General features: G+C 38.9%; 4 protein-coding genes, 1 long non-coding RNA gene and 1 pseudogene across 6 annotated transcripts in view; 2 read left to right on the forward strand and 4 right to left on the reverse strand.

Moving 5' to 3' along the window:
• Nucleotides 1-3,509, reverse strand: part of TTC32 (tetratricopeptide repeat domain 32) — a 5,349-nt gene extending 1,840 nt beyond the window's left edge. Inside the window, exon 1 of the mRNA XM_003935229.4 lies at nt 3,169-3,509. Within this exon, the coding sequence (XP_003935278.1) occupies nt 3,169-3,320 (152 nt within the window). The 5' untranslated portion in view covers nt 3,321-3,509. The remainder of the gene's footprint in view (nt 1-3,168) is intronic.
• Nucleotides 3,510-8,659: 5,150 nt separating this feature from the next.
• Nucleotides 8,660-8,984, forward strand: LOC101029281 (SRA stem-loop-interacting RNA-binding protein, mitochondrial-like; annotated as a pseudogene).
• Nucleotides 8,985-13,842: 4,858 nt separating this feature from the next.
• Nucleotides 13,843-81,521, reverse strand: WDR35 (WD repeat domain 35). 2 transcript variants are annotated; one of them, XM_003935232.4, is made up of 28 exons: nt 81,374-81,521; nt 80,546-80,663; nt 70,706-70,777; nt 68,931-69,023; nt 66,989-67,117; nt 63,789-63,922; nt 62,742-62,907; nt 61,856-62,001; nt 57,876-58,001; nt 54,820-55,005; nt 51,066-51,098; nt 49,372-49,432; nt 43,186-43,330; nt 40,645-40,714; nt 37,558-37,611; nt 35,900-36,009; nt 35,219-35,429; nt 30,041-30,121; nt 25,896-26,032; nt 25,382-25,585; nt 23,860-24,006; nt 23,329-23,461; nt 21,306-21,416; nt 20,177-20,341; nt 19,162-19,302; nt 18,304-18,460; nt 17,604-17,847; nt 13,843-17,275 (listed from the first exon to the last, which is right to left on the reverse strand). In XM_003935232.4, exons 1-28 carry the CDS (start codon nt 81,395-81,397, stop codon nt 17,125-17,127), a joined length of 3,549 nt encoding a protein of 1,182 aa, XP_003935281.1. In that variant the 5' UTR covers nt 81,398-81,521; the 3' UTR covers nt 13,843-17,124. The 2 variants fall into 2 exon arrangements, with proteins under 2 accessions (XP_003935281.1, XP_003935280.1); XM_003935231.4 differs by lacking the exon at nt 51,066-51,098.
• Nucleotides 81,522-81,585: 64 nt separating this feature from the next.
• Nucleotides 81,586-96,920, forward strand: LOC120365966 (uncharacterized). The gene is made up of 3 exons (XR_005580779.1): nt 81,586-81,877; nt 91,148-91,219; nt 96,157-96,920. It is a non-coding gene; the product is annotated as an uncharacterized LOC120365966 (long non-coding RNA).
• On the reverse strand, nt 83,460-104,479 carry MATN3 (matrilin 3). The gene is made up of 9 exons (XM_074394403.1): nt 104,205-104,479; nt 97,878-98,444; nt 95,315-95,440; nt 94,104-94,229; nt 92,599-92,724; nt 91,522-91,647; nt 88,770-88,895; nt 85,674-85,784; nt 83,460-84,549 (listed from the first exon to the last, which is right to left on the reverse strand). The coding sequence occupies exons 1-9, from the start codon at nt 104,440-104,442 to the stop codon at nt 84,494-84,496; spliced, it is 1,602 nt and encodes a 533-aa protein (XP_074250504.1). The 5' UTR covers nt 104,443-104,479; the 3' UTR covers nt 83,460-84,493.
• A 20,956-nt stretch (nt 104,480-125,435) lies between these two features.
• LAPTM4A (lysosomal protein transmembrane 4 alpha) lies at nt 125,436-143,698 on the reverse strand. The gene is made up of 7 exons (XM_003935233.4): nt 143,429-143,698; nt 133,728-133,848; nt 130,212-130,288; nt 129,987-130,109; nt 127,698-127,793; nt 127,047-127,145; nt 125,436-126,059 (listed from the first exon to the last, which is right to left on the reverse strand). Exons 1-7 carry the CDS (start codon nt 143,537-143,539, stop codon nt 125,985-125,987), a joined length of 702 nt encoding a protein of 233 aa, XP_003935282.1. The 5' UTR covers nt 143,540-143,698; the 3' UTR covers nt 125,436-125,984.
• Between the last annotated feature and the right edge of the window lie 481 nt (nt 143,699-144,179).

Below are 144,179 nucleotides of genomic sequence, written 5' to 3' on the forward strand. Positions count from 1 at the left end.
CCAACTTGTTCTGCTGAATATAACATTAAAATGATTGTTCATTTTCTAAGCACTCACCAGCAAGGCAAAGACGACAAGTAAGATAAATGCTGAACAAAGAGGAAAAGCCAGCCCAAAGCCCAAGTCTCCTATGGCCACATCACAATGTGAATCAATTTCATTCTCAAATTTTTAAGTGATCTTAAAATAATGAGATTTGAAATCATTTTCCATCAACAAAGAACTAAAGTTAATGCTAGGTAAAATTCAACATGCTATGATCCCCAGGAAGTGATCTCTGGGGACAGAGTTGCCCTCCCTCCAGCCTCAGCTGGCATCCTCCCCAATGCCAGGCTGGCTGTAGCTCTGACCAACCACCAGCTCAACAGGTCACAAACCCTGGCTGCCCTGAACCTTTCTCTGCACAGGACAGTCTGCACAGAGAACATTAGTGGCTCTGCTCTGAGTCAGAAATGATTCTGTTTCCCCTTCTTTTTTCCCAAAGCAGTTCTCAAATTAGAACCAAACAGAACTCATCTGTCACTTCTTTGTAATACCCCGTAGTAAAAAGTATAGTCCTTCAAAAATACCTGTGACTGCAGTTAGTGTAAATAAAAGCTACTTTTCTTAATATCTTATTCTTGATCCTTGAGATTTCAGACAGGGATTGTAACTACTGTTACCCTGAGAGGCACTCAGCCCAAGGGCCTCCTTCAAACCAAGTTTGCTAATGATGGAGAGGAACTGCTGGAATTTTAGAAAATGTCTACTCTATGAGCCGTGATAGAGACTGGTGTAAGGATACTTCTGGATGCCACTAAGTATCCCTATTAAAAGCTAGGTTACAAGAGGGCACCACTCCCCTTCATCTATGTCTGACATGACCCTAGTTGAACTGCCCCCAACAGAGAGTTTGAAGAAAAATGCAAAACGAAATCTCAGAATGCCAGTAAGGTTTTAGTCATTAGGTTATTAAATCAAAGCTTCAAAATTATTGTTATGTTTTTAATAATTATATATTAATATATTCAGAGAATCATAGAATGTTAGATTTAGAATTAGATCTAATTAAATCAAATTCTAAAAGACTTTTTCATATGCAGTTTCTGTTTCAAATTATAAAGAAATGGACTAACAGCGGAAGCTGAAATTTTTTTGTAAAATTAAAATTTTTGTAATGATAGTATTTCTTATAATGGAATTCACTCGTTACCTAATCCAAATGTGGACTTTTAGGATTTGCTAATTTTCGCAAAGAAATATTTTGGAAATTAGATTTATGACTAAAGCTATACTTATTAAAAGAAAATGTCACAAACCATTCAGAGTCAAAGGCATTCAAAAATTGCAAATATTGTTTCAAAATGATTCAGTGACCCAATACTTTAAAAATAAATGTAAGCTCCAAAAGATAAATTGAAGGGAAAAAGCTGAAACGACTGAACTCAGTTTCAATCCATGAGTTCCTAGAATTTTAGAGCTATCAGGAAATTGAACGTTTATTTTACAGATGAGAAACTGAGGCCGACACATTAGCCATGCGGCAGTGCCAAGATTGGAATTCAGGTATGATGAACTCCCTTCTGCGCTATGACAAACTGTCTTTCCTGTGCTGGTAAGGTATAGCTATTATATTTGCTACAGACACTTGTGTTCTTAGGCTGAGATGTGCAAAAAAGGAAGAATAACAAGACTAGACAGCATCAGCATACCTGGTGAGGATGAATACTTTCTGAAAACTACTAGGTAAGTCTATTCTTAGAGCGTGAAACATGAATAGTTTCGTTTTCTATGTTTACTATCTTTTTTATGGGGGAGGTGCATTGAGGAAAGGATAATGGTATCATCTTATTGCCTGTTCAGAAACTTCATTATTCTGGTGTGTTACTGAAATGAGAAGGCAATTTTATCTTTCTAGTTAATTCCATAGGAGCGTAACAAACAGGTTAAGAATCAAGTCCTTACTATTTAGTTAAGCCTCATACAAAAGACAAGCTGGCATCCTGTCCAGAAAACTCAAATCCACAACAGACAACTCACAACTGTTCAAAAAGCTGTTCAACCAACCCACCCCTCTGTTCTTTTCTCATCCTAGTCCACTCCATACCACTCCCAAGGCAAGACTTGGGAGTAAAAGCAAATGCTACACATCCAGGCACAAGCCAAAAAGATGTTTTGGGTAGGCAGACAATAGCACGTGAAGCTGCTAACATCACAAAAAGAATGCCAGCCAGTCATTATGTGCTTCCTGATGAAAGTACACATCCCCACCTGAAAAGTACTCTTGCCATGATATTGAATCTGAATTCAATTGGATCAAACCTCAGGATTTAACTACCAACTCACGAGCAATGAGACAGATAACCATATTAAATGACAGATGACATTTAGTCAGCAAGTCCAAAACACGGAAATTCAAAGGACACAAGAATCTGTTTCCTCAATAAATAAAAGAAAAACTGTGTGTTGCGTGATGTGTATACTGACTTGAACCAACTGGGAAAAGTGAACTGAAGGAAAAAAAATCACCTTATTAATCAATCAGAAAGGTTCCAACACTATTAACACATATTAAGTAGCTATGTGATGATGACATGGTGGTTCGTTCTGAAGCATCCATGGATAAGTATTATGGGTAAACTGATAATGCTTCAACCAAGTGATAAACGCCTACATAAACTCCTTCGTTATGATCTCTTCCCTATATCTGCTTTTCATAACAAGTGAAAACCACCACCAAAAGCCCGGGCTGTGACACTGTAGTGGCCCTACCAGCCGTGACCCCTTCCCTTCCCAGGCCGCAGATTTCCCTCCAGCTAAAATCTCAAATGAAAAGTCCCGATCTGTCCTAAGTCTCTGGGTGGCAGTACAGATCGTGGAAGAGACGACGGGGTGAGACGGGGCGGCCCGCGCCCGAAGACCGCGTAGGGGGCTCGGTTCCCGGAAGCTCTCCGCACCGTCGGGGCAGATGGCTCCGCGCGGGTGGGCTCCCTCCCCGTGTTCTCCGCTGCCCTCGTCCTAGGCCTTGCCTCGGCCTTTCTAGAAAAATGAACGTCAGCCCGTTCAGTCCTAGAGATGGGTTATGATAAACGTCGCCGGTGAGCTCCAGCACCAAAGCTAGTGGCCCAGACAGCCGCAACGTCGCCCCGACCCCGGGGTCGCCGCGGCTCCAGGTCTCGCGATAGTTACCTCCCGGGACTCAAGCCGCTGGAGGACACGCAGGCGCACTGGCGAATGTAAGCGGAGTACAGCGATTCGGCCTCCGCGTACTCGCCCTTGTTGAAATGAGCCTGGGCGAGTGCTAGGGTTGCGTGGCTCTCTTGCCCCTGCTGCCCTTCCATAGCAGGCAAGGCCTAGTTTTCGGTGTAGAATGGAGGTTGACCTCGGAGCGGCTAGAGGTGGCACCACAAAGCCACTTCCGCACCCTGGAATCTACCTTCACAGCCAACCTTGGCGCTAGGTTTGTGCCTTTTGGGGACCCGTCGTCTCGCGAGATAACCTTTCCGCTGCAGGCGGGCGTTTGCAGTGACCCCCTCCCCCCACCAGAGAGAGACGATTCTCTCTTTGGTACCGTTGCACCCGCTGCCTCGTTTACCAGAAGAGGCGCAGGTGCGTCGTCGCAAGCTGATTTCCACGTCCATTGTTGGATGCTGCGAGGCGCTGGCCGTCTATTACAGCGGACTGGGGGCCGGTGACGCTGGAGGTGGAGGAAGCCACGGTTCTGTTTCTGAATGACGAATTCGCCTGATGACTTCCTGTCTCTCCCCAGCCTTGCAGCGTCCCCACTTAGCAAAACCCCGCGTTTAGGGAGTTCTGAGTAGGCTTTGGCTACCCTGAGACGCTGAGTCGACGTTCCACGAGGTCTTTGTCCCAAGGTCCAAACTCCTCTGCCTTTTGATCCTCTAGAATTGTGCTACGATCAGTAGTATATTGTGTCGAAAGTTTGGGATTTTTGATGTTATATTCCCTGGCTATTTATGCCAAAGGGAAATCCAAATAGTAATTAAGTACATTACGTTTAATTCAAACTAAAATTAAGAGCAGTTGCTAGCCACGCTACCCGACATGTCTGCCGTGCGCCTTTTCGGGGTCCCTCAATTCTGTTTTAACTTCCCAAAGTACTTGAGCCCCTTTCCGCAGGAAAACTAAAGATGGAAAAAAATATGTTTGGAGCATGATACTTGCATGCGGAAGTCTTAACAGGACATAAATTGTGTGCTTTTTTGCTGCTTTCATTCGATTTTTAATGTTTTCCATTTACCACCACTGACAAAATACAAATACAGTGGATTAATGTTAAATAAAAACGCAGTAGTAGAAATTAAAAGATTGCATGACTACTGGTGTAAGCAAACGGATAGCTTAACAGAACAAAAGCCCGGAAACATGCCCCCAATAGGCTGTATTTTGTAAAAGACATGTAACGTTTGGAAAAAACAGATTATTCAAATGAGTGCTATTGGGAGGATTAGTTAACCATTTGGAGGAAAATACATTTACGCATTTCAGGTCCCAGTTGACATAATACATTCATTCTAGATGAATGAAAAGATTAAATAAAATAAGTTTTTTCAGTTCCAATTTTGCCTCTTGGGGCAATGTCATCTTTTCAATATGAAAAAAAAACACACACACACACAAAACAAATCTGAAGTATGGGATAGAACAAAACCAAGTGTGTGTTCTGGCGGGAAGCAACAAAAAAAGAAATGTTTGCAACAAGAGATGTTGCAAAAAAGATGGAGGAGGGTTCCCCTCTCCTCTGGGGAAGGACTCAAACACCGATGTGGCAGTATGCACCATTCCACATAAAGCCAGGGATATTCATCCTTTTGGCAGATAAGGTGGGGATGGCCAGGCATAGTGGCTCATGCCTATAATTCCAGCACTTGGGGAGGCCAAGGCAGGCGGATCACCTGAGGTCAGAAGTTCGAGAACAGCCTGGCCAACGTGGTGAAACCCTGTCTCTAATAAAAATCCAAAAAGCAGCTGGGCGTGGTGGCTGGTGCCTGTAATCACAGCTATTCAGGACGCTGAGGCATGAGAATCGCTTGAACCTGAGCGGCAGAGGTTGGCAGTGAGCCGAGATTGCTCCACTATACCCCAGCCTGGGAGACAGAGCAAGGCTCCATCTCAATAAACAAAAGAAAAAGAAAAGGTGGGCATTAGGAGGGTATTTCTCCTAAATTGGGGGAAAAAATGGACTCCAAGGGGAAAAAAAGTAGAAGTCTTAAATAGAGGCTGGCGGCCAGGCGCGGTGGCTCACGCCTATAATCCCAACACTTTGGGAGGCCGAGGCGGGTGGATCACGAGGTCAAGAGACCGAGACCATCCTGGTCAACATGGTAAAACCCTGTCTTTACTAAAAATACAAAAATTAGCTGGGCGTGGTGGCACACGCCTGTAGTCCCAGCTACTCGGGAGGCTGAGGTAGGAGAATTGCTTGAACCCAGGAGGTGGAGGTTGCGGTGAGCTGAGATCGCACCATTGCACTCCAGCCTGGGTAACAAGAGTGAAACTCCGTGTAAAAAAAAAAAAAAAAAAAAAAAAATAGAGGCTGGCTTTGCTAAGCCTAGAAAAGAAAGGGAAAAAATTATAAAGCATCTGATAGAATTAACTATAAAAAGGCAGAAAGAAATTTGCAACTTGCAAAAACAGTTGCCATCTTTAACGTGAACTTTCTTCTCAAATATTTGTTGAGCATATACTATATGCCACACAATTTTAAAATCTTGGAGTATGACAGTGAACAAAAAGGAGTCCCTGTCATCTCTGAACTTAGCCTAGTAGAAAGATACACACAACACACACACGCGCACACCAGATGGTGAGTAGTGCTATGGAGAAAAAACAATACAGGGAATAGAGAACAGGTGGTTTCTAATTCGTAACGGATGGATGGAGACTTCAAAGGAAAAGTGACATCCAAGTAAAAACCTGAAGCAAGTAAGGGAGCAAGCCATACTAATACGGGCAGAGGAAACAGCAAGTGTAAAAGCCCTGAGTAGAAGTTTTTTGAGACGGGGTCTCACTCTGTCACCTGGACTGGAGTGCAGTGGTGCAGGCTCACTGCAGCCTCAACCTCCCTCCAGGGCTCAGTGATTCTTCCACCTCCACCTCCTGAGATTAATCACTCCGTGCTAATTTTTATATTTTTTGTAGAGTTGGGTTTCCCCATGTTGCCCAGGCTAATCTCCAACTCCTGGGTTCAAGACATCTGCCCACCTCAGTCTCCCAAAGTGCTAGGACTACAGGCATGAGCCACCGCACCCGGCTAGAAGTTTTACTTTGTTCTGTTCAAGGAATAACAGGGATATTTATGTGCCTAAAAACCAGTGCTCTAAGAGGAAAATAGCAGAATATGTAATGGAAGTTGGGGATTTGGGAAGGGGCGTTCTAGACAGGAGTAAGATTCTTAATCTTTTTTGTGCTACGGCACCTTTGCAAGTGTGATGACACCATTTTAGTGTTTTGAGGTGTATTTAAAACAGGACTACAAAGGAAATTATATTTAAAAAACAGAATATTCACAGATTTAGGAAAAATATATGCTTTTATTAACTATCAAAAACAAGTGGCAAACAAAAAGCCAGCAGAGGAAGAAAATAGAAGATTAAAACATAGGTAAAACAAAATAGAAAAATAGAAACAAAACCATAAGTCGGTTCTTCAAAAAAGATTAAGAAAAATTAATACAACTTGAGCTAAATTGACTAAGATAAAAGACTCAGAATACTAAGATCAGACATGAAAATGGGAACATTACTATCAATTCTGCAGAAATAAAGAGGATTTAAGAGAGCACTATGAACAATTGTATACCAAAAAATGGGACAAATGAAAGGAACAAATGCCTAGAAACCAAAAACCTACCAAGATTGTATCATGAAGAAATAGAAAATCTGAATAGACCTGTGTATTATTCTGCTCTCATATTGCTTATAAAGACATACCCAAGACTGGGAGATTCATCTAAAAAGAAAAAAAAAGGGTTTAATGGACTCACAGTTCCATGTGGCTGGGGAGCCCTTACAATCAATCATGGCAGAAGGCAGAAGGCAAAAGGCATGTCTTACATGGCAGCAGGAAAGACAGAATGAGAGCCAAGTGAAAGGGGAAATCCCTTATAAAACCATCAGATCTTGTGAGACTTACTCACTACCACAAGAACAGTATGGGGAAACTGCCCCATGATTCAGTTATCTCGCACCAGCTCCCTCCCACAACGTGGAAATTATGGGAGCTACAATTCAAAATGAGATTTAGGTGAGGACACAGACAAACTATATCAACCTGTAACTTGTAAGGAGATTCAATGAGTAATTTAAAAATAACCTCTTGACAAAAGCCATAGACCCTGGCTTCACTGATGAATTCTACTAAATATTTAAGGAAGAACCAACACCAGTCCTTCTTAAACTCTTCCAAAACATTTAAAAAGAAAATGCTAAGTCAGTTTATAAAGCTAGCACTGCTATGACACGAAAGCCAAACACAGAAACTAGAAAAAAACTGCAGTTCAATATAGTTTATGACATTAATGCAAAAACTTCAACAAAATAGTAGCCAATTGAATTTAGCAGCATATTAAAAGGCTTATACACCATGACCTAGTGGAATTTATTCCTAGAATGCAAGGATAATTCAACACCTGAAAATCAACCAATGGCAGATGAGGAAAAAAATCAGTGTAATAAAGCACAGTAACAAGAGTGGAGGAAAAAAAACTGTATGATCACCGCCGTTTAGGTAGAGAAAGCATTTGACAAAAATTCAAAAGCCTTTCATGTCAAAAACACTCAAGCAGGGAATAGAAGGAGTCTACCTCAACATAATAAAAGACATATATAAAAAACACATAGTGAATATCATACTCAACAGTGAAAAACTGAAAGCTTATCCTACAAAATTGAACAAGGCAAGGATGCTCACTTTTGTACTCTTATTCAACATAGCACTGGAAGTTCTAGCCAGAGTAAACAAGAAAATAATTTTGAAAAAGTCATCCACATTGGAAAAGAAGAGGTAAAATTATCTCTGTTCATAAATGATATGCTCTTACATACAGATAACACTAAAAATTCCATTTTAAAAACAGTTATAACTAATGAATTTGGCAGGGTAGGGGGATATGAAATCACATAAAAATTAGTCACATTTTTATATACTAACAATGAAGCTATCCCAAAAGTAAGAAAACAATTCCAGCCACGCACGGTGGCTCACACCTGTAATCCCAGCACTTTGGGAGGCCAAGTTGGGTGGATCACTTGAGGTCAGGAGTTGAAGACTTGCCTGGCCAACATGGCAAAACCCCACATCTACTAAAAATACAAAAATTAGCCAGGTGTGGTGGAGGCACCTGTAATCCCAGCTACTCAGGAAGCTGAGGCGGGAGACTCGCTTGAGCCTGGGAGGTGGAGGTTGCAGTGAGCCAAGATCACACCTGATACCACTGCACTCCAGCCTAGGTGAGAGAGAGAGAGAGACTCAGTCAAATGAAAGGAGAGGGGAGAGAAGGTGGGGAGAGAGAGAGAGAGAGAGAGAAAGCAAGGAAGGAAGCAGAGAGAAAAGAAAGAAAACAATTCCACCTACAGTAGCATCAAAAATATATATATTTAGGAATTAACCAAGAAAGTAAAAGATCTGTACAATTTAAACTACAAAACAGAGTCTAGTGATGGCGGCCTTAGCAGCAAGAGGTGCTATGGAGCTGTGTGGAAATATCAGTCAGCCGGTTGCTTTTGTGAGAAAAATTTCTTAGACTGAAGTGTCCAGTCAGCTGAGAACACTTTGCATACTTTGGACATATATGAAATTGTGTTGTACCTTTTGACAAGGAGACTGACTTTCACAGAGGTTTGGGTTGGGTTCAGTTTTCTTCAGAGGAAGAGCTTCAGAATGCACTAGAACAGGAAAATCATATTATAGTTGGAGTAAAGCTCCAGGTTCAAGCTCAAAGTCCAAAAGGTTTGCAAACATCTGATGACGAGAAAGATTTTTGAGACCGCCAGCCTATTAAAGTTAACATAACTGCAAAAAAAAGAAACAAAAAACAAAAAAAAAAAAAACAAAACTATAAAACATTGCTACAAGAAATTAAAGAAGACATAAATAGAAATACATCTCATGTTCATGGATTAGAAGACTTAATATTGTTTAGATGTTAGTGTTATTTAATCAATCTTCAGATTCTATGGAATCCTTATCAGAATCCCAATGATGTTTCTGCAGAAATAGAAAACTTCCTCCTAAAATTTATGTGGAATTACAAGGGCTGTCAAATAGCCACAACAATTTTGGAAAAAGGACAAAGTTGAAGAACTCACTTCCTGATTTCAAAACTTAATACAAGTGTGTTATTGGCATAAAGACAGTTTTTTAAACAAATGGTGCTAGGAAAGCTGGATATCCATCCACATGCAAAAGAATGAAGCTGGACTGTTACACCATATACAAAAATTAACTCAAAATAAGGCATGACCTAAATGTAAGAGCTGAAAGTGTAAACTCTTAGAAAAAAATATACAACAAAAGCTTAACAACACTGAACTTGGCAATGATGTTGTGGATATGACACCAATGGCACAGGCAACAGAAGAAAAAATTAAACAAATTGAGCTTGATGAGAATTTAAAAACTTTTGTGCATCAAAAGACACCATCAGAGTAAAAAAGCAACCCACAAAATAAAACAAAATATTTACAAGACACATATCTGATAAGCGATTAATACCCAGAATATATAAGGAACTTCTAAAAACAACAACAAAGCAAAACAATCTAATGCAGAAACAGGCAAAGGATTTGAATAGAATTTTCTTGTTAGAAGATACACATATGGCCAATAAGAACCTGAAAAAATGCTCAACGTCACTAATAATTAGGGAAATGCAAATCAAATCTACAATCAAATACTGCTTCACACCATTCCAGTAGGATGGAAACTATTAAGAAGAAGTAAGTGTTGGTGAGGATGTGAGGAAGTTGGGCTCTTCATGCACTACTGTTGAGAATGTAAAATGGTGCAACCTCATGGCATGACACTTCTTCAGAACACTAAGAATAAAATTACTATATGATTCAGCAATTCCACTTCTAAGTCTATACCCAAAATAACTGACAACATAGTCTTTTGGGAGATTCACACATCCAGGTTCATAGCCGTATTGTTCGCAATAGGTAAAAGGTGGAAGCAACCCAAGTGTCCATTAACAGATGAGTGGATAAGCAAACTGTAGCATATTCATACAATGGAATATTATTCAGTCTTAAAAAGAACAGAAATTCTGACATGTGCTACAACATGGATGAACCTTGAGGACATGACATGAAGTGAACTAAGCCAGTCACAAAAAGACTAAACGATTCCATTTTTTTTTAAGAGACGGGGTCTCACCACGTTGCCCAGGCTGGAGTGCAGTGGCTATTCACAGGCGCAATCCCACTACTGATCAGCACGGGAGTTTTGACCATTTTTATGAGGTACCTAGAGTAGCCAAATTCATAGAGACAGAAAGTAGAATGTGGTTGCCAGGGACAGCCATAGGGGGATAGGAAGTTATTGTTCAGTGAGCATACAATCTCAGTTTTGCAAGATAAAGAATTCTGGAGATGGCTGGCTGGCTGGCTGGATGGATGGATGGATGGATGGATGGTGGTGGTGGTAGCAGTGGAATATGTATGATATGAATGTGCTTAATAAATGTAGTTAATACCACTTTAACCATACACTTAAAAATGATTAAGATAGGCAAGGTGCAGGGGCTCATGTCTGTAATCCCAGCCCTTTGGGAGGCTGAGGTGGGAGGATTACTGTGCTCAGGAGTTTGAGGCTGCAGTGAGCTATGATTGTGCCACTGCACTCCAGCCTGGGCAACAGAGCCAAACCATGTCTTGTAAAACGTTAAATTTTAAAAACTTTATAAAGGTTAAGATAGTAAATTTTATGTGTATTTCATAATATAAAAAATAAGGAAAAATCAAGGACAAGTGTGTTTTCTATAAGAGATCATCACATCAACATTGCATTGAAGTCATTATTACTGTGTTTCTATTCATTGGTTTTGTTGCATCCACTGTGGTTTCTGCTTTATAAGGGTAGTTGCTATGAGCATAGATATTAGGTCAGGCATCCCCAAACTTTTTACACAGAGGGCCAGTTCACTGTCCCTCAGACTGTTGGAGGGCCGCCACATATTGCGCTCCTCTCACTGACCAACAATGAAAGAGGTGCCCCTTCCTGAAGTGTGGCGGGGGGCCGGATAAATGGCCTCAGGGGGCCGCATGCGGCCCACGGGCCATAGTTTGGGGACGCCTGTATTAGGTGTTATGTCTACAGATACTTGTACATATTACATTTTCATTGTGAATACCAGCTTTTAGCATTATAAAACATTCTTGCTTGTAGTATTTAACTCACCACATCAGCAATTGAAGAAAAATCTCAACAGATGTAGAAAAGGCATTTAATAAAATTCAACTCCTTAGCAAACTAGGACAAGACAACACACTTATTAAAACCTGATAAAATTTTTTAAAAAAATATAATAAACAATGATTTATTACAATATTGAAGAATTTCCTTTGAGATTAAGACAAGGATATCCAATATCATCACTTTAATTTTTCACCATTGTATTGGGTATCCTAGCCAGTGCAATAAAATGCTTAAAAGAAATAAAAGATTGGGAGGCCGAGGCGGGTGGATCACAAGGTCGAGAGATCGAGACCATCCTGGTCAACATGGTGAAACCCCGTCTCTACTAAAAATACAAAAAATTAGCTGGGCATGGTGGCTCGTGCCTGTAATCCCAGCTACTCAGGAGGTTGAGGCAGGAGAATTGCCTGAACCCAGGAGGCGGAGGTTGCGGTGAGCCAAGATTGCGCCATTGCACTCCAGCCTGGGTAACAAGAGCGAAACTCCGTCTCAAAAAAAAAAAAAAAAAAAAAAAAAAAAAAAAAAAAAAAAGAAATAAAAGATATGAAGATTGAGAAGTATATATTTTAAAAAAGGTAGTCATTGAACACCAGTTATATGGTTGTATATGTAGAAAGTGCAACAGACTGAGTGACAAAACATTTTTGAAGAAGAAAAACAAAGTAGGACTTGTACCAGATAGCAGGACCTATTTTAAAAACCATAATAATGGGGACATTCTGCTTTGAACCAAAGAAAGACAAACAGATCAATAGAACAGAAAAGGAAATGAGAAATTGTTACATACATATATGGACTTTTTTCATATAAATTGCACATCAGCGTGGAAAGGGTGGACTTCAATCAGCTTAAGGTATAATTTACATTAATTTTCTTAACTTTAGAGAAATATCTTAGGAGCTGATAACTCTCACTATAATGACCTAATACAGTAATTTATTCTGTCTTATGTGTTTTTATTCTGTTAAATTCAACTAAAATAGAAATTTTATTAAAAAATAAAACTACCAATGTTGTGAACAATTTGATGAGTTTTAACAAACATGGAGTCACGTAATCAACCACCAAAACCAAGGCGAAGAACATTTCTATCATCCCACCAAGCTCCTTTGTACACCTTTGAGGTCAATCACCTCCCCACCCCCTGATCTCAAGCACTACTTTCTATAGTTATGATTTTGTCTTTTCTAGAATTTCCTATAAATAACATCATGCAGTATGCTGTCTTGTATGTCTGGCTTTTTGCACGTAGCACAATGCTTTATGGGTTCATCTATGTTGTTACTTGTGTCAGTAATTCATTCCTTTTTATTGCTGAGTAGCATTTCACTGTGTGGATAATCCACAATTTGTTTATATTATATATTTACATATTAATGGATATTTGGCTTCTTTCCAGTTTTTGTCTACCATAAATAAAACTTACGTACATTTGCATTCAAGTCTTTGTGTAAATGTGTTTTGATTTCTTCTGGGTAAATTCCCAAGAGTAAGATTTCTGGGTTCCATGTTAAGTGTATATTTAAATTTAGAAGAAACGTCCAAACTTTTCCCAAGTGAGTGTACTGTTTTGCATTTCCATCAGCAATATATAAGGGTTTCAACTGCTCTATACCCCACCAACATTTTTCTTGTCAATTTTACCCATTGTAGTGTGTAGAAGCATCTCATTTTTTCTAAATCTCTCTCAATTTTACCAACCAGAAATTTAAACTATGCCAAACAATAAATGAGTAGTTAAATAATAGCCCTAAGCCTTTTAATGTTTTTTCTTTTAATTTTAAAGAAATCTCTTAAGAACAAATTATACAAATTTCTTCAGTGTCACTTCAGTTTTTTTCTTCTCTTAAATTCAACTAAAATGTTTATTTATAAAGATTATTAAGACAAATTTTACTTGCTCGTCTATATTATTATGTATTTTTGGAAATTTCTACCATGAACGTTTGTTTTATACTAAAAAATATATAATTACTTTCTTAAAGAAAAAATGAATTGAGAAAATGGTCTTTAAAATAGACAGTAGAGGCAACATAATATTGCCATTTTTATTTTGAAACTCTATAGAAAACCTTGGAGCTACCACATTATCAAATTTAGTATTCTTTCTCTTATAGGTCTAGCAAGACATAATCTCCTTCATTCCTAAATGAAAATTCAGCATGACCATTATGGAGTAGTTCACAGCAGCCTCCAATTATCTGACATTTGCCTAGTGCCTCTGGAAGACTGCTGGGGTTTTTCCCCCTTGTTTTGGTTGCAAAAGTGGTATTGTATATCTATTGTACCTCCTGCTCCCTTTTCCCCTTCTCCACCCTGAAGCCCAGTACCCTCTTAACCAACCCCCATCGGAACACTTAAATGAAGACAAAGCAAACACCATGTTCTCCATAAGTTACAAAGAAAACATGGGATAAACACAAGTTATTTTTTCTTCAGTGTTTATTATACTTTTTCATTTAACACTACATAAAATCTAAGATCTCAGCTCTTGGAATGCAGAAAAGTAATTTCAAAGTATATTTTAGCAAAATATACTTTATATGAAATCGGCATTTGTGAATTACAGCACACTACCGTTGCTGTGTTGCTTGTTAGGCACACTGCTTATTTGTACAGCTTCATGAGTCAGTTCCATCATTTCAGTACTTTGACCCACCACACCACTTTGAAACGTGTAATTCAGGGCAAGTTTTATAACAAAAACAACTTGGCATTACTCAAAGGGAGTCAGGACATGTTTTTTGCAAGAACAACATAACTTTCATGATGCTACCTTCAATACGCTACCTAATTCTGTTTATGCAACTTCTCACCAGGTAATTGTTTTTTATGGTCAGTTTTGCTTTTCGTTGTCGTCCTAATCAAGGGAGAGTTTGTCAGTGTCGTTACCTTGACATTTCCTTCATGTTGAATAAAACCACCTGGATCGACTCGTAATACAGATTCTTTCTCTAGTACCATTTACATACAAGACAAAGGTCCCAAAGTATCATGGCAGATCATTAAAACTTTCACAGATACAGATCACAAAGAGGCATAAGCTTTTACAAAAGTAAAAACTACGTGTTTTTCTGTGTACATATGCACACACACACATATACGATAATTAGGTCCACAAAGAATGAGAGGTTGTTTTTAGAGATACTGGTTTCTGGATCCAACTGAACTAGAAATATCAACTAGATATTGTTGAAATATCAGTGAGATCCAGCAACTCCGGATCTATCTGGAATAAGTAGTTGGTGGGAAAATTCTAGGGCGCAGGCAGCACGGAATTAGAGAAAAATTAGGGGAAGGCTCCAAAAGACAGTTTCCAAAGGATAAGTTAGATGAAGTCGGAGGCATCAACGGGTGATTCTAGAATTAAAGCAAATGAAAGTGTAACCAACACATCACAGTAAGGGGCAAGAGACATGACAATGAAATGAATTCTCAGCTGATTCCTAAGATAGGAAAGGAAAAGAAGAGATACTCAAGCATTAGACCATGGACCAAGAATTGCAGCTTTGGCAGCTTTGACCAAACCATCCTGCATGAACCTTTCAGACAGGCAGAGGTAGTAAGTGGCCATCCCTACAACCCTGAACATTTCTTTTTCCTTGATGAAGTAGAAAATAGTCTCATCCCTAAAAACAAAGTCCTGTGGAAAGACGTAATTTCAACAGGAGATATATTGTCTTAAGACAGACTTCTTTGTCAGGATGTGATTTTCTGATTTGGGGAAATTTCCCCTTCTGGTATAGAAGAAAACAAATGAGAAAGATGGAATTCATTGGGTTAAATTTAGATAAGTTAGCAACTTAGGAGACATATTAGACAAAGTTAATAGAGCATGTATGTGTGACCACAGATAGAGATGAAAGGAGCAAGAGATATCAAATTTTCATGAAGCACTAAAAATATGAAAAGCCACAAAGGTACCAAATATTCATGACACACTAAGTATACATGAGACACATAAAGGCCTCAATACGTGTGAGACATTGATTCAATTACCCACTGGTGACACTCATTCTGGCCTGACCTTACCTAAGAAATACAATAAAATTCACAACTGCTCAGAAGCCTAACAGGCAAGCTATTGCTGTGGCCAACTGTACTTGCCTCTGAGACCCTTCGACAGAGCAAGTGTACACTGTTGGCCTCAGGCACATTTCCTCTGATTGAGTCCTCTGGCTCAAATGGCCACTCTGATCCTCTTTGTAACCCCACTATTACGGGAAAGCTCATATGACAGAGTGTGTGTTGGGACATAATAACATTACATAACCCAGGATTCAGGTGTTACAGTCTTTCCACCCACTGGCACTCTACACTAACAGTGTTACTCTACCATTGCTTTCTCCTTGTTCTTCACTGTGTATTGCAAATTGGTTCAATAAACCAATGTATTTTGAGAATTTTTATTTGGTTTGCAAGGCTTTCTGTTCCATGACCTCGGTATAGCTTGCTAGGTAGTTTATTTGGAGGCTACCAATGTACCAAGGTAATTTTCCACAAGATGCATGAATAGAGACAGAGACCTCGAAGACTTCTGGTCTTCTCTTTTTACTTAGGCCCATAAGCCCACTATCTATCCTAAGCTCAGCTAGGCTCTAAATCTCTTCTCAAAGCTCACTGTTCCCAATCTGCAACATGTTGAACTTGTCTCTGTCTCTACCAGACAAAAATCAGATTGAGAAGTGTACTGTAGCTACAATAACAAAGCTGCATATCTCTCTGTATGTATTGCCTCTACTAAATGTAAACCAAACCTCAATAAAATAATCTTGATGAAATAGTGCAAAGGTCTGGTCTTTAGGCACAAAATAGAATTCATCACAAATAAACAGAGAACATTATTGGCTACATAAAAGACATAAAACATGATCCATTCCAGATCACAACTGTTTATCTTTTAAATTAATAATGAAAACAGATGCATATCAAGAAACAATCACTCCCTCAGCAATATTTGTATAAATGAAGGGTCCAGCTTAGTAACAATGTTTCAACAGAAGCTATAACTACAAAATTGATATTTTTGTTTATTTTCATTATAAATAGAGCAAAGTTTTCTGCACAATGGTATGAAAGTGTAGATTCCAAATGCCATCTCTTGAATGAGACTTTTAGGATAGATTTTAAAACAGAAGAATAGGGCTATTAGAAGGCAATTCTAACTGTAAAAAAAAGTCTTCAAATGCCATCACCTCACTTCTGAAAATATAACAAAGAAGACATTCGATGCTTATTTCATTAAATACGGCTACAGAGAGAGCTCATTTCACTATTACAATTAACTTCCTAGTCATATGTGTTATAAAAATTCTCTAAATTCAGCTTTGTCCCATGCCCATGCTTCCCCCATTCCCCACTCCCTTTAAGATTTTTTAATGAATTAAGTTATCTTGACACTGTGAGAAAAATATTTATTTGGAATATTCCCATGGTATCATGTAATCAAATACAAGACAGAGAGGGAGAGAGAAAATATGGTTGATTTTCATACATTTTATATGAAAATCAGTCTTCTTATTTTACAGTTGTATTTCTTTAAAAAAAACTTATTATATTAACATATATTTTGTGCGAAAATTCAACTATAAATAATGAGGCTGATTTTCACACAAAACTCATAGAAATAAACCTTATTACATAGACAGTTCTTGCTACGTATGTTTGCTACATATATTTTACAGTTATATACAGGTCACCATTCCTTTATCCCACTGGACTGTGGCATAAGGGGCAGAAGCTATAGTGGCTTATTTCCTGAGCAAGGACGCAGTGCTTGCATACACTGCACATCCAGAACTGATACTCAGTGATCGGGCTTCCCGTGGCAACGCATGTTGGCAGTTTCCCTTCTCCACTGTAAAATAAGACAAGAATCAATTCATTACACTTTAAAACTTCTAATTAATCTAACTTAATTTATTTAATACACTTTAAAAAATAACGAATAAAACAATTCAAGATTAACGTCAAATACTGTCATTTCAAAAAGTGTTCTCAAGAAAAAACCTTTCTTACAATGAAAAAATAAAGCATAAATACAGCTGTAAGAATAAAATAGGGTATAACGTTAATGTAAGTTGCTTCAAAATTTAGTGCTTTAATTCCTACATTAAACATTGTACATCTAGAAATCCAAGCTTCTAATGAGGCAGAATGACTTCCACTAATTAAAATTAGCCTACCCTTCCATAAGGCTGTCGTCCAATTCAGATTTTCTGTTGTCTGTTGAAGTATACTTGGTGAAGATTTCTAAAGCGAGGTCTTCATACTGCTGTTTCTGTTCTGAACTGAGAGTCTCTAAAGAAGTAAGTTTAATGAAAGCTTTTGAACAAGTCCCGAAGGCTCTGCTGGCGCATGCACAGAGTGCTAGCAGAGAGTAGATCTCCACAGCAGGGATGATGTCTTCATAGTCTTTCAGGTGAAGAGCTAAGAAAAAGAGGGCAATTTGGGTTTTTAAAAATAATTATGAACATGCATAAGGAAGAATCTAAGTTAAGTGTTTCCACGGAACTTGCATTAACTAACGGACTGAAAGCAAACAGTGCTGAGAGATGGGAGCACTAGGAGGAGGAACTAGGCTACATGATATCCAAGGTTCTGTGAAGCTGGCTAACAGCTCATCCTGTGAAAAGAGCCACCATCAAATGCTGCACGTGGCTGTGCCAACTCAGAAATACACACACACACACACACACACACACACACGAACAAAATGGGAATGCATAAGACAAATTATACATAGCATAATCTCAAACATATGAAAAAAAAAGCCATAGGAAAAAATGTTACTGAAGGCCACGTAAAAGCAAATTGAATAAGCTGGCCCTTCATAGTTGATTTATAATTTTCAAACATACTATACCCATCAGGTGACAGGCCTACCTGTCTTCAGTGCAGTGTCCACGTATCCCTCATAGAGCTGCCTCTGTGCAAGTATGAAGAAGTGGTAAGCCTCAGCCCCTCTCCACGCATTATCTGTGAAACGATCTGTTGTAGACAGAACTTCTTCTTCCAGCAAACCAGCCAAGGCAGAAGTGGCCTACAAGTAAAGTCAGCCCACACTTTCCATCAGCACAAACACACAAACAGTACCAACTCCCAAATAACAACAGTCATTAAAGTATCTAAACGAGCAGAGTTTATCATTACAAAACTATGATTACAGACTTTCTTTTTAAAAGATGATGTATTACTCTGCCACCCAAGCTGGAATGCAGTGGCATGGTCATAGCTCACTGCAGTCTCAAACTCATGGGCTCAAGTGATCCTCCCACCTAAGTCTCCCTAGTCACTGAGATTACAGGCGCAAGCCACTGCATCCAAAACAGACTTAATTTTTTATTGTAATTCATAGTTGGTTTAACTGGTATAATTAAACTTTAAAATACAACTGCTTACATTTTAAGTTAGTAAGAAATTCATTTACACATTAAAATAATATATCTAGGAAAGTTTTTTAAACTCACTAATTAGAAGGATTTCCCACGGAAGTAAAAATTTTTAACGAAAATAAGACACTAAAGCAAAGACTACAGATTAGTATTACAGAAAAATATTTCCTAAGGAGCAATTTCAAAAATTGAATACTAATTCTAAATCAGTCGTTCTTTTCATTCAGACCATTTAAGAAAACAAATGCAGACATGCAAATGAAATGACCTGTCCACAAGAGAAGTTTGATAGTTTCCTTTTTTTTCTTAAATACTTCTGATGGTTTAATGTTATTTAACACTACCTTACCTCTGAATTTTTTCCTCTAGCTTTTCCTCGCTGGGCATTCTTCATCTGTTCATGGTATTGCTCTATAAGTAAGGCTGACAGTACATACAGCTTCTTGACACGCAAAGGTTTTGTTCCTTTCTTTGCCTCTTCATCTGCAATCTTTAAACATTTTTTTTTTTAATTGAGGGAAGTTACTTCTTATCTTTATTTGTACAAATATAATAATTTCCAAAACTAACTAAATTTGATTCCCTAAAAAGGGAGGAAAATCAGTAAGAAGGAATATAAATACCACCTATTTAAGATAAATATTTTAAAACTCATTTTCTTTTCATTAGTACTTATAAGTATTTAGTTCTTTCCTTAATATTTAGCCCTAGGAGTTGGAACTTAGATCAATCTTAGAAAATAGAGGTGCCGTTAAATAACTAAATCTGAATAAAGAAAGTGCTGATGAAATAGCTGGTATATTCCATAACACAGAGATTTTTAAAATAATGTTCCAAATACACAAAGATACAATGGTGTTAACACGGTGTATCCTTCAGAAGCTGAAATTTATTTAAATAGTTTTGAGATAAATTTTTCCTTTTTCATTAAACCAAATGGGAATAAAATAGAATGTAAAATGTGTATACATTAATATTGTACTAATTATCTTCCCTCCAAATAAATATTATATAAAGTATAATATTTAAAATTTATACATTTAAAAAGACTCAAAACCCTATTATCAACAAAATTTAATTTCCTATTGTAGAAATTTGTACTTAGTCTCAGCAATTTCTTTAACTCTTTGTTAACCCCAGTATTCAACATACAATTGTTTAGGTATTATTAAGTTGCTAATATTAATAAACAGCTTTCTAAAGGCAATAAATAATACTAAAATAACGTATACAGTAGTAATAAAACCAGAGTGGTTTTGCTGTAATAAATATTTGTTTCCAAAGAAAACGGAGAATGTGCTCTTTTGTATATTAAAAAATTGTGACTGGAACAAATCAGATACTCACCAAGATTTTTACATTACCTTAAACATCAGTTTAGCAGCATCAAAAAAGTAATTGGCTTTCCGATAGAGCTCTATGGCATCAAGCGTTTTATTCTTTTCCAGTAAATGAGATGCATACCTAGCTAACAGAGATCCAATTTCTTTCATACTATGATTTTTAGCCAATTCAACAGCTTTGTTCCACTAGGAGAAAAATTACACTATTCAGTCACCCAAGTATTTACAGTCACATATATTACAAAATTCACACAAAAAAGCTTTAACTTTATAATAAAAAACACTGCTTCAAAATTAAAAACTGGTATGTTTTTAAAATAGCATTTAAAATCACAGCAACGTAAGTTCTATAAGCTAAGCATATGTCAAAATGATGAAATGATCTCTAAGACTGATTCACTTAAGAAATGCATGTGGAAATGAAAGTTTCAAAGTTTATAATCATACTACTCTTGTAATTCTAATTTTGCAAAACTTCAAGCAAGAAAAAGATACACTTGTTTGTATTTTATAGTAAAACAAGATAAGCAACTTCAGTTGTGAAAATGTCCTATCAGATTTAACATTTAAAAATTATTTTTATAAAGCAAATGGGGTTTTAAAAAATACTTTAAGGAAAATATTAAAAGAATACATTGATAGTCAATAGTTTCTATAATAACTCTGTATTTTTAGTTTAATTTCAGCTCTTAAAAATATCAAACGTATGCTTTCTATAGAGGAAAAGGAAAATAGATTTGCCAAAATACATATTGATAAAGTAACTCAATTCCTTCCTCAGGCAATGACCAACCATTAACTGGTCCTTCTTTGGAAACAAAACCCAACCCTAATAAATCGCAGAAAATTATGAAATTACTTCCAGATAAAAACTTACCAGACTAAAAGCACAGGGTTTGTTCATGCTCCCAGACTGAGCTGGTTAAGAGTGGGTCACCCCTCACAGCAGCACTTTAAGAGGTAAGTGCAACTTTCTTGGTCCTCAACGAGGAGAATACCTGCCTAGCTTCTTTCATAAAATTCATGTCAAGCTCTCCCACCCTTACATTGGCAATAATCTTTAAAAGATCACTATGATAACTTTAATTTTGCTTTGACTTAAAAATTCTTAAGACAGCAAGCCGCACAGACAGTAAGTTTCAGTTCCTACTTGGTTGAGATGTACGCAGGTATCTACCGCTGCCTTTGGTTGACCACATTTCAAAAATGCAGTCACTGCTTGTTCACACATTCCAACTCTGACAAACATTTGTGCTATTTCCTGTACAAACAAAACAATACTATCAGATTTCACAGACCAAGGAAATTACTTATGTTTTAATTTAATAAAACTCCATAGGGACATATGAGTATTAAAAGTTACTGGTAGTTACAGAGTTTTCTGTAAACAGACTCAAGGGCAGAGGACACAAATCTGAACAGATACTAAGGCATCACCTTCTATAAAACCAGAGCTTCACTGGCTCAGGCTGTGGATCGGATTTTTAACCAGGTCCTGAAAACACTGCACTCCTTTCTTCTCTCAGTTCAGTAGCTACTACACAGAAATGTCAAGCTCCAAAATAAATCCCCCACTAGTGAGTGAAAAAAACCTTTACGTCAATTGGTGGTATACTCAGTGCTAACCATTAACTAGAGACTTAAGGGAAATCTCACAGTGCTGTCAAACACTTCTATAAAGAAATGCCCGACAGAAGAAGTCTGCCATTAATCAGTTTAGGAAGCTAGACTCAAAACAGAGCTTCCCTGGAAAGTGGTGGCAGCGAGGAAGAACCACCACCACCATCACCACAACAACAAATCTCACTTGGTCAGGGGCATTATCCATTTTCAGAAGGTCATTCTGTTCCTTTCAGAATACCTAATTAGCCAGAGGTTTTCCATCCCTAATCCTTCTACAATATTTTTGGAAGTATGAAAGCATATTTTATATACAACTATCTTTTTGAAAACAATGCTTACATTTTTCTGATTATAAGGGAATACATTCTAATGGTAAAAAAGAATTACAAAACACAAAAAAGTAAAATTACTCATAATCTTACCATTCCTAAGAAACCTCTATCAATACTCTGTGGTAATTTCTTAACATCTTTGTCCTATGACTATATACGTATATGTTTGTGTTGTACATAGTCATACAATACATAATTTTGTATCCTGTATTTCCTACTTAAATATTATATACACCTTCCCATATTATTAAACATTCCTCTACAACTCAATCTAAAATTTATTATTTTATTATTTGCTATTATAGTTAGAATTACTTAGTATTTACTCAGGAATATTACTTTTCTGGGTATCCTACAGTAAAATGTTTTACGGCTTCATCAGACACATCTAACAGACAGAACTAATGGAGCATACACACTCTTCCCTATACTCAGGTTTCTAAATAATTTCAGTTTCTTTCCTAATCAAGAAAATTCACAGGATTGAAAATAAAGGTGAGTGAAAATGCCATTATTAGAGAGATAACTGCTCAAATTCACAATAGGGAAAGCTGAATTACCGTAATTCTATACTTATCTACTAACTAACAGGCAACATTTTTGAAGCGGAACTCACAACTGATACACGTCCAGACTGTGCAGTTGAGAGTTGCTAGCTCTACAAATATTGCACAGCTCAGTGATTTACATGGTAAACAAATAAAATACAAACATATTTATGGTATTCAACAATTAATTAAGAGGTTCTAGAAGAACATTTGAAAGCAAGGGAACTCTCTTGATTTCTCTTTTAACTTTAAATATTGTGAATATAACATAATAAAAACTGAGCTATCTTTTTAAACTTAAGTTATAGCAAATTTCAAACAATTTCAGATTATTTTGAGGCAAATCCCTACAACATATCATTTCATCTGTAAATATTTCACATATTCAGCTAACATTTAAAAAGCAATTTTATAAATCATAACAGACTACACAAGATCGTGATCATGTTAAAGTAGTAGGAATGTGACTGACTTTTCCCCTCCATTTTCAAATATTTTATATTATTTATATATTGCTTTATAATTAAAATAAAAGCATCATTCCATGTCTATGAAACTATAAAATTACAGATTTTTAATTTTCTTTATTGCAGAAGGTATTTCCTGACTATAACATAAAATTTTATAAAATAACCTAACAATTCCAAAAGCGAGACTTTGCAATACCTACTGGAAGTAACTTGTGGTTTTCTGGAAGTGAAGTGGCAAGGTTCTCTAACCCCTCATAATCCTCCAACATACAGTAACATTCAGCCAAGCGTGCCTGGTTCCGCCCTTGTACATAATATTGTACAGCATTCAACCTGCAGAAAGAAAAAAGAAAAAACTTTTAAAACTGACATAAATAAGTATACTTCAAAATGAAAAGAATAAAAGCCAATGATTTCTGAAAATAACATGAAATAAATAAAAATACTTTTGAAACTTTGTTCAGAAATAAATCATAAAACATCTTAGAACTATAGTCTCCAACAGTAGAAAGCTGCCTGGAGCTAAGTACAAGTTTTGTGTTTATACACTCCAAAGTTTTATAGTGCTCATCTCACAACTTCACAAGATCTCTGGCTTTCAAAGAGGAATCTAGAGCTATCTGAATTTTAGAATTCAAGAAGATGGTCTCTATTTCTCCAGCATTAAGCAGTACTCAGGCGGCTACAAAGTGCTGCAGGAACGCTGGAGGTGCTCCAGGTGAGTTACATACCACTTCTGTCGGTCAGCAAAGTAGTCTCCAATGGCATTGTTGGCTTGTTCCAGGAGACTGTCATCCGAATCACCAGATCCAGTTTTCAGGAGGTGGAATACTCTAAACCAATCCCCCAGTTTCAGCCGGAGGCCAATAGCAAGATCCCTACAAACGAAGGCATTCATTCATTCATCTCTTTAACAATTATTTACCAAGAGCCTACTATGTGCTAGATACAGTTTTAGGTGCTCCGACTACAGAGCAGTGGACAATGTGACTCTCCAAACATTTTAGAAACTTAGCCTGACTAGATAAGAGGAAATGAGCAGCACCTGGAGGTTATGGCTTGAATGTTTCCTCTCCAAAATTCATGTTAAGACTTAATCTCCATTGTGGTAGTATTAAGAGGTAGGGTTTTGGGGAAGTCATTATGTCTGCCCTTAGGGTTGATTAATGCCCTTATAAAAGGATCTTCAGAGAGTTTGCCCCCTTTGCCCTTTCACTTTCCACCTTGTAAAGGCATAGCATTCAAAGCACCATCTTGGAAGTGAAACAAGGCCTCATCAGACACTAAAACCTGTTGACACCTTAATCTTAGACTTCCTAGTCTCTAGAAGAGTGAGAAAAATATTTCTGTTCTTTATAAATTATCCAGTCTCAGGTATCTTGTTATAGAAGCCCAAATAGACTAAGATACCAGAACGGAGAAAAGCAAACAATGTTGCGCCTTTATTGTCCTAGACTTTCAACTTATTTAGCAAAATTATAATTTAAATAATAATCATTTCTTTTCAGCAATTTCTTAGACATGATCAGGTTTATTTCAAAAGAAAACATAGCGTAAATACATGTGGTTTTGTATTTCTTTTCAGAACTTAAGTTGTTAGAGATCTCCTGGAAGTATAAATAATGTTAATAAAAATGAGATACAATGTTTACAGCTGAAATGAAGTTCAGACAGACTCTCCACCTTGTGGTTCAGTGGCTAAGATTCTCTGCTTTCATAGCTGCTGCCTGGGTTTGATTCCTGGCCAGGGAGACAGGACTTACAGTTCTTTAATTTAAAAGAAGAAATATTTATGATATTCATACATTATTTTATATAAATTTAAAATGAAATATAAAGAAGTAAACTCAAGCCCTAACTACTTCTGATTTTTATTTTATGCCTCTTGACAACAGAAAATTAAATAATGTCCTAAACAAAGAAACAAAGAAAGAAAGAACTGGAATGATGAGCTATGTCATAAATATAAAAGCTCCCAGTCTCTGTTGTTCTATCATTTTTTCCCACAAAAAAAAAAAAAAGAAAAAATCTCCCATAGTCAGCCATTATTAGATGTAAAAACAGAGAAGAAAACTGCCTCCAGACTATGAAACACAAACTAATGAGGGGCATGTAGAATATCTAGGTTGTAATCCAAACTTAAAATTAATTTCTAAAAGAAACTGCATAATACACCCAATTTATTTATATTCCCCATTTGTAAAAAATAAAATTATGAACTGATCGAGTACTCAGGGATGCTTCGTAACTTACCTTCTGTCCATCTCAAGATACATTCTTTCAGCCTCTTCGAACCTGCCAAAGTAGCCAACAACCTCAGTCTGTTTCATTGACTCACTCAGTAGTTTGCCCAAGCGCTTTACAAATTTAATGCCTTGGTAATCTTTGCAGTGCACAAATGCTTGCTCTGCAGTGTGTAGGTCCAGTTTCTGAAGAGCTGCTTCAGCCAGTAGGCGCCTTTATTTTAAAAGAAACAAAAACATAAACATATGTTGCAAATTACTGATAAACTAGTCTTGAATCACAATTCAATTATGATGTCTTTTGTTTCTAGAGAAACACGGTGAAAAGTAACTCATGCAAACATTTTTCAAATAATATTCTGCTTGAGGACTTCCAAATCTAAAATGAATTTCTATATTTTAAAAAGAAGAGCAAGAATGGAAGTCTATTCCCATTAGGAGCGTAGCAGGGGAGCGGAGACACAGAGCTGAAACTTTAAAAACCTACACCTGACATCTTGGGAAAGTTTGCTTTTTATAAATACCAAAGTCGGGGGTGTGGATTGTCCTCTATGAATTGAGATGCATCTTCAATTCCAACCTTCTCAATCAGTGCTCGGCTATCTCGCAGAGACCGAACCTCAAAGTTAACTAGGTAATCTTTGTTTGGACGTTCTGGATCCTAAAAGTAAAGATAAACAACAACAACAAAAATTCAAATACTTGCCTTTAGAGTATGTGTTTCTTTTTTATAATTAAAACCAGAACAGCCGGGCGCGGTGGCTCAAGCTTGTAATCCCAGCACTTTGGGAGGCCGAGGCGGGTGGATCACGAGGTCAAGAGATCGAGACCATCCTGGTCAACATGGTGAAACCCCGTCTCTACTAAAAATACAAAAAATTAGCTGGGCATGGTGGCGCGTGCCTGTAATCCCAGCTACTCAGGAGGCTGAGGCAGGAGAATTGCCTGAACCCGTGAGGCGGAGGTTGCGGTGAGCCGAGATCGCGCCATTGCACTCCAGCCTGGGTAACAAGAGCGAAACTCCATCTCAAAAAAAAAAAAAACAGAACAAAACAAAACAAGAAAAAAAAAACTGCATCGTATTGTGAGCAACAAGGAAGATAAATCCTCATGTTTTGGTCTTTTGAGTTATTTGGAAAACACCCAAAACCCACAAGTAAAGTCCCTCCCGAGGCAATCAGGCGGCCTATAAGGAAAGGGGACAGAGGAAAACGGCAGAGGGGGTCCCTCACAGTTACGCATCCCTGTTTCCCTCTGTTCAAATTGGGTTTTCACCTTAAATGGGATAATATATATCAAACGTTCAGCACAATGCCTAGCTGTACTATTCACAGTATTCAATAGTCATCATCTCAGAAATGACCTAATGCTCTCCTGCAAAATTTTGAACAGGTATACCATCCTGACTGAATCACAGCACTCCCAACTCTTTTCTGGCTGCTGAATTACTTATCTACCTCTTCAACTCCTCTACCTGAGGCCAAGAACTGTGTCTTATTGGCTCTTAATTAACAGTTGCTGAATTAATGAATATATGGACTTTGATTAAATCATTTTACCATTGAGAGTCTTCTTTACCTAAAAAACTTCATAGAATTCAATATAATCATCAATTAGAGCAACGACACCACAAGCATTTTCAAGCATTCTAGAGTTTCTGGCAATAGGAAATTATGGGCCTTTCTTGAAAAACACTACTAATGATGAAATCCAGCCAACTAAAAGATTAATCAAAATAAAGAACTATGTACAGAGAAAATGTAGTAAAAAGCCTGGTAATAACTTTGAATTCTTATTTTCAGTTGTTTAGTCTTAATATTTAAATATGTTAGGTCTTTAAATGTATTAAGACTAAACAACTGAAAATAAGGATTACTAGACAAAATTAAAATGTTCTAAATCTTGACAATGTAAAAATAATATAGTTACAAAAGGAGAAAGAGAAATGTAAGAATGTTATCTTTTAGAGTGGAAAGACAGTATTTTTAAAAATTAAAATATAGTTTAAACTAATAACTTCTTGGTTTTTCATAATTCTTCTCAACTCAGGAAAATGGTATTGTTTGTAGTGGAAAAATATTATCTAAAACTCTAGAATTCCTTTAAACTCACTTTCAGATTATCTAATTAAATTAACACCAAAAAAGTGGATTGTACAATGATGCCATTTTTATAAAATTACTTCAGTTCATCTGTCTAACTCTATCAAATCCATATTTCCATATATAACTTACAGCTATAAGGAATAATGTTCCGATGTTTAACCGTAGTAACTAAAATATCTGAGTGGTGGAATTTAGGGTTTTTCTTTTTAACTTTTTTCAGTACTTTCCTATACTGCTTGAATTCTATATAATTCTGCCACTTTTTTAAAGCAATAAAGTAGCCATTTAAAAAAACTGATTTAACCAACACTTTCTGAAAACCAACTCTGTATCAGACCCTTGCTAGATGTTAGGGATTCAAGAAGCTCACTGTCTATCAAACCATTAAATATATAAAAACAGACAAGATATTTCAATCACTTCAGTTTGATTCTACCCACTTATGACTGACTTATGACTGTTTTTTTAAAGGGCACTGGAAAAACCACATATTCAAAAATAAATAATAACAATAATGTCTTCTTTCCCTAAATTTTTTGGGAAAGAAGACAAGTAGAAAAACATCTTCTGGCTGGGCATGGTGGCTCACACCTGTAATCTGAGCATTTTGGGAGGGTGAGGCAAGAGTTTCGCTTCAGCCAGAGTGTTCAAGACCAGTCTCGGGCAACATGGCAAAACCTCATCTCTACAAAAAATACAAAAAATTAGCCAAGCATGGTGACCTGCACCTGGGATCCCAGCTACTCAGCAGGCTGAGGTGGGAGGATCACTTGAGCCCGGAAGGCCGAGGCTACAGCGAGCCACAATGGCACCACTCCACTCCAGCCTGGGCAATAAAGAAAGACCCTGCTTTAAAAAAAAAAAAAGACGTCTTTCTTTACATGTGAGAAAAAGGAAAAAATACTATCCAGTGGTACTGTATTCAAGTTAAACAGGCAATGAAATAAGTTCATTAGTTTTACAAGTTGTATACCTTAAACAGGGACAATAAAAGTGCTATCCACATAGAGAAAAGTCAAATAGTCAAATCTGGAGGTTACATAATCCTAGGTAATAACAGCCCAGACTCCATTTTTGATGGTTGGCTGCTGACAGCTTTTAAACTTCACCCCTCCCCCTTTCCCTCTGCCTCACACGGGCAAGCTGATGAGAAAGCCCAGATGCTCCTTCCTTTGGGGCCAGTGAGTTTCAAAACACACAAGGCCCTACCCATTAAAATCCTCACCCCAGACCCACGCCCTAACTACTAAACAACAACACCCTCAAGCCAGTCTCCTTTCCCTCTGAAACGCTCTGGAGCTATTTCAGACAGCTTGGGAAGCCTGCCCTTCTCTCTCCTAAAAGCCTCATCATGGAAGATACATTCTTGGTGTGTCTATGGTATCACCAAGCTTTACATCCAAACCAAATTTTGGATGGGGGCCCTCCTGTTGTCACATGGTGATTATAATACAGAAAAGTGAAACTGGTTCACAATCAAAGAGCCCTAATTTACATATCAAACCCAAATATGAAAACCTATTCCAAATTGCAACTGCTAGAAATTTTAAATCTACAGTCTCAATTCAAAAGCTATCTATATTACATAGAAAAAGTGAATGCTTTAGCTAAAATGAAGTTAAAATTTTCTCAGTATATTCTTAAAGAAAAAAAAATCTCAGAGGATGGTCAACGAAGGCCAGTGCAGGGGTTCAAAATGATGTCTTGAATTTTTTTTTTTTTAAAGCATTATTACAAAACCTGGAAAAAAAAATGGAAAGGCAGGTCTCTAAAAATATGTTACCGGCCGGGCGCAGTGGCTCACACCTGTAATTCCAGCACACTGGGAGACTGAGACAGGCAGATCACCAGAGGTTAGGTGTTCGAGACCAGCCTGACCAACATGGAGAAAACTTGTCTCTACTAAAAATACAAAATTATCTGGGCATGGTGGTGCATGCCTGTAATCCCAGCTACTCGGGAGGCTGAGGCAGGAGAATCACTTGAACCCGGGAGGCAGAGGTTGCAGTGAGCCGAGATCGCGCCATTGCATTCCAGCCTGGGCAACAAGAGGAAATTCCAGCTCAAAAAAAAAAAAAAGAAAAAGAAAAGTTACTCAATATCTTAGAACTAGAAAACGGCTAAACTCTTAAATATTTCTTTAGTACCTCTTTGTTATTACTGCAAAAACAATGACAACAATTAGCACTCATTTTTTTTTTTAGCTCTCAGTTGGCTATATTACAGCATTGTGTGAATTGCTTTTCACATATTGCCTTATATAATAACAATCCTATAAGTATTATTATTATCCATATCTTATAAAGGCAGTAACTGAGACTCACACATTTTTATCATCATTTTACAGGAAAGGAACCCCTGGCTCCACACTGTTAATCAGTCTATACACTGGGGCGAAACCCCATTTTTTTAAAAAAAAGGATTATTTCAAAATAATTTATTTATAAATATTTAAAAAGGATTATTTAAAAATCCTTTTTTAAAGGATTTTTACACGGGCCTGGTCCAGAAATACATAATCCCCAGTCAAACTAGCAACAGAAATGTAACTTTTTAGGAATTACCTTTAATAGCTCATCCAAAAGAACAGATTTAATTTCTAGATCCTCAAAATTACAAATATATCCAGAGGTCTGAATGGGTTCCTTTAAAGACAAAAGCAAATGTCATGTTTCATTATGTAAAATTTCCTCTCTTTTAACAAATCATGCGCTTAAATTTTATTATCAGAGTTTTCAGGTAAACAGAAGAGAGAATGTCATTAAGACTCATATACCCATAACTTAAATAATTAACATTTTGGTAAATATGCTTCGTTTAATTTCTTGGCTGAAGTATTGTAAAGTAAATATAGTAAATTATGAACATCATGATATCTCACCCCTAAATACTTCAGTACATATCTTTAAAACATAATAATTTTCTCTTACATGGCCACATTACTATGATCACACCTTCCAAAATTAATATTAATTATCTAACAGCATCTAATATTCAGTTCAATTTTCTCAATTAATAAAAAAGTCTTATATAGCTTGAAAATTCTAATTCATGCAATTCAATACTAAAGTTAATTCTTCATAAAACTGATAAACACTGTATTTGTATGTAGGCCCATCTGTCAAAGAAATCCCATATCACGCTGAACAGTCTCTCCTCTGTAACATGAGCCAGATGCATTCCTGATATATTTCCTGCATAAGAAGATTTATTTGCCAATATGAAAGTGCATGAGACTGGTATATGTCTGTCTCTTATCCTAGTGTTATACAGGCTTGTGGAAATAAAGAATAGGATATGCATATTATAAAGTAAAGTAGCTGCCCTAGATCTTCAGTAGAAAAAAATGGTATCAATATTATACAGACAAAAATAAACAAACTGCCGATATACTTAATACCTCTAAGAATACTATAAAAAATTAGAATAATGTCTGGTAATAGAAATAGTATCAGATTGCAATTTTTAAAACTATGTGTGTGTATATATATCATAAAGTAGAAAGTAACCAAAATTCAAATGAAATAACATTTCAGATTTATAATTCTGAAAGTTGGTCCTTCACATATAATTCAGAAATTATAATGAAAAGAAGATACCAAAAAGATTAAAACAAGAGGTTAAAAACAACCATATTTAGTTTGACTTCAGTATGTTTAAGCATGAGGCTCTTGTATATCTACTATGAGAGTTTAGAGGATTTTTAAAATGTTTTTCAGGGCAGGCCTGATGGCTCATGCCTTTAATCCCAGCACTTTGGGAGGCTGAGGCAAGAGGATCATTTGAGGCCTAGAGTTTGCGACCAGCCTGGCCAACACAGTGAAACCCCATCTGTAAAAAAAATTACAATTAAAAAGTGGTTTTTCTTTTAAAAAGTGCAAATTGTTGAATGAAATAGTCAAGTCATATAAGGAAATTTCATAAAACCCTTTTATTACCTTTAAAAAGGGTTGTATTACATAAAGGTAAATAATATGCTTTAAGAGCGAAAAACAAAGAATCAAAACAAAATTTAATTCAAATAAAAAGCGTATGTAGTAAGATATTTTTTATAGAGTATAGAGACTTTTTGTATACCTTGATTATTTTGATACTATATGTAAACCAAATATATTTGTATAAACACACGTATCATTAAATTTTTTTTTTATTTCTGGCTAGACAGTGCAACAAAACAAGATAATCAAAAGATAAATTCGTAAAAGATGATCTACGAAAAAAGAAATACTACCAAAATGAAAGGGAGAAAGATGGAAAGAGAGATTAAAAAAACTAAGAGTTTTTTAAAAAAATCTGATTATTAGTACATAAGTAAATATACCCATTTATGTAATTCACCTTTTTAAAATTCAACTTCTGCTTGGATTAACCAATTTTCTTTAGTTTCCAAAATTCATTAGCTATCCATCTACACACCACTTAAATATGAAGTTTCAGACGAGCAGGGTACACTCACCTAAGCAGTATGCAAGATACTTCTTTTTATCAAAAAAGTATCCAAAGTTTTAATAATCTATATTAGACCAAGAAATACTGGCACCCTTATTCAGTACACAAGTCAGAAGGCCTCATAACATGTACAATATAATGAGTATCCTGAAGTACCCTTATTTGTCCTACAATTTTAGCATATCGTGACATTCTGACGTTTGCATATACCCAACTAAGTGAATTTAGGGATTATATTATCTAATTTTAGCTAACCCTCACAAATTGGACAAGTGGCTTCAAAAGCTTCCTGTGAAGAACTTGTAGATGGAAAGTATTATTGATAAAGCAAACAAGGAAAGGCAGAACTGACACCTCTCTTACCCCAGCACCAAACCTTGTGTCAGTCAGATTACAGTGTGAAAACAATGACAATCCTATCAAGTCAGACCAAAAGTCAGCCAAAAGGTCAAAATCATCAAGTAGAATATTTGAAACATGAGACTTTTATCCACTAAGTTAACAAAACCTTGTTCTAAACTGTGCATTATGCCAATATACCAGCGAATGGTAGTATGAGCCATAGCAATTAGCATGACATATAAAAATAAAGTTATGCCATCTGGTAAAATTTATTTTTCTCATTCTTTTAAAATTTCTATTTTGGGGTATGATTCATAATATATTAATATGGCCAGTCATGTAAATAATTTATAAATAAATATGTATATATAAGAGCATATATTCAAAAATTTGGAAGCCCCTTGTTTGGAAAATAAGCCAATACACAAAAATGAGACTCTGGTTGATGAAATTATGAGATATGAAAGAAACATGAATATGAAATTGCAGTTCCAATGAGAAGGAATAGCCAAGAAAAAGAACAAAAGAGTGCAATCAGTACCTTCAGAGGGTCACTGGAGATGAAAATGATCAAGCAGGAACTATCAACATTAAATATTCATCTCCTAATTCTGGAAGGAAATGTGCTTTATCAGTTAATTAAAACTTTGCACACAGATGGCATATTTTTCTCTCAAATAATCTGAAGACTTACAACTTAAATAAAGGTATGAATCTAGACTTCTTAACAACACTCAAATAGAGAAAAATATATTCTGTTATTAGCTGTCAAACACTAACTTATCTCCTAAATAATAATACAGAATACTATGTCCTGAAGGAACGTACTATTAAATACAGCTCAGAATATCCAGTAAAACAGACAGATCTTCTCTGTTTTGAAGCGATCATGTTCTTACATGATCAATAAGCAGCTAGAAGAGCAAATGAGCAGAGTAGCTAAACCAGCTGTGACCACACCGAGCCAGTGTCCTCGTGAATGAAAAGAACAGAACAGCATCATTTATAAAGAAATCCAGACAGCTGGAAGGTTGTAAGAAATCCATCTAGCTCTAAATCTAACAGAAATTGAACTACATGCCAAACCAGAAAACAAATTCAAATTTTAAAATAGTCTGTTTTTTAAAAGGCTGTTCTATTAAAACTACTTAAGAAACTTTTCACCAGGCAAAGATTTCACTTGGTACCAGACTGATCATGTGTGCTATATTCACATGACGAGCAGCCAGATATAACAAACTTTCTCACTTCTCCAGGCATATGATTTGTGAGTTAGTATGAGTGGGGCCAAGCATAGAAAAAGACTCTAACATTCAAAAAGTAATCTACTCCCATCCTCAAGGTTATCCTGTGATTACCTGTCAAATTCTCACAATTGTTTTGTGGCAAAAATTAAATTTCCCTTGGACCCTTGAAAGAAGCCCATGCTTATAGGTCAAATGCAGCAGCCCTGAATCTGAACACCTTTACTTTGAACCACTTCTCAGGGTCAAAGAATCACCAAGATCCTAAGACTTGTAAAAGCTTCAACAGAGCCTTTGAGAGCACTTTACATCAGGGCATTTGCCAATCCAAAATTCCTGAGTAGGGCTCAAATGGGGAAATGTAAAAATAACTTAGGATATTAAAGGGGCAAACAGTTTACCATTAAATAAATTACTCCAGAAGCCCTTTGGCAGCTCAGGGGCCCAAGCATGCAATTCCTTCCCAAGAAGGAAGCTATACATACAAACAAAGGGAAATGAATGATACAAAACATTTATTAACTTATTCCTTATTATTTACAAGATTAGAGTACAGGAGGAGTACAGAAAACTCCAAATTGAAAATGCATTACTAATTCAAAAGTCATTTAAAAGGTTTATCTTCTTGGCCGGGCACAGTGGCTCAAGCCTGTAATCCCAGCACTTTGGGAGGCCAAGGCGGGTGGATCAGGAGGTCAAGAGATCGAGACCATCCTGGTCAACATGGTGAAACCCCGTCTCTACTGAAAATACAAAAAATTAGCTGGGCATGGTGGTGCGTGCCTGTAATCCCAGCTACTCAAGAGGCTGAGGCAGGAGAATTGCTTGAACCCAGGAGGCGGAGGTTGCGGTGAGCGGAGATCGCGCCATTGCATTCCAGCCTGGGTAACAAGAGTGAAACTCCATCTCAAAAGAAAAAAAGGTTTATCTTAATGATGTTTTGATTAGGTTACCACTCAACTTATTTTGTATTTCCTAAATACAACAGGTGACAGGTGGCTGGAGTAGACTAAGTGACAGGAAAATCCAGAGCATACAAAGGGGGCTTCCTCATACCCAAAAGAGAGACTGACCACGGCCTGTACCTGCATATTTGTAAGTATCGCTGGGTTAAGAAAGAACACAGATTTGTGAGTGGTATGGTAAACATAAATAGAAATAGGACAAAGTAAGCACAGAATAAAGTGAACAAAGACAAAAGAATGAATGGGTAAGGCAATTTGAAAACTATATATTTTTTTGATTAGGTTGTTTTAAGAAATTCTGGTAAATAAGACTACTGATTTTCTTAAGTTTGACAAGGAAAAAAAAAAACACTAGTGACCATGGTTCCACCTTTTATATATTTTTTTGATTAGGTTGTTTTAAGAAATTCTGGTAAATAAGACTACTGATTTTCTTAAGTTTGACAAGGAAAAAAAAAACACTAGTGACCATGGTTCCACCTTTTAAAAAGAACAGATAAATAAATGCCTAGGAAGTACCTTTCAGAGAAAGTAGAGAATATTGAAAAGGTAAGTCTTTTCTCACTTAAGACCAAATATTTTTTAAATCCACAGAAATGTTTCTATTTATTTTCAGAAATTCATGCAGCCATGTTGGCACTGCTGTTCAACAAACCTCATAAAAAAAACAAAGGGGAATCATCCAGGTTTTTATATTTGGATCAATATTTATAGACTGTTAACACTCATTTCTTGTTTTTACCTCAGGGTCCAAGTTTCTGAAAACATACATTCTTGTCTTCTCCATCATTGCAAACAAATCAGGATTATCTTTGGCCCACTTCATATCCCAGACATCTTTTCGTTCCAATTTTAACAACTCGCCGACTACTTGCTGTCCTGTACTGTCCGTTACTCGAGCGTCCAAGTCAAAGAAAGTTAGAACTCCTGAGATGTCTATGATAGCAAGACGGCTGAAAATAATGCAGTTGGAGAAAAGGAAAAAGCTGTAAAATTACTATTGGCAATCATGAGAATAATGATCTATAGACATTCTTCTTCAAAATCGGATTACCAGAAACCTGGAATATAGTAGAAATGGCTTAAATTTTTTTAAATAAATTTGATGCAAGATATGGACTACTCTCCATTTTGCTCTTCTGAGGAAAATGTATCCAAAGAGATGAAACCAACTAGTATGAAACATAACATAGCCTCAATGCTTTTAACTTTTAAGCTTTAAGAGTAAAAAATTGTACTAGGACTTCCATATGCCCAATTAAAGACATTTAAGCCAAATGCAGTATAAAATAAAACCATGCTAAATTTTAAGGCAAGTTCATAATAGACACACCCATCTTTACATTTATTACATATAAGTCTAACAATCCCAACTGATAATTTCTAAGTCTAACATCTACATAAGCAGAGTTTTCAGGCTTACCTAGAGTTGCAATTCAAGGATAGCTGGTAGGCCCGACAATTAAGGGAATATTTTTGAATCAAACCAACATTAGGTAGACTGTATCTCTGAATGGTGCCAGATTCACGACCCTATGGAAATTACTTTTGATTACTTAAGCATATGTTTATCATAATAATATAAAACTACAACTATCTCTCTATATGTCTATACATTTAATACCACAGCAAATTCTCAATTCTGATAATGAATCATGTTCTTACTAATTAAACATTTTTCAAACAGCTGAAAGTATTCTAATTTTTTTTTCATGTAATGTTCAAAAAAGGAGTCAGAAACCTAGCACTTTGGTAATACACGAATTCTTACATCACAAGGAAAAAAATCTGAAGTTATTTGTATCTGTTGCCTAGGTTAATATTCAGGGCACATTAAAAGTTAAAACATAAAGTACTTGTTGAGTTAAATTACATATGCATATGAAAAATCAACAGAAGATCATCTGAAATAGCTGTAGCCATCCATCTCATACTACTTTTTAGCAAAGAAAAGATGATCTGAATGCAGTGATACCATGAGTATTAATTTAAATATGTTTAACAAATAAAGCAGCATATAATTTTCTACACAACTCAGGGCAAATCCTAAGGTTGACAGATCAACAGTAAGTCCAATGCCACGAGATAACTGTGGGTTTCAAACCCTTCGCTGCCTCAGGCCATGGCAGTGGGACAAAGTAGAAGGCTCCACATGGCTGATCTTTAACTCTCCTCTTTTTAGTCAGAGAACCACTGCTTTTGCAGCATGAGTCTCATGAGGGCTTATCAGAAAGGAGGGAATACCACAGAAATACTATGCTCTTGATATTCCCTCGCCCCAGAAAATTAGCTTATGGCTGAGGAATGTAACTAGAACTGGAATATGTATTATTAAGGTTTTGTTTACATAATTCAAATGTAATAACCTCAGCAGGATTACTGTATTAAAGTAAATATTTATTTCTAAAATTAATATTTTCACATCGCAGAGCTCAAGAAAAGACACTATGCCATTGATTCTATTTGAAAAAATCAACTGAAATTTGCCATAGGCTTCTCTATGTTTTAGTGACTGGCAAACATGCTACCTCATCATTCTAGGTGTTATGAAAGTAGCTGAGCCAAAGCACTTTCTCCAACATAAAATATCAGGCTATACAAAGGAGGAAACTTTCTAAGACCAATCCGCCCCACATCCATCAGTCTTCCACAGGGCTCATTTCAGCCAGCGTTAGAAACTGTAAGTGTACTGTTTTCTCGGCCGGTCATCACTCTACTGCTTTCATAAATAGCTGCTTTTTGCAAACGGTTAATAATCTGTGAGGAAAGCTCTAAAACTTTCTTATTTCTTTCACTGAACTTATATTCTGGGTATAGTAAAACTTGGGGTGCCCACAAGATGATACTCAAATCCAGAACCCACCCATTGCTTTACAGTAATTTTTTTTTTTTTTTTTTTTTTTTAGAGACAGGGTCTCGCTATGTTCCCAGTCTAGTCTCCAACTCCTGGCCTCAAGTGATTCTCCTGCTTCAGCCTCCAAGTAACTGTGATTACAGACATGGGGCACCACACCTGGCTTCTACCATATTTTTATAATTTAAACAATTATTATTCATAAAATAAGTTTTTGCAAAACTTACCACAATCAATATCTTATCTGATGCAGTTATGGCACAAATTGGATCCCTTGTGCCCTAAAATAAATTAATCAATCATTACTATTCAACAAACATTTATTAAATAATCTGGTACAAAGTAGTATGTAATTCACTAAGCAGTCAATATTTATTAACTTAGCCAACATTTATTTACTGAGCACTTACTATGTACCAACCAATGAACTAAGCACTAGAGATATTCAGATGAAATCTCTACCCTCAGAGATTACTCAAAAGTCTACTGGAGAAGACAGTGAACTAAACACCTCATTTCAGGACAGTATGATAAAAGAAGAGGTAGAAACAGAGGTTATGAGAGCACTTACACCAACATAGGCAAAAACCTGAGCTCAGGCCTATAAGAGAAACCGACAGCAGAAGGCCCAGCACATACTAAACTGAGGAAATGTAAGAAGGCATGGCACTGCAATGACCTGGACAATTCTCTAGGGCATTACACTTAGTGAAAAAAAGACAATCTCAAAAGGTGGCATACTATATGATTCTATTCATAAAACATTCTCAAAGTGACAACACTACAGAGATGGAGAACACATTAGTGGTTGCCAGAGGGGCAAGGATGGGGCTGGAGAGTGGGTGAGAAAATTAAGAATGAGGTAAGATCCCTTATGGTGATAAAATTAGGTAAACTACACACACATCTATTAGCACATGTAAAACTGCTGAAAACTGAATAAACTCATAGTCTAGTTACAGTACTGCACCAATGTCATTTTCCTGGTTTTGATACCCTACTACACTTACGTAAGACGTTACCACTGAAGAAAGCTGAGTGAAGGGACTCTTTTTGCAATTTTCTATTAGCCTACAACCATTTCAAGATAAAATATTTTTTAATAATTTTTTTTAAAAAGCCAGCATGATACATTCAGGAAATTTCAAGTTGTTTGCCACAGCTGGTATCTGAGGAATGTGCTGGGGAAGAGAAGAGGGCCAGGGAGGCGGAGTGGTTGTGGCTATTTATACTTTATTCTGAAAAATATGGGAACTTACAGAAAGTTTATAATTGGGGAGGGGAGGAACTATATGTAATATGATTAGATTTATATTTTAGGAAGGTTCCAGTGGCCAGAAGTATGATAAATAGATTGCCATAGTGGGGATGGGGAAAAATGAAAGTAGAGAGACTATTCTGTACTGCTCAATATGGTAGCCAGTAGCTTCATGTCACCATTTAAATGTAAACTTCAATTAATGAAAGTGAAATACAATTTAAAATTCAGTTCTTCAGTTGAACTAGCCACATTTTACTCAGTAGTCACATATGGCTAGTGTCTACGACAGTGGATAACAAAGACATACAGTATCTCCATTATCACATGAAGTTCTCCTGGGCGGTGCTGGATGAAAATTATTAAAGTGATCTAGGCAGAAACTAATAACCGATACAGGGATGGAAAGAGGAAAGCCAGTTTGAGAGAAATTTAGGAGACAGAATCAAGAGGACTTGGTGATTTATTAGACATGGGAAGCAAGAGAAAATGAGTTCTCATTATTCTTGTATAGGTAGTGAAGCCAACCACTGATATACAAAGTATATATAGAGAAATGAATTGGGAGGGAAGCTGAATTCAGCCTCAGACAGATTAAACTTGGGGTACTTTTGAGCTGCTCAATGTCTTGCTATCAAGATGGCAAGAAATATTTATTCAGAAATCAAAAAAACTCAACATTGAAACTATACATATTAAAGTCAATGGCATATGGTTAAAGGGTTGGATTTCAATAAGAACACTAAGAAGAGTGTATTAACAGGTTTAAAAAAAAGTAGATAATTTAGGGTTAGACATTAGGGAATACCACAAAAAGAGATGCATAGATGAACCCTTGACAAAGAAGACTGAGACGGAAAGTCAGCTAGAGATAAAGCCAGGAGGGTGGTTTCATGAAAGCCAAGAAGAAAAAGCTGGTCATTAAAAATATTAAATGTAATGTGTAGATCAAATAATATAAAGACAGAAAAAGACCTATTGGACTTGGCAGTTCAAAGTCCTCTGGAAACCAGAATGCAATGAAATGCAGATGGAATAAGCAGTAAGAGAAAGATGAATACAGAATAGTCTTTCAAAAACTCAGCTATGAAAGGACAAAGAGAGAAGACAGTAGTTGGAAGAAGATATGTGGCTGACAATGGAAACTTCTGTCATTTTTAAGATGGCATCTAATTTAATTTATGTGAGGGTACAGGGAAAAAGCTGGTTGATGACGAATCAATTTCCTAAAAGTTCCCTAATAAAAGCAACTGTTTCTTATCCACCAGTAGATTCCCAGAATCTATTCCAATGTCTCACACACAATAGAAATTCAAAAAATACTTATTGAAAAAAATGGATGGATATGTAGATGACTAGACAAACTCTGGCATGTTCTGGTAGCTACATCACTAGATCTGCTGTCAAAAAAAATAAGTTTGAACCTTTGCTTTGTTACTTAATTATTTTATGATCCTGAGTAAATCAGTGAACTTCTCTACCAGTTTTCTAACCTATAAGAGAGATGACATGCTGTTTGACTTACAGAGTTTTGAGCATCAGATAAGAAATCAGACAACAGTTTTATAAACAATAGGCACTGCTTTAAATACTCTGAGAAAATCATGTCCAGAACTACTGCAATATAAAATTATATTAGTTTGTAAACAAAAGCACATTTTCATAAAGGAAGAATGAACTATATTATCTGCAAAATATGGGCACTCACTAATACTCCAGGGGTGACAGACCAATTCATGGTCAACTGACAGATAAAGAGACAGTCAGATGGGAAGGTGTGAGGAGGGGAGGAGGAGTTATGTTTTCTAATATTTTTAGATATTATGCTTTTCTAAGTAGGCTGTTGTTAGTTACTTATCACCACCTACCACCTTTATTTTAGTTTAAGAGTTTTTAAGATATAGGAAAAGGTTTTCAGAAGAGAATTTTTTTAAAGAATTGCTAAAATAATATCCTATTCACTGGAAACAAATTATTTTTCAGGTTTCAAAACAAAATTACAGTCTTTTCAAATCTACAGATGTTAACATTTTCTGAAAAAATTAAAATCACCTACTTGAATGACCTTACTGTAATCAAGCACACCATCCATTGATCCAGAAGGGGTATCATCAACATGATAAATTCTGCAAAAAAGATCCGAATTTCAAAGAAAGTTTCAGTATATACTATTTCATAATCTCTAGAATAAATGATTGAATGACATCAATTAATACTGTTATTTAATATAAAAATTCTGATTATTTTAGAGTTCTCAACATAGTTAAATCTTAATGAAGATAAAAACTATCTACCAGGTATTTACTAGTTCTATGAATGATATGTTCCTGAAAGCTGAACCAAAAACATATCTGAACATCGAATCATATGTTCCTGACGAATTTCTTTAAGCTCAGAGAGATATTTTAACCTTACTCACCATCTAAACGTCAGTGAAGAATAACATCTAATTCACTTTCTCTGTTGTTTCTCTGTAATTTCTATTCTATCATGTGTTCAATAAAAGTAAAACAAGTGGATTTAGGAGGTTTTAATTAATGGAACTTCTGCTCTAAAGTAAAAGTCTTTCCTGCCCTTTCCTGTATTGGGAAGAGGTATCACTTTTGGACATCCACTATCTCTCTAGTACCTGTTCCTGTATTATTATTTTTAAAATAAATTTAAGGAGTATAAAAGTATAGTTCTGTTATACGGATATATTGAGTAGTGGTGATATCTGTGCTTTTAGTGCAACCATGACCCAAGTGTACACATTAATTTCTCATTCCTTACTTCCTACTTCCTTCCCACCCTTCTGAGTCTCCAGTGTCTATTATTTCACATTGTATGTTTATGTGTACACATTAGTTAGCCTTCACTGGTAACCTTTGGCAAATAATTTAAGATCATGTGTCTGTTTCTTCTTTGCAAAACAAGAATAATGAGCACTGATTAGATTTATCAAAGTGTCTGGTACATAAGAAGTACCCAATAAATGTTAGCTGTTATCACCATCATCAACTGTACTTTAGAGATGAAGAAACTGAGTTCTAGGGGGGAACCTGCCCAAAGTTATTCAAGCTAGTACACATATTCCAGATAGAAATATAAGGAAATGCTGCCTTCTTGATTTAAACAAAAGTCAGAATCTCTTAAGCAGCTACAAGGAGACACTCTAGAGAGGCTGAACTTTTTGCCCCAACTTTGTCCTAAGATCTACCTTCTCCCACAAGATTGCAGGCCTCTGCTTATTACTGCTGCCACGGTAAATTCTACTAGCATGAGAACTACCACATGCTGTCCTCAAAGAGGCCAAACATTCTTTACATTTGGTCTTCCAGCACCACTGAGAACACAAGATATAACATTTTTCAATGTTTTTTTTCCTGCCTCCACATGAATTCACATACCCAAAATACTTTTACTGGGGAACCATGTCCTATCTTAGTATATGAGTGAATCTTTTTTTTTTTTTTTAGACGAAGTTTCGCTCGTTACCCAGGCTGGAGTGCAATGGCGCGATCTCGGCTCACCGCAACCTCCGCCTCCTGGGTTCAGGCAATTCTCCTGCCTCAGCCTCCTGAGTAGCTGGGATTACAGACACGCACCACCATGCCCAGCTAATTTTTTGTATTTTTAGTAGACACGGGGTTTCACCATGTTGACCAGGATGGTCTCGATCTCTTGACCTCCTGATCCACCCGCCTCGGCCTCCCAAAGTGCTGGGATTACAGGCTTGAGCCACCGCGCCCGGCCATGAGTGAATCTTAAAGGGAAGGCAAGGGGAGTCTGCATTAAGATCTCAAGGGTGTGAGGGAGGATAATCATTTGAAAAAGTAACCTAGCATTTCTGTCATGACTCTACCACTCACTTCTGCCAACACAGCTATGTCCCCATTAAGAATCCTTAGGTTAAAACATTCAACAAAAGGCTTTACTTACAGGCTTAGAGTAACAACAGAAGAACAGCAAACATGGGGTATCACTAATGGAGACAAGATAACTTACAGCATCACTTTGAGACTTACTGTGCGGAATCTCTCTATTCTGGCTTCTAACCTCTCTATATGGCAGAGCCCTTTTTACCCCACTTACTAGAGGTAAAGTAATTCCAACTCCAGACTCCTTGGAATCCAGGGCAAGAAGCAGCAGCTAAGTCCCCAGTTTACCCCACCTAAAGACTTCTTTCATATGTGTGTAGAAAGGCCTGCCTTTCTTCTAGCCACTGATATTAGAATCACACCCACCCTCTTGGGAAGACCTATACCAGTAAGGTATAGGAATAAAACCTTAGTTAGATCCTTGGCTCTCAAGTGAATAATCGTATTGTAGTATAGCATATTAACCCTAATCTAGTGGGAAGGGTGAGTGAGGACAGCCATTTCCTAATAAAAACACAGCCTCCCAATCTTTATCTCTAAGGGTTTTTTAAATTACACCATGCTACCTCTATTTTAATAAATTTAAACAAATAAATTTTAAAGATAAATGAATTGAGAAAAGCCTTTCTAATAATCAAGGCACTTTACAGTTACCAAACACAACAATTTACGATTACTATGTCTGACTTAAATGTGATATGGTTGAGTTACTAAAAAGTACGTATCAAAGGACATACCTTTCTCTCCCTTCTTTTCGAGACCGTGTGATCTGATTAATTTCCACTGCCGTGAGCTTCTTTGCCACATGATATTGCCAAGTATAAAATGCTTCTTTCGAGGCTGCTATCACATGGGTTTTGGTCATTGCAACAAACAGTGGTACTGTTAAAAATAACATTAAGATAACTTACAGTTACATAGAATCACAGAATGTTTGTGCTGCAAAGAACTTTAGTAATCACTGAGTTCAGCCCCTCATTTTATAGACAATATACCCCCATGTAGTCTCAAAATACCCACACACAGTCTCTGAAATCAGAAAAGAACCAAAAGCTTGTAGAATCATACAAAAATACTAACTCAAAATGGATCAAAGACTCAAATTCAAGGGCTGAAATCATAAACACTTAAAAGAAAACTTGGGAGTACATCTTTGTGACCTTTGGTCAGGCAATAATTGGCTTTTTAGATATGATACCAAAAACACAAATGACAAAAGAAAAATTAGGTAAGTTGGACTTCATCAAAATTAAAAACATTTGTGATTCAAAGGACACAATCAAGAAAGTAAAAAGACAACCCACAGAATGGGATAAAATACTTGCAAATCATGTATCTGAAAAAAATTTTAACTAGAAAATACAAAGAACTCTTAAAACTCAATAATAATGACTAATAGCTCAATTTAAAAGTGAGCAATGGATATGAATAGACATTTCTAAAATGAAGAGACACAAATGGCCAATAAGCATATGAAAAAGATGGTCAATATCATTAGTCATCAGGGAAGTGCAAATCAAAACCACAATGAGATGCCACCTTGCCCCCACTAGGATGGCTAGAATCAAACAGTCAGACAATAACAAGTGTTGACAAGGATTTGGAGAAATCTGGGAATATAACATGCTGTGTCCGCTTTGGAAAACATTTCAGCAACTCCTCAAAATGTTCAATATAGAGTTACCATATGCCTCAGCAATTCCACTCCTAGGTATATACCCAAGAGAAATAAAAACATGTCCACACAAAAACCCCAACGCTGATGTTGATAGCAACATTGTTTATCTTAATCAAAAGTAGAAAGAACCCAAACATACATTAATTGAAAAATGGAAAAACAAAATTCCACTTCTTTCTCCTTCCCATGTTCACTACCAATATTACTTGGTTCAGGCCTTCATCTTTTCTTCTCATCTCACATCTTATATTTCTACTCTAATTTAGAAAAGAAAAATCACCCAAGTCCCTTCCTAAAGAATATGTTCTTCTAAACAAATACTTTTTATTATTTCTAATATGCATTGGAAATATATTCTCCTAAACAAATAATTATTTTTATCTGTCCCATTTCTTAGAGAACATTTAATTGAGCTCCCACTGTACTGTATAACCTTTTATGAAGTAGAGAGTCTCATTGAATCCGTCTTATGGATAAATAAACAGAGGTTTAAAAAAGTAAAACAACTTGCCCAAGGTCAAAAAACTCAAAATAAACAACATAAAATTAAACATTCATACAAAATACATAAAAGCAAAAAACTCCTTCATAAACAGATTATACTACCTGTTTTCTAAATTCATGAACAATCAAAACAGTGTAAAACTTAATTTTTCTATTATAAATACTATGCAGTGTAATCATTAATATGGCCAGAATAAAGAAATAACGTTATTAGGAGGTACCATTTATAGAGTTCTTGTCAGAGTGCAGACAGTGGAGATTTGAGGCAATAAGAGACTTAGAAACTAACAAAGAATTAGAAACTAGTCTGATGGTATGATATTAACTAAGTGTGTTAATAACTCAGGGATCTAAATTCAATAATTTTTATATGCTAAATAACTCAGTACAACTGAGCAATTTTTGTTTTTACTTTTTTCACTGTAACCATCAAGATTTTTTCATTCAAAATGTGTACTATTATCAACCTCTGGAGGGAGCTCAAAGCCTTTCTTGCAAGGAACACTTCGCTGAAAGCCAGACATGGCGAATGACAGCAAAGCCTCCAGGGTGCGCTCCTGCCAGGTCAGGCTTCGCTCTTCTTTCCCTAACGTTGTCTTCACTAAATCTTAAGATATTTGTTAAATGTTTAGTAAATTCCACCATAGATACTCTAATGCTGGTAACTATTATGCCCTTAATGTGATTTGAAGCAAGTTTGCAAATCTTAACTGCTTTTTTATTATTATGCTTTAAGTTCTGGAGTACATGTGCAGAACATGCAGGTTTGTTACATAGGTATACCTTAACTGCTTTCTAATAAAATATTATTTTTTCCTAAGTATATAAAATATTCTTCCAACCGTTTATCTACAATTATAAATTACACTCATGTTCCTTTCTTTTTGATAGATCCCAAATACTCATAAGAGTTTATCATTAGCCTGATTACTTCAAAATTATAATGTTAGTGGTTCAAGGTAAAAGTCGGACTTCTTGGATTCAAATGAGAGGCACTTGCTTATTCCGTGGCCTTGAATAAATTATTTGTTCTCTGTGAACCTCAGTTTACTTACTGTAAGTTGAGGACACTAACAATACCAACCCTACAGAGCTGTTTTAAAGTTTAAGAGAGATAACAAATATAAAGCATAGCACAGTGCCTGGCATAGAGTAAATGCTCAGTAACAATTTAAAAGACAGTATTTATTAAATTTTTTAAAATATATGACAGGCAGAGTTCTAAATACATAACATATATTAACTCACAACTGCCCTGTAAGGTAGGCATTATTATCCCAATTTAGCAGATACAGAAACTGAGGCATGGGAATTTGCCCGTATCACACAGCTAGAAAGTAGTAGAGCTGGACACAAATCTGGTAATCTGGCTCCAGAAACTGCTCTTAACTAGTAGAGCAGGCTGACACTCTAAGGATTAAGAAGTATTAGACATGGTTGCTATTATTTTTATTTTTATCATCTACATAGGTTTTTATAATAAAACCATATATAAATTCTCAGTTACTATAAAAAAGACAAATATATCTGAAAAAATACATTTTTTTCAATCAGTAAGGTGGTAATTTCAGCAAATTCATATAGGTAGATAATCCTATCTATATATATATTTTGCTGGATCTTTATTAAGATTCATTCCATCCAGACTAAACTTCTAGGAAAAGCAAAACAAAATTTTAATAGATAGAATGTTTTAGAAAAAGAACAAAGCCAAGATGAAAGCCCTCTATGCCCTTTTCAACTATTCAATATTTGAAAGAAAAAAAATAGAAAAAAAAGAAAGGTTACTGAAATTTTTTTTTTTTAATCAGAGTCTCACTGTGTCACCCAGGCTGGAGTGCCGTGGCACAATCTTGGCTCACTGCAACCTCTGTCTCCTGGGTTCAAGCAATTCTCCCACCTCAGCCTCCTGAGTAGCTGGGATTACAGATGCATGCCACCATGCCCAGCTAATTTTTGTATTTTTAGTAGAAGTGGGGTTTTGCCATTTTGGCCAGGCTGGTCTCGAACTTCTGACCTCAGGCAATCTATGCACCTCAGCCTTCCAAAGTGCTGGGATTACAGGTATGAGCCACCATACCCGGCTTGGAAAAAAAAAAATTTTAAGAAAATAATTATGCTTTCATTAACCGAACTTTGTAATGCTAATAGGCAGTCATTACTAGCCAAGCCAGGATGTAAAATAATTTAAAACGATCTTGGAATTCACATATAAATAAAACCTGCTTGCAATATTTTAATGCTAAGGCCTGAAATAAATGCCTACATCTGTAATGTTCACCGACTTTCCCATTTATTCATTTCACAGCCCTTTTAAGTGCTGGTAAACTGAAATTACACTTAAATGTTTTCATCAAATTAACTTTTTCTGGAATATATGGAAAGCCTAGTGCACATGTTAGATACCATCATTAGAAAGCTGCTCCCACTAAAATGGCTGCAGCACAGGCAAACTGGGACTTGATAGCTACTTTCCATGCCTTCATTCCTCTGAAAATGCCATTTTCTTTCCTTAAAATATCACCTAAAGAAATACTTATCTTTCAAAACTCAGATCAAATGAAACCTTCTCTAAGTAGAAAGGTATTCCTGACATCCTTATCCATTTACCTGGCACCTAGAGCAATACTGAGTATGCAGTAGGGAAGCAATAAATCACTGTTCAGTGGATGAACTAGGTTTCAATTATTTGTTTAGAAATCCCACAAAAAAGTCATAATTAATTTATTATTTCCAGTGACCAGTACAGTACCTGAAACAGTATATATTCATTGATAGTTTGCTAAATAAATGAATCATCATTTTTTACATGATAGAAAATAAATAATTTCCATACATTCAATAAACATTTATTATGGGCCAAGCAGTGTTACGTCATGGGGATAGAGAAGTTAATTTGACATAAGTCTTTAAGAAGCTCAAAGTCTAGTGGGAAGACAGATAAGAAAATTAAGCACGGTGGAGGGTAAGAAGTATTTTGGATGGAAGTACACCAAAGGTATTATGAGGGCTCAACAAAAGAGCACCAAAAAAGGATACCTAACTCACGTGTAGAGTACAACGGAGTCCCATAAACTACACTTCCATAATAATCTATAAAGTTCTTTTTTAAAGTTTCTACAGAAATTGCAAAGAGGAAGAGTAGGTAGCAAAACAAGAATAATAAATTCTAGAACAGTATCACTCATATATTTTTGTTTTGTTTTAGCCTCCAGTCCTCATAAAAATCTGACATAGAAACTTTAAGAAGGAATTTTACAGAATATGTATGAAACAAAAATGTTGAGTCTTTGGCTGTGTTCACTGAAAGCCAATGAAAGAACTGTTTGTTAAAATCTCAGCCAGCGAGACTACAAAAAAATTTTTTGAGACTCCAAAATACAAATAAACATGCCCTCAAGTATTAGCCATTTTATGAAGAGGAAGGATTCACATTTAGCTTTGTTTTTTAAAACAGTCTACTTGTGATAAAAATTACTTTGAGATTAACCCTATCACCATTATGATTCTATCTATTAAAAGAAAAAGCATATCATCTGAAGACTGACAAAATTTACCTCTTAAAGACTGTTATGCTTCTAATAAACAAGAGATATTTATGTGATGAGAGTTTATAGTAATTCTAAGCTAAGCTTTTTAACAAGGAACACTAATGTATATATATATACATATATATATATATATGCATATAAACATATACATATATAAAACATATAAACATACCTAGGTAGCAATGAATGTAAGACATGAAGTTGAAATGTGTCAATATATCTAAGTGAGTAAGTTACCAAGACCCTAGGCCATACAGCATAAAGTCTTTGAGGTCATTATTTCTCATATTTGCTTCCATCACCCAAAGAGCTTAGCAAAATGCAAACACTCAAAAGGCAAAAGACATTAATATTTTATTCCTTAGACTAAATGTCCAATCTGAAAAAAAAAAGGACTAGTTCTCAGGTTCTCAGGGTCGGCAAATAATGCAATGGGTTTTTAATTTCTTAGATTTAGTAATTTTTGCAATACTATATCCAATATACTACCATACACATTAAAAGAAAATCATTACTTTTAGAAGTTACAGTGAAATGGCAACAAAATACTTTTAATAATTTTTAATAATATACTTAGAATAAGATTTGGAATTTTTAATGGGTTACTTTCATAGTTATTAGGTACAGGGAATGGTAAATCTAAAGTAACAAACGTCCTTTGAAAACAAAAAGCCAGGAATTTTTTAAACTGTCCTTATTAATACTAATTTCATTAGAAAAATCTGGAAAGGGCAAACTCACTTTTACAAGCAGCTAAAGTGTTTTTATGGAAGAGAGGTATTTACAAGCAGTTTATTAATAATAAAAGTGGTTTAATGGCAAAATTCTTTCTATAATCCTCGGTTTATTACATACTAATCATTACACTGCATACCAATTCCTACACAATTATATTTCCCATTTAAAGCAAATGATGGTACTATAGCAGTTGTGAAATTATAGTGGATTTTAGATAGAGTAACTTTATAACTTACTGTCTTAACCAGGATGCTTTTTAGAGTAAAATGGGGTATTAAGAATTCTACCATGGTAACAGATATAAACTAATACTGTATCTGACAAAGTAGGAAGTATGGTCATCCTCCTTTTATAAAACACCATTCTAATTAATAATACCAATGTTAGGTTTTTAAATTCGTGTTACAAATAAAACCTGATTGGAAAATAAATAAATATTAATATTTTCTTACCAATATCAATGTATTTGGGATCCAAGGGTGTACCAATAGAATTACAAAGAACTAGTACAAACTGTGAACAAATAAAACAAAAAGTATCAGAACTCCTGATTACAAATAATAAAGAAAATATGCTTAATACATATCATGCTTATTTCTTTTTCAAGTATTGCTAACTAAAAAACAATGAAATTGTTAGGTACAAAAATAGCAGACAAAAAGACAATTTACAGCATTAAATGTAAAGAAAGATAAATTAACACTAAACCAAGGCTGGTTTCTCAATGTAATGGAACACTGTGGTTTAAACACAGTACTCTGGCTTCTTTTCATCATTTATACAAGTGGTCTTCAAAAAGTTTATGGAAAATGTGTATTATGAAAAAATTATGAATGGTTTTAAAATTTTTGCATCAAAAAAATGTGTACTAACTTGTTAAAAGATGCCTGAACAAGATCTAGTTTGAAGCACTAAGGAGATGGTAGCAGTTTGAACAAAAAGCCCTGTCAAAGCGATACTAATTCTGCTAAAATTAAAGCAAGAAAAAAATCAAATTTATGGTGCAGTTTGGGTGGAAGAATGGTGAAATCATCAATGCTTTATGAAAAGTTTATGGAGACAATGCCCCAAAGAAATCAGCAGTTTACAAATAGACAACTTACTTTAAGAAGGAACAAGACAAAGTAAAGATGAAACCTGCAACAGCAAGCCATCCATGTCAATTTGCAAGGAAAAAATTAATCTCATCTTGTTTCTGCCCTAATTGAACAGGACTAACAATTAACGGCAGAAACAATAGTCAACACCATACACATCTCAACTGGTTCAACTCAAGACAATTCTGACCGAAAAGTTTAAGTTAAGCCAACTTTCCACTCAATGGGTGTCAAATCCATTGCACCCAGATCAGCTGCACACAGAAGCAGAGCAGTCAACGGAAATTTCAAACGGGGGAATCAAGAACCTGAGGCATTTCTTCAAAAACTGCAACAGGAGATGAAACATGGCTTTACCTGCATGATCCTGAATGCAAAGCACAATCAAAGCAATGGTTACCAAGTGGTGGAAGTGGTCCAGTCAAAGCAAAAGCACACTGGCCAAGAGCAAATGTCAGGGCGACAGTTTTGGGGGATGCTCAAGGCATTTTGTTTGTTGCCTTTCTGGAGGGCCAAAGAACAACAGCATCCACTAATTATGAGAATGTCTTGAGAAAGTTAGCCAAAGCTTTAGTAGGAAAATGCCTGGGAAAACTTCACCAGTGTTTCTCCGCCATGGCAATGCTCCTGCTCACTCCAGTCATCAGACAAAGGCAATTTTGCTAGAGTTTCAACAGGAAATCATTAGGCATCTACTTTACAGTCCTGATTTGGCTCCAGCTTTCCTTTTGTTTCCTAATCTTAAAAAAATCCTTAAAGAGTACCCATTTTTCCTTAGTTAATAATGTAAATGCGTTGATATGGTTAAATTCCTAAGACCCTCGGTTCTTTAGGGATGGACTCAATGTCTGGTATCATTGCTTACAAAAATGTCTTGATCTTGATGGAGCTTATGTTGAAAAATAAAGTTTCTATTTTTATTTTTATCTCCTAATTCCATTTTTCCATGAACCTTGTGAAGTCACCTCATATTTCTAAAGTTTCTGATCAGCTGTAACATCAAAACTCATTTTTATCCTATGATCAGCTATGTAAGAGCTAATTGTTACCGTTGCACCAAAAGTCTCCATCTCGTTCTCCTCCTTTGAAGCAAGATATGAATGACATGAGAAATTCAGAAAAATTCAGTTAATTAAAAAAAGACATGATCCAACCTAATGAAAATGGCTTATATACAAATAATCATCAATGATCAATGTTAGGAAAAGCATAATGCACATTTTACATCGCATTGTTCTAAAGTGATCATTTCATTTTTCTTACTGTTTCTGTATCTTGTACTAAGAACAATATTCTATTTAGTTATACATGCTAGTAGTTTCAAAAATCAAATAGAACCACAAGGCTTCTTACTAAAAAATGGCAGTTCCCCCTAAGTTCCCATTCCTGCTCCCTTTAACCGACCCTTTTGCTATTACTTCCACAAATCTAAGTAATGTGTTTATACTGGTACTTGTTTTATTTCAATTTAGTGTATTAGCTGTTGTCTCCCTCTACAAATGACAAGTGTTTAGCTTTCATTCATTTTTCCCACCCACCCCTACCACACAGGGGCACATTTCCATCCGTTTCTCTATTTTTAACACAATTTTGTCAGAACAGAATTTAGGGTTGAGTATATTTATTATACTTTAATTAAAAGGTTTTTAATTTTTTTTAAAAAAAAAGGGTGATTACATCATTTTGACTATATAAATGCTATTCATGATTCAGCCATCAAGTATATCATGATTTATTTTCTTTTCAAGCATATTCTGCTTTCTCTGTAGTCGATAATGGTGTTTTTTCTCTCTGCTTAGTCACCTATGGGCTTATTACTAACACAAATAACCAATTATCCTTGCATTATGTGTATCTTGCTGCAAGGGCTCAAATACATCCGGTAGTCTATTAATGTCATCCCCTTGAATTTCTCTTGGAGCCTTCTGACCTTCTCTCATCTGACTCACGGGACGCACTGTGCCACAGTCAGCTGGTACGCTCTTCCCCATCCGTGTCCCACTCTCCTGTTTATTCTGCTTTCTTGGTTTATTCCTCATTTTGTTAGACTATTTCGTGACGTTACTTCCTAAGACAGGGAAGCTTGGAAGGGAAATTTTTAGTGACTTACACATGTAATAATGTCTGTTTTCTTACCTTCCTATTTATGTATTTATTTATTGAGACAGTCTCACTCTGTGACCCAGGGTGGAGTGCAGTGGCGCATCTCAGCTCATGGCAACCTCTGCCTCCAGGGTTCAAGCGATTCTCCTGCCTCAGCCTCCCAAGTAGCTGGGATTACAAGCACCTGCCACCACACCTGGCTAATTTTTGTATTTTTAGCAGGGACAGAGTTTTGCCATGTTGGCCACGCTAGTCTCAAACTCCTGACCTCAGGTGATCTGCCCATCTCGGCCCCCCAAAGTGCTGGAATATCCTCATATCTAATTAGTAGTTGACTTAAGTTATAGAATTTTAAATGGAAAACCATTTTCCCTCCAAATTTTGAGGCAATTTTCCAAAGCACTGCTGTTGACAAGTAGAATACCACTTATGATCCCTGATGTTACGATATCTATTTTTCCTCTCTAAAACTTGTAAAACTGTTTTCTCCCCAATGCTCTGAAATTCCACAGTGATGTGTCTTGATGTGGAAATATTTTTATTCAGTGAGCTAGGCACTTCCAATCCAGACCTTCAAGGAAATTTTTCTTGAATTTTTTTTCACATTTATTCCCCTATATTTTGCCTGTTCACTCTTTTTAGAAATATTATTGAAATGCTGGCTGGGTGCAGTGGCTCACACCTGTAATCCCAGCATATTGGGAGGCTGAGGCAGGCAGATCATGAGGTCAAGAGATCGAGAACATCCCGGCCAACATGGTGAAATCCCATCTCTACTAAAAAACACAAAAATTAGCTAGGCGTGGTGGCACATGCCTGTAGTCCCAGCTACTCAAGAGGCTGAGGCAGGAGAATTGCGTGAACCTGGGAGGTGGAGACTGCAGTGAGCCAAGATCATGCCACTGCACTCCAGCCTGGCGCCTGGTGACAGAGCAAGACTCTGTCTCAAAAAAAAAAAAAGAAAAGAAAAAAGAAAAGAAAAGAAAAGAAATGCTAAGCTTCCCTTACTGGTCCTCTAATTTTATCTTTTCACTCCTATTTTCCATTTCCTTGTCCTTCTGCTTCACTTTACAGGTGTTTTCCTTCATTTTATCTTCTAATCCTCCAGCCAGTTTTCATCATGGTCATCATATTTTTCATTTTTAAAAACTTCCTCTTCTATAGCATCCTTTTCTTATTTTTGGATGTAGTATCTCTTAACTCTCTGAAGGCAATATTGATGGTTCTTTAGAAATAATGTTTTTTAGAAGTGTCCTTCCTGCATAGTCTCTGCTTCTTCCAAGTTCTTTTCTACTTGTGTTTAGATGCCTTTCTCTAATGTCTGGCAACCGCGTCTAACTGCTTATATTTAAGTCAGACACTGAAAGCAGTTTGGAACAGAGTTGTCTATAATTGAGTCTCACTGACTGGCACCTTTACTGTAAGGTGATGGGCAGGGCTACTTCCTTGGGGGCTCCCAATCTCAGTATCTTTAGAGGGCTTTTCTCTTGAACAGGTGTAATTCTCCTGAGAAGACTTTCACACTCCCACCTCAAAGCTCGATGCTTGGTTGTCAGTGTTCTGGGAACCAAGTGGGAAAATAAGACTGGTGTAACGTTGAGTAGTAAACTTTTAACATTAATTGTCCTATTTTCAGCAGAGATCCCCCACTCTCAGCTCTGCTTGATGCTCTTCAGTGCAGCGACTCTTTGATCCTCTCTGGAGAGTAAACCCCAGTCGTTGTAGGTGGCAGAAGGGCAGCTGCCTATGGACTCAGTACAGGGGAGTGGGATCTCCTTCTTCCTAGGCTTTTTAAAAAAACGTTTTCTCTTTTCTGCATAATCACTGGTACTTCCAAATTGCTTTTATGTTTCTTTCTTCCACCAGGTACCCCTAGGTCCTGTGGCTCTTGGGATTCCGTGATGTAAGCCAGTTGCCTCTGTTTTCTCCCTGAATGGCTTATGATTCAGCTTTCTTAGGTCTGCTAAGGTAATTGCCACTAAACCACCAACTCTCTAATCTACAAAATTTTGCTGCCATTTCCTTTCCCTTTCTGGTCCCTCTGGGCTTATGACTTCTTAAAAAATGTATTTACTGCTGTTTTAGCAAGTTTCAGAGTGAATATCACCAAACATGGCTGTTCAGTCACTTTTAACAAAAAACTCTATACTTTTTCATGGGTAGTCCTTCTCAGATATATTTGCATACTTCTGCAAATATTTACGTTGTCAGTATACTTTTTAAAAACACATATTTGTATTATTTGTTATACTATATTAATTTTACAGCAATTAACTCCAAATAAAAGTAGATTTCTCAATGTCAAAAGCTACCCAAACTGTTTTAAGTGTTAACTGCTGCATAATTTCTTCAGCATTTATGCAGAGTAGATATCTGGGTATTCCTTTTTGCTTATGAAATTTCAACTTGAAAAAAGATTGTGATACTGTAAATATATTTCAGAGACAAAAAGCTTCAGTATTGAACCAGTAAGTGTAAACTGCCATGTGATTAGCTGCTTGAAGAAAAAGAAAATCAGGGATGCAGCATCAATGTAGTCACGGAGTTTTCTAAAATTGGTCTAGACCGATAGGGCCAACAGATCCACTGTTTTGCTGTACTTGCCAGTGTAGAGGCCATGCTTAAGAAGGTAGATAACTATAACCCAATTTTGCCAAGCAGTTAGCCCATCTATATCTTAAAATATCAAGAAACACCTACCTGAGGATGATTTTCATCAGCTTTTGTAGCCAAAATGCAGAAATCGCCACAGGTAGTAATAGAAATGAGACCCTTCACATATTTAAGATATTTTTCATTGTTCTTTGTATCCCAGAAGACAACACAGTACTCTGGACGATCAGGTTTGGTATACGCATAAACTACAGTATTTGAGCAATAACCCCACTAGGAGGAAAGGAAGGAGGAAAGGGAAGGAGACAGAAAAGCAGAAGAAATATTCAGCATTGGGAAGGAAAATCTTATTGTATTATTTACTCTAGAAATATTGCAGATATATGGTTTATCACTGCTGACAAAATATATTCTTCAGAAATATAAGACAGGACTCAATCTTCAGCTTAGTATCTTTTGCTCAGGAAAATAAAAAATATCTAAAAATAATAAAGATATGTATAAAACAAAGAATATATTGCAGATATAAATTTAGTTTGTAAAACTTTTCTCATTTATTATTTTTTGAAAGGGAGTTTCACTCTGTCACCCAGGCAAGAGTGCAGTGGCGCAATCTCAGCTCACTGCAACCTCTGCCTTCCAGGTTCAGTGATTCTTCTGCCCAGCCTCCTGAGTAGCTGGGATGACAGGTGCACACCACCACGCCTGGCTAATTTTTGTATTTTTAGTAGAGATGGGGTTTCACCACATTGACCAGGCTGGTCTCAAACTCCTGATCTCATGATCTGCCCACCTTGGCCTCCTAAAGTGCTGGGATGACAGGCGTGAGCCACCATACCTGGCCTAACTTTCCTTATTTTAATTGGTAAGATTTAAGCTTCAATGGTAAAAATTTTCAATAATCAATAATAGCTGCTGAAGAGGGGACAACAGGTAGCACGATCCCTGTCAAAGTTTCAATTCTGGATCCCCAAGTAGGAATTCAAAAATAGTCACTTTGCCTTTTTACCCCCATCCATATTTTCTATATTTGTTTTTAATCAGAGTAACGTATTTACATAGCATATGATCAAATAATCCTATCTGGCTTATATAAAACAAACAAAAACAAAATGCAGAACCCCCTGTCAAATTTCCTCTCTGGAATGGCCGCGTAGAACTCCTTTAACTGCAACTGTTGTGGTATTTATTTCCATATCCCATTATCTATCAATTATGGAACTTACACACTTACAGCTTTCTGCTCTAACTCACCTAACATGTTTATATTTAATTTTGAATAAAAAATACTGTGTTGATATTATCATTGTGTTTACCAAACACCAAACACATAAAAAGCTAAGCCATGTTTAGCTTTTTATACCCTGATTACTTTCTAAAATAAATTTTTTACTTTAAAATAGTTTTAGATGTATAGAAAAGTTGCAAAGATAACATAGAGTTCCCATATACCCCTCATCCATTTCCTTTATTGTTAACATTTTACATTCCCATGGAACATTTGTCACAACTAGAAAATCAACATCACTATTAGCTGTATTACTATTACACGTCATACTTTATTTAGATTTCATTCACTTTTCCTTAATGTCCTTTTACTATTCCAGAATCCCATTTGGGATACTTAGATTTAGTCACGTCTTCTTAGGCTCCTCTGGGGTATGATAATTTCTCAGTCTCCTTGTTTTTAATGATCTGGACAGTTCTGAGGAATACTGGTGAGGTATTTTGCAGATTGTCCCTCGATTTGACTTCGTCTAATGTTTTTCTCACGCCTAGATTAGACTGCAGGTGTTTAGGAAGACCAGCACAGAAGTGAAGTATACTTTTTTATCATGCCATATCAGGGAGTATGTGATATCCACATGACATTCCTGATGATATTAACCTTTATCACTTGTCCAAGGTATGACTGCCAAGTTTCTCCACTATAAAGCTACTTTATTTTTTTACCCCTTTCCATACTCTACTCTTTGGAAACTAAGCGCAGCCACACTCAAGCCAAGGGAACAGGCGGCTATGTTCCACCTCCTGGAGAAGGCAATACCTAAGTAAACTGGAATAATTCTGTAAGGAAGATTTGTTTCTTCTCTCCCATTTATTTATTTATTCAAATAATCCATTTATATCAGCAACAACTCTTGGGCATTTATAATTTAGGTCACAATAAAATACCACATCATTTAGTTTATTCTTCAAAGTCCTCCAGCTTTGGCCATTGGGAGGCTATTTCAGCCACGTCCTTTTGACATTCCCCCATCCTTTTGTTACCTGAGAACTTCCTTACTTGCTGGGACTATAAACTATTCCAGGCTTACCTTGTATTTTCCCTGCCCTAGTCCTAGAATCAGCCATTTCTCTAAGGTCCTTTACCTTTTAAAAATTAAATGTATAAGATTTTTTATAATAAATAGTTTACCAGATCAATCTTGTATTTCAGAGCTTTAGATCAAATGTTAAATTCAAGATAAAATACTGATTATATATTAATGTTGCTTATTCTCATTTTTTCCTTCTAATCCATCATCTGCCCTTCTCTAGCCTCCTGTGAGGCTTGGAGCCCAGTTTCCATGAACTCCATCACCTGAGCTACCTTGTCATCTGGCCCCCAGTTGGGTTTGGCCAACAGAAAACACCAGCAAGTGGAGAGGTGAGCTGGAAGATTCATTCCCCAAATCCCTCTGCCTGGCCGGTTGGCAGGGGCTGGGCTCCTGCAAAGCAGCCCCTCTCGCACAGCCACAGCTCCTGTGGGTTCCAGGAGCCTTACTCCCTTGTCTTGGCCCTTCAGGCCCAGGGCTGGTGATCGCTTCTCACTGATGCTAATCTTTGGGTGCTGCTTTTTATCATCCCTTTCTGTTCCCTTTAACCCTGCCCGTGTCTCTGTCATAAGCCTTTTATCAATCTCTCCTCATTTACTCCTTGGAGTGTACCATCTGTTTCTGGCTAAGACCTTGACTAATGGAGTGATTTTACTAACTATATATAGTATTCTAGAAAAGTTTACTAGTTCTAAGGTCTCCACACAAAAAGGCTTCCTTTCTGCCAGCTTCTAAAATAAGATAGCTTTGAATATGCTTTTAGCTATAGCAAAATTATTTAGTAAAAAAAACACTGTTTATTTTACAACTGCTCTTAATACTTACCTTATAATTAGGTCGAATGTTTGCAAAATATATAAAGGAGTCAACAGCTAGTGCAATTTTCAATCCACCTCCTTCCCAAGATAGAGCGGATATTTCCTTTCCAGGAACTTTCAAAGTACCCAGATGCTGAAAAAAAGGTATCTTTAACCTAAAGGATAACAATTAACTCAAATACAAATTACCACCAATCACTTCATAGAGATCAAAAGTGGTATAAACATTATTTTGTGAAAAGTTACTACTCACTTTAAAATCACTTTTCTTGAATTTTTATAATGAAAAACATACATATAAGAAAAATTTACAAACTATATCCAAAGAATTCAATGGCAAATTTCATCAAATCTAAAATGACGTAGACTGAAACATGCATTTTTATTTTTATCTACAACTAAGGAAAGGAAAAAAACACATTGCTAATTAAAATATAGCAACTTTGATTATAAGATGCCTCCTCATTTTAGAGTTGTAAAGCATTGTATTTCTTAAAATCAATGAAATAGTGTATTAGTAAATTCAATCATAAAGTCTGGTCTTTCTCTTTCACCTCCTCACAACCAACCAGTCTCCAAGTCCTATTGCTTTTACTCCTTTCCACTCTCTACAATTACCTTTTTAATGAATCGAACTGTGGTGATAGTTTCCTAACTTCAATTCTTACCTTTCATCTGTTTCCTGATTCTCACCCTCTGCCCTCCCAATTCAGTCTCTGTCACAATTATCTTTTTGGAACACAGATCTGATCATAACTCATCCTGCTTTTTTAAAGATTTAATAATTTTTAAAAATCAGTAACTCCCCACCATCACATTCTTTAGCATGGCATACAATGCCTTTTCCCATCTAGCCCAAAACCATATTACATGGCTTAATACCCCACTATTTAGCCATAACTGCTGTGTGCCGGCTCATGAAGGAACTACTGTACCTCCACAGGTTCAGACTATACAGTATCCCTTCTGCCTGAATCCTTTCTTCACAGCTCCCCTATCCTTACTGGCCCTTGTCCTTCTGGCGCACTCCTATTCATCCATCGAGACACAGCTCAAATCCTACTTCCTCAATGAGTCCTGCCTTCATCCTCCACTCCGTGGTTCCAGAAAATTAGAGAATGAGCTCCTTAATTGTACTAGCTGCATCATATTCACATTTATTTGCCTTTCCATTAATAGATTATTTGATAAACTGATATTCAATAACTGTCTTCAATAAATATATATTCAAATTAATTGTTTCATATACTAAGACAGTACTTTTTATGACTGAATTAACAAGGAATAAATGAAAGCAAACACTTTTTTAATGTGGCTATAAAACAATCAAACATTTTTAATCTATGCCTTTTATTTGACAGAATGGTATAATCTAAAAAATCTCAATGAACTTTGCTGGTATCCCTTGTTCTTAAGCAGATATCCTCTTGGGTCAAGTTTAATGTTATTATAGTTTGAACGTCTGTTCCCTACAGAACTCATGTTGAAATGTAATTGCCATTTCGACAATAGTAAGAGATGGGACCTTTATGCAGTGATCAGGGCATGAGGACCCTCATGACTGGGACTACTGCCATTATAAGAAAGGGAATTCAGTCCCCTCTTGTCTCTCTATTGCACTCTCTTTGCCCTTCTTCCTTCCACCATGCAGTGATGCACAGGAAAGCCCTCACCAGATGTCAGCAGTTCAATACTGGACTTCTCATCCTCCACAACTGTGAGCCAGTAAGTTTGTGTTCATTATAAACTAAGCAGTCTGTGGTATTCTGTTATAGCAGCACATAACAGAATAAGACAAATGTATTGAGCTACATTTTGCCAAAGAAACCAATAGAAGAAAAAAAAAAAAAACCAAAGTTTTAACCCAGGAGGGTCTGATCTATCTGTCTTGCTACCTGTATAAAATTAAAGGAGAACCAGCAAGCTCTCTACAGTACTCTTGGGATCGACTCACCCATAGGAAGAAGAGAACACAGCCATCTTTAACTGCAAACCAGCCAGGATGTGGCAACAGCAAGAAAAGAAAACCAACTTTTAGTAAGCCTTCACTACGTGCCAGGCACTGTGCAGGCATTTCCTCATTGTAATCTCCTTTAATCTTTACAACAGTGCCATGACGTATAGCTTTATTTCTGAATATATGTAAACCCTGTCTCAGAGACTAAATAACTTCTCTACGTCAAACTACACTGTGGGAAATGAACTCAATGCCAGGTCAACTTGACTACAAACCCTGTGCTCTGTTATCTCCTACCATGGCTAAAACCACAGTGCAAAAAACAGGAGCCCCTGGCCCTCAGATTTCAGAAGCCTATCCTTCTCTGAGGTTTTCTTAAGTTTAAATCATTAAGTTTAAATTGTTAGATAACTTCCACCCAAGTTATCTTTCCTACCTTAACAGTAACATAGATCCAAAGAAAAATTCCCCATATATTCACTCACTCAAAAAATACTGACTACTATGCCCTGAGGAAATATGATAGATACTTTTAGTTACAGCTAGACCAAAACTCACTTACAGTCTTCAGTTTAACACTTAACACACTGTTTTGCATGATAAACAAAGAGACTTTAGAACCCATGATTTTATACTTGGGGAAGCCTAAAATAATAAAAATAAGCAGGTAAAACATTATGTTAAATAAGGAAATGGCAACCAACAAAAATAACCAATAAAGAACATGAATTAAGAAGGAGGCTCTAAATATAGAAATATTAGAATGCAGGTTTTTAATTATTTAGGAACCTTGAAAACTATGCCTTTTTTTGTTTCACTTTTACATCTACCAAAAAATATTGTTGGTTGACAGTGTATAGAGAGCACCTACTTTCTACAGTGTATTCTACTGGGTAAGTTTCAAATACTGATTCAAAAGCATCAGACAATATCATTTCTTATCCTAATAGAAATTATTAAAATACATAAAAATAATCATATTAAAACAACTGGTACAGGCTTTTATGCAGAAAAAAAAAATTAAATATCTAGTGTAGTTTGATGTAGAGAAGTTATTTTGCCTCTGAGACACGGTTTACTTATTTCCAGAAATAAAGGTAATACGTCATGGTGCTGTTGTAAAGATTAAAGGAGATTACAATGAGGAAATGCCTGCACAGTGCCTGGCATGTAGTGAAGGCTTATTAAAAGTTGATTTTCTTTCCTTGCTGCTGCCACATCCTGGCTGGTTTGTAGTTAAAGATGGCTGTGTTCTCCTCCTAGTCTGTGATGAATTTATAAAAGCCAACAGGGTATCCAAAAGGGACAAAATACAGTACTGGGTCAGAAAATAAGATATTCAAAAATGTATTAAACTTAGTTATTAATAAGCTCTCACTTTTTAAATTCTTTAAAATTCACAATATGTTAATTCTCCTACTTGACATTTTCCAATGCTACTTCTGAAAATTATCTTTTAAAATTAAATTCATTAAAAATACTACTGAGAAAGATAATATCTGTATGTACGTTTATGAAAACAATCCTTGTATTTTAATGTAGCATCACCCGAGAATGATTACTGAATTTTCTTCAAATAATTTATTAGTTTGCAACAAATTAAAAGTATTAGAAGTTTGGAGGAAAGATAGATAGATATGTATGTTTAATATCTATACACATTTAAAATATCACATTAAAAATCAGAAAAACTCTTCTGAAACAAGTATATTAAACTAAATACTACTCAAAAGCTGGCTATGAAAAGAGACACCTATTCAGATCACAGAGAAAATACTCAAAGTAACAACTTCATGGTGATTTCTTATGTCAAACTTCTGATTTTCTGAATATATAAAATTGTAACTTTTATTTTCTAATTATAAGATTATAAAATTCCATAATAAAATACAACAAAGATTTATACTACAAAGATAAAATGTCCCTAAAAGAAAATATGACAAGTTTACACCATGTTCTTTTTTCCCCTACCTTACTACTCACTGCACGTTTAAATAGAAAGAAAGAAGATCCAATTTGAATGCATTTACCTCACCAAACGGAGTGTAAAACTGCACAATGTTCAGATCTTTGTCCTGCGTGGCCACCTTCTGGGAGCCTGCCACAGCTAATACACTGCCCATGTGGTTCCACTGGATGCCTACTACGTACATGCCAGTGTCAATCAAAACGGGATCTAGTCAAAAAGAGAAAACGAGGTGAGTGTGGGAAGATACTTAGCCTAGAGAAGTTTATAATATTACAACAATTTTTAAATATTTTTAAAACTTTCCACATTTTAAAAAAAAACATGGCTGGGTACAGTGGCTCACACCTATAATCTCAACACTTTAGGAGGCTGAGGCGGGCAGATCACTTGAGTCCAGGAGTTCAAGATCAGCCTGGGCAACATGGTGAAACCCTGTCTCCATGAAAAATAAAAAATTAGCCAGGGGTGGTGGTGCACACTTGTGGTCCCAGCTCCTCGGGAGGCTGAGATGGGAGGATCCCTCAAGCCCGGGAAGCCAACGCTGCAGCGAGCCAAGATTGTGCCACTGTACTCCAGCCTCAACAACAGAGTGAGACCCTGTCACCAAAAAAAAAGTTAACAATTAGAAATTAAGGCCACGCACAGTGGGTCATGCCTGAAATCCCAGCACTTTGGGAGGCTAAGGCGAGACCATCCTGGATAACACGGTGCAACCCGGTCTCTACTAAAAATACAAAAAAATAGCCAGGCATGGTGGCATGCACCTATAGTACCAGCTACTCGGGAGGCTGAGGCAAAAGAATCACTTGAACCCAGGAGGCAGAGGTTGCAGTGAGCCGAGATTGCATCACTGCACTCCAGCCTGGGCAACAGAGTGAGACTCCATCTCAAGAAAAAAAAAAAAAATTAGAAATTTAAAAATTTTTTAAAACAGAAAAATTCCTTACTTTGGTCATTCTCATGTCTCATTATCTGGCATCTTCCATTGTCGAAGCAAACAGCAAGGCAAGGGCAATCAGGCTCCACGTAGCCTTCTGTACCATGGTACCAATGAATCCCAGCAATGCTGATAGCTCCAGTGACATTCACCAAACAACTCAGTTTCATTTTTATCTAAATAAAATTGGTTAGGTTTAATATGTTACATTTCAAAACAGAGTAGTATAGCTACGATAGAGTATTGTAGGAAGAACACTGAAAACACAATCTAAAAATCAGGTTGCAAATAAAAACTTAATCACCTACTGGTATACAGGCCTTGGGCAAATCAACTAAATCTCCATTTTGCCCACATGTAAAAAATGAGGATTAAAAAAAAAAAACACTGAGTTTTTATGAGATTCAAATAACAAGTATATGAAAGTACTTTGAAAACAGCAAATTTTCATACAAAAGTTCAATATTTTTCTTCCACCAGTAAGTGGATTTACTTAGTGTCTTAGCCCTTGCTAAAAAACAGAACTGCCCCAACAGTAGATCATAGATCTATTATAGCTAAACCTTGCAAAGCAAGAATTTTTCTGCAGATTATGCTGCCTGAGCCTATTCTATTTTACCCTCTTTCAAGGGATTGATTTTTCTCTTACAATTTAAGTCTCTCATTCTTTTTACAAACAACCATTTTTGTAGCCTGCTACAAAAATATCTTTGATATCTAAATGTAAACTTTGGTTTGAGATACCAGAAGACACTTTAAAAACTTAAACTGCACATTGTCCTACTCATTGTCCCTCTGCTTCAATGCACTGACATCTTGTCCTTTCTACCTACCAACAAAATTGGAACTAAAAGCTACAATATAACATGTTGCATTAATTTGCCTTGAGAAAACCAAGACTTTAATTTTAAAAAATTTTAGATGATTGGGAAAAGAAAAAATCTGAATTGGAGACTTTAATTACACAAAGCATCGTAAAAAATAAATGTGTATACAAACAAGAATGATACATAATCATATAAAATGTTATAAACAAGACTGATGAATACACACTTACTATAAAATGCCCTTGATTGTCATAAATGTGTATTTCCCCATTTGCCATTCCAAAGAGTAAGACTTTACTGTCTGCAGACCATGTTACATGGCATAGCTGTAAACCCTTCAGGTCTTTTCCCCAAATACGATTGCCTAAAACAAAACATTATTAAAAGTTGTTCAAGGTCATGACCCTCCAACAACTGCTTTCGAAATCTTTGTTTTCCTAAAGATCTCTCAAATTCTTCACAGCATTCATGCATTCATTCAATTTATTTAGTCAATAAATATTTACTGAGCACCTATATGTGCCAAATACCTAAAGAGACATTGAAATAGCAATGCTTTCAAATTTTCTCCCCTTTCTTCGAAACTCTGACACTGGATCTCACTCCCAATTAGCAGTTGAACCCATCTTCTACTTTGGAAAGAAAATAAAAGCACCCAAAAAACAAATTCTTCATTTCCTATCTTCAACCATTCAGAAGATAACTGAATCCACACTTACACTTTCTGCTTTGCCCTCTAATCCAAAAGAAGAGTTATTTCTCCAGTCAGATCCTTATCTAAGGCTAATTCCTCTATGTATTCTCTGATCTAATCCCTTCTTAGCTTTGCAAAGATCCCACTTTAATGACTACTCTCATTTTCTCTTTCTCATTAAATTCTTTACTCTTTCTTGTGTGGATTTAAACACACGGATCTATTTCTCTTTGGAACCACCACCTCATATAAAATAAAACAAAATAAACACTTTTCTTAACCCAAAGTTCCCTATCTGTTTCTACCCTTCCTTTTCCAACCAAACTTCATCAAAGAGTTCTTCACACCTACAGTCTCCACTTTAACTCCCACTCAACCCTTAACACGTCCCAGTCTGGCTTCTGCCCCACAACTCCACTGAAACTGCCTACAACATACACTATCTGGGTGATGGCTATATACTAATAGTCCAGATCCAGACCTCACCAATATTCAATATATCCACATAACAAACCTGCACTTGTATCCCCTAAACCTATCAAAATAATGCATAAAAGAAGAAGAAACCAAACCTGTTGACATCTTTATCTTGTACCTCTAGAGTCCAGAACTCTGAGAAAATAAATTTCTGTTGTTTAAAAAAGAAAGGAAGAAACTGCCTTCATAGAGGTCACTGATGGCCTGCTGCTAAAGCCAACTGATACATTTTTTTTTTTACCAGTCCCTCCTTGATACTAGTTTGGTTTCCATTAGCCCATATACTCCTTTATCTGCAAGACTTCTATTTTTCAGCGTCCTTCTTCTGCCCATCCCTTAAATGTTGCTGACTTTTTTTTTTCCCCCTGAGACAGGGTCTCACTCTGTTGCCCAGGCTGGAGTGTAGTGGTAAGATCATGGCTCACTACAGCCTTGACCTCCCAGGTTCAAGCAATCCTCCCACTTTGGTCTCCCAGGTGATTGAGACCAGAGGAGTGTGCTACCACACTCAGATAATAATTTGGTTTTTTTATTTTTAGCAGAGACAAGGTCTTGCTATGTTGTCCAGGCTGGTCTCAACCTCCTGAGCTCAAGCAATCCCCCTACCTTGGCCTCCCAAAGTGCTGGGATTACAGGCATAAGCCACGTGCCCAGCCTAAATGTTGCTGATTCTTAACTCTACAGATGACCCTTAGTTTTGTTCAACTATTCCAAAGGTTTAAAATACCAAGCATATGCTGGTGGTTTCCAAAATTTTGTGTTCAGTACAGATATTTTTGAGCTGCAGATTTGTATGTCTAACTATGGTCTGGATATATTTACTGGAATGGCCTATGGCATGACAAAATCAGCATATCCAACAGCAGAATCTTCCCTTAAGAAAATTTTTTCTCCACATTATTTCAATGAAAGGCATTACCATCCATCCAGCTGCCCAAGCTAAAAATCTGGATACTGCCCCGGGGACTTCAATCCTCTCATCCCCAAACCTATTTATTCTGCCTCCTGAGTATGTCTAAAATTTAGTAACTTCCATCCCCTTTGTCATTACCTGGATGGCTGCCATCCACCATCATCTCTCCTCTGCATTGATAGAGCAATTTCCTGATCCAGATGCCCATTATCTTTCTTTCCTTTCTCTATTCTTTACATGTAGTACAGAGATGTTCATAAAGAATCTTATCACCTTATTCCCATTCCTAAAACTTTTCATTGGCCTCCCAAGTGCTGTTAGACTTAAGTCTAAATGCCTTAATATAATTTATAATCTGCATGATCTGGCCTCTATTTCTCTCTCTAGATTCATTACACACTACTCTTCACCTTTCGTATTATATCCTACTGATATTCACATTTTTCAATAGCCCAGGCATAGCTAAGTGCAACTCCTCTGGACCTCCTCAAATGCTATTTTCTAGGGCTGAGACATTCTACACACCAACCTACCTTGTGGCTACTGCCTCAGCATCAGCATCACTTCCTCCAGGAAGCCTTTCCTGTTCCTTCCAAGTCTGCATTAGGCGGTCTACATGCTCCTGTGTTTTCCCCATCTTAGCGCTTATCACAGGGTACTGCAATTGCTTGCTTACTTACGCATCTCTCCTGATCTAGGTCTGGTCACTGCTATACCCTTAGTTCATAAAATGATACCTGTTGCTAAACAGGCTATCAGAAACATTTGTTGACTATGTGAAGTTACACACATACACACACGCACATGCGCACACACAGAGAAAGAGAGAGAGATGAAAATGATTTTAAAATAAATTATTTCTCTACAGAGTTTCAAATTAAAACAAAGGTGGAGACTCTCAGAAGACCCAGTTTTATCTATTACTAGAATTTGAAAAATATGGGTTTTCAAGGCTATAAACTACAACCAACAATGACATGCTCAGTTCTACTAAAAGTGACCACAGAATTTTTGAAACTAAAGTCTACATATGTATACAGACTAACCAATCTAAAGACAAATTACATAATGAGGCAGATATGTTTAAAATAATGCTGAAAAGTTAATTCACTTTTTTCAGTGCCACTGTAGGAAATCAAAAAAGAGACTTTCCTTGAATATATATAAAAACAGATGTTTAAAACCGAAGAACAGTTCTTGAGTGTCATCGAATTGGATATCAAATGCTTTCCCCTTTTATGTCTATTTTTCAACTGGAATGCTAACATTTGATAATTAACTTAAATCTCTAAAGAAATCTGTCAGCCAGATATCGATCTTAAGTCTATGTCCGACCAATGCATTACCATCCACTGAACCAACTATCACAGCCCCGTCTTCATACACAATGCAGATCTTCTGTCCATCAGCATTCCAGCTCATACTGCGAACAACTGATTTATTTCGATTGTTGATCATCTCCTCAAACCAAGAGCCTGTTTTCACAAATTTAAAAAATTACAAGTCAAAACTTTCACATCTATTAAACAGTAGTTAAAAACTGAAAGCATTCCATAAAGTACACCATGGGATAAATAACTGCAAAGTTTTCTACAACCTGAGACATTAAACTATAAAACTTCCAAATCCAACAAAAACAAAATGAAAAATTAACTTGGGCTTAACTAATCATTGCTTCAAAGATTATCACAGAAAACATAATAAATGCCCATCCTTTGTTTCTGTTTTCTTTCTTTCCCTGTCTCTTTCTGTCAATTAAAAAATAAACTTCATTTGCTTTTACGGAGCCAAAACTACTGATCTTTCTGAGAGCCTTACTTTTTCCACTTGAACAATATGGTTCAGATCATAACCAAGAAAAAAACCCCAAGTAACAATAACTTTATATGTACACATAAACTCTCCAGTGATTAACTACAAGCATATTAAATACAGCATATTAGTTACCGTCATAAACAGAATGAGGGCAAAAAATCCACAGCATATTAGGTAAAACTCTAAGCCTGCCTGAAAAACTAGTAATCAGTTTATATTACATTAGTGCTACCACATCTCTAATGCTGAATGACAAAAATATTCTAGTTACATGCAGGGTAGGAATGACATGTAACTTGTCTTGTAGCACAACCAAAATAGAGGCAAAAAAAAAAAAAAGTAGGTTATTTTGTTTTTGTTTTTTTTAAAGGCTTTTTTATATACATACTGACATAGGGAACTCTGACCTGCAGCCAAGCAAATAATCACATAATTTGGAATAACTGGGCAGCGCAGGGTAAGAGAATGAAGACTGAGACCCAGAGAAGACCTGAAGACCTACCTTGGAAACAAAGTTTACTCCAGTCCACTGAACTTTAACATTCTATCCCCTACACACACACAAACACAGACACACCTTTTAAAAAATTAAAGTATTATAGCATATCTTTAATGAAGACTTTTTCAGTGGTATGCCCTGCCATTTAAAACAGCACACATGACCTTTTCAAAACAGCACACATGAACTAAGGTATGCTTCCCTTTTGAAGATGATGACTACAGGCCTCAGGAGAACATGTATTATGAGCTGTTTTTCTGGTAACAGTGGTATATCTAAGTCAATCCTTCTTTTATTCTCCCTCTCTCTGTAGACAAGAGGCACAAATTGTGAACCAGTAATCAGAGTTGAGATAAAATCTGTATCCATAAAAGAAAAGGAAGCTAACTGGCCCATACAAGAAATGAATTATTGCCTTTGACTTCTTACTAAATGTGTTCTTATCTACTAACTCCAGCCACTCACTTACTCATTCATTTGACGAATATTTATTGAATGTGTACACTGTGCTATGCATTATGAAATGTTCTACATATAAAATGATGAACTAAATAGTCATTTCCCCTTTCCCCTCAGAGCTTATAGTCTACTGAGGGACCAATATTAAATACACACTCACACATACATAAATGTAATTATAAACTGGAATTACCTAGGAAGTAATTCTTATTGGAAATCTGGGGGAAAAAAAGAGCTAACTCAAGTAGAAGCTATTCTTCTGCTAAGAGTCTAAGTTCATTTTGGAGATAGCCAACAGTCAGCTAATTCACTTTCTTAATACAGGGTTAAAGTTAAAAAAAAAAAGTGAAAAGTAGGCAGCAATAAGTCCAGAAATATCATCACTGCGCAGTCAGGATGCACTCCTGTTGTTAAGTAAAAGGGGTCTATTTTGGAGATGTTATTTACCCATCGAAATACTGTGATCCAGATGCCAACTTGTGAAAAAGTAAATAAGCTCTCCTAGTATAGCATACCTTTACAAAACATCCACACAATGATAAGCCCATTTTCATCACTGGTAGTCAACTTCTGATACTGTTCATTCCATGTTACAACTTGAACAGAACCTAGAACATTATAAAACAATTTAGAAACTTAAAGGTTACAATTAATTTCAAATTCATATTTTTATATAAACACCAAGATCAAGTTAAAATCAATATGGTTTCTGTACAGCTAACTAGTCTTTAATATTCCTCAAAAATATTCATAGGATGCAGTTATTGATATCATTACTTTTCTATAACAATGCATAATACTATTTTTCATATCTATCCTTATTTCATGCCAGTGAAGACACCTATCGTGGCTAGCTACAAGAACTACCACATATCTGATGACAGAAACAAATACAATCATGGTTTACCCAATTGGCCTGACTCCCAAAAATGGTGATGTCCAAAGGACACCATACTAAGTATTTGTTCAAGGGATTTTTGTTAATCCTTTTTGGCAGATATGCCCTATAATCTTTCTTCTGCCTACTCCTCATCCCTGTTTTCCATTCTGTTAAGCATATCTTAAACCTCTAGGGTACATGAATAATTGATGACTTTTAATTTTTTTAACCCTAAATACTTTAGTGTACATTTCCTAAGAATAAAGACATTCTCTTTCATAATCATATTACAAATTAGGAAGTTTAACACTAATACACTATTACTATCTAACTCACAGTCCATATTCAAATTTTATCAATTGTCCAAATAATGTTCTTTATAGACACTTGTTTTTCTCATTCCAAGATCCAATCTAGGATTAGACAGTGCATTTAGTTGTTATGTGTCCTTAATCTTTAGTCTTCTTTTCCCCTCGAGACAGGTTCTTGCACTGTCACCAAGGTTGGAATGCATTAGCACAACCATGGCTCACTGCAGCCTAAAACTCCTGGGCTCAAGGGATGCTCCCACCTCAGCCTCCCAAGTACCTGGGACTACAGACACACAGCACCATGCCTGGTTCATTTTTTTTTTATTTTTTGTAGAAACAGTGTCTCATTATGTTGCCCAGAGTGGTTCCAAAATCCTAGCCTCAGGCAATCCTCCAACCTTGGCCTCCTAAAGTGCTTAAACTATAGATGTGAGCCACTATGCCCAGTCTCTTCAGTCTCCTTTAATCTGAAATCATAGGACAGAGTCTAAAAAAGATTATTATACATATAAAACACTCATAGACAGGAGTATTTTCAATATCTAAAACAACAGCTACTTTCTCCTAGATTTATTTAAGATGTTGTTTACTCATGTAAAAGTTGAATGACTCTAAGTTATATTACTTAAGTCTCAACAGAAATGATTACAAACAGCTCCCAACTTACAATGGTACCACTTAAACGATTTTTCAGTGGTGGGAATGCAATGCACATTTAGTAGAAACCGTACTTCAAGTGCCCACACAGCCATTCTGTTTTTCACTTTCAGTACGGAATTCAATAAATCACATGAGATAGTAAACATTTTATTATAAAATAGGCTTTATGTCAGATGATTTTGCCCAACTGCAGGCTAGTGCTTTCTGGGCACATTTAAGGTAAGCTAGGCCAAGTTATGATGTTCAGTAGGTTAGGTGTATTAAACGCATTTTCAGCTTACAATGGGTTTATTGGAACATATCCCCATTGTAAGTCAAAGAGCATCTGTACTTTAAACATTACCATTATTTAAAATGATGACATTTCTGCATTAAGCAGATACTTTCTAAATGCCTAAATACCACTCAAACATGCCTTAAAAGAAATTGCATGACTCACCACTATGACCTTCAAGATTCTGATTCATAGAAAGGTTACTGGGGGCCGCAAGACCCCTCAATTTTGCATCACCTAAAACAAAACAAAACAAACTACTACGTTAAATATATAAAAGTGACAATAGTTTAAGACTTTGACTTTTTTTTGTATTCTTGGGCAGTATTAATCATTTTTTAAGTATACCTCATTCTGATATATTTTTCTCATGGTACAAATATGAACAATAACATATACCTCTTGCAAAAATATTCTCATAAAATAAAGCAAAATATGTAAATGAACATTGCTTACTCATACATTAACTATATTAATAATCATCACTGCTTCTTATTCCTTTCCAAAAGACTACAAATAGAAATATTTATGGACCACAGACTGAAAACTCTACAGCTTACAAGGGATCAAAACAGCATAGAATTTGAAAATGAGTTTTTACTAGATTACACAGAATCTTATATTCACTCATTCATTCATTCAACAAATATTTACTGAATGTGAAACATTTATTATAAAAGGTTCTATGTATAAAACGACGAACAAAACAGTCATTTCCCCTTTCTCCTCAGAGCTTATAGTCTGAAGGACAAATATTAAATACACACTGACACCCCCATAAATGTAACTATAAACTGGAAACATGAAGGCATAATAAGAAACAGTAACAGAAGTGACTTAATTATAGATTGACGGGGAACCAGGGAAGGCTTTCAGAAGACCTAATACCTAAGCTGAGCTGGTAAACTGGAGATAGCCAGAAAAGGCAGAGAAAGAAGAGCAGTACTTCAGGCTAGGGCACAGCAATGCAAAGGCTCTGAAGTAGACGCTTAGAACCCTTGACAAACTCTAAGAAGGCTTATGTGGATGAACAGGGGAGAAAATTGCATTAAACAAGGCTGGAGTGATAGGCACAGGAAAAATGATGAACTACTTGTAGAAAACAATCAGAATTTTTGATTTTATTGAAAGTGTAATGAAAACCTCTAAGGACATCTTAAAAAATCATCCTACAGAGGATAATATTAAAATGATATCATCTCAATAAATTAATCTTTGCTTAGAAATCTGTTACACATAAAACATAGCATTTAAAACTTTCATTTAAAATACAAATTTTATGAAGATTTTAAGAATTGTGTGAATGGAAATTATACAGATGCTAATGAAAATTCTACTTTCACATAGCAAGTATCTTAAAATATTATGAAAAATATTCTTTATTCTGAACAGTCAGGAAAAAATACCTCATTTCCTCTAAAATCACTAGTTTTAATTACCCAGTTGTTTTCTTAACCCAAAAGTACACACATACAGTTTAACAATGCAATCATCTGTCAAACAATTAAGATTAAATGTTGCTGACACACACATTAGGCTGAACATGTTTTTTTTAAACATAAGGTTCTTTCACTCATTTAATCTTTTAAAAATTTTACAACACACTTTATTATAATATTCTAAAATATTTGGTTGAAACAATTTTCTTAACTTCTAGCATTGAAAAATCCAATCTGATGCATATATATATATATATATATATATGCATATATATATATATATTCTGGTGACACTATAACCTAAGTGAAATGAGTGATATGTGATTTAGATGGACCACCCATGTTTTCTCTCTGTTGGACCGTAAGGTAGGACACTCTTGACAAAATACATGCTGACAGTTAAGAACAGGCTTTGAAATTCAGTTTGATGTATGGAACAAATATCATCCACATCTGAAAAGGTCTCTTGCTGGCAGCAACTTGATCATGTACAAAATATTCATAAAACCCACCTGAAAGTTCTCAGATGCCTATAAAAAAGCCCAAAGTTTTAAATGATGTAGAGTAAAACCAGCAATAATATCCCAAGATTCCATTCGTTACATTACTAGACTCCAGACAGCCAATAAGGTAATTAAATCAAACTGGTATGTGAACAAAAATCTGGTAATACTGACATAAATCTTCTAAAAGCACATACCAGTAACCCTTGGATTTAAAAGACCTGTTGAAAGAGGATACCAAAATATAAAGCATTTTAAACTCATGTAAAGGAATTTCAGAATGAAATCAGATATTCCAATAACCGAAAGAACATCAAAAAGTCCAAATAAGGCTTTTAAAAGATTAAGGTGTAATAAAGCGACTGAAAGTAAAAGGTATGATATAGAAGAACAGAAGAGCCTGTTAATCACACCAGTAACCAAGCACACTAAATAGCTCAGAGCCTTTCTCTTAGAAAAGCATGACTGACAATGCTTTTGTTTGCATTCATAGAAGTTGTCAGCAGCCCAATATCAAGAGAAATTCCTGTTCTGTGCTGCACAATAAGCTTGAAACCTAGAATCAAAATATAAAGTAGACTGTTTTGCAACACATAAGGACAATACAATTCTGAGGAGATGGTACCATATTCGCCAGACTCTCTGGCAGGGTCACCTGGTTCCCTTGCTTCTCTGTGTGAATGACTGACTGCAAAGGACTATGGATGCATCCCTGGGTATAGCTATGGACACCTTACCTGAGATTTCTGGTCAATCTTGTTGTCCTGGGCATACTGGAAGATTGAGGCAATGTCACTGCCTACAGGTGCTGGAGAACTGAGCAGACAGCTACAGCTGACTTGCATGGCCCTAAATACTTTTTCTCTGTTGCAAATGTGTGCTTCCAGGGCTCTCTACTCTCATGAGGATGAGAGGATGGAGGCCTTGGCAGTCATAGCAGGAAAAGCAAGAAATGCCACCTCAATCCTAGTCAGGGACATCACTCTCAAACCCTACCACAAGCAGCTCCATCCCAGGGTCATCACCCTCAATTCCTACCATAAGCAGCTCCAACCCAGTGCCACCACCCTCAATCCCTACCACAAGCAGCCCCAACCCAGGGTCATCACCCTCAATCCCTACCATAAGCAGCTCCAACCCAGGGTCAACACCCTCAATTCCCACCATAAGCAGCTCCAACCCAGAGTCACCACCCTCAATCCCTACCACAAGCAACTCCAACCCAGGGTCATCATCCTCAGTCCCTAACACAAACAGCTCCAACACAAGGTCATCACCCTCAATCCCTACCACAAGCAGCTCCAATCCAGGGTCATCGCCCTCAGTCCCTAACACAAGCAACTCCAACCAAGGGTCATCACCCTCAGTCCCTAACACAAGCAACTCCAACCCAGGGTCATCACCCTCAAACCCTAACACAAACACCTCCAACCCAGGGTCATCACCCTCAATCCCTACCACATGCAGCTCCAACCCAGAGTCATCAACCTCAATCCCTAACACAAGCAACTCCAACACAGGGTCATCACCCTCAAACCCTACCACAACCAACTCCAACCCAGGGTCATCACCCTCACACCCTACCACAACCAACTCCAACCCAGGGTCATCACCCTCACACCCTACCACAACCAACTCCAACCCAGGGTCATCACCCTCAAACCCTACCACAACCAACTCCAACTCAGAGTCATCATTCTCAAACCCTACCACAACCAGTTCCAACCCAGGGTCATCACCCTCACACCCTACCACAAGCAACTCCATCCCAGGGTCATCACCCTCAATATCTACCACAAGCAGCTTCAACCCAGGGTCATCACCCTCAAACCCTACTACAACCAACTCCAACCCAGGGTCATCACCCTCAGTCCTTACCACAAGCAGTTCCAACCCAGAGTCATCACCCACAATTGCTACCACAAGCAGCTCCAACCCAGGGTCATCACCTTTAAACCCTACCACAAGCAGCCCTTTAAAAACCTTTTGACAAGGAAATGACATCATCTGGTTCCTTTAAAAAATGACACTGGCTAGAGTGTCAAGAACAATTAAGAGTAAGCAAGAGACAATAGAAGGAGAAAAACTGATTCTCACAATAGACCAGGTGAGGAATGATGGTAGCTGGAGCTATAGAGGGAGTAAAGGAGACAAAGGAAAGGATGGGTTCAAGATATGCTTTCGAGACAAAAGCAACAGGATTGCTGATGCAGATGCTGTTAAGGGAGGAAAAGGGAAGATTTTCAGCTTGAGGAAATGCGTGAAATTGAGACATTTTGCTGAAATGGAGAGAACTGAAGGAAGAGATTCGGAAGAACATCAGGAGTTCAGTTTTGAACAGTTTAAGTATGAGATGCCTGTGAAAGACTCTAGTGGAGACACCCAAGTCTGAAAAATCAAGACTGGACTGGAGATATAAATGTGGGGCTCTTCATCCCATACCACAGATGACATTTAAGGGCAAGAGAATGAAAGAATAAATACAGAAAGCAAGTGACTAGAGAGCCCAGAAGCAAGTTCTCGGGAATTCTAATAGAAGAGGGAAGTCTAGCAAAGCAACCGAGGACTGTCCAGAGAAGGAGGAGAGAAAAGTAGTATGTCTAAATATAACAATAACTTAAACATCTTGAATTCTCCTGTCTTGAAAAATAATGTTTCGAGTCAAATCCTGATGAGTCAATAAAAGCTGTCCATTAGATTTAGAACATGAAAGTCACTAGTGAGGGAGAGAAAAAGAGAAAGGACTGATACTGAAAGGAGAAAGAGAGGATAAATTAGCAGAGAGGTAACCTGAGGAGGTGAGGGGAGATGAGCTCCAGCAAAACACTAGAAGCTGGCCTGTGAGAGAAGTAAACCCGATATAAAAAGATGGACTGCTTGTTATAGTTCCTTTCCTTCTAAAGCAGGGGACTGAAAACTGGAAATGCAACTTGGTACAAACTTTCTGGAGGGTAATTTGTCTATACATAATAGAAACCTGTAGAGAGAGAGATCCATGATGGCTGATTACTAGCAGCTCAGGATTGTAGCTCCCAGTGAAAGCGCAGAGAACGAGAGGACGCCACACTTTCAGATGAATTTTTGTTGCTCACAGACCAGGAGATTCCCAGTGGAGGAGCCCCACGGGCCGCCAGCGCGGCTCTTGTGGCCGGCACAGTGGTTCTGCTGGTGCCCCAGCACGGCAGTTCTTGGTGCAGAGTAAATGGGACTGAGTCCCCTTTTGGTCGACGTTTGGAGCTCAGGGAAGGCAGTCGCCCATTCAGCTGATTGAAAAAGGGACTCAGGAAGGAAGCCAGACCAGAGATTTCTGGGCAGAAAAGCACCACGAATCTTAATGCCAGCTGTTTTGGCTGGCGCAGTGGGTTGCTCAGATTCGGCTCTGGGAATCAACAAGTTGGACGACCACTCAGAGACCTAATTTGAAAGTTGGTAATTAGAAAGACGGGCCGGGCGCGGTGGCTCAAGCTTGTAATCCCAGCACTTTGGAAGGCCGAGGCGGGTGGATTACGAGGTCAAAAGATCGAGACCATCCTGGTCAACATGGTGAAACCCCGTCTCTACTAAAAATACAAAAAATTAGCTGGGCATGGTGGCACGTGCCTGTAATCCCAGCTACTCAGGAGGCTGAGGCAGGAGAATTGCCTGAACCCAGGAGGCGGAGGTTGCGGTGAGCCGAGATCGTGCCATTGCACTCCAGCCTGGGTAACAAGAGCGAAACTCCGTCTCAAAAAAAAAAAAAAAAAAAAAAAAAAAAAGTCAACAGGTGGATAAATTTACAATGATGGGAAGAAACCAGCGAAAAAAGGCTGAGAATACCCAAAATCAGAATGCCTCTCCCTCTACAAGGGATCACAGTTCCTCATCAACAAGAGAACAAGGCCTGATGGAGAACGAGTGCATTCCATTAACAGATTTAGGCTTCAGAATGTGAATAATAAGAAACTTCTGTGAGTTAAAAGAACATGTTCTAGCCCAATGTAAAGAAACTAAGAATCTTGAAAAAAGGTTTGACAAAATCCTAACGAGAATAGACAATCTAGAGAAGAATATAAGTGAATTAATGGAACTAAAGAATACAATACAAGAACTCCACGAAGTATGCACAGGTTTTAACAGTCGAATTCATCAAGCAGAAGAAAGGATATCAGAGGTCGAGACCAACTTAATGAAATTAAATGAGAAGACAAGATTAGAGAAGAAAGAGCAAAAAGGAATGAGCAAAGTCTCCAAGAAATATGGGACTATGTGAAAAGACCTAATTTACGTTTGATAGGTGTACCTGAATGTCATGAAGAGAATGAATCCAAGCTGGAAAATATTCTTCAGGATACTATTCAGGAAAATACTAAACTTCAGGTAATACAGAGAACACCACAAAGATATTCCTCAAGTAGAGCAACCCCAAGACACATAATCGTTAGATTCAGCAGGGTTGAAATAAAGGAGAAAATTCTAAGGGCAGCTAGAGAGAAAGGTCAAGTTACCCATAAAGGGTAGCTTATCAGACTCACAGCAGATCTCTCAGCTGAAACCCTGCAAACTAGGAGTGGGGGGTCAATATTCAATATCCTCAAAGAAAAGAATTTTCAACCCAGAATCTCATATCCAGCCAAATTAAGCTTCATAATAAAGGAAAAACAAAATTTTTCACAAACAAGCAAGCACTCAGAGATTTCATCACCACCAGGCCTGCTTTACAAGAGCTTCTGAAATAAGCACTATACACAGAAAGGAACAACCAGTATCAGTTATCCCAAAAACTTACCAAAAGGTAAAGAGTATCTCCATGATGAAGAATCTATATCAACTAATGGGCAAAATAGCCAGCTAGCATTAAACGACAAGATTAAACTCACAAATATCAATATTAATCCTAAATTTAAATGGATTAAATGCCCCAATCGTAGACACAGACAGGCAAATTGAATGAAAAGTCAAAACCCATCAGTCCACTGTATCCAGATCCATCTCATAACCAAGGACGCACAGAGACTTAAAACAAAGAGTTGTTAGAAGACTTGCCAATCAAATGGAGAGCAAAAAAAATAAAAAATAAAAAGAAAGAAAGAAAACAGGAGTTGTAACTTTCATCTAGTCTCTGACAAAATAGACTTTAATAGTAACAAAGACTAAAAGAAACAAAAGAAGGACATTACATAATGGTAAAAGGATCAATGCAACAACAGGAGTCAATGATCATAAATATATATGCACCCAATATAGGAACATCCAGATATGTAAGACAAGTTTTTAATGACTTATAAAGAGACTTGGACTCCTGCACAATAATAGCGGGAGACTTTGACAACACATCGTTAATATTCGACGGATCAACGAGATAGAAAATTAACAGGGACATCTATAATTGGAACTCAGACCTGGAACAAGTAAACTCTGAATATTCATAGAATTCTTCACCCCAGGTCCACAGAACATAGATTTTTCTCAGTATCATATTACATCTATTTTGAAAGTGACCACATAATTGGAAGTAAATCACTCTTCAGCATTTGCATAGCATTTTACAGACTTAAATGAAATATTAGTTGGCTGTTTGTTATTTTCTTCCTTTATTCCTTCCTGTCTCCGCTGTTAAGCACAATTACTGGCATAAAAGAGGTTTTTAATACCTAGTTTCAGATTGCATTCCAGCCTGAGCAATAGAGTAAGACTCCTGTTCTCTCTCCCCCTTTCTTTCTTTAAAAAAAAAAAAAAAAAATAGAAACCTGTATAAATGTATAGACTCTTTGATCCAGTGAATGCCAATTCTAGAGATATATCCTAGAAAGTCTTAACAATTTATGCAAAGATTTGAATACAAAGATACAGTTGCTTTAATAGTAAAAATGCAGAGACATCTAAAGGTCCAGTACTAGAACTGGTTAAGCAAAGTACAATATATTAACACTAATACAATGAAATACTAAATAGACATTTAAAATAGTGCCATAGAAGATGACTTATTGATGTAGAGGATTGCTGTACTATATTGCTGTAGCCAAGCTACAAAACATTATACTTAAAATGTTGCATCTTTAGCACAACACAGTGCTCCAGATGAAACAGGCATGCAATATCTATGATTGTTACTGGAGGGATCTGCTGAATCACTACTATTTGTATTAAATACAATATATTGATCTTGTTAGAATCTCCCAGTCATATTTCTCATATTTATCTCTTTCAGCACAATTCATAATCATTAAGTTCCAAAACAAATACTTTACTCCATTTTCCAAACCTCCCAAGAATCGACTTCCCATCTTGCTAATTTCAAAGAATACTGTAGCCACAGCTCATCAAAAGGACAGAGTAGAAAAAAAAGTATGTTTTTTTAAAAAAAAAGCCTTCAACATTAAACAAAATGAACGCATTTCTTAATGTATTTTAAAACTTGCTACATACTGTAAGCAAAAGTATGTATATACAGACACACACACATCTACATATACATTTAAGAAACTTTCTTTTAACACAGTTTTAAAAACTAAAGCACTGACAGATTGAACTATAAAACAGCATAAGCCAAACTTTAATTGGTACTTAAGTATTTATCTTCCAAATCTGCCTTTTATTTCATAAAATTAACCTACCACAGCAAAACAATTACTATCTTCTTTACTTAGGCTGTCCACTAGCCCTTTGTGTAGTGGTTAAAAACAAGGATTTGAATGTAAGACAAACTTAGTTTCACATCCTTACTCTGCCACTTACTGGCTGTGTGACCTAGTACAATTATTAACTGCTCAGAGCCTTAATTTTCTCACCTAGAACACCTACTGCTCAAGATCTTTATTGTTAAGTCAAATAAGATTGTGAAGGTTAAACACCCAAGTATATGGAAAACAGTCAATAAGTATTTATTACTCATATAACATTCAAAGCTGTAAGGTAATGCTATTCAAAGTGGGGTCTGAGGACCAGCAACTCAGCCATCACTAAAAATGGAAATTCTCATTTTCGAAAATGGAAGGTCTCATCCAGGGTCTTTTGTTGAGGGGTAGAGCATGAAATCCATCTTAACTTCTTCCAGTGATTCTTATACCTAACACAGTTTGAGAAGCAATGTTGTAAGGAATCCAAAAATGTAATTCAGTTTAACCCCCTAATTTTCATTTTAAGGAAGAGTAAACAAAAGTAGTAAAATCCTCAGCTACTCGTTGAAAGTCATTCAGTCGTCTTGTGGCAGAGCTGAGATTTAACTCCAATTACCCTATCTAGATCCTCAATCTAGCGCAGCAGTAGCAAAGCTAAAGAAGTGGGAAGCTGTCTGCTGTGATTCCAGAGCACTAGATAAAGAAATCAAGCTGCATAGACAAGAGATCTACTAACAAAAATGTAAAACATATCCCATTTTCTGTTTTTGGACACTAGGTGAATAATCGCTAATGCATCTGATAAGCAGAAAGGATGACAGAGATATGTAAATAATCTGCCAAATTTTCTTTGTTTTTTTTCTTTTGAGATGGAGTCTCGCCGTTACTCAGGCTGGAGTGCAGTGGCGCAATCTCGGCACAAATGATTCTCCTGTCTCAGTCTCCGTAGTAGCTGGGATTACAGATGCCCACTACCATGCCCAGCTAATTTTATGTGTTTTTAGTAGAGACGTGGTTTCACCATGTTGGCAGGCTGATATCAAACACCTGATCTCGTGATCCGCTCAACCTCAGCCTCCCAAAGCTCTGGGATTAAAGGCGTGAGCCACCGTGCCCAGCCAATCTGCCAGATTTTCTTACTGAAATGTTGACCCACAAGATTTTCATTAGACTCCTAATAATATAGTACACCAATTAGAAATAGCATAACAGTGACTTATTTTCATTCTTCATTATTTTTCATTTTCCATTAATAACTCAGCAAAAAACGATCTGATGTTTACATGCAACATTATCTGAACTTTATTGCAAAGATACTCCAGGAAAATACCATAAAATGTTTAGGTGGGTTTCCCTTTAAAACAATCGGAATTGAATATTGACAGATACCATGAGTAAATCGCACTGAACAAATAACATTAGCCAATTTTCTACCAATTTCAAATATGTATGCTTGCACTCATTTACCTGTCTGTGTCTCTAATTTCAAAACCTTCAGTAATCCATCTTCACCACCGCATGCTATGAACCCTTGTTCCTTGTTCCAGGATATACACTTCAGCTTCACTTTATTGGGAATGGATATCTGTAAAAGCAATCACAGCCATACTAACAACTTTCGAAGGAGTTGGGAAGTAAGTCTACAGAAGGCTGAAGAAAATCTTCCAAGAAGAAAAACGGACGGTCTTGCGGGAAAAAAAAAAAAAAAAGTGAGCTGCTGTGAAAATGAGCATGGTCCCCTGGACTGACCCGGGTTCTACCATTTGGGAAAGAGGAAAAGAAGTGCGCAAAAGAGAAGGTTAATGACTGTGGAGGAAGCCAACGCTAGAGTCACCAGATGGATTTTTAAAAGGGAGGGCGGGGACAGGGTATAAATACCACCCGTCCCTATTCCTTTTTACCCACACAATACGTAGGCTATCCTATTGCTACTTCTTTTCTCTTCCCCAACCGCTCGTAGTGATCCAAAGAGTTTATAAATCACATGGATCAGCAACAAGTGGAAGAGGAAAGACAGGGTAGCACGTGTCGATTTACCCTGAAGCCACCCAAAAGGACCTAGCCAGGGCCAGGGAGAGTACTGCGACTGGGCTGCAGGCTCAGCCAAGGACTGGTCCGCGGCTCTGGGAACCGCAGGAGGACGTCGGAGGCTGGACCCGGCGGGAAGGATGGCTGCGGGACGGCGAAGCCGCGATCGGGACCTGGTGAAGCCGCAGGGCTTCTTGGGAAGGCAGCGGGAATCGCCGCAGGCTGCGGGAAGAGCGGAGAAACGAGGACACCCCTCGGGAAACTCACTTTCTTGGTCAGGTAGAAGAACATCGTGGGACCTCCTAGAGGGTCACGGTGGCCGCTAAGGCCCGCGACAAGTAACGGTTCTACGTCTCCAATCGGGAGTACCAGCAGCTCCGGAAAGCTCCCGTCGCCCTGGCAACCGCTGCTTCCCGGTCGCATCCGGGGCGCCGCGGGACACTTCCGGTGACGCCTTCGCACCGCGCACCGGCGCAGTGCGCCTGCGCGGACGTCGTTGGGTTTGTGGGCGACTGTCGCAGGGCGGTAGCTGGGGGTGTCCCGACCTGTCCCCGGACTTCTGTGCCTTTCTGCTCCCCGCGAGAAGCTGGGTCGCGACCTGTCACTGCCAGCCGTGCGCTCGTCCTCTGCACTCTGTCTCATGGTCCCTGGCCGCCCTACGTCCCGCCATACACCTCTGATGGTCGCGATGGAGCCACGTCTCAGGTGTCAGCACTATAAACCTAGGAGGAAAGCCGCCCGTTCGAATAAGGGCAAATGATTTAATATTTTGTAAGCCCCAAAGTTCCAGCATTCTTGAAAGAGAAAAGCCATGTACTGTTTTTGATAGGCTGGCGCTATGGGCCAGATGAAAGTGCAAATGTGCGTATTGAGATCTTGCAAACCTCTGTCTTTGGGGATTCGAGAACCCTCTGGAGCGATTTAGGAATAGGAGATTTGGTTTATTCTGCTTGTTTTGACATTTTGTAACAGTTTAAGCTATTGCCACAACCCCGAGGGTCCTTTTAAAAGGAATTTGTATAAACTTTAGGTAATTACAGCGTACAATTGCTATTGGGCATAGCCTCCTGTTTTACAATATTTGAGCGTTTGGTGTTTTCTCATCTAAAGTCGACTGTTATATATTCTCTTATTTTTCTTACCTTATTTCTTTCTTCGTTCTCCTTTGTCCTTTTTGAATGCCTTCAGAGTTAGAAAGCCACAAAATCTAAGGCATAGGGCAGAAATCCAAGTAGAACCACTCTCATTAAATTATTTGCTCTCAACCATGTTTTTATTTCTGGTTTTCTCTTTTACCATAATCTAGCATGTAATTTAGGCATCAGTAGTTAGTTTTCCCAGAGTCTTTTCCCATCTCAGACAAAAAAAAAAAAAAAAGCTCCAATCCTTTAACCTGGGTGATTTGCCTCACCCAGCACAATCTATTACAGAACTGACAATAATCCCTACTGCCTTTCCTACAGAATCTAAACTCCATCCAAAATCAGATCTTCCTTCAATCCTAAATGTTTTCACAAGGGAGCCCCCACCTTAAGTAAGCCAATGTGCTTTCTGCAGGGCAAAATTCCATCCAGCTCTGCTTCACAAGCTACTATATATATATTCTGTGACGGTCCTAACCTCTTAACAGGCCAGTTGTGCTTAGCCAACCAGCACAAATTAGTCTTGCCTAGGAATTCTTTCCGAACTTAGCTCAATCCCATTCAGATAATACCTTTGTTTTCCATTGTCTGTGTATCTGTTTAAGATACATTGGCCTCTGCCCATAGGCTCCCTATACTGGACCCATGAGAAAAATTAGTATTATCTAAGCCAGGAGTTTCCAATAAACTGGTCAAGACATGATTAGTTGAAGCTAAGTGAAACTCACCTCTCCTTAAGTATCTTTCCCTTCTTGCACATGAACTCCCATTTATTCCTTTATACCACCATTTCTCTGTGGTATATTAATATGTATGTACTGATTTTGGGCTCAAACAAGTATGAAAAATACTACTGTAACTATGTCATGCCCTTTCAAAATTTTTGACAAGTAACAGTATATGTTTTATAAATTATATATTTCCTTTGTGTATTTCGTTTTTGTTCCTTAAAGTTTATATTTTATATTTACATCTGTAGGTTATATGTGCTTTTCAGGAGCTTGTATTAATGTAAAGTTCATCATTATTTAATTAAATTTAGATAATTTTATATTAAAGCCTTTCTGTTGAACCTGAACTTACACTTTTAGCCTCAAGAGTGTGAGATTAAACTATAGGAAGAGTATCAAATTTCTGTCTTTTGATAAGTAACTGTTGAATATAAAAATAATTGTTAATTCCATATAATTTAAGGAAATATGTTTAATAGACAAAATTGATGAGTCATCAAAAAACACGATAATATGTAAAGGTAATAACTTTTATTATATTAAAGACAATACAAACCAAAAAAAGAATTGAGCAGTACAAAATTTAAAGGACTGTTTTGTTCTAAAAGTTGCAAGTTTCAAAGCCAAAAAATTATATGTATCAAATATATAAGTAAAAAAAAGTTAGACTTTCACACCTGTAATCCCAGTACTTTGGGAAGCTGCGGCGGGTGGATCACTAACATTAAAAAGACAATATTATATTTTGTTGACTTACAGCAATTTTATAAATATATAACTTTATTAGTTGGATTCTAAAGCAAAATAATAAAGTAAATTTAAAGTTTTTTGTACTTGGTAAAAAGTTTAACGCCCTAAATTCCCAACAAGTGCTCTTTATTAGTATATTTCTTCTAAAGTCCATATGAATTTAAAATGGCAATATAATGTTCACTTGATCTATGTTAACTATTTTTAGATATGTGTATTACAATCTATTGATCACATCTTCAATAATACTCCAATAAAATAAGCAAAAAAAAAACAAAAAGTGTTAAACAGTTCAAAATTATATTCATTGCAGTTATATGAAGTTGTACATGTAAATACCTTGTACAATTTGCACTCAGTAATAAGATTGATTTATATTATAAATATTATCAAAAGAAACTAGACCTAAAGTTTCCATTGTGAATATGGTTATCTGACTAATATAAACATTTAAAAATTAAATGGCTCAATTAGTAGATAAAGAAACTTTAAACTTTTCATTCTATTTCCTATCAACCATTTCACAGTCATAAGTTAGAGACATTAAAGTTTGCTCTTAATAGGGATCTGCGTATTTATTTCCTTGAAAAAATGATGCTGATCCTCCAGAAGATCTTCATACAACTTATCCAGTAATATTCAAACATTAATACAGGTTATGGAAAATTATTAGCAGGAACATTGGCAATAACAGGTGTGCAAAAGAATGCATTAATATTAAGTATACCAAGCTGTCCACATTTCCAGGTGAGAAATTGAGCTATTTAACGATGTATTTGTCCATATTCATTTACTTTCAACTTCTCCAAAATGTCATCAAGTGGCAAGTTGTTAAGGCCGATACCATTTATTTTTACACGTTAGAAAATATAAACACACTTTCAAACACTTCAACACAAGATAAAATAATTATGTCCTGTGATAAGTGAAAAAAAAAGCAAAACTGTTTTCTCACCAAAAGTTGAATTCAATCTATAAGTCAAAAATCCTATTCTTCAGAGATCACAATTAACGTAGACCACTGCAGTGGTCTTCAGATGTTTTTGTTCACATAAAATTTAATTGGAGCAGCATCTTCATGGGAGGGATGGGAGAAGCAATGTTTATGAAGTCTTGGTTAAAGGGATTGTTGGATTGTCCCTTTGTTTGGCTCTCTCAAGATGCTACTTTTCTAAGAAATGCACCTGAGTAGATCTAGGGTAAGTGAGAAATATGCCTTTCTTATGTAAAGTTAGGAGAATGGTGATGCCGAAATGAGAGATGAGAAAAGAAAATGCCAACTAATTCCAAGTAGCATCTTAAGCAAGTGAAAGATTTGTAAATTGATTCTTTGAAATTATCTGTACCTCCCTTAAAAGTCTCTACATATGCCTAGATTACCACAATCTGAATTCCACTCCTCTGAGGTACATAGGAACAGAGTTGTTAACTTGAACTGTTCTGATAAACTTTTCTGGAGTTACTCCTTTGGAGAAAGAACTGATTTTGAATGTTTCTGAGGTTGTATCGTGTTACATTTTAAAATCTGCTTTTTGACCACTTGGCTAGTCAAAGTGTACAACTGTGTGTAATCTGAGATATCACACCCCATTCATCAGTTGACTTGCTTTGTACATGTACAGATTCTGAACTAAGCCATATTAAGGAATCATTAGCATAAATGTTCTATCTGTTATGTAAGAGCATCATTAGGAGCATATACAGTTATGGAAAAGCACTAGAGAATGAAATAGGCAGCTTTTATGTGTAAATATTGAATGAGTGAAACAGTCTATTAAACCATGAGAAAAGAACTCTAAATTTTCTTAAGTTGTGTATTACTACTGCTCATATTAAACCTTAACAAACCAGTCACTTGCCTGTGGAATGTCTTAAAGTGTTTGGCTCAATTGTAGTACCTAGGTTGTCTCCAGGTAGAAGCATAAAACCTTCCAGAAAGGATATGTTTAGTGTTCAGTCTCTGAAGATACGAGCTGACCTTATCTTGGAATGCCAACGTAGCTTCACATCTACAAGCATCTTCAGTGGAAACGAGTCTTCGTGCTTCCTCAATCACTGAAGACAATGACAGTACACAAATATACTATGTAGGAATAGCTATCTAGGAATCATAACAAATCAGGAAGTCCGCAATCAAATATTTCCACCATTAAGACTTACCAAAGTGCATTTTCCAAGAGGTAAAGGAATATATGAACAAACAAAAGATGAGGAAATAGCAAAAAGATGAGAAAATACTTATTATCACAGAAAAATTTATCTTAGGAGACAACGGCAAAAATGTTTATAATTGTCAAGCTAAGTGATGCTTAAATGAGGGTTCATGATTTTCTTTCCTGTATTTTTGTGATTGCCAGAAATTATTCATGATATAAAGTAAATTTTGAAAAAATGGTTGATATGGGGGGGCAAGGATATAGAGATAAGACAGTGTTCATGTGATGCTATGTAATTAAGAAATGAAAATGGGCCTGGTACAGTGGCTTATTCCTATAATGACAGCACTTTTGGAGGCTAAGGCAGAAGGATTGCTTGAAGCCAAGTTTGAGACCACCCTGGGCAACAAAGCAAGGCCCTGTCTACAAAAAAGTAAAATAATTAGCCAAGCATAGTGGCACACACCTGTAACCCTAGCTACTTGAAAGGCTAAGATGGGAGAATTACTTGAGTCCAGGAGTTCAAGGCTGCAGTGAGCCACAATCACACCACTGCACTCCAGCCTGGATAACAGAGTAAAACCCTGTCTATTAAAAGTAAATAAATAAAACTAGGACAATAGTCCTCTATTTGTGTGGCCAAAATATATCAAAGATGAAAACAAGGCTCGGGCACAGTGGCTCACGCCTGTAATCCCAACACTCTGGGAGGCTGAGATGGGTGAATTGCTTGAGGTCAGGAGTTTGAGACCAGCCTGGAAAACATAGCAAAACCCTGTTTCTACCGAAAATACAAAAAATAGCCGGGCATGGTGTCATGCACCTGTAATCCTATCTATTTGGTCGGCTAAGGCAGGAAAATTGCTTGAATTCTGGAGGAAGAGGTTGCAGTGAGCTAAGATAGCACCACTGCACTTCAACCTGGCTGACAGAGTGAAACTCCATCTCAAAACAACAACAACAACAAAAAAGATAAAAACTAGGTTACATCCTAATTTCCTGTAGAGGATTGTTATTCTTTTGAATGTTTTAAGTGAGAGTCTTAGTTCTTACCAATAAATACTTTGGAACTAAAAATTCAGGTTTGTATTGACATTTAATCAAATATGAGAGGTGATAAAAGTAACTCCTATTTCTTTCTGTAATTCAATGAGGCAACTATTCATTTTCAGTATCAGGGCTCCTCCTAAAGTTCTGAATAGAAATAAGAGTAACTTCCCAGGTCTGAAGACTGGTGTATCATTTTCCTATGGAGTAATGCTATTACCTGAGGACAGGAAATGGTCCTTTGCTGCAATATTTTTACTCTAACATTTTACAAAGATCCAATGTAGGGATGGGAGATCACAAATACATTAACTGTAATCTATCATCTATCCACCTGTCTAAATCCTATTGAACCTTTTAGGGACAGCCAGCCCAAATCCCATCTTAGTTAATCAGTCAATAAGCCAGGAATTATCTACTGAATATCAACTACACGTCCATCATCCTTGTACCCATAAGATGAGTACTTATAATACTTGTTCAGTGTCTGTCTTGCCTGATAGACTCTAAGTTCTATGAGAGCATGGGCTCAGTGGGATATTCTAATTAAAACACTTCATAGAAAATTGTAGACCTGGGTTGTAGCAAAATTGAAAATTGAGAAATGGAGAAATGGTGTTTATGATAGCACCAGAAAGAAGAAGATAGTTAGAAATAAATATTTTTTAAAGTGCAAGACTTGTACACTGAACACTATAAAATAATTTTGAAAGAAATTAAAGAAGAACTAGAAAAAAAAAAAAAAGGACACACCACATTAATGGAACGAAAGACTCTTAAAATGGCAGTACTCCCCAAGTGGATCTCTAGATTCAATACAACGTAGCTATCCAGTGCCCCAGCATTATTTGTGAAAAAGACTATTCTTCCCCTTATTAAATTGTCTTAGTACCCTACTACCCAACTTAAGACTTAAAACATTATGAATACTGTTAAACAGACATCATTTAAAAAGCAAAATGATAGAAGATATTTACAATAAGTAAAAACAAAAAATAACTTACAATATGAAGAGTTCCTATGAATCAGTAAGAAAAATACAAATAACCCAATTGAAAAATACAAAAAGAACATAAATAGCATTTCCAAATATGGAACTCAGTGACCAATAAGCATAGGAAGAGATGCCTCACCTCATTAGTAACTGGGAAATGAAAAAAATCCACTACATTGGCAAAAATTTAATTCAACAAAACCAAATGTTACCAAGAATGTGGTTCTTGGATCCTGACAAGCAAAAGCATTGAGGGGAGAGGAAACAAGTGAGTGAAGGGCATGCTCCTGGACCATCAAACAGCCTACTGTGGCTGGACCGTAGGACGCGGGCAGAAGCAGTGACTCTGAGGGCAAATAGAAGAGAAAGGTTTTAAAAGCCAGGATGAGACAAGTAGTTCCCACAGGCTGGGGGGCGTGCGTGATGGGCAGTTATTGTTTCATCGGTAGAGTTTTGGTTTGAGATGATAAAAGAAATTCTGGAGATGGATAGTGGTGATTGTTGCACAACAATGTAAATGTACTTAATGCCACTGAACTCTACACTTGAAAATAATTGAAATGGTAAATTTTATATATATTTTACCACAACAAAAAAATCCAGACTTAGGCAGAAAGTTTAATTAGAAAGAAAAATGTGAAAAAGAGAGAGAGAAGACAAAGAGATCATGGAGGGTAGGCTGCCTGGTGGAGTATCACTGTTTTATTCTGTAGACCAGTGGAGAATACTGGAGCATTCTGACAAGGAGAAAGAATCACAACTGGGCCTCAGACAGAAAGACAAAAGCTTGCTCCTGAAAAATTCTCAAACCAAAGGAAATCGCCTTAAAGGGCTGGTCCTCACCTGAGCATGTTTTCTTGTCCTCATTCAAGGTGTAGCCAGGATAACAATCACAGTGGTAGGATGTGGCCCCATCACTCACACAAATGTGCTGGCAACCATGAGAGCCTAGGGCACACTTGTCACGGACTGACCGCAAGTGGTGCGGGAAAGAAAATATTCACACATTAATTAAATAGAAAAGTAAATAAAAACATGTGAGAGAAGCAGCTTCCATTTGGTCCCCACAAGTGCTGACAATCAACCCATCAGTGGTCAGCAGCAGGCCCCCTGCTGCAGGAGCAAGCCTGTTTTCTCTTCCCATCCCTCTCATCCCTTTGGCCTCATGGCACACACACTCCTTTCCTTTTTATCTCTCACAGATATCTAAGGGTGCCAATTCTTTTTTTCTACCCACAGCACTGGGCAGCACTGAGTCTTGACTCTATTCCAGAACTTACTTCCAGCCTTTCCCGATGACCACCAATGCTTCCAGCATCCCCATTTCTCGTGGATCATCATCATCATCACCAAAAATAATGTTTTAGGGACCTAATCATAAATGGAGCTAAGTTTGATGCTGCACCAAAAGCTCTATATTGACCAAATGCCTGCCTTCATAGCTTACAAAGTGGAACAGAAAACACTGACCTGGAGACACATGCACACACACACACAAGTACAGATGGGGAAATAATACCGTGTTAGTAATTATGATGTGTATGCTCAGAGAGCAAAGTACTTACTATCCATCACAAACAAATAACATTTCAGGGACAAACGCAGTTTGCCCAAGTTTGAGTGGAGAGCAAAGCAAATTGCCATACTTGTCCCATGTTCAGACTGGCCTAGGACAACTAAAATAGCAATTCTCCTTTAAAACCCAGAAAGTCTTCCTGGAAGACACAGGTTCCTCCTCTGCCATTGCCGGAACCAAAATAGTTCTTTATTTCCTTCTAATTTTCCTCTTAAATGTCACTTCATGTGCAGAACTTTTGTGGCTCACTGGTGCCTATAGAATAGCATTGTGTGAAATGCATGGCACCATATAATCTGTACATAAAGTGCCTTTCCAACCTTAGCTATTCCTTTTCAGTGCTACAATTTACATTTGTTTTCAGCAAAATGCCTTATAGCAGGGTGTTTCATATTTTTCCGCCGCATTCCACATTAGTACCCACTCTACAGGTAACAAATGGACATGCTTCCAGTCCCTGGCCCTGATCTAGGGCTCTACATTTAATTTACAAACCTTCCTGCCACTAGCAAGGGAAAAGCAGACCATTAGAAGGGATCTGCTCCATGGTATGTTTCCCACCTTTATAACAGTATTCACTATTCCTTTTTTTCTTTTTCTTTTCCTTTTTTTTTTTGAGACGGAGTCTCACTCTGTTGCCAGGCTGGAGTGTCATGGCGCAATCTTGGCTCACTGCAATCTCCACCTCCCAGGTTGAAGCAATTCTGCCTCAGCCTCCTGAGTAGCTGGGACTACAGGCACACACCACCACACCCAGCTAATTTTTTTATTTTTAGTAGAGACAGGATTTCACCATGTTGGCCAGGACAGTGTCAATCTCTTGACCTTGTGATCCACTCACCTCGGCCTCCCAAAGTGCTGGGATTATAGGCATCAGCAGCTATGCCTAGCCATTCACTATTACTTTAAAATATATACATAGGCCGGGCACAGTGGCTCACACCTGTAATCCCAGCACTTTGGGAAGCCAAGGCAGGTAGATCGCTTGACTTCCAGAGTTTGAAACAAGCCTGGGCAAAATGTCAAAACCCCATCTCTACAAAAATACAAAAATTAGCCAGGTGTGGTGGCATGTGCCTGAAGTCCTAGCTACTCAGGAGGCTGAGGTGGGAGAATCACTTGAGCCTGGGAGGTAGAGGGTGCAGTGAAGCCAAGATCCCACCACTGCACTCCCGCCTGGGTGGCAGAGTGAGACCCTGTCTCAACAAAGAGAAGAAAAAAACAAATATATACTAACTTTCCCACTAGTACATCTTTCTCTTCTGTTCCTCTTTGCTGTCCTGTGCTTTGCAAGCTAAGACAGTATGGCTTAGGGGTTAAGAGCCTATGTAACCACCAGAGCAAGTACCTGGGTTCAAACCCTGGCTCTGCTACGTACTAGCCAAGTAACCATGGGTAAGTTACTTAATCAGTTTCCTCCTAAAGCTTCTGTGAGTATCAAGTGGCATTACTGTAGCTAAAATGCCTAGAATCCTGCATGGCCTACAGTAGGCATTGAAGAATATGGGCTGCTGGCATCTGGGAGTATTGTCTGCCTTAATTGAAAATTTTCTCTGATCTATGTTTTTTAAAAATAAATTGCTTCAATTTATTCCATACTATCTGTTAGTCTGAATGGAAATCTGTTTTTGGTTTGTTTGTCCAGGTCTTCAATGTTCCTGGCAGCTTAAGGTACCAACTGGGACACTTGCCACTAGTTTGAGAAGTGCAGCCATAGGTGAATCCTCTCCACCCAACTTTCTTAGTCATCCTGCCCTGAACAAATAAATCAGCTCAAGCCAGTCCCCTGCCAGTGCCACTTTGCTCTTCTCTCAATTGAAACCTTCACTATCCTTCAAGACCCAACACCAGCCCTTCACAGATGCCCACCTCCCCAGCCTCTATAGCCCTTAGTGTCCATCAGTCCTCTCCCTGGCTCAGTCTCTGCTTTCAGAAGGAGCTGGCTGTCTGCTGGTGAGTTGCTACTTGGTTTCACTGTAAAAGACCCAAGTATGAAAGAATTTGTTGAGTGGATCTTACCTGAACATGTTTTTTTATCTGCATTCAGAGTGTAGCCCTCATAGCATTCACAGTGATAGGAACCTGTTCCGTCATTCACACAAATGTGCTGACACCCATGGGTACCCAAAACACATTTGTCTTCAGCTATGAAACAAAAATTCGCCCAGCCTTAAGTTACTCAGAGGCAGAAACTTATGCTTCGTTATATGCTCACAATGCTTAGTGCCATACTGGGAACAAAGTAGGTGCCTAGTGCTTTTTATTGGTTTTCTTTTAAAAAAAAAAAAAAAAAAAAAAAAAAAAAAGGAGCGGGGGACTTAGTGACATCCCATTTCCCTTTGTTTATCTTGAAGTCTATATCTCTTCAAGGGAGAGGAAAATATATATCAAATCTAAAACACATTCCGTATGCTAAAGCTAAATGCCACCTTGAGAGCCTGGAATTTCTCTCAGAAGTTTTTTTACATTTATAAATGCCACCCTGTCCTGCCAGCAAGTTTAAATCAAATTAATGAGGATTAACAGCACTGGCATGGGCTCATTGGCCAATGTATAAGGCTTAGTTTCACTGATGATTGATCATCTAGAAACTGCCAGGGAGTGACTGGCCTCAAACTTACTGGAACGTCTGTGTGGGTCTAATTCAGGCATTCACAAAGTCTTTACTAAAATCATCCAGCTTTAAGATTAACACTACAGAAAACTTCCAGGCCAAGTTTTAACTGGAAAAAGATCAATTCATCCTATCACACCAAATAGTTACTGTCCAACTGACTTCCATCAAAATTTCCTCTTTGCTTAAAAGTGCTCAGTGTACAGAACTATAAAATTTTCCTGGATAAGGACCCTACATTTAATTAGCTTTTCTCACACTCCCCACTCCCTACCTATTTCCCAGTAATTTTCTGAAGTAATCTATGTTTGCTCCAGTGAGCTCACCACCCTCTGAGCAATGTGTACCTTCATCTAAAAGTGTGGTAGCATGTCTGAACCTTGATTCCTTAAGTTACCTTTAAGAACCTCTTTGCTAATGAGTTGCAAGTTGGTTTCACTGTAAAAACCCGAGTGTGAAAGAATTTGTTGAGTGGATCTTACCTGAACATGTTTTTTTATCTGCATTCAGAGTGTAGCCCTCATAGCATTCACAGTGATAGGAACCTGTTCCCTCATTCACACAAATGTGCTGACACCCATGGGTACCCAAAACACATTTGTCTTGAGCTGTGAAACAAAAATTTAGGAGAAAAGAAATAAAAGGTGGAAGAGTCTTTTCATTACCCATGGATAGAAACCTTATTTGCAGCTAGAAACATATGAGAAAAAATTAATGGAAACTATTCAAAGCTATTAGCATTGTTTTTTCTAAATAGAAGTTAACTGAGTTAAATGAAATCCTGCACATACAATAATTATTCTCTGACTTTCCCCAATTTCTTCTCAAAATCATCAGTATTGGGTTTTTACAACCTAAGTATCTCATAAATACTTTCTAAAGCATTCCTTTTAGGCCTATTATACTTATCCCAACTCAGAGGGATACCAACAGTTGTGTGACTAATTATACTGGATTCAGAAAGACATAGAAATAGAGTTTGAAGAAATTATAGTTTAACCCTCTCCTATTTTTAAGAGAGAAAGGAGCCCAAGGGAGATCAATTGATTCAGAGCAGCGTTAAGAACTCAAGACACGAATTTTCATTCAATGCACTTTCCTCTGTACTGATATATTTTTAAACTATTTTTTATTTTTAAACTTTTGAGATAATTTCAGATTTATAAAAAAGTTGCAAAAACAGTGCAAAAATTCCTGTACTTCACCCTGTTTCCCCAAACAGTAATTTACAGAACCATAGTATGATTATCAAACTAGAAACTAACATTGATATACTATGATTTACTCATCTACAGACATTATTCAAATGTTGCCATTAATGCCCTTTTTCTGGTCCAGGACCCAATCCAGAATTACACACTGCATGAAGTTTCATGTGTCCTCCAATCTGGGACACTTTCTAAGTCGCGCTTTGTCTTTTATGACTTTCACACTTCCGAAAAGTACTGGAAAACTATTTTGTGAACTGAGAACATCTCTCAGGTTGGGTTTTTCTAATGTTTCCTCGTGATCCTGAATTTTTAGCAAGAATACTACAGGTGTGCTGTTGTGTCCACAGTCTTGAGCCCAGCATGTCAGGTCATTCATAATGTCACTATGTGTTATCACTGGTGATGTGAACTTTGATCACTCGGTTAAGGCGATGTCTGCCAATTTCTCCACTATAAAGTTATTGTCTTTCCCTTTGTAAGCAACAAGTACCTGTGGGTTGTTATGTGATTCAACCTACTAAATTGTCTGTAGCATTTGGGAAGAACTGTTGAGGCTGGGCACAGAGAAGGAAATGAGCAACACATTTATATGTTTGGGCGGAGATACGGACATGTTACCATTTCTAACGTTTTGGATAAGACTTAGAAATGGGAAAAGCTCAAGGTGCCAAAAGAGGAAAACACACCTACTTCCCAGTCAGTGTGACCTGCTTTTCCATCACTGCATAGGTAGGCAGATAGCCAAGCAGCAATAAGAAAGGTTCTCCCTCACTTACCTGAACAAGTTTTCCTGTCTTCATTCAAGGTATAACCATCATAGCACTCACAATGATAAGAGCCACTTCTGTCATTCACACAGACGTGCTCACATCCATGGGTGTTAAGAGCACACTTATCAAGAGCTATCAAAAGATGATTGAGACAAATGTAAATGCATGCAAAGCATGGCAGCAATAAATAATTATGGGCCATGCCACCTACACACACACACACACACACACACACACACACACACACACACACACTGAGAGAGCTAATAAAACAAGGGAGGGGAGGCTGGGAGTTGGGAACCAACCCTCTGGTCTTGGCTCTTTCACTGACAGACCCTGTGACATGGGTAAATTTTCTCCTTTCTGTCCATCTCAATTTCATTATCTATAAAATTAAATTATCTTTAAGTTTTCTTTCTCTCAAAAACTTTTTTCTAGGATTAAAAAAAAAATCTAATTCCCATTTCTCATTGACTCCATGTACGTATCTGTGTACCAGACCAGTGAGTACCCCTCTAACTTTCCTACTTCTTCTAGGTTCCATGAGCATCTATGACTATAGAGAGGAAGAGGGTAGCTTGTGTGTACTTAAATAAAACCCAGGAAAAATTCCAAATCCTCAAAAGGACTAAGAATCTTGGACCTTTTCTTTTCCCCCTTTCTTTTTTTGTTTTTGTTTTTTATGAGACAGGGTCTCCCTCTGTCATGCAGTGGCATTATCATAGCTCACTGCAGCCTTGACCTCCTGGTCTCAAACAATCCTCCTGCCTCAGCCTCCCAAGTAGCTGGGACTACAGGCATGCACCACCATGCCTGGCTAATTTTTTAAAATTAATTTTTGTAGAGATGGGGTCTTGCTGTGTTGTCCAGGCTAATCTCGAATTAGGCCTCAAACTGTCCTACCATCTCAGCCTCCCCAAATGTGGGAATTATAGGCATGAGCTACGGCACTCAGCCTGGACCTCTTTCTTAGTAGCCTTTTCTCCTATGATTTTATTTAAAACTTAAAAGGTATGGAAATAACCTGATTTATGTATCATTTCGCTTTCCTCCCTAAGCTCCTTTTCAGGGAAAACTGCTGATGAACAACAGTAAACCAGGCAAAAGGCAGTTAAGTAAAAAGGGGTCAGAGAGTCAAAGCACAAGGTCAGTCCAAAGCCTGGAGCATAGGTTCCCCAGTAATTTGATTCAGTCACGGCCCCCTACGCAGGCCTCACCTGAACATGTTTTCTTGTCGGCATTCAAGGTGTATCCTTGGCTACACTCGCAGTGGTGCCTGCCTTCCCCGTCACTGATGCAGACGTGCTGGCACTGATGTGTTCCAAGCACACAGGGGTCCAGCGCTGTGCAGAGGAAGTTGACAACGGTCGGCACTGACACTCAGGAAACATCTCAGATACTTTCTCCCAGGTCAAATAGACATTGCTCTCCAGGTTCCTTTCCCAGGCTCTCTTTACTTCACTATAAAAGTAGCTGTTTTCTGCCTCTGGCTTATTAGCAATGCTACTCTTAAACTAGAAATGTTACTAATTCAAAAGTACACTTCTTGCTATATAGACTTTCTCAAAGGAGAAAGGGAATTTGAAATTTGTAACTGAAGCCAAACACTGACACAGGCCAGGCAATTGATGTTTTATTTGGCTTATCCACCTCCCTGTGAAGAAAAAGTTGTGCTTCCCCACCACAAGAAATGAGAGAACAATAATGCACGGCCTGCAGTGCTACGAGCTAGTTGTCCCGCTGTAGCCAGAATCTGATTTCCAAGAGTTCTATAGTCTATGTCTAAACAGAATTCTCACACAAGCATAGGTCTAAGCCTAGAACGAATTCACAGGTGTGCAGTGGTACATATGGTAGAGGGCAATTCGGGTAACTGTTTTCTGACTATGTAGGATGGGTGAACTCATCCATACGCTAAATCCATAATGAACTCATATGCTAATACAGACAGGGAAAAAGAAAAAGAAGATCAAAATAAACGAGATTACATTAGCTAAACAACTTCTCCATCTTTTTGCTCCTGGAGCGATTTATGTCTCATTAGATATTTTTTTCCTAGTGGCCTGTTTTGAAAGATGAATCAATGAATTAAGTCATTTCTGAGAAACCAAGGAGGCCTGTTGGAGGAGGCTGGCCCTCCTATGGCAGGTAACCCAGCCTCTACTGCCCTTGGCAACAGGACAAGGCTAATATTTTCCCAAGAAGGGCCTTTTCATGCAATGATCTTTTCCAAGCAGTTGACTACAACAAGCTGCCCCTCAGTCTTTTTTCCATAGAGAGGACATTTTTCTCCCAGAACAAGCAGATCTTTTGTACCAGAAGGAAAAGATTGCCACTCACCACTTGTTACTTTATAGCCTTCAAAGCCCAACCCCAGGTGCTAGCTTTGAAACCCAACTTTGCCACAGACCAGCATGTTGATGGAAAAGCTCTCACCCACAAGCATGGAGTGGGAGGGTGATTTCCTGGGAGAAAGAAAGCCACTTTCTTTTTGGAAGCCAATTAATGCCAAGTAGATGCCACCAAAGCCAGTGATGGCTTGTGAAAGCCTAGTGTCCTGGGACAGGAAAGACAAGGGGAGCCCAGCCAAGTTTGGCTGTAATGAGGCCAAACTTTGCCCAGACCAAGACTTCATCCCCCTTTTCCTCACAAACTGTTGATGGCTGGGTTTCGCATTAACTTAGATAAAAGGTCTCTTTGAAATTTACAATTGTAATCAATTATTGGTTCATTTGTTTGTTTCACTCCCACCCCCAGAATGTTACCTAATGGTAGGGAGGGATTACTTTTATCTTTTTACCATCAGAGATCAACAAATGCATGTGTGGGACAAATTATATTGCAAAAAGGTATCTCTGTTTAAAAATTTGCCTGAACTAGAAATTTGTCCACAACTGCTTGGATATTCACATACAGGCATCAAAAGATTATTTCCAGATGCTAAAAAATAAATCATGAGTCCCACAAATCATAATTCTGACCAGTGAGTAAAAATAAACTCCAGCATTAAATGGATCTGTATTCCTAGATTTGATCAATTTATGCTAAAAATTCCAATAAAATTAGCATATTCTTATTCAAATTCCGTCCTAAAGGATGGAGGGAGTAGCAGAGTAACAGAATGATTTCTTAAGATCATCTTGCTTTCCTTCAAGTGCACTGAAACCCTAATCTGCCTGGTCCCTGAATCTTGTTGTTCAACAAAGAGTAATCAGATAAAGGGCCCAATATGAAAGCAAGAGCATTCACTAACTGCAGACTCAGGCTGATGGTGACGTTGGAATCGAGGCCTGCTGACTCTTCCAAGGACAGATGCTGCTCCCTGCCTTCTACAGGAGAACAAACAGAGTTCTGTTAGATCTAGAGATGGTAAAATTAAAAAAACATGTATCAGGGGGAAAAAATGTAGTGGTGGGGCAGAGAGGGCAGGAGAGGCATCTTGAGTTTTGTTTTTCCTTATCCTTACAGGGAACAGCGGGGTCATTTATCCTGGATGTTTGCAGACCTTCACAGTTCTAATGCAAACACGAAGATTTTATGAGGAAACCAAGTTCCATATAATACAGCTCTATATTCCTAAACCAACATAGTGTGCTTAGGTTGGTCACACGTGTGCATGTATGCATGCACACACACACACACACACATACACACACACTGGATATATTTAAGTTTTTCATTAAATTTCCACCAAAAAAGAAAATAAAACTATTTTCTCTGGATATATAATATCTGAATATAACATCCTTTCTATTTGGAAGCAAAGACTGACCAACTTACCACAAAAGGTTTCCTGGAATCTAGAGGACAATTTCTCAATGACCCCATAGGTCTCCACATAGAAAACATGCTCCTCCAGGGGCTCACTGGCCATCATCTTGAGGGACTCCATGTCTGCCCGGTCCACACCCACAGCATAGAGCTCAATACCAGATGCTCGGGCCCGAGCCGCCACCTCATTCACCTGGTCCTGGGGCCTCCCATCTGTGACAATAATGGCCACCTTAGGAATGTTAGAAGAGGGCCCTCGAGCACCTGCCTCCACTGTGAAGGCTTCATCCATTGCTGTCTGAATGGCCAGGCCTGACATAGTGCCTGTTGACAAGGGTGTGATTCGACCCACAGCCTGCTTCAGGGATTGCTTATCTGTGTAGGCCTGGAGTTGGAACTCAATCTTCACGGTGCTAGCATAGTTCACTACTGCCACCCTCGTGTCGGCCGGCCCGATGTCCAGAGTGTCAATTATCCGGGAGACGAAAGTTTTCACTTTGGTGAATTCCAGGGGTCGTACGCTACGAGAGCTATCAATGATAAACACCAGGTCCAAGGGCCTGCTCTTGCAAACACCTGCAAAAGACCAAGCAATGATCAGACCACAGTTAGAAATGCAATAATCGTCACTTCCAGAGAACTCTGGGATTCCAGGAGGCAAGGCAAGGCAGCATCTCCTGACCCCAACATCACCACGCTTGTGGCCTTCTCCAAGACCATCTTCCCTTTCGGTGTTGAAAGCACCAAGGACTTCAGAACTCCCTAGTGAGAATTCACCTAGAGATGTGAAGTTTCCCCAAATACCTCACCTGCAGGCTGGCTGAACCCGGAAATTTCACTTAGAACCTCATCCCTCTGCTTGAGCTTTTGCTCCCAAGGGCCCTCAAGATTGCTGGGAATTAATGGATTCTAGACCTTTCTTAAGCACCTTGGCTATCTGGAGCAACTGGAAAAATGTACCCCTGAACCACGTAAAAGGCTTTGGACCCTCAGGGACAGCCCCACTGCAAACCACTGTGCCCAGGCCTCAGGGAATGGCAGTCTGAGGCAAGGCACTCAGGGGCTCTTCTAGTGACCCCTTTCTTGTACTACACTTCCAAGGGGGTGAAAACTGCTCCAGAATCCCTGAATCCTCCCTCTATCTGGCCATCATTTCTGTTTAGTGGATTTGGGGGCCCACTAGAGCCCAGAGCTAATTAAAAGTAGAAAGAGGGATGCCAAGTTAATCTTGAATCTGTCTAGTCCACTTCCAAGTTCATCAGCATGTCTCATAAGAAGCAGGGACTGTGATCCGTTATCTACCCTGCTGTGCCATCAAACTCTCTTGGTCATCTCTCTTTCACTTATTCATTCATCAAAAACATTTTTTGAGGGCCTGGAGCTACAAAAACGAATAAACCAGATCCCCCACCTTTAAAGAACTTATCTCTTTTCTACACAAAAGTACCTGACATACTATAGTATCACAGTACATTTTAGTGTTCAACTATTCTTTCCCATTCTTTCCTGTTTCTCCCAATCTGTTTACACACCCTCTCTCCTCAATACAAAAATTAAATCCACAGTTCAGGATGAGATGAAAAAAAAGCCAATCATTAAACTTCTTTTTCTTTTTTTTTTTTTTTTTGAGATGGAGTCTCACTCTGTCGCCCGGGCTGCAGTGCAGTGGTGCAATCTCGGCTCACTGCAGTCTCTGTCTCCTGAGTTCAAGCAATTCTCCTGCCTCAGCCTCCTGAGTAGCTGGGATTACAGGCACACGCCACCACATCCAGCTAATTTTTGTATTTTTAGTAGAGACGGGCTTTCACCATGTTGGCCAGGCTGGTCTTTAACTCCTGACCTCAGGTGATCTGCCCACTCTGGCCTCCTGAAGTGCTGGAATTACAGGTATGAGGCCACTGTGCCCAGCCCTAAACTTCTTTTTCAAGCCTTTTTTTCCCCTTCTCACCCAACACATATGCATACGCATACAGGCATTACACGCATGCGGCCTAAATGGAAGTGAGGTCCTGGGGCATGAAGTGCCACTCGGGGTTCTTTTCTTTCCTAACAAGGAGGCAGAAGTTGATTACTCTAAGAAGGTAATTCACTTAGTGGGTAGGAAAAAAGGTAGATTCAAAATTAATGTCTAGACTAAGCAGTTTATAGAAAAAAAGCCTTACCTGGAACAGTCTACTTTATCTGTCTCTGGCTAGTTTTCTTTTAAAAGCTGAAAATTATCTTCTTGTTTCTAGCCTGTTGTTTGGAGGTATTTAAGAAAAATAAAATTTTTCCTTTCAGTAACGCTTTAGGAATCACAAGTTACCAACACATCAACGCTGTGAAGCTGGAGATGCAGAGGTCGTTTTTATACCCATTTTACAGGTGAGAGACCTGAGGTTCAAGGAGGTGTGAAACTAGAAAGTGGTAGAGCATGGATTGGACTCCAGGCTTCCAGACTCCCAGCCCCTGGGGGCTTGCTACTGAATCCCAGTCACTTCTCTCTGAGACATTTTCCTCCACAAAAATCAATATTCTCTCATGTATTTAGTAAATATCCTGCATGTTGACGTTGAGCCACCACCCTGAAATATGCTGTATGTCATGTATTTAGTTAAGTCAAAAGGAATTAAAGCCAGGCACAGTGGCTCACACCTGTAATCCCAATACTTTGGGAGCCTGAGGGAGAAGGATCACTTGAGCTCAGGAGTTCTAGACCAGCCTGGGCAACAGAGGGAGACCTCATCTCTACAAAAAATTTTAAAATTAGCCAGGCATGGTGGCAGGCACCTGTAGTTCCGGCTACTTAGGGGGCTGAGGTGGGAGGATCGCTTAAAGCCAGAGAGTCAAGGCTGAAGTGAGCCACAATCACACTACTGCACTCCAGCCTGGACAACAGAATGAGATCCTGTCTCTAAAAGCAAAAAAAAAAAAAAAAAAAAAAAAAAGGAATTAATTAGAGTTTTTTCTTTATTTAAAAAAACCAACTCCAGCAGCCATAAAAAAGCATGAGTTCATGTCCTTTGGGGCATAGATGAAGCTGGAAGCCATCATTCTGAGCAAACTAACACAGGAACAGAAAACCAGACACCACATGTTCTCACTCATAAGTGGGAACTGAACAATGAGAACACATGGACACAGGGAGGGGAATATCACATACCAGGACCTGTCCAGGGATGGGGGCCAAGAAGGGGAGAGCATTAGGACAAATACCTAATGCATGTGAGGCTTAAAACCTAGATGATAGGTTGATGGGTACAGCAAAACACCACAGCACATGTATACCTATATAACAAACCTGCTGGTTCTACACGTGTATCCCAGAACTTAAAGTTAAAAAAATAAAAAAGAGGCCGGGCGCGGTGGCTCAAGCCTGTAATCCCAGCACTTTGGGAGGCCGAGGCGGGTGGATCACGAGGTCGAGAGATCGAGACCATCCTGGTCAACATGGTGAAACCCCGTCTCTACTAAAAAGTGCAAAAAAAATTAGCTGGGCATGGTGGCACGTGCCTGTAATCCCAGCTACTCAGGAGGCTGAGGCAGGAGAATTGCCTGAGCCCAGGAGGCGGAGGTTGCGGTGAGCTGAGATCGCGCCATTGCACTCCAGCCTGGGTAACAAGGGCGAAACTCCATCTCAAAAATAAAAATAAAAATAAAAATAAAAAAGATCTGAATAGCAAACATTTGTCATCAATTGTCTCTAAGGTTAGCCACTATAATGCTTCAAAAGAACCTTGGTGTCTACAATCTTTTATCTTAACCTGAACATTTCCTTTCTATGGATCCCAAGTCTTTAGACAAACTCAACCATCAACCAGAAAATGTTTAAATTTTCTTATAGCCTGGAAGTCCCACCACCACCAGCTTTGAGTTGTCCTACCTTTCTGGACCAAACCAATGTATTTCTTAAATGTATTTGATTGATGTCTCATGCCTCCTTAAATTGTATAAAACCAAGCTGCACCCTGACCACTTCGGGCACATGTTCTCAGGTCTTCTTGAGAGGACCATGGTCACTCATATTTGGCTCAGAATAATCTCTTAAAAAAAAAAAAAAAAAAAAAACCTCCAGAATTTTACTTCATTCCTGGAAAGTCCTATAGATCTAGAACTAAGAAGAATTATGTTGAAAATCCTTCCTGGAGATGGGTCAGAGTATTTTTGTATAATTAGAAAAAGAAAGGCGGGGTGGCAACATGAAGATATGAACTCTGTAATTGACAGTTCTTTCACCAGCCCCCAAGTGGTGTCCTTATAAATATCATGGCTACGTTCTTGTAACTAGACATGTATGATTCCTTCCTTCTCCACTTGGTTATTCACACCAAATCCTCTATTTAGAGCATGATATGCAGAATTATGCCCCCCTGAAAGACATATGTCCTAATTACAGAAACATGCTACTTTTATGTGGCCAAGGACAGAGACTTTGCAGGTGTGATTAAGTTAAAGACCTCCATGTGAGAGGTTATCCTGGATTATTTAGTCAGTCAATGTAATTATGAAGTAGAATAGGGAAGCAGAGGAAAGAAATGTGAGTAACTCAAGGTGAAAATGCCTCAACCTGCTTTAGCTGGCTCTGAAGATGGAGGAAAAGGGCCATAAGCAAAGGAACTCCGCAGCCTTCACGCACTGGGAAGAGAAGGGAAGGGAAATGGATTCTCCCCTAGAGGCTCCCGAGAAGAACGTAGTCCTGCTGATGCCTTAATTTTACCCTACTGAGACCAGTGTCAGACTTCTGACTCACAGAACTCTCAGATAATAAATGTGCGTTGTTTTAAGCCACAAAATTCATAGTGATTTGTTACAGTGGCCACAGAAAACTAATACCTGAGGCTTGATCAGGGTGGCAGAAAATTCTGTGAACATCTGGTTCCTTCCTGATTGGTACTCACTCAGCATCAATCATTAGTTGTTTTTGAATCTCACTCCCATTTACTAGATAACAGCAATGTGATTCCCAAGAACAAAGAATCCGAATCTCTTAAAATATTACCAGACTCACAATACTGTCAAGTCCTTATAGTCCTGCTAGAAATAAAAGCCCATAGCAAAGCTTAGCAATTTCTGGTTGCTAAAAGGAGAGAATTTGGAAAAGGGTGGAATCTGGCATTTATTAAGATATTACCATTCATGATCAGGTTCAGACACCAGGTAATAAAAGACCAGCGCAGCTTTGGGGAACATGGCCACCTGGTGTTGAATCTCTCTTTCCTCTTCCAGTCCCATCCCAGAGGGAGGCTGGTCAGGACTAGAGCAAGGTTAACTTCTAGAAAAAAGGCTTTCCCTCAATTCCCCCACTGGAGCAACCAGCTACCAGCTGGATCTAACCCTGTGGATCCTGGCACCTCCTGTCTCAGCAGCAATGCTTCCGCCATTTCAAATCTGCCACTTCAAATACTGGAACTGAGTATTTCAGTCAGGAAAGAGTCCCCTGAGCTCCTTCTCAGCTTATCCAGAAAGGTGCAGAAGGGGTCAGACCATGCAAATCAGCCTGAGGCATGCAGCCTGGCTGGCCATATGAGACTGCATACCCAAAAATGGTCTGGCACAGACTCTCTAGCAAGACTGGAGCTGGGGTTTTTGGAAATAAAGATACAATCTTATGCAAACCCTATTAAGAGGTTAGTAGGCAGGGGCAGTGCAAAGAGCTTTGCTTGGGATTTCGGAGCCCTCAATTTTACGGTGGGTTCTGAAACTGATTCACAGAGTCCCTTCAAATTGATACGCCTCAGTTTCCCCGCATATACTGTCAGGGGCTGTGTCGGACGACCTGCCCACTTCGCAGCACTAGAAGCTTTGCTCTGGTTCCGGAATCAACCACTGACCAAAAAGAATTGTTCGCCAAAGACCCAGACTGTCTTGGTCTTGGGGTAACCTGCGGCTTTTCGGGTCTCCTGGTCTCACATCCCCATCCCTGACTTCCAGTGTGAGGCAGCCTGAGGACTGTGGGAGGGGAGGAAGGATCACGCCCTGTTATTGGTTGGAGACGGAGGGATTCAAAGAGAACTAACAGCAGAATCTCAGAAAGGGTTTGCTGAGGTCAGGATTGGGACGGAGCTGGGCGACAGCCCCTGCGCTCCCCAGCTGCCCTGTGCTTCGGGCCAAATCACAGGGGAGGCTGCGTGAGTTAGAGCTTCAGGAGACCCACATTTCTAGGCTGGACACGAGTGATGCTGGGCATCTCCCTCCCCTTCTCTGAACCTCAGCTTCCCCCATGGGATTCAGCCGCGGAGGGGCCTCTTTCTCCCGCTCCCCGGTCTCCCTGAGGCCGGCTGCCGAGTGCCCGGGGGATGCCCGGGGCCGCGCCTCCTGCGCAGATGCTCACGCGTCCCTCCCGCCGCCAGTCTGTACCTGCGCCGCGGGCGCGGCCGGGCTCGCCTGCCCCTGAAGAGGGCGAGCCGTCCGGAGCCGCAAGAGAGGGGCGGCGTCCAGGGCTGCCCCCGGGGCCGCGGGTCCCCAGCCTCCGGAAGCCCGGGCGGGCCACGGGGTCGGGGGCGGCGGGGGGCGGCAGCAGCAGCAGCAGCAGCAGCAGCGGCCAGAGCAGCAGGAGGAACCCCGGGAGGCGGCGCGCGGGGGCCGGGCGCGGCATGGTGGGCTCGGCGGGCCTGGCGGTGTCCGTCGGGGGTCGGGAGCCCACGCCAGGCGCCAATTTAAAGGTCCCGCGGCCTCGGGCCCCGCCCGCCCCGCCACGCCCCGGGGCCTTGAGCGCCAGGCGGGCCTGGGGAACCCCGCCCAAGGCCAACAAGGAGCCTTGTCCGCGCATTCCAGCGGCAGAAACGGAATGTCCGGGCGAGGCGGCCAGCGGCGTGGTGGTCACCTCCTGCCCCTGCCCTGCGCCCGGAGCCGGCTGCAGCTGGGTGGGCTCGGCTGTCGTCGCAGCCTCCGTCCTCCCGGTCACACCGGAGCGGGGCGCACCCATCCGCGGCCGCAGCCTGCCCTGCCCTCCGCTCTCTCGCCCACCCCAGGGGGCCTGCGCCCCAGGCCCGGGATGGGGAGCCCTGTACTCTGCCTTCCCTTCCTCCCCTGCTTCGCCCGCCTGGGGCTGAAGGTGAAACCCTGCTCCTCGCTCTACATTCCTTTCCTCAGACGAGTAACCCAAGTTTTGCTGTGGGCTCTTGGTTTAAAAAACAAAAAATAAAGAAAGAAAAGGCCTCACAGATTCTAGGGGCATGAATAGAAACGCTTTCATCCTAGCTTCAAATATCCACAGACATTTGAACTTATATTACCAGGAAAGGAAAGTCAAACACACATTCCCCAGAGAGCCCGGTTAGCTGGAAGGACGGCGTGCACCAACACAGGCTTCAAAGGCTCTCCCAAGACCCCATTTCCTCTCCGGAAGGGTTACCGTGGTGCAGGGCTGGACGCTGCCAGGGGACCCCCAAGGAGCTCACTGTCTGTGGGAAGGAGATATGCATAAATGCAGTGCCTGCCTATGGGAACGTGGTGGATTTAGGAAAGAGACGCTGCCTGCCTGCCGAGACCAGGAAGACTTCTAAAACCAGGTGACATTTGAGCCGTCTTAAAATATGACAGTGAGCTCATCTGATCGTCCTATTTCATTATTTCCCCTCTACAAGCCATCCTCCAGGCAGGATCCTAAACCTCGCTTCTCATATTTGTACCCCATGTTGGTAGCAGCATTATACACAATAGCCAAGAGGCGGCAGCAACCCAAGGGTCTCTCTTTGTATAAATGGAAAAGCAAAATGCAGTTATGTATGTACAATGGAATACTATTCAGCCTTAAAAGGGAGGAAATTTTAGCACATGCTACAACATGGATGAACCTTGAGGATATTATGTTAAGTGAGATAAGCTAGTCACAAAAAAGACGTATGATTCCATTTACATGGGGAATCTAGAGTAGTCAATTCACAGAGACAGAAAGAATGACAGTTACCAGGAGCTGGGAGGAAGTAGGGATGGGGAGTTGTCTAATATATCAATGACACTGGGCAGTGATAGTCACGCTGAGGGAAACCATCACTCGACTCTCAGTGAGAACTCACCAATTTAGAAGGACCTTAGGAGAAACGAGAAGTTTGTAATAATGGGAAGAGGACACTAAGAAATTTGAAAGAAGCTATGCCAAGAAGAGAAGAGACTGGTAAACACAGTATTTGCAAGCTCTGGTGGACACTTGTCATTTGTCTGGCTTTTAGGATGATCCCCAAAGCCTTTGAACCCTGCATTAGTCAAGGGTCTTGAGAGAAACAAAACCAACAGATTTGATATATACATATGTATAGAGAGAGGGTGGGGGAGAGATGGAGATTATGAGAGATTGGCTCATGCGATTATGAAGGCTGAGAAGTCCCACGATCTGCTGTCTGCAATCTGGGGGCCCAGGAAAGCCAATGGTGTAATCCAGTCCAAGCCTGAAGGCCCGAGAGCAGGGGAGCCAATGACTTAAGTCCCAGTCTGAGTCCAGAGACCTAAGAACCAAGAGTGCTGAGGTCCAAGGACAGGAGAAGCTGATTGGCCTAGCTCAAGCAGAAAACACATTTGTCCTTCCTCTGTCTTTTTGCTCTATTCAGGCCGGCAACAGATTGGATGATGCCCACCCCACTCACACTGGTGAAGATAATAGTCTTTGCTCAGCCTACTGATTCAAATGCCAGTCTCTTCTAGAAACATCCTCACAGACACATCCAGAAATAATGTTTAAGAGCTAGCTGGGCATCCATTAGCCCAGTCAAGTTGACACATGAAAATTCACCATCACAAGTACCTTCCCAAATTTAGGGATTTCCAACTTCGTGAGTCAGCACCTCCTCAAGTTGACTCCAAGAACTTGCTTCCCCAGCATCTCTTGCAGCTAGGATGTACGTAAATGGCCCAGACTTCATCAGTCGTATGTAGTGTCTGTGCCAAGCAGCAGTAACTCTAGGTCTCCCATAGAGCAAACCTGCAATATAATTTTGGGAATGGTTGATAACTGTGTGGCTTCTTAGCTTGATTCTTACACCTTTCCAGAAATAATTTGAGCCACTTAATATCCAGGGCTACATATGGGTGGTGGAGGTGTACATTGCACAATTTCACAGGGGCACTGTTCACATTCATAGTCAACACATATTGATTACAACATTTGGAAATGCACTTCAACTGGGCAGTGGTGTTTCTTGAATGGTTGGCTTTTCCATTTGCACTTTGAGCTGGTAGTGGGGCAAATCACGTCCTTAACGTATACTTTTTCTATTTATTCTTTATCATTATTATTATTGTTATTATAAATAGGGTCTCATTCTGTCACCCAGGCTGGAGTACAGTGGTGCCATCAGAACTCATGGCAACCTCAACCTTCTGGGCTTAAGGAATCCTCCAGCCTCAAGCAATCTTCCTTCCTCAGCCTCCTAAGTAGCTGGGACCACAGGTGTGCACCACCAAGCCCAACTATTTATTATTATTCTTATTATTATTAATTTGTAGATACAGAGTCAAATTATGTTGCCCAGGCTGATCTGCAACTTCTGGGCTCAAGCAGTCCTCCCACATCAGCTTGCCAAAGTGCTGGGATTACATATGTGAGCCACTACGCTTAGCCTCTTTTTTGGCTCATTCTGGCAGGAATGGGTGCTGTTTGCAATTAACGATGAGGATATTTAGTCTTATGATTTTTTCCTATTGCATACCACTGGGGGGCACTGTTTCAAACAGCTCAAAATAAAAATCTCAGCTCCCAAGTGAATGCTCCTACACATTACTTGTCAGTAACTCAAGACAATTTCAGATGCTGGTATATGAAAGTTATGCCATCTTGAATGAAATAGAAATTGTCTGATAAGTTTGTATCTCCAGAGTTCACACTCCAGGGCGGTTGTCTTACATCTGACACCCAAAGATTGTAAAATAAAACAAATGTAGCTCTTCCGACAGAGGAATTCAGGTGGCGACAGGGCTTTCTTGCATGTCACCAGCTCAACTGGTTGTTGGCCCAGGTGGTATCTTTGCTTTCAGGCGTAAAAGCTACATTTCTCTACCACTGCATATTATCTCATACTACTTTGTCAAGATAAAGACTAAAATAATTTTTGATAACCTAAAGATTTAGGTCATAAAAAAGCCAAATAAAGGTTTTTTTTTTAACTATTCAAAAACTTTAAAAAATGCAACTAATAAAGATTTATATATACCTTTACATTTTACGTTTTTAGAATGTTATTATGTTTTAAATAGGTAATACTGTATATGCACTTGGTCTAAACTTTGAAAAGCAAAAAAAAAAAAAAAAAAAAAAAAAAAGACCAAATGTTAGGATCACTTTCAATTTTGCATCTCCTCTTATAAGCAAAAACATTCAATGTGTTGGGAGAACTATTTTTCTCACAACTAGGATTTCAAAGTAAAATAAGACTTGGAAGCTACTTAAGGAACCAGTTTTCTCCTGCTTTGCTGCCCTTAATGTGTGAATTTTGTTTTCGAGCCTGCTGGACCTCCAAGTATCATGTTGGCATTCCAGGATAAGGGAAGAGGGAAGGCCAAAGATCGAAGAAGAAACAGAGATTTTCTGCTGACATCGCATGCCCATGCCTGGCCACAAGGGAATCTTGGAAGGTAAGATTTTCAGCTTTTTTGATCCACACTGAAAAAGGCAAAAGAAAACATGGATTGGAACGGGAGTTGACAGCTAACCTGTGGCATATGCTACAGGTGTACAGTGAAAAGGAACTATCCCAACCACCTGTACCCCACTGTGGTGACACCACTGTTGCCAATGTCTTGAATGTGCATAGTATTTGTAGGCATAAACGTTGAAAAATACGTGCGTGTGCATACATCCACTGTTCTGTTGAAAGAAGACATATTTTCCAACTTTAGACCAAAAAAATCTACCCGCAAACAAGTTGAAAAGGTCTTTGATTCCACGGATGCATTGGAGAAAATGTCAAAAGATGTCCCAGGGCTTCTTAAATCTGATCAAGAAAATGACAGACCATGCACTTGGAGAAAAACTTTGTTTTGTTTTTAAAACCCTCTCAATCCCAAAGTGGAAGTCTTTTCCCGAAGTATAGAACTCTTTACCTGCTTATGGTTCTTGCAACCAACACTTGAAAAAAACAAGTAATTGTGAAAAATGAATGTGTTCAATGGTCTACAAGTTGTATTGCCATCTTTGTTTTTTAATTGCCACAGGAATCAAGATAGTACGAATTATGGATTGGTACTACCCACTGATATTTATTTTATTAAATTAATATTTCTAGACTAGGTGTGGTAGCTCAGGCCTGTAATACCAGAACTTTGGGAGGTGAGAGGATTGCTTGAGCCCAGGGAGTTCAAGACCAGCCTGGGCAACACAGTGAGACTCCATCTTTACGAATAAATTTGTTGTTAAATTAGCCAGGTGTGGTGGCACACACCTGTGGTCCCAACTCTACTCAGGAGACTGAGGTAGGAGGATTGCTTCAGCTCAGGAGGTTGAGTCTACAGTAAGCCATGATTGCATCAGTGCACTTCACCCTGGGCGACAGAGTGAGACTCTGTCTATAATCAATCAGTCAGTCAATATTTCTGTGAATAAGCATGAAAGAAAACATGGAAACTAAATCTAAACTGTGTGTTTGAAGGCCTGTGCCTATTTTTAATATCAAATTCTTAGCTATATAAGAGTAGCTTGCAAATCAGAAGAGGTTGAAGGCAAAGTTTGGCTTGCTCTAAAAAAAAAAAAAAGGAACTATTTCTGATACATAGCAAGCACATTTCATTATTGCCAGGAAGTTCTAAAGAGGACTGTTAATGATCTACTATTATTAACTAACATTTACAACTTAAGGCATGTTTCTATTCAAAATAGTGGAATTGGCCGGGCACGGTGGCTCACGCCTATAATCCCAGCACTTTGGGAGGTCGAGGAGGGTGGATCACGAGGTCAAGAGATCAAGACCATCCTGGTCAACATGGTGAAACCCCATCTCTACTAAAAATACAAAAATTAGCTGGGCATGGTGGCACACGCCTGTAGTCCCAGCTTCTCGGGAGGCCGAGGCAGGAGAATTGCCTGAACCCAGGAGGCGGAATTTGCAGTGAGCCGAGATCGCACCATGGCACTCCAGCCTGGGTAACAAGAGCAAAACTCCGTCTCAAAAAAAAAAAAAAAAAAAAAATAGTGGAATTAATATTTGAAAAGAGCCACTCTGCTAGAATTCCCACTTCAAAAAAAAAAAGAGCCACTCATAACACTTTTGCTTCCCTTAATAAAAGATTGGTTTTAATTTTTATTGTTTCATTTTAGAAGTACAAGCATGAGCATTAAGTTTCACTAGTTAATAAAAATAAAATCTCAAATCAGCAAATTCACTATGTCATCCCCAGAATTGTCTTCTCTGAGGCCATATTGTAAATTATGTTTTTCAAATTTATTTTTACCATGATTCACTATAATGACTACATTTTACATTATGAGACGATTACTGCCCAAGTATATAATACATACATTCAACAGAAATGAGTTTTATAAAGCAATATTGACAACACATGTGATGCACTCTAATGATTCCTATTTTATTCAACTCCATTCATTTCTATTCCATTTTCTTAAAAATCTGGCTAAAAACATCTAAATAGATTCGTGATTCACTAATGTTTGAAAACCCCTGTATTAAATAGATTATTTTCTACTGCCTCTGCCCTTTCACTCTATTACTGTGTCCAGTTTGTTGCTTCAGTGGGCCTTATTCACTTTGTAATTATTTAATATGTATTAAATGCATTTATTCTATCAGACCCCACTAGGCTCCAGGAGCACAGAGGCAATGCTTGCATTGTTCGCTACTGAACTCCCAGAAATTCTACCTTCCCACATGCAGGTTCACAACCTGCATTAGGACTGAGACTTCAGGAAACGGGAGATCATAGAACAGAGCTGATATTCAGCCTTTCCTTGGCAGGGTAGTCAACAGGCATGGTAGACTGCTCGTAGGAAAAGAAAAAACCTAGCACTGCTTTTTCCAGGAATCAAGTGATGGCGAGGAAAGGCTTTGCTCTGTTTCACTTCACTGACTGACAACAGACTGCCCTGTGCTGGGCACTGGCTCCACACACCATCTCTTCTTTGGCCTTCTCTAGCAGTGGAGAGAGCTCCTCCTCCAGCACCAGGCTCCTTCTAGGGAAGGAGTTCGGGAGAGTTGCAACCTAAAGTGTAGTGTCTGTTTCAGCACATTGGCATGTGAGCATCTGTGAAAATTAAACTGTTTGACCAAGGCTAAAAAGTAAATTCAGAGTTGCTTTTCTATTTAAAAAATCACTTTAATACTGCTATAATGTTTTTTATAATTCTAAAAAATGATTTATTAGTCAGCTTTGGCTAGGTTATGCTATGGTAACCAATGGCCCCACATCTCATGTTCTTATAACAAAGAACCTTTGTTTCTTGCTCTGTTATGTGTCCTTCATAGGTTGGCTGCAGCTCTCCTCCATGTCTTCTTCATTCTGGCACCCAGACATAGGAGCAGGCCCAATCTGGTACGTGCTCATCTTGAGGCAAAAGAAGGAAAAAAGATGGTGGAATCACACATCTGGCAAGAAGGTGGCAAATCGGTTTCACTCACTTCAGTTACTGGCTGAAGCAAGTCGCATGGCCAAGCCCGATGGTAGTGGTTGGGAAATATTAATGTCAACTTTTTATGGAGAAATAGCAAACCTTTGGAAACTGTAACAGGATCTGGCACAATTTGACATTGCTTATGATGGGGATAGATGGGTGTCCTCAGAGGGCCCTTCTCTTTTAGGAGATTCAACAAGAACCCCTCCTCTCTGATTTTAGGCTTGCTTCTCCTCACGAGGCTGCTCACATTAGCTGATCTAATCCTAACCACTTTCTAACAGCTTTTCAGCTTCAGAAGTAGATTGTCTTGGTGGAGTGATTTCTTTGGTCTTGTTGCTTGGTGTCCAGCAAGTAGGGAAATTGTGCTAGCTCTCAGCTCAGCCAGATGGGAAGCATGGTTGAAATCCTCTCCCAACAAGTTGTCACTCCCAGTGGTCATGCTCTTTCTTGACTTCAAGTTGTGGAGAGCCTGACTCTGAAAGCTCCCAGGTTACATGCAAGGCCATGGATCCCAAGATATATTTTTTCCACATCCTGGACTTACTGATTTATGACAAAACATGCAGTTGTGCTAACTTACAGAAACTTCCAATGGAAGCTTTTTCATCTCTCTCACAGGTTCAGTCTTCTCCACCCCTGGTGCAAAGGAAACAAAGGGGAAGGAGGCCCATAGTGCCCATGCCCTGATGCAGAGGTCTTGCAAAGGGACTGTCAGAATCACCCGGGAGGCCTTATCAAACATAGATTCCTGGGCCCCCACCCTCTATGTGCTGATTCAGATGGCTGAGTTCTGGGCCCAGGGATTTCCAGTTTCTAGAGGTGTATTAGTTTGTCCTCATGCTTCTAATAAAGACATACCTGAGACTGGGTAACTTATAAAGGAAAGATATTTAATGGACTCACAGTTCCACATGGCTGGGGAGCCCTTACAATCATGGCAGAAAGCAAAGAAGAAGCAAAGGCACATCTTACACGGCAGCAGGCAAGAGAGCTTGTGCAGGGGAACTCCCATTTATAAAACTATCAAATCTTGTGAAACTTATTCACTATCACAGGAACAGTATGGGGGAAACTATCCCCATAACTCAACTATCTCTGCCTGGTCCCAACCTTGATACATGGGGATTATTACAATTCAAGGTGAGATTTGGGTGGGGACACAGCCAAACCATATCATTCTGCCCCTTCCCAAATCTCATGTCCTCACATTTCAAAACCCATTGTGCCTTCCCAACAGTCTCCTAAAGTCTTAACTCATTTTAGCATTAACTCAAAAGTCCACACTCCAAAGTCTCATCTGAGATAAGGCAAGTCCCTTCAGCCTGGTCCACAGTCCAAAGTCTCATATGAGATAAGGCAAGTCCCTTCAGCCTATGAGCCTGTAAAATCAAAGCAACTTAGTTACTTCCTAGATACAAAGGTGGTAAAGACAATGGGTAAATACACTCATGCCAAATGGGAGAAATGGACCAAAATGAAGGGATACAGGCCCTGTGCAAGTCCGAAATCCTGGGGGAGAGGGGGGTAATCAAATCTTAAAGTTCCAAAATTATCTCCTTTGACTCTGTGTTTCACATTCCAGGTCACACTGATGCCAGAGGTGGGTTCCCATGGTCTTGAGCAGCTCTACCCCTGTGGCTTTGCAGGGTACAGCCCCCCTCTTGGCTGCTCTCACAGGCTGGAACTGAGTGTCTGCAATTTTTCCAGGTGCATAGCACAAGCTGTTGGTGGATCTGCCATTCTGGGGTCTGGAGGATGGTGGACCTCTTCTCACAGCTCCACTAGGCAGTGGCCCAGTGGGGACTCTATGTAGGGGCTCCTACCCCACATTTCCCTTCCATGCTGCCCTAGAAGAAATTTTCCATGAGGCTCTGCCCCTGCAGCAAACTTTTGTCTGGACATCCAGGCATTTCCATACACTCTCTGAAATCTAGGTGGAGGTTCCCAAAACCTCAATTCCTGATTTCTGTGCACTTGCAGGCTCAACACCACATGAAAGCCACCAAGGTTTGGGGCTTGAACCCTCTGAAGCAATGGCCTGAGCTCTATGTTGGCCACTTTTAGCCATGGCTGGGATGCAGGGCACCAAGTACTGAAACTACACAAAGAGGCTCCCTGGGCTGGGCCCACAAAACCATCTTTTCCTCCTAGGCCTCTGGGCCTGTGGTGGGAGGAGCTGCCATGAAGATCTCTGACATGCCCTGGATATATTTTTCCCATTGGCAATTGACATTTGGCTCCTCGTCACTTATGCAAATTTTTGCAGTGGCTTGAATTTCTCCTCAGAAAATGGGTTTTTCTTTTGTATTGCATCATCAGGCTGCACATTTTCTGAACTTTTATGCTCTGCTTCCCTTTTAAACATAAGTTCATATTCCAAAACATACCTTTGTGAATACATAAGGTGAAATACTTCAAACAGCACCTGAGTCACCTCTTCAACACTTTGCTGCTTAGAAATGTCTTCCATCAGATGTCCTAAATCATCTCTTTCAAGTTAGAAGTTTCAAAAATCTCTAGGACAGGGGCATAATGCTGCCAATCTCTTTGATAAAACATAGCAAGAATCAATTTAGCTACAATTTCCAGTAAGTTCCTCATCTCCATCTGAGATCACCTCAGCCTGGACTTTATTGTCCATGTCACTATGAGCACTTTTGTCAAAGCCATTCAGCAAGTCTCTAGGAAGTTCCAAAGTTTACCACATTTTTCTGTCTTCCTCTGAGTCCTCCAAACTGTTCCAACCTCTGCCTGTTACCCAGTTCCAAAGTCGTTTCCACATTTTTGGGTATCTTTAGGGCAGCAATTTACCAATACCAATACCAGTAGCAATTTACCAGTACCAATTTACTGTATTAGTCTGTTCTCATGCTGCTAATAAAGACATACCTGAGACCAGGTAATTTATAAAGGAAAGAGGTTTAATGGACTCACAGTTCCACATGGCTGGGGAGCCCTTACAATCACAGTGGAAGGCAAAGGAGAAACAAAGGCACATCTTACATGGCAGCAGGCAAGAGAGCTTGTGCAAGGAAACTCCCGTTTATAAAACCATCACATCTCATCAGACTTGTTCACTACCATGAGAACAGTATGGGGGAACTGCTCCCATGATTCAATTATCTCCACCTGGCCAGCCCTTGACATGTGGAGATTATTACAATTTAAGGTAAGATTTGTGTGGGGACACAGCCAAACCGTATCAAGAGGCAGCTGCCATGCTGAGGGAGTTTGTGTCCTGCAGTCTGCAGTATCTGGTTCAAACAATCTTGGCAATGGGCCTATATCTGCAGTAAGCGCAGGTGCAAGGAAATGGCCACCCAGCAAGGAAACTGCTCAGTGGTGCCGTGTTTTTGTTATGAATGGGACTTGAGTGAGCATCTGGATCTGTGGTCACAAGACATCTGGGGCCAGGGAGTGACTATCCTCTCTCCACACCACACTTCTCAACAGCTGTCACTTCCTAACCCATTTATTCCTGCCTCCCCTGCACCATCCTGGGGAAAGTGCTCTCCTAGGTGCATAAGGGCTCAGATCACCAAGCCCAGAGACCTCTTGGTAGAGTTTAGAGCACCCTGTTTTTGGCAGGAGCTCCAGTGTTAGCCCCTTCATTCCAGGTTGTCCCATAGTCCTGATTATACACTGTCTCTCTCCTTTGCTGCTTCCTTTTCTTCTTTCCACGCTCTATGCAATGTGAAAGTCCACAGGCCTTTTTCTAAATCAGCTTTTAAAAAGGTAAATTTTTTTCTTAGGATAAAAGTAATATATGCTTTACTGTATAGAATGTAGAAAATGCAGATAAGCAAAAGTAAGAATGGAAAGACCGTCCATAGACTACCACCTAAAGATAAGCTATGTGGTATTATCCCTTTTGTCTCGGCTTATATATTAATACATTTTTATTAAAAATTAGACCATGCTATATGTTGTAGCATATATAACTTGCTTTCTGTACTTAACATATAGTGAACATTTTTCTGTTATATTTCTCAAATACATCATTTTAAATGGCTATACTGTATTTCATTGTATATTCCATCTACTTAACCAATTTCTCACTGTGAGACATTTAGTTTCTACTTGTTTTTAATTGCAAGCTGTGCTTCACCAAATCTCTTTTTGTGAATCGTTTTGACTTACTATTATTTCCGTAGAAGAAATTACTAGAAATGGAAGGCTGAATGACTAGGTCTTCTTTGATACCTGTGTACCATCTATGTTAGGAGTCTCAACTAGCAGTGTGGTTTCAGCTGCCACCTCTATATTGCTAATTTCCAGATCTGTGTCTCTTGTCCCAACCCTACTCCTGAGCAATAAAACTACATTTGTAACTCTGCTTTTGGATTCCTATATTCAAAGGTCGCAAAAGTACCTCAAGCTCAATCATTACCAAGAATGAACTCATCTTCCTCTTTTTTAAAAAAGCTCACTCTCCTTTATTCCTCATTTCTTCCACTATTCTCACCAGACAGGCCTGAAAGAATTCTTGATGACCTCCTTCATCTCTTGGTCCTTTCATGTTAAATAAGTTGCCAAGTCTTTGATTGACATCTCAACCAGTTCAAGTCCTATCCAACTCTAAGGCCTATCTCAAATCTGCTCACTGTAGGAAACTTGTCTTCCCTTTTCCAGCCAGACAGAATCCCTGAAGGAGGGAGAAGAGAGAACAGAGGACATATTTGAAAAAGTAATGCTGAAATTTTTCCAAACATGATGAAATCTATAAACCTACAGATTTAAGAATCTCAATGAACCTCAAACACAAGAAACATTAAAAAAACAAAAAGCCAATATCAAGGAACATCATAAACAAATTGTTCAATATCAGGGCTATAAGAGAAATTTTCCATTACCTGAAGAAAAAAAAATGTTCCATATAGAGGAAGAGTCTAGCAGGACAGTAAATTTCTCGTTAGAAACAATGTGTTCAAGAAGACAGTGAAGCAACATCTTTAAAGTACTGAAAGGAAAAAAAAAAAAAAAAGTGTCCACTTAGAATTCTATATCCAGGGAAAATAGCTTTTAAAAAACCAAGGTAAAAATATTTTTAGATATAGAAAACCCAAAATAACTTATCACCAGCAGAATCACACTGTAAAAAATATTTAAGAAAGCCTTTTTGGCAGAAGAAAAATTATACCAGATGGAAATGTGGATCTATGGAAAGGAATGAAGAGCACCAAAAATGCTAACTAAGAGGACATCCATGCAGTTTTTGAAATTGTCTTTTTAATTTTATCTTTAAAAGATCATTAACCAGCTGGATGTGGTGGCTTACGAGTGTAATCTCAGCACTTTGGGAGACCAAGAAGGGAGAATTATTTGAGGCCAAGAAAGTGAGGCTGCAGTGAGCTATAATTGCACCACTGCACTTCAGTGCTCTGGGTGACAGAGCAAGACCCTGTCTCTAAAAAATAATAATAATGATAATGTTTAATAAAAGATAGTTAACTGTTTAACCAAAAGTGAGAGTCACAGAAGGTCAGAGGAAGAAGGAATCTGCAATCTCATTTGCAATCTGAATTACTTACTGATTTTACATAATTGGTGGGAGGGCAAGGAATATAAATCAAGTTCCCTGATGCAACCTAACTGAATGATGACAGATATACTAGTCCCTGCTTATCTGTGGTTTTGCTTTCCAAGTTTTCAGTAATCTGTGGGTAACTACAGTCCAAAAACACTAAATGGAAAATTCCAGAAGTAAATAATTCATAAGTTAAAAAAATAATTTATGTTTTAAAATGCATGCCATTCTTAATAGCATGATAACTCTTACATTGTCCTGCTCTGTACTGGCCTGGAGGTGACTCATTTCTTTTTCCAGTGTATCCACACTGCATGTGTTACCCGCCTGTTGGGCACTTCGTAGTCATCTTGGTGATCAGACTGACAGATCAGAAGAAGAAAGGTGAGTACAGTAAGATAAGATGTTTTCAGAGAAAGAGGGAGATAAAACACATTCACATAACTTTTATTAAATTGTTGTAATTGTTGTATTTTCTTATTAGCTATTGCTTTTTGTCTCTTACTCTATAAATTAAACTTTATCATAGGCATGTATGGATAGGAAAAAAACACAGTATATAAAGGGTTCTGTGCTATCCATGGTTTTGGGCATCCACTGGGGTTCAAGGGGGGGCTGCTGTACAAAGCTCCTTTCTAACAGACAAGAAACAAAATTACTCTTTTTCTGGTTTCCAGGTCAAATACTTTTCTTCTCCCTCTCCAGCCCTTCCTCCAGTCATTCCTTGCTCTCATACACCCTCATGATAATATTTGCACAGTGATTTATGGTCTGTCAACCCCTCCAGGTCTATTACCTCACTTGATCCTTAGGACAACTCCAAGAAGTACAGAAGTCAGTTATTTGCATCTTTCTGATTTTATAAAAACTGAAGCTCAGATCCTCGTTAAATTTCTGAGTCAGAATGTAACAGCCAGGTGAAGACAGGAATTGAATTTCAGCTTTCTGATGCCAAACCTTGTGCTCATTCTGCCATCCCAGTGTTGCCTCTCTGTGTGCTTGGAATTCCAGATTATTTGGCAACACTCATCTTGTTTCTAAATTATTTTCTCATACCTAAAGTCATGGCATTTACAGAAAAACAAAGCAACCTCAGAAAAGCAAAGGTACAGATTTTTCTTTCAGTCAACTCTTGGGCTTATTTATAACACATTCCTTCTTTGAAAGCAGGAGTCCTGAAGATAGCACATCTATCCTTTGCCTATTAAGGGATAGTGGAACAATTAGGCTCAGAACAAAGCTAATTCCACAATAACTGTGAACAAATTAGTCACAGACAGAAAAACAGAGGGAGTAGCACATCACCAGATAGAATAAAATGTACAATTTATCAGTGAAAGATCTCTTGGTTTCCTATTGCAAGAAACTTTAAATGTAAGTGTAGTATGTGTCCTGTAGTATATTCCCAATTATATTGGAAACGACCTATTAGTAGTGTAAAATTTGTGGGGTGGAGACAAATTCTTTCTTTTTTTTTTTAGCTACAATCCCACTCTGTTGCCTGGGCTGGAGTGCAATGGCAAGATTTCAGCTCACTGCAGCCTCTGCCTCTCGGGTTCAAGCGATGCTCCTGACTCAGTAGCTTGGATTACTGGTGTGCACCACAGCACCTGGCTAACTTTTGTATTTTCAGTACAGACAGGGGTTTCACCATGTTGGCCAGGCTGGTCTCAAACTCCTGACCTCAGGTGATCCACCCACCACTTCCTCCCAAAGTGCTGGGATTACAGGTGTGAGCCACCATGCCCAGCTGACAAATTATTTCATTCTGAAAACATTTATTTCCCTTCCCCTCAGCTTTTTGTGGGTCACTGTGCCAAATGTAGATAGAAATAAGAGTAAGAGGTCCTCATCTCCAACTTGTTCCTTAACAGGGACACAGGAACACACGAGCTGTAGTGGAGTTGCATTCTAGGTACTAGAGGAGCGGAGAAGGGAGGAAGCAAGCCAATGCATTAAAAAAAAAAAAAAAATCATTCTCCAGGCTGGGTGCTGTGGCTCATATCTGTATTCCCAGCACTTTGGGAAGCCAAGGCAGGCAGATCACTTAAGGCCAGGAGTTCAAGACCAGCATGGGCAACACGGTGAAACCCCATCTCTACAAAAAATACATAAAAATTAGCCAGGTATGGTAGCATACACCTATTGTCCCAGCTATTAAGGGCACTGAAGATCCCTTGAGCCCAGGAGGTAGAGGTTTTGCATTGAGCTAAGATCATGCCGCTGCACTCCAGCCTAAATGATAGAGCAGGATCTTGTCTTGAAAAAAGAAAAAAAGAAGAAAAAAATCATTCTCCAAAAACTAACTCATTGAAAGCCCATTTCCCAAAGGAGATAATGACCAATTTACAGAATTTATCTAATTTATAAAAACTGATTTTAGGTAATGTGTTTCTTAAATATTTCAATGTATATAAATTTTTTGTTGGAGTACTTACTACATCTGCCATGTGCTAGGCACCTTACACGTTGACTTGCCTGCCACCATGTAAGACATGCCTTTGCTCCTCCTTTGTCTTCTGCCATGATTGTGAGGCCTCCCCAGCCATGTGGAACTGTGAGTCCATTAAACCTCTTTTTCTTTATAAATTACCCAGTCTCAGGTATTTCTTCCTAGCAGTATGAAAATGGACTAATACAGTAAATTGATACTGGGAATGAGGCACTGCTTTAAGGATACCTGAAAATGTGGAATCAACTTTGGAACTGGGTAACACATAAGAGAGTGTGTGCAGGAGAACTTCCATTTATGAAACCGTCAGATCTTGTGAGACTTATTCACAATCACAAGAACAACAAGGGAAAAAAAACCCCACTCATGATTCAATTATCTCCCACTGGGTCCCTCCCACAACATGTGAAGATTTTAGGAGCTACAATTCAAGATGAGATTTGGGTCGGGACACAGCCAAACCCTGTCATTCCACCACTGAACCCTCCTAAATCTCATGTCCTCACATTTCAAAACCAATCTTGCCTTCTCAACAGCCCCCAAAGTCATAATTCATCTCAGAATTAACTCAAAAGTCCACAGTCCAAAGTCTCATCTGAGGCAAGTCCTTTCTGCCCAGGAGCCTGTAAAGTCAAAAGCAAGTCCGTTACTTCCTAGATACAATGGGGGTACAAGCATTTGGTACATACACCCATTCCAAATGGGAGCAATTGGCCAAAATGGAGGGGCTATAGGCCCCATGCCAGTCCAAAATCCAGCAAAGCAGTCAAACCTTAAAGCTCCAAAATGATCTCCTTTGACTCTATATCTCACATCCAGTTTATGCTAATCCAAGAGTTGGGCTCCCACTACCTTGGGCAGCTCTACCCCTGTGACTTTACAGGGTACAACCCCACTCCTAGTGCCAACTTAGTTCTGGTACCAATTTCCTGTATTACTTTATTCTCACACTCCTAATAGAGATACACCTGTGACTGGATAATTTATAAAAGAAAGAAGTAACTCACAATTCAGCATGGCTGGGGATGCCTCAGGAAACTTACAATCATGGTGGAAGAGGAAGCAAACATGTCCTTCTTCATATGGCAGCAGGAAGGAGAAGAATGAGCGCAAAAGGGGGAAAGCCCCCTATAAAACTATCAGATCTCATGAGAACTCACTATCAGGAGAATAGCATGAACTGCCCCATGATTCAATTACCTCCCACCAGGTCCCTCCCATGGCATGTGGGGTCACACAAACTATAGTTCAAGATGAGATTTGGGTGGAGACACAGCCAAACCATATCAAGCTGTGTCCTTTTCCAAAAGAAAAGACTGCTTTAGGCTGACCATGGTGGCTCACACATGTAATCCCAGCACTTTGGGAGGCTGAGGAGATCAGGAGTTCAAGACCAGTATGGCCAACATGGTGAAACTAGAAATACAAAAAGTTATCTCTACTAGAAATACAAAAAATCTCTACTAGAGACACAAAAAATTATACTAGAAATACAAAAAATTAGCCAGGTGTGGTGGCACATGCCTGTAGTCCCAGCTACTTGGGAGGCTGAGGCAAGAGAGTCGCTTGAACCTAGGAGGCAGAGGTTGCAGTGAGCCGAGATCACACCACTGCACTCCAGCCTGGGTGACAGAACAAGACTCCATTTTAAAAAAACAAAAACCAAAAAACATTGCTTCAAATGAAGTAGTGATTAGAGGCCACGATGGCCTAGCATTGGGCTAATTAAACTATGGTCCTGCTGTGTTCAAATGTTTTATGTAATCTCACCACTACCAAAGAACTAATAGCAGGTTTGGTTCATTCTAATACGGTGTAGCGTGGTCTTCAACAGTAAAAAAAAAAAAAAAAAAAAAGAATAAACAATAACAAAGAAAACTGGATGGATCTGAGACTTTTTTAAAAAAAATAAGGAAACACTGAGACCTAGCCCAGATAAATCATCCTTGATTCTGAAATGTTCTAAAATATTTAGAAGTAAAACATCTTCCACTACTGGAAACTGAATGTACTCCCAGATATAATTACACTTATTTTCTAAACATAAAGCTTACTCTTCCTTATTTTGGTGGTGGTGGAGGTGGTAGGTGTCCACAAGGTGAGTTTGCACCTGAACAATTCTGCTGTCCCTTTGAAAGATGTATAAAGTATATCCATGTGTTTTGAGGGTGTGTATAAAGCCACCACAGTCACATTCTTAAGATGTGAGGCAGAATATTTTCAGGACAAAATTGAAATTGTGATGCCTACAAGTTATAGTTTGTTTCTGCTTTCTTTTTGCCCTTTTCCTTCTTTTAAAATTGTATATATTTAAGGTATACAAAGTACTGTTTTGATATACATATACTTGGTAAAATAATTATAGTTAAGCAAATGAATCTATTAATATTTACCATTTTTGGTGGTAAGAGCACCTAATCTACTTTCAGCAAATTTTCAGTATATAATTTTATCTATAGATTTATGCTGTACATCAGATCTCTAGGCTTATTCACTAGATCTTTGCTTATTTGCCTTTTCTCTTGACATCAACTGATACAATTTTAATTATTTGTTTTTAGAGACAGGGTTTCACTCTGTCATCCAGGCTGCAGCTCAACTGTAGCCTCAAACTCCTGGGCTCATGCAAACCTCCTGTGACTTATCCTTGATGAACTCATTACCTAATGATCACAGCATATAAACATAGCTTTCAGAGAAGAGCGAAGACGGCCAACTAGATGCAGTCAGGAAGAGCATGTGCCACCAAGTGACAAGACCATCAAAAAGACTGGCACACTGAAGCAGATCTTCTGAGGTAAAGCACTGAGAGTGGATGGAGGCAGAATGCAGACCCTAGGCTGAAACAGGGAGGAAGCTGGGAAGCCTGCATGGGGTTGCCAAGCACCAGCACTTGCTCCTGGCCTCTAGCGGCTCCTGGGAACAGTGTGAGTTAAATAGGCAAGGTGTGGCCCACTCTCACCACTAACCTCTGGAATCCTAGCTGCAGGAGACCCCATGACCCCCACAGACATTTGAGCTGGCAGGAAGAGCTGCCTGGAGAGATGGCAGGGACAGGACTGCAGCCTGAGTGGAGCCCAGAGGGTTCAGCATGAGAACGGCTGCAGTGGAGTACAGCCAGGGATGTCCATGCCTCAAGTCTTGCCACGCATCTCTAGGTGACTTTGACCTTTACTATCAGGCCCAGACACAACAGGGCTGTCTTGCGCAAGGGATGGGGTCAGTGGGAATGCCCCATCTTCTGGCCTCTCCTGCAGTTCCTATGTGGCTGTGACCACTTGCAGCACAGCCTCAGATGCCCAACCAGGGCATTCCCAGTGGCTGCTGCAATAGCTCCTTTGCTGACAGACCCTGCCTAACTGTTGGAGACTTTCTGTGGACGGCCCCTGCTGGTGCACACTCACCTGCAGCCTCCTCCAACCACTGTGACAGTGTGCCTCTGCCCACAGCCTCCCCACACTGCTTTACCAGTGTGCCCATGAGTGGTCCCCTGCCACCACCTCGACAGAGCACTTGTGCCAGCATCTCCCATCAGTGTTACTGCCAGCAGGCGGGGATTACCTCAGCATCTACAGTGTAGCAGGTGCTTAATCTCAAGAGGCCAGGTCCTGGTCCCAGCCCCACAAGGTTAGAGCATGCAGCCCAGGAGGGCTGAGCTGAGCCCTGACATCCTGAAGTCTTCCAGAATAAAGCTAATCACCTGAATCCAATGTATACCACAGTAAAACCCTCAAGGTGATGAAAGAATATAAAACCAAAAAGTCTTATCCAAAGGACAGCAATTTCAAAGATTAAAGAAACAGCCTCCACAGATGAGAAAAAACTAGCACAAGAACTCCGACAACTCAAAAAGCCAGAGTATCTTCTTACCTACAGACAACTGCACTAGTTCCCCAGCAATGGTTCTTAATCAACTGAAATGGCTGAAACAGCACATATAGAATCCAGAATCTGAATGGCAATGAAGATCAAGATTCAGGGAGAAAGTTGCAAACTATGCATTTGGCAAAGGCCTAATATTCAGAATCCATAAGGAACTTAAACAAAACAACAAAAACATTAAAAGTGGGCAAAGGAGACCAGGCATGGTGGCTCACACCTGTAATCCCAGCACTTTGGCAGGCTTAGGAGAGTGAATCACCTGAGGTAAGGAGTTTGATACCAGCCAGGCCAGTAAACCCGTATCTCTACTAAAAATATGAAAATTAGCCAGGCGTGGTGGCACGCACCTGTAGTCCCAGCTACTTGGGAGGCTGAGGTATGAAAATCGCTTGAACCAAGGAGGCAGAGGTTGCAATGAGCTGAGATCATGCCACTGCACTCCAGCCTAGGCAACAGAGTGAGACCCTATCTCCAAAAAAAAAAAAAAAAAAAAAAAAAAATGGCAAAGGACATGAGCAGACATTTCTCAAAAAGACATACACAGTGCCAACAAGCAAATGAAAAACGTTCAACATCACTAACCATTAGAGAAATGCTAATCATCAGAGAAATGCATCTCATCCCAGTCAGAATGACTATTAAAAAGAAATAGATGCTGACAAGGTTGCAGAAAAAAAGGAACACTTAAACACTGTTGGTGGCCATGTAAATTAGTTTGACCACTGTGGAAAGCAGCATATGGACTTCTCAAACTTAGAACTACCATTCTACCATTTAGCCCAGCAATTTTATTACCAGGTATATACCTAAAGGAATATAAACCATTCTCCCATAAAGACACATGCATACATAAACATATGTTTATCACAGCACTATTCACAATAGCAAAGGCAGGGAATCAACCTACTCATCAATGGTGGACTAGATAAAGAAAATGGAGTACATATACACTATGGAAAACTACAGTCATAAAAAAGAACAAGATCATGTTCTTTGCAGGGGCATGAATGGAGCTGGAGGTCATTATCCTAAGCAAATTCATGTAGGAACAGAAATCCAAATACCACATGTTCTCACTTGTAAGTGGAAGCTAAACATTATGTACACATGGACACAAAGAAGGCAGCAACAGACACCAGGGCTTGAGAATAGAGGCTGAGGATCAAAAAACTAGCTATCAGGTACTGTGCTCATGACCTGGATGACAAAACAGACAAAATCCCTGCAATACACAATTTTCCCATGCAACAAACCTGCACATGTACCCTCTGAACCTAAAAAGTTGGAAAGAAAAAAAAACATAAAAAAATTGCTACAGCATTCATAATTTTTCAAACCACCAATATTAATTTTGTCCTGTGATTCAAGAAGTATCTTCCCCAAAAATTTAAATAGTTTGCATTAATGGATTAGGAAAATGCCAGGTGCGGTGGCTCACACCTGTAATTCCAGCACTTTGGGAGGCTGAGGCAGGCAGATCACGAGGTCAAGAGATCAAGACCATCCTGGACAACATGGTGAAACCCTGCTCTACTAAAAAATAAAAAGATTAGCTAGGCGTGGTGACACGCACCTGTAGTCCCAGCTACTAGGGAGGAGGCAGAATCACTTGAACCCAGGAGGCAGAGGTTGCAGTAGGCTGAGATCGAGCCACTGCACTCCAGCCTGGCGACAGAGCGAAACTCTCAAAGAAAAAAAAGAAAATGATTTCTAATTAAATGTGCATCATTGTACAGTTGCCCCTTGGTGTCCATGGGGGGATTGGTTCCAGATACCCAAATCCACAGTTGCTCAAGACCCTTATAATAAAATGGTGTAGTATTTGAATATGACCCATGCATACCCTACCATATTTTTTAAGATCTCTAGATTACTTATAATATATAATACAATGTAAAATGCTATGTAAATAATTGTTTCGTGTATTTTTTAGAGAACAATGACAAGAACAAAAAGTCTATACATGTTCAGTACAGATCCAACTATCCATTTTTTCTCCCAAATATTTTTAATCCGCAGTTGATTGACTCCATGAATACAGAACCCATGGATACAAATGGCCAACCGTATTCTCAAAGTTAAAAAAAAAACCTGGCACTCCGAATACACTGTAATGGAAAATGTCAGCTTCATTTAAAAAACCAGGTAACAGATTTTAAAAAACGACAATGCTAAGTATTTAAAGAAATTTATTAAAGCATCTTATCACAAAGATGGAAACATATGCAAACTAGAAACATGCAACCATCGTCTTCCACAGTCAAGTCAAAATGTCAAATAATGTTCTTGTTTCCGTAGATTAAAAATTCAGATCTCATACCCAACTACTTAGTCACCCTGAATATTTAAGTCACTCTTCCTGAAAGTACCCAGGATAGCAAATAACAAAATGCAAACTATTATATAAAGAAAGTGCAGTTAAAAAGGAAAATATGTGGCGAGTACCCCCTTTCCCTTCCCACCCCCCAATTAAAGGCAAACAATGGCACTTTGCTCTTAATCTAGATTGTCTTCAAAAACTATTAAAATGTAAAAGACTTAACAACAAAAAAAGATGTTTAATAGAAGTCCAAAAAGCTCCTTAGTGTTTGAAATAAATGCTTAAACAAAAGACAACATATTTTATATCAGACAAGTCTGAAGAGCCCTGAATTGCAGCATTCTGTAAAATAAACAAGACAAAAAGCTGGTACAGGATTTATTGTCAAAGGCAGAATTTCTTCAGGCAGGTAAGTAAGGAGGTGGTGGTTCTTTTTCAGGCATTTTCACAGCCATTTCATAAGTTGGCAAAACATACTGAAGAGAGAAAAAAAATTATCAGATTTCATTCTCCTTTAAAATCCTTTCTAGAATAATTCAGCTTTCAGACTTTTTGCCCTAAATAAGGTTATATAAAACTGTTAGCTAAAATGTTCCGGAGGAGGTGCACAAATAACCTGGAATTTTACCAAGATTGTTAGCGAAGGAGAGGTTGGGGAGAGGCAGAATTCTGCTTCTGGACAAGGATTCCTAGACAGGCAGGCAGTAAGTGCCACTGTTCTGCCCTCATTCCAGTGTGACAAAGTTCCAGTGCCAATTACACTTCAGGTGTTGAGGATTTGGGTTAAGGGGACCCCACTAAAACAAGCAATAGGAAGCCCTCAATAAGATACTGGCTCCTGGATCCTGACTTTCATCAGAATTAGTCTGTAGTCAGGTCATGAACTTCTATCATGTCTTTGAGGGTAACAGGCACACATATGCAGTGGGGGAGTGGCATTCCAATCTAAGTGACTCCAAGTATGACAGCCTAGCTCTAGATGGGCCACATATATTTGATATGCTAAAAACCTGGGAAGTTAGTACAGCAGCAATTAGAGGGCTCTGAAAGGTAGGCTTCCCCAAAAGACCCATGGAACCATCTGCATTCATCTCCCCAGACAGGTCAGCTCCCCCTTTGGATCATATGGATGTTTTCTGAAAACAACACAAATTTCAGTCAATGGAACTCGCCATCCTTAGAAGCCCCAGAATACATGGTCCTAACACAGCTGTCTCCTGTCTTGTCCCCCACAAGCACGACATTCATGAGGGTCTAACAGCCAAACTGGATAAGGCAAGCAACCCATGGACTCAGCATTCCAAGCGGAAAATGTTGAATCCTGCGGATTTTAAGCTTTTTATAAAAATACCCGGGTTCAGGCCCTAACCTATGGTTATGGCATGGAAGAGAAAGGCAAGCTCCAGGTTCTTCTCTTGGAACAGTCAACAGTGCTGGTGACCTTTTATTCAACAGTAGCTAACCTGAGGAGGTGCTTCAAAGGCAGGGTACACAGCAATCTCTGGCACGTTTCGGTTGTTGATGTATTTATAGCAGTTCCAAACACAGTTGATTAGATAAGCCTGGAAGAATAAAAACAAAGTCAACATATGCTAGAAACTCAACAGACTACCTGCTCTAAAATGCCGCTGACTAACAATGCTTTCCCCACACGTCCTCTGTGTAGAAGGGAACTGACCTCTGGGTGGACACAGCACAGGCCAGGCCCTTTCCCTACCTGCTGTCATTTAAATGTCACAAGTTTTATTGCCAACATTTCAGAGAGAAACAAGAGTTGGTGTTTCAATTCAGGTCAACCCAGTGTGCTGCAGAAGAAATTCTGGGTTTCTGAATGTTGGGAATTTTAGTAGATTTTCAATACAAATCATGAACCACTTTCAAAAACCTGAAAAATCGTTCCTTTCACTTACAGAGGGATCCTGACATTTACAACCACTCCTTAAAAACAAGACAGAAAACATTTCCTAGAAGCTATCTCTGCTAGTGTGCCAGAATAAACACTGACCCCACAGTTCCTCAATCTCCTGTGCCTTGTAAGGCGGTAAGGCAGCAAAAAGGTTTAGATTTGCAGTGTCAGTCTCAGTCACCCCCTAAAGATTTCGTCAGCAGTGTACCTTAAAAATGATGAACAAGGCAAAGAACACAAGAACAATGAACAGGAGGCAGCTGGAGTCCAAGGCCAGGAGGTCATCTTTGTAGGGAAAATCAGGCTATTAAAAAAACACACACACATTTACAAGTCAGCCATCGCACTTACACTTGCTGATAACTGAAGAGCATCTGAAGAATACAAAGGCACCAAAGTCAAAAGTGGTATTTTAATACAAATGTGTAAACAGAATGTAAAGTGCTTTTAAGCGTCATCACCATTAATGCATGCTAACAATCACTTTAAGTACACTTGTTTGAAAACCCACAATACTCCAAAAAGTCTAAATAAATTTAGCTCATTTTCTCTTTACTTTTCACTATTTTCCATCTTTCTGGCCTTTGGAAAAACACTATCCCCTAAATGGCCCTGGAGATATGTTCCTGTGTCACTTGCGTCTTTAACTCAGGAGATGCTCAGATCTATATAAGTTCTACAGATAAACTGGGCCATTTAAATGCTCTATGGGGAAAATTATTTTTCTAAATTCCAGACGTTCATCTCAACTCTCATCAGACAGGAGCAAAAAGACATCCACTTGTTACAAACCCAGGCAAGACACAAGTTTTACTGCAGACCCTCTGTTCTACTGAAAAGCATCAGCTATATTCATTTAAATACTTATTCACACCTGACTGTGTACAAGGCAATGAGCTAAGTTCAGGGAGAAAGGCATTATAAAAGAAGAATTTAACATGTAAAGGCTAGCCAACAGAAGAAATACCTTCCAGTCTGAAGCACTAAGTGAACAAAACAGAGAGAAAACACGGTCTGTAAAGGGAATAATAAATTCATTTTTATGTTCTTTTCTATAAAGCTCATTTTAATTTTTTAAAGTTATACTTGTTTTTAATGGAAATGTCAATATGAAGGCCTAAATAATTACATTTTCATTTAAAAAGCAGCATAAACAGAAATACCAAAGGAATGGAAAAAAAATAGAAAAACAATTAAAAAGAACCCACCACATACCACTCCCCAAACCCAAGGCAGGTGTCTCCCTGGGTGGGGGTGGGGGGGGACCTGTTTTTTTGTTCCTCATCTGTAAACAAAAGGACAAACACAGAAGGGAGCTGCTCATGAGGGAATGCTATGCTAAGGGTTTTATTCAGAAGGCAGGGAGGCACCACTTGAAATTTCTCCACTGGAGACAACATGAGCAGAGAACCACACTGAAGAGGCTGCTGACCATGGCTGACCAGGCCAACAGGCCCTGCCCCTGGCCACCTCTCTCCAGCCTTCCCCACTCTCCCTCTGTGTGCCAGCCACCATGGCCAGCTTCTAGTGCCCTCACTATACACCATGCTGCTTCTTGCCTCAAGGTCTCTATTTTACCTGGAACATCGTCTTCTATACTTTCTCTATTCAAATCTCACTTCCCAGCCCAGGTTTAGTTCCCATGTGATATCCACTCCCATAGGAACCGACAATGGTATGTCAGTAACTGTCAACTTCCTGATTCCTTCACCAGGAAGTCAGCTCCGCTGATTCATCGCTGTGACCTAGCAGAGTGCCTTACACCTAAGAGCAACCAGCAAATGTTTTCGGAATAAATGAAGGACACATTTGGTGGTGTGCAAAATGGGCCAGGCAGGAAATCTGGAAGTGGGAAGCCAAGTTCTGAAAGACAGCACTTTGGAAATAAACTGAGGATGCCCCTGCCAATCTTCAACTACCTGGATCCCACATCTCCTTCTGACCACTTCCATGAAATCCTCTTTGGCCCCTCAATCCAGAGTTTTCCCGGCCCCCTCCATATGACATGAATCCAAGTTCCTCATTGGCTGCAGCGGTGACAGCTCCCATTTGTTATCACAGACATCTTCATGTATCTTGACTCCCCCCCAAATATTATGGTTTGCTCACTAAAGATGAGACAGTTATCTTTAGATCACCAACACTGCCTAGCATAGGGCTATAAACACGATAGGCACTGGAATACTTGTCACAGACGTTTGTAAAGAAAAAAAGCTGATCACTTAAAGAGTGCCATACACAGTCAAATTACTGTACCTTTGATTCACTCAAAAAGAAAAGCTGAACTACGAGTTCCACAATATCCATTTCTAGGAACTCTTAATAATGAATTATCCAAATGTACGGTAAGAAATTACTTTTATCTTGCTAGTTTTGTCACAGTAGCAAAGAGAACAGAAATAATTATTTTAAGACACTTTCAAAAGCAAGTGTAGCTAAAAATACCTAAGGCTGACTCAGAATTTCAATGTAAACATTTTTTAGCAAACACACTTACCAATTGATCCAGATATTCTTTGATTCTTGGCAAATAGGTGAGAGAACTAATAGCAACCAGGCAACTGAGGACGAAGTCAAAAAGCCGGTAACAGAAGAATGGAATCAGCCAACCCACTTGATACTGGAGAAAAAAAATCACCACCACAATATTGTAATCACATATATGAAATGATTAACTTCCCCTAAGGTCAATCTCTAAAAGCTGAAAATACAGTATACTTACAGAAATTGCTCCATAAACCAGCATTGAACTGATTATAAACATAAGAACAGAGACGGCAAAAAGAACACAGGCATTATCTAAAAAAACAAAAACAAAAATCTAATTAAGCTACTTATACAACAAAAAGAACAAAACGTCATTTAGAGCTAGCTTTAAAATATTTAAATTTAAATATTTTCAAAATTTTTGAAATATAAAAAGATCTATAAAAAGATCTAAGGCCAAGAGGGTAAAAAAAAAAAAAATCAAAGTCTCAGCATGAAGTAATGAACCTTGAGACATTCACACAAAGCACGTATTTGTTAAACTGCTACAACAACTCACTGACATGGGTTTAGGATGGCACATGAACCACATTCTCTGCTAGAGAAACAGGTCCCTGTGCCTTAGGAGTCCAGGAGTCTGAAGATGTGCAAACTGATCATTATAATTCAATGCGTCAAGTGGTACAAAAGAGGCAGAAGCAATTTGCTTTGTCTGAAGCATCAGGAAAAAATACGAAGAAATGACACAAGATGGGTCTTATGAGATGAGTAGGGTTTAACTTGAAGGAATGGCTGGCATTTGCTTAAAAGACAGATGCATTAAACTCAGAATGCTACATACATTACCTCTTGACCTAGATAAATATAACCTGAAATTCCAAGTTCTCCATTAATCCTGTTTCCCCACCCAACCTCCCAAACATTAAAACGCACTGCTTCCTGCACCCTGGTATCTACGCTACACAAACTACTTTCTTCTTTGTTCTTCAACTCTTCCTCAAATTGTTCCAACTCTCCATTAATCCATGCTCACTAGTTTTTTCACAAAACAAAACAGCCAGCAATCTCAAGCAATTCTAAACCATGCATAAATTATTCGAGTTTCTTAGCACAAATCTGTAGTTGATCCCGGGCAGTGTTTTTTTTTTTTTTTTTTTGGAGACAAGAGTCTTGCTCTGTCACCCAGGCTGGAGGAGTACAGTGGCGCAATCGTGGTTCACTGCAACCTCCTCCACCTCCCTGGTTCAAATGATTCTTGTGCCTTAGCCTCCAGAGCAGGTGAAATTACAGACACATACCACCACATCTGGCTAATGTTTGTATTTCTAGTAGAGATGAGCTTTCACCATGTTGGCCAGGCTGGTTCAAATTCCCAACCTCAGGTGATACATCTGGGCAGAGATTAAGAAACTGAGGGGGACGGGCATGGCAAGCCACACATATAATCTCAGTACTTTGGGAGGCTAAGGCGGGAAAATCACTTGAGGCCAGGAGTTTAAGACCAGCCTGGGCAATAAAGCAAGACCTCATATCTACAAAAGATGCTTCAAAAATTAAAAAAAAAAAACAAAAAACTGGGGGCATTAATTATGATGACTAATTAGAACAACTGTTGAATATTCCTCATTGGGTAAATGTAACTTTTTTTTTTTTTTTTGAGACAGAGTCTTGCTCTGTCACCCAGGCTGGAGTGCACTGGTGCGATCTTGGCTCACTGCAATCTCTGCCTCCTGGGTTCAAGTGATTCTCTTGCCTCAGCCGCCAGAGTAGCTAGGATTGCAGGCCCACGCCACCACGCCCAGCTAAATTTTGTATTTTTAGTGGAGACAGGGTTTCACCATGTTGGCCAGGCTGGTCTCAAACTTCTGATCTCAACTGATTCACCCACGTCAGCCTCCCAAAGTGCTGGGATTATAGGCGTGCCCACGTCAGCCTCCCAAAGTGCTGGGATTATAGGCGTGAGCCACCATGCCCAGCATGTATATATCATCTTTTCACTAGGCAGTAAAACATCATCAGTATTTGGCACTAAACTAAAAATAGCCCTCTTTATTTTTTCTTAGAGGACAAATGTTAAGAATTTAAGGGACTTCCCCACTACAACATGCAAACTACCACTTGGAAAAATTCAGGTTAAAAACAAAATATGAAATTAAACCGGTATTATCAAATTTGAAAGCAAAATTTGTGATTCAAACAATCAGCTTTCAAGAGTCTGCTGTGGGGTGGGCACAGTGGCTCATGCCTGTAATCGCAGCACTTTGGGAGGCTGAGGTGGGAGGGTCACTTAAAGTTGGGAGCTCAAGATTGGCCTGGTAAATATAGGGAGACCCCTATATCTCCACAAAAAACATTAGCTACTCAGGTAGCTGAGGTGGGAGGATCACTTGAGCTCAGGAATTCTGGGTCACAGTGAGGTATTACTGTACCACTGCACTCTAGCTGGGGCAACAAAGACCTTGTCTTTAAAAAATGTTTTTAAACAAACAAATAATATAAATGCAATTTAAAAAATGAAGGGCATTTATCCCATTCATGAGGGTGGAGCCCTCATAGCCTAATCACCACCCAAGGGCCCCACCTCTTAATATCATCACCTTGGAGATTAAGCTCCAACATATGAATTTTGGAGGCACACATATATTCGAACCAGAGCAACTTTCTTCTATTAGTAGCTACATTTAAAAAACAAAAAAGGCTTCTGAAGACTGCACGCTTATTTTGATTTCTTAAAGTATTAAAACAATAAAGTGAAGTTCAAGGTTTTATACTGGAACAAAGAGCAAAACAGGGGAAATGGGGTGGCAGGTGAGAAATACACAGGATGCCTGGAACAACAGACATTCTGGTATGCTGCTACCAGGGAATAATAGGTCTAAAGAGGTGATTTATGCGAATGTTCCAGTGTTACTCTAGGATTAACCCAATGTTGTTTCTCTCCATCTGAACAGAAATATATATAGTAACTGTGACTCTGAGCAAAAGACATCACCAATAGTTAAATAATTTGTATTTCACATTTTACTGTAATAGCCTATTTGCTCCATGAGCAAATCTCCCAGCCCAACATTTGTCCACTGGCCCTCAAAGGTTTACAGTTTGTTTTTATTTCATTTCTTTCTCCCTGGTATCTGAGAGTCAAGGTACATTTTACACATTTCTCAAAAACCTAATAGTCATTGGATTTTCTGGCTAGAAATGCTCTATTGTAATCCTCGCTGAATGTCTCTGAGAACCCCATCAAAATGCTTTCCTGCCTCAGTAAGAATGACTTAAATTTAACTTGTTACCCTTATTATGTAATCATTTTAACTTTCTGAAATGTAACTTAAGCATAAACTAATCAATCCTCTAAATAACTAGTTTGTATGGAGAGAGAGACACATGTGCCAAATAACATTATGGTCAACAATTGACTACATATATGATGATGGTTCCGTAACACTGTAATAGTGTATTTACAGTATTACTATGTTTTTGTATCTTTAGATACACACGTATTTGCCATTGCATGACTACTGCCTACAGCATTCAGTACAGTAATCTGCTGTACAGGTTTTAGCCTAGGAGCCTCTACCATTTAGCCTAGGTGTATAGTAGGCTATGCTATCCAGGTTTGTGTAAGTACACCCTATGATGTTCACGCAACAAAATCACCCAATGACATTTCTCAGAATGTGTCCCCATCATTAAAAACACATGACTGTATATAAAAATTAGCAGGGGAGATTTTTTTCAATTAAACACATACCAGCCATTCTCTCAGATGAATAGTAATTACCGATGACTTCATATTGAATGTTGACAGCTGGCATGGAGTTTGGATGAGTCACTTCCACAGTCAGCAAAATTGCCATCAATAGGTTTACTACCTGTAAAAGATAACATTCTATCAGTTACATTAATTACCATCAGGATGTAATCTTAGCACAATCTCTAGATATCTTCTCATGTTTAAGATTGTCTTACATGAAGTAACAAAGATATAAAACAGTGGGAGACTACCTTGAGATCAAACATTATGCAACTACCACTATGAGAATAATTAAAAAATAAATATTTTATAAAGTATAATATTAACCATTTCAAAGCATAAGATGCTTAACCAATACACCAGAATAAAATGACACAAAAATTAAAACTAAAGAATCATTATAAATGGTTCATGTTCAAAACTGCACATTTATTCATATACCAAACTCAGAATTTCTGGGTATAAAGAAGTTACTGTTCATCATTATATTTATTCATCAGATGCCTGAAATCCCTCCACAGCATCTGGTGATAGAGAACTATTTTCTCTTGAGCTAGACTCAAATGCTTAAGAGACTTAACAAGATGTTGAATGTCACTTAACTCATCTACTGGTCTTAATTCTACCTTTTTTGTTTGTTTGTTTGTGTTTTTGAGATGGAGTCTCACTCTGTCACCCAGGCTGGATTGCAGCAGTGCAATCTTGGCTCACTGAAGCCTCCACTTCCCAGACTCATGTGATCCTCAGCCTCTGGGTAGCTGGGATTACAGGTGCCCACCACCATGCCTGGGTAATTTTTGTATTTTTAGTAGAGACAGGGCTTCACTGTGTTGGCCAGGCTGGTCTCTAATTCTTGACCTGAAGTGATTCACCCAGCCCCACCCAGCCTCCCAAAGTGCTGGGGTTACAGGTGTGAGGCACCACACGCAGCCTGAATTCTACCTTTTGAGATAATGTGCTCTCCCTTCTAAATAAGTGCTCCAATACCTGAAAATAGCCTCCAAATACTGTGTTTTCTAGAATAGACATTCAGGTCTCTAAGTCATTCCTCTGACTGGCATGTTTCCTAGCTACCTACTTCCCTTTTGTTTCCCTCTTTACACACATGCTCCAGTTTTATGTATATTAAAATTAGGTAAAATCATCCTGGTCAGAACACAATGGGATCTCAGTTCTCATATGCTAGCTAACAAATTTCAATCAGTGCAACCTAAAGTTGTACTGTTTTGTTTTTGTTTTTGTTTTTGGTAGAAACAAGGTCTCACTCACCATGTTGCCTAGTCTGGTCTTAAACTCTTGGCCTCAGGTAATTCTCCTGCCTTGGCCTCCCAACATGTTGGGATAAGAGGCGTGAGTCACGGCACCCAGCCTGCATTGGCTTTATAAATTTTCTGAGTAACACATGCAAGTAACTCCCTAAAACACCAAGTTCTTTTTCACGCTTGATTGTGCTAAGCCACCTCCTGTACCTGTACAGTTGGATTCAGAGGCTCAAACATAAGCCTTACTATACGTGCAACTGAATTTCATCTTACTACATTCTTGCCTGTGAAGATTTCCTAGATATAGATTCTGACACACTATTTACTGCCTGTCTCAGCTTCCTGAATTTATCATCAGCATGTAATCAGTATCTCCATCTAAGTCACTAACAAAAGAGAACAGAGCTGAGAACAAAGCTGCCAGAGGCTGCCCCTTCCCATTAACCAGCAACTTCTGAATAAAATTCTTTACCTATAGAGGAATATCCTGCTGAAATCCCATCATAATATCTGGTGAATTTGCCTAGTCTCCATGGATTGTAAATCCATTTTGAAAGAAAATGAGTTGTGCCTATACTTGCTGGCCAATCCCTGCAGTATCCCAGGAGGCTACACTGTATTTAAGTACTAAGAAAGAGTACTGTTAATGATTTAAGATAGAAATCTCACCTAGGATTGGAGTTAGGCCTCCTTTACCTAGTTAAATTCACAGAATCTGCCCTCCTTCCCTTTGTGAAAATGTGAACGTTTGGTACTTTCAAGGGTCATTAAATTCCTATCAATAGTATTTTATTTTTATTTAGTTTCTGAGATGGAGTCTCGCTCCATCGCTCAGGTCGGAGCACAGTGGTACAATCTCAGCTCACGGCAGCCTCCACCTCCTGGGTTCAAGCGATTCTTCTGCATCAGTAGTCCCAAGTAGCTGGGACTTTTCTGAGACTAAGCCTCGCTCTGTCGCCCATGCTAAAGTACAGTGGCACGATCTTGGCTCGCTGTAGCCTCCACCTCCTGGGTTCAAGTGATTCTCCCACCTCAGCCTCCCAAGTAGCTAGGACTACAGGCACACACCATTAAGCCTGGCTAATTTTTCTATTTTTAGTAGAGATGGGGTTTCATCATGTTGGCCAGGCTGCTCTCACATTCCTAACCTCAAGTGATCCACCCTCCTCAGCCTCCCAAAGTGCTGGGATTACAGGTGTGGGCCACTGCGCCCAGCCAGCTATCAACAGTATTTTAAACAAACTATTAAATACTTCTTCCCTTTCACCTTGAATGATAAACACACAGGATATGCATTTTCCTTTTATCAGCTGAAGTCATTTCACTATCATCTGCTAGATAAGCAGATCAAGTTTTATCTTTAGGGTAGATGATCTAAACAACGTCACAATATCAAATCTGGAATCAACCAGTATTTATTGAGGATACACTCTAAGACGTGTATTTACATATATTACTTCACATATTCCTCACGACAACCCGTGAAGTATATTACTAAAGCCCACGTGCAGATGGGGAAACTAAGATTCAGTAAAGCCATGTAACTTGTGTTAAGCTTGCTGAGCTGACAAACGGGAGAATCAGGATACAAATCCGGTATTTAAGACATCCTGCTTCTCAGCACTATATAATTATTAATAACCATCCCCCAATAACTCTTGTTTGAGGTCTTTCCAAAAGAAACCATTATCTAAGGCTATAAAATGTTTATACTTTACTATGTTCAGCAGCATGCCTCTTTCCTTGCATTGTTCAGAGGCAAGGTACATTAACTTTCAATTCTTTAGAGGACTTACCAGGAACAATCACTTTTGCAAGGTGGCTCCCCAGGTGAAGGCTGATTTGTTGCCCACATTTACTCCAACAGTTTTGGCCAGTGTGTATGGGGTATGAGTATGAGCTAATACAACTAGGCAAATTAATTACTGAACAATCAGATATATCTACTAAAACATTATACGTCTGTGTATGGAAATCAGTTTGAAATCAATTCAGCAAACTCTTGCTTGCTAAACACAGAATAGTCACAGTGAAAAAGCTCTTTGCGGTACAGAAATTCTTTTGTCAAGAAAAGCATGCAAACCCAATTATTAAACGAAGGGAATGACATGCCAAAAATGTTTAGGAGTTCTATTTTCCCTTCTTAAATATTTTTATTACATGAAAGATTTCTAAAAATCGCACACCTATATATAGTTCCAGCTACTTGGGAGGCTGAGGTGGGAAGGACTGCCTGAGCTCTGGAGACCAGCCTGGGCAACAACAGCAAGACTATCCCTTAAAAAAACAAACAAAACAAAACAAAACAAAAACCTCTTTTCTTCTCTTCCATGGATAAGTCACACGCTCATCCATTGTATCTTCTTTTAGTGACACTTCAAATTTCATTTCACTGTAGGTCATATTCCTGATTATTAAACAAAATAAATCGTAGGACTAATCAAAGGGATCAAGAATAGTGAAACAAATTTCAGTGCTACTTAAAGCTTTTTTCAAATCTTCTTTAATTATATTCCATTAGATCGCATCACTTCATTAGAACCCCAACTTTAAGTATTACACTGGAAAATCCATCCTTGCAACTTTTTAAAAAATTTTGTGTAGAGATGGCATCTCACTATGTTGTCCAGTCTGGTCTTGAACTCCTGGCCTCAAGTGATCCTACCACATTGGCCTCCCAAAGTACTAGAATGACAGGCATGAGCCACCGCTCCTGGCATCCTTGTGATCTTAAAGATATTCACCAATGAACACCTACCTGTGCTCATATATAAGCCCTGGCAACTTACCTCTGATTAAAGCTGATATTTCTAAGTCACATATTTAGTTTTTCAAAAAAATACATAACATTAACTGTAGTCTTACAATATCAAATTTCTCTGAAAATATCCACCTATGTACAAACTATTCCAAATATTTATTCCTGATTCTTTTTTTTTTCCTTTTGCTGTATTCAGGAAAGAAAGAAAATAAAAATGTAATTTAAAAAGAATGATTAAGCTGGGGACACTGGTGTGTGCCTGTAGCCCCAGCTAGTCAGGTGCCTGAGGTGCGAGGATCACTTAAGCCCAGCTCAACACTGCAGTATGCTATAATCATGCTGCTGCACACCAGCACAGGCAACATAGCAAGACCCTACCTCTTAAAAAAACATTATTCACTTCTAAACTTGGCAATAGGGACAGGTATACAATGCAGCAATATTTTAGCAGCATGGGCTTCAATTCACCACTCAATGTGGGAACAGTACTGTAATCAGTCAAACCATGTGGTGTGCATTGTTTTTGAAAGCTTCTTGTACATCTTATAAGTGTGTACAATAAGAAATGTGTTAGATATGACTTGTTACAAAATAATTGTATCAGATCCATGGAAGCACAGGGTTTAGAGAGAGTGATTCTTTGTTTTCTCGGTTCATTGTCACATCTATTCCAGAAGATTCTTTGAAGACTTTTTAAAAAATCATTCTTCTTCAGTTTTCCTGCACAGTGTAATTTGCCCAGATGCAGTATCTACTGAGATAATAATTAAAACAGTGTGTCTGGTTTAAGGAGGCATCCAGATAAGGGATTCCCATGAAGAGAAAGCACCCACAGGAGAGTCAATCTACAGAACTAAGCAAAGTCTGTTATCTCATAATGATCAAAATTTACTATCTTTAAAACTTTTTTTTTCAAGAGACAGGGTCTCCCTATGTTGCCCTGGTTGGAGTGCAGTAGCTATTCAGTGTGATATCACTACTGATCAGCACAGGAGTTTCTGACCTGCTCCATTTCTGACCTGGGCCGGTTCACCCCTCCTTAGGCAACCTGGTGGTCCCCCGCTCCCAGGATGTCACTATATTGATGCCAAACTTAGTGCAGACACCGGATTGGCATAGTGCACTACAGCCCAGAACTCCTGGACTCAAGCGATCCTCCAGCCTCAGCCTCACAGGTAGCTGGTACTACAGGCACATGCCACCAAGCCTGGCTTAAAACGTTTTTTAAATGTACAGCCAATCTACAGAACTAAGCAAAGTCTATTATCTGAAAAAGATCAAAATTGACTGTCTTTAAAACATTCTTTAAATGTATAATTAAAAGTTTTGTTGTTTACTGTTAGATGTAAAGACAAATGAGTATTCATATTTTTTGGAGGAGACAATTCATTTAACAAATGTATAATGAACACCTCAAATGTTTTAATTAATAAGTTAGCCACCACACATTTTGTTTTGAGATAGGGTCTCACTCTGTCACCCAGGATCAAGAGTAGTAGCGTGATCTAGGCTCGCTGCAACCTCTGCCTCCAGGCTCGAGAGATCCTCCCACTTCAGCCTCCACAGTAGCTGGGACTACAGGCATGCACCACCACACCACGTCCCACTAATATACATATATATATATATACATATACACACATATTCATATACATATACATATATTTTTGTTTGTAGAGACGGGGTTTCATCATGTTGCTCAGGCTGGTCTCGGACTCCTGGGCTCTGGCAATCTGCCTGCCTTGGCCTCCCAAAGTGCTGGGATTACAGGCGTGAGCTACTGCCCCCAGCCCAGCAACACATTTATAAAGTAAGATATCACCCTTTTCCCTCCAGGAGAACATCTTGCTGTAGAGAGAAAAATACAGAGCAAAAGACAATCATACCAATGTGTCCTGAGTACTATTTATTTAATAAGTACATACAAGAAGCATCTAGAAACTTTTGCAGGTGCACCATCAGAAAAACAGACCCCTCTGGTTAGGAAGTGAAGAAAGCTTTACCATGAAAATATGTAAGCTAAGCATTAAATTACCTGGAATTGGCAAAATGTTGTTCATGGCTGAAGCTGGATGACGAATAAACGAGAGGTTTTCATACTATTTCACCACTTTTGTCTGTATGAAAACTTCCTTAACAAAGTTTTTAGAAAGTGACTTGGGAGGACACATTTCAAGAAGGAACAGCATATGCAAAGGCAGAGGCACAAAACTTCCTTAGTTTAAGGAAGGAAACTAACTGAAATATAAACAAGCTATGCTTAAAGTCAGACCTGAGGGCTGGAAAGGAATAGAGCTTAAGGAAACCTGTTTTTACTTCTCTCCCAGATACATAATTTCAAACTGCTTATGGTTGAGACACTCATGAACAATTAGCCATATATTAAGTCCAAGAGATAAAATTATTACAAATGCTCAAAATGTATTCTTGCAGTACACACCATTAACCACAAAGTAAGTGTATCTACTGCGGCAGACTATTAAGTCCATTTTCAATTATTCAATAAACATTTGAGCTTATACCTCCTAAAAACACTTGTTTAAAATCAACTGGCTTCAAATTCTTCAATAAATGATAGCAAAAACAATTTCAGGAATGCCAGAATTTAAACTTGAGCTCATCTGGAAATTTCCTGTTACTTAACCAGGTATGCTTCTTTTCAATCTAAAATACCAAAGGCTAACACTTCAGCGCTGGTACATCCGGTGTGTATAATAAGTGGTTCTGGCTTTCTCTATGTCCTACAGCACTATTTGATACCATACAATGAATACTTTAGTAGATAGTATTACAATACTTTAACACTAGACCAGCAAAAGCCATGGCTAGAAAGCAATGAGACTATATCAAATACAGTCACTGATAGCGAGGGAGAGGGACACCCCCAAGTTCCATGCAACACAGGGGAAATCATCATCTCAGAAGTCTGGCCCAGGCAAGTAAAGAGAAACATAAATATTCTCCTATGGAGACTGTGAATTATTGCCTCACCAGGAATCAATGAAGAGAATACCTTGACAAGATAAGTAGGGAGGGAAGTGATATTTAATGCTCACTCATCCCCATATTGTTTCTCTGTCTTAGTAAAGCAGCTTCTGAGAACAAAATAGACTGCTTCGACAAGCCCTCTTAGTTTCAAAGTATTATACTACATTTTGGACTAGGTGGTCTTGTATCGTAAGTCTTACATATCTCCCCAAGTTGGCAGAGACTGTCTTTACATTGCTACGGTACTGAAGCTACATCTTTGAAAGTCATCAACAATACTATAATAAACAAAACCAATGGCCTTTTCCCAGTACTTACTCTGATTAGAATCTTATGTTACTGATTACCTTCGCCTTCTCCTTCATCACTGTACCATAAATTTTTCATACCTGTGTTCCAAGTTCTTTGTGATAACATAAACATCTTAAGGGCATATGCTGTGTTAGACAAGAAACATTTGAGAATCTAACATCTGGCAGGTAATAGGAAAACAGAAGACAAATGACACATGGTCCCTGTGTTTATTCCTTTTGTATATCCACCAAAGCCTTTTACACTGCAGATAGTCAGTAAATCGCAATCAATTTAAGACAGGTGAAATGATTTAAGCAGTTTACAATAAAATGTTTTACACTAACCTGAGAAGTCTATGCAAAATAAGAACAGCTATGGCATCTTTTCAAAATTGTGAAACTAAAGCATGGTCTTCAGAAATACATGAATCCTTCTCACAACAAAAGCTTAAAGTAGGGAACAGATGTAAGCTCCTCCCTACTTTGTAAGAATAAACGCCCCTGCTAAGTTTTTCTCTTTGCATTTTGAGTTTCCTGTTTGTAGTTCCCACTTTCTCCTGCTATTCTATTCATCTTCCAAGCTGAACCCATAGCATGAAAAAAAAAATCTGCCTAAAAAAACTGAAAAGAAATACAGCCAATTACATCCGGATGGTTGAAATAGAAATGGTGGTATTCTCAAGTAGTTAGGAACCCTTTGTTCTGTGAGTAGAGGGAAGGATCCGAGAAGAAACGGGAAGACTCAGACTGCAGGCGAGAGAGAGCCAGGCCGATGGATTCTCTTAGTTAAGTAGGAGAGAAGGTCCTCTTCTGGGGGTGAGGAAGACGGAACTGAGTAAGAGGCTGGAGGATAGTCAAGGTTAGAATTATTCACTTAGGGAAATAGAAGACAGAGATAAGAACAAACAAAAGAAATTAGACCCAGCCCCTCAGCAAAATGGAGAAGATAGAAAACGAAGTTAGAAACATAATGCAGCTGATGGTCATTACTTTGTTTAGAATTCCAAATCAGTTAAAATACAGAACAAAAGAGTCTCTGTGGGAAAATGTGATATAGTTCTACCAATAAGACGGTATTTTTGAATATAAAAGTATAGAAAACAAGAAAATAAACAGCACAAGCAAACCTACACGTTCAAGTTGTGTTGTTTTTTAAATGTACACCAGAAACAAGACGGTAACTAACAACAGGGCAGGTAGGAGGAAAGTGGAGTCAGGTAGTCCCCGAGGGTGGGCCAGGAAACAGTATCTGCCTCATTTAAGATGATTCGCATCTGGCGTTTGTCCAAATGCTTACTAATGATTTCAAGACAACGGGTGGGGAGAAGCAGCGGGTACAGAGAAAAACAGATTGCATCTGGGATAACTCTCTTCCTCTTTTGCAGTTCAGTTAAATATCAAAAACAGCACGATATCATCAAGGTGCACTCCCCACACAACCATATTCACGACGTCATTAAAGAAAGTGGCCAAGCCGACCATGCAAGAAGTTCGTCACAGCTTCCGTGAAGTCTTAATAACCTAAAACTACCTAAACTGAATCACGTAATTGGAAGTCACGTACAAGTTAGGTTTAATGTGCATGGATACTATAAACGGTTAATTAAAAAAGAAAAATCACAAACATATTACTAGTGAACCACCAGTCAACAAGTGTCAACTTGGTTAGGACAGCTCTTGGAACCCAGAAGATACCAGCGTAGGTGGCCAGGACGGAGAGGGCTCTCCATAAAGGTCTCCGTAAAAACAGCGGGTCGGCTGCGAAGAGCATCTACCGCGCAGGGAGGAGGCCGCACCAGGACAAAAGCTGGTCAGGCGTCAACTCGGGCAAATGCTATCGCCCCCAAGCGATTCTGAAGACTCGAAAAAGAGGCATTGTAACAAAACAAAGTCCAGGAAACAGACGACGGGATTACCACTGGATCTTTCGCTTTCCCAACCGGGAGGCAACGTCGAAACGAAACTGCATTTATCAAGGTCCGCTCCTAATTGTTTCATTAGGGGGAAAAATTCCAGGGAGCAGTGGGTAGGAGGAAGGGAGGGGCTGCCTTTCAGATCGCAGAAATACAAAAAGAGCCAAAACAGAGGAATTCCCACCACATCCTAGCACCCCCGTCCCTTGGCCTGAAACGCCTCTGCTCTCCCAAGCCAGCTTTTCTCCTCAAATTCTTGCCAAAGAACAATCTCCCCATGCACACCACCCCCCACTCCGATTCCTGTACTAGGTTCCTTCCCCAGAGTCCTTGGACTTCATCTAGAGTTGGCGCGCCCTAAAAAGCAGCGTCCCTCCACGTTCCCGCCCAGCCCAACACCCCGTTTCCAGTCCCACCCCCTCCGCACCAGGCCTGGCTCCCCAGGGCCCCTGGTCGTGCGCGCCACGCCCGCCCGCCTTACCATGTACCAGGTCCCCAGGATGATGGTCCCGGTGCGGACATGGCAACAGCCGCAGCACCGGGTGCTGTAGAACCGGTCGCTGCGGCTCCGCTTGAAAGTCATGGACACCATCGGGAATCTCGCGGACCTTTCTTGGCCGGGCCCCTAACAAACGTTCTCCACCCTGCAGTCAAACTCAAACGGCTCGGTCACGGGCTCCAAAACCAAACGACGCGTCTTCAAGCCCGCCCCCGACCTGGAACCTGGTCAGCTCCTTCGCGCCTGCGCACTGAGAGCAGCGACTTCGGCTTACCCACCCCTCTTCCTCCACATAGGCCAATGGAGAGCGCAAGGCTGGATGGACCCGACTTCTGATTGGAAGAACTAGGAGATTGACAAGACCTCACGCCCAATTAGAAGTGCAACTCTCCTCAGCCAGTCTCCGCCTGTTACTTGAGGGCAAGGGCTGGTTCTTGGGCCTAGGATAGCTGTAGCCCCGTAGTTCACCATCCCCGAGATAAGACCCACAAGAAAAGAGGCATTTAATGGGAAAAAGGAGACACGAGATGGTGCAGATGGCACAAAGCAGGCACCGAAGGCTTTCCTGAGCACAGTGTGCCACGTACCGCTTCGGAAGCGTCACGGGCTGGTCACGTGACCTTTGCGCGCAGCTCGATTATTGGGCGGGCCAGGGGTGGGGTCTGTTAGGAAGGGGCGGGACCAAGCCCAGCGCGGAGATGCCCTCACCCCTGCTGCGGCAATGGGGGGCTTC

This window comes from Saimiri boliviensis, chromosome 1, assembly GCF_048565385.1.
Source record: "Saimiri boliviensis isolate mSaiBol1 chromosome 1, mSaiBol1.pri, whole genome shotgun sequence".
Classification (NCBI taxonomy): Eukaryota; Metazoa; Chordata; class Mammalia; order Primates; family Cebidae; genus Saimiri; species Saimiri boliviensis.

Excerpts from the sequence above, each read along its gene's own strand:
- WDR35 (XM_003935232.4), bottom strand. The coding sequence starts at position 81,397 with ATGTTCTTCTACCTGACCAAGAAA. Across the intron at positions 55,006-57,875 it reads ACATTCGACCTAATTATAAG|TGGGGTTATTGCTCAAATAC; the intron begins GTAAGTATTAAG and ends CTTTCCTCCTAG. Across the intron at positions 17,848-18,303 it reads GGACACTGCACTGAAGACAG|CTCTTCACCTGAAAGACTAT; the intron begins GTAGGCCTGTCA and ends TCTTTTTCTTAG.
- LAPTM4A (XM_003935233.4), bottom strand. The coding sequence starts at position 143,539 with ATGGTGTCCATGACTTTCAAGCGGAGCCGCAGCGACCGGTTCTACAGC. Across the intron at positions 130,289-133,727 it reads TTCATCTGAGAGAATGGCTG|ATAATGCCTGTGTTCTTTTT; the intron begins GTATGTGTTTAA and ends TTGTTTTTTTAG. Across the intron at positions 130,110-130,211 it reads TGGTTTATGGAGCAATTTCT|TATCAAGTGGGTTGGCTGAT; the intron begins GTAAGTATACTG and ends TTTTTTCTCCAG.
- MATN3 (XM_074394403.1), bottom strand. The coding sequence starts at position 104,442 with ATGCCGCGCCCGGCCCCCGCGCGCCGCCTCCCGGGGTTCCTCCTGCTG. Across the intron at positions 95,441-97,877 it reads ATTCCAGGAAACCTTTTGTG|CGCTGGACCCCTGTGTGCTT; the intron begins GTAAGTTGGTCA and ends TCCTCTGCACAG. Across the intron at positions 84,550-85,673 it reads TCAGAGACTGAACACTAAAC|TTGATGACATTTTGGAGAAG; the intron begins ATATCCTTTCTG and ends ACAACTTGCCAC.